General features: G+C 36.0%; 9 protein-coding genes and 1 pseudogene across 15 annotated transcripts; 5 read left to right on the top strand and 5 right to left on the bottom strand.

Moving 5' to 3' along the window:
* Positions 1-10,076: 10,076 nt before the first annotated feature.
* On the top strand, positions 10,077-11,185 carry LOC133793656 (bifunctional dTDP-4-dehydrorhamnose 3,5-epimerase/dTDP-4-dehydrorhamnose reductase-like). Its single transcript, XM_062230958.1, has one exon. It carries the CDS (start codon positions 10,119-10,121, stop codon positions 10,728-10,730), a length of 612 nt encoding a protein of 203 aa, XP_062086942.1. The 5' UTR covers positions 10,077-10,118; the 3' UTR covers positions 10,731-11,185.
* A 24,417-nt stretch (positions 11,186-35,602) lies between these two features.
* LOC133793655 (F-box protein At5g49610-like) lies at positions 35,603-37,123 on the bottom strand. Its single transcript, XM_062230957.1, has one exon. It carries the CDS (start codon positions 37,118-37,120, stop codon positions 36,221-36,223), a length of 900 nt encoding a protein of 299 aa, XP_062086941.1. The 5' UTR covers positions 37,121-37,123; the 3' UTR covers positions 35,603-36,220.
* Positions 37,124-41,593: 4,470 nt separating this feature from the next.
* LOC133796688 (uncharacterized) lies at positions 41,594-47,130 on the top strand. 3 transcript variants are annotated; one of them, XM_062234311.1, is made up of 14 exons: positions 41,595-41,735; positions 41,967-42,186; positions 42,278-42,479; positions 42,912-42,986; positions 43,086-43,187; positions 43,380-43,420; positions 43,677-43,790; positions 44,107-44,221; positions 44,370-44,560; positions 44,649-44,765; positions 45,468-45,548; positions 45,674-45,912; positions 46,287-46,326; positions 46,448-47,130. In XM_062234311.1, the coding sequence occupies exons 2-14, from the start codon at positions 42,103-42,105 to the stop codon at positions 46,994-46,996; spliced, it is 1,950 nt and encodes a 649-aa protein (XP_062090295.1). In that variant the 5' UTR covers positions 41,595-41,735; positions 41,967-42,102; the 3' UTR covers positions 46,997-47,130. The 3 variants fall into 3 exon arrangements, with proteins under 3 accessions (XP_062090297.1, XP_062090295.1, XP_062090296.1); XM_062234312.1 differs by having other exon boundaries at positions 41,611-41,735; positions 42,122-42,186; XM_062234313.1 differs by lacking the exon at positions 45,468-45,548 and having other exon boundaries at positions 41,594-41,735.
* Positions 47,131-54,186: 7,056 nt separating this feature from the next.
* LOC133796686 (LIM domain-containing protein PLIM2b) lies at positions 54,187-56,133 on the top strand. Its single transcript, XM_062234310.1, has 5 exons — positions 54,187-54,524; positions 54,793-54,892; positions 55,017-55,045; positions 55,227-55,316; positions 55,488-56,133. Exons 1-5 carry the CDS (start codon positions 54,390-54,392, stop codon positions 55,731-55,733), a joined length of 600 nt encoding a protein of 199 aa, XP_062090294.1. The 5' UTR covers positions 54,187-54,389; the 3' UTR covers positions 55,734-56,133.
* A 546-nt stretch (positions 56,134-56,679) lies between these two features.
* Positions 56,680-69,075, top strand: LOC133796682 (K(+) efflux antiporter 2, chloroplastic). The gene is made up of 21 exons (XM_062234303.1): positions 56,680-56,850; positions 57,235-58,961; positions 59,512-59,683; positions 59,779-59,869; positions 60,370-60,506; positions 60,637-60,696; positions 60,800-60,919; positions 61,530-61,598; positions 62,066-62,131; positions 62,689-62,778; positions 63,486-63,590; positions 63,662-63,790; positions 65,144-65,353; positions 65,796-65,945; positions 66,628-66,681; positions 66,800-66,858; positions 67,207-67,273; positions 67,353-67,529; positions 67,742-67,798; positions 68,440-68,514; positions 68,631-69,075. The coding sequence occupies exons 2-21, from the start codon at positions 57,340-57,342 to the stop codon at positions 68,757-68,759; spliced, it is 3,639 nt and encodes a 1,212-aa protein (XP_062090287.1). The 5' UTR covers positions 56,680-56,850; positions 57,235-57,339; the 3' UTR covers positions 68,760-69,075.
* A 278-nt stretch (positions 69,076-69,353) lies between these two features.
* On the top strand, positions 69,354-72,062 carry LOC133796684 (bifunctional protein FolD 4, chloroplastic). Its single transcript, XM_062234306.1, has 5 exons — positions 69,354-69,689; positions 70,124-70,455; positions 70,757-70,993; positions 71,076-71,243; positions 71,474-72,062. Exons 1-5 carry the CDS (start codon positions 69,488-69,490, stop codon positions 71,642-71,644), a joined length of 1,110 nt encoding a protein of 369 aa, XP_062090290.1. The 5' UTR covers positions 69,354-69,487; the 3' UTR covers positions 71,645-72,062.
* A 337-nt stretch (positions 72,063-72,399) lies between these two features.
* On the bottom strand, positions 72,400-76,507 carry LOC133796683 (putative threonine aspartase). Of its 3 annotated transcripts, none has more exons than XR_009875524.1 (11): positions 75,944-76,507; positions 75,683-75,733; positions 75,337-75,457; positions 75,071-75,155; positions 74,648-74,729; positions 74,318-74,432; positions 74,046-74,185; positions 73,778-73,941; positions 73,307-73,417; positions 73,126-73,230; positions 72,400-72,798 (listed from the first exon to the last, which is right to left on the bottom strand). XR_009875524.1 is itself a non-coding variant. In XM_062234305.1 (11 exons), the coding sequence occupies exons 1-11, from the start codon at positions 76,082-76,084 to the stop codon at positions 72,706-72,708; spliced, it is 1,170 nt and encodes a 389-aa protein (XP_062090289.1). In that variant the 5' UTR covers positions 76,085-76,448; the 3' UTR covers positions 72,400-72,705. The 3 variants fall into 3 exon arrangements, 2 of the variants coding, with proteins under 2 accessions (XP_062090289.1, XP_062090288.1); XM_062234305.1 differs by having other exon boundaries at positions 73,307-73,424; positions 75,121-75,160; positions 75,944-76,448; XM_062234304.1 differs by having other exon boundaries at positions 73,307-73,424; positions 75,944-76,446.
* Positions 76,508-76,649: 142 nt separating this feature from the next.
* On the bottom strand, positions 76,650-83,515 carry LOC133796685 (phosphomannomutase). Of its 3 annotated transcripts, none has more exons than XM_062234309.1 (13): positions 83,358-83,515; positions 82,937-83,154; positions 80,039-80,136; positions 79,866-79,910; positions 79,705-79,771; positions 79,312-79,388; positions 78,690-78,725; positions 78,277-78,332; positions 78,093-78,192; positions 77,848-77,943; positions 77,631-77,720; positions 77,336-77,387; positions 76,650-76,939 (listed from the first exon to the last, which is right to left on the bottom strand). In XM_062234309.1, the coding sequence occupies exons 3-13, from the start codon at positions 80,105-80,107 to the stop codon at positions 76,887-76,889; spliced, it is 741 nt and encodes a 246-aa protein (XP_062090293.1). In that variant the 5' UTR covers positions 80,108-80,136; positions 82,937-83,154; positions 83,358-83,515; the 3' UTR covers positions 76,650-76,886. The 3 variants fall into 3 exon arrangements, with proteins under 3 accessions (XP_062090293.1, XP_062090291.1, XP_062090292.1); XM_062234307.1 differs by having other exon boundaries at positions 82,924-83,154; positions 83,358-83,514; XM_062234308.1 differs by lacking the exons at positions 82,937-83,154; positions 83,358-83,515 and adding an exon at positions 80,385-80,736.
* Positions 83,516-97,379: 13,864 nt separating this feature from the next.
* LOC133795240 ((+)-neomenthol dehydrogenase-like) lies at positions 97,380-116,878 on the bottom strand (annotated as a pseudogene).
* A 7,672-nt stretch (positions 116,879-124,550) lies between these two features.
* On the bottom strand, positions 124,551-127,048 carry LOC133796680 ((+)-neomenthol dehydrogenase-like). Its single transcript, XM_062234300.1, has 5 exons — positions 126,894-127,048; positions 126,476-126,728; positions 125,972-126,040; positions 125,365-125,538; positions 124,551-125,137 (listed from the first exon to the last, which is right to left on the bottom strand). Exons 1-5 carry the CDS (start codon positions 126,911-126,913, stop codon positions 124,760-124,762), a joined length of 894 nt encoding a protein of 297 aa, XP_062090284.1. The 5' UTR covers positions 126,914-127,048; the 3' UTR covers positions 124,551-124,759.
* Between the last annotated feature and the right edge of the window lie 17,131 nt (positions 127,049-144,179).

Below are 144,179 nucleotides of genomic sequence, written 5' to 3'. Positions count from 1 at the left end.
GCAGCCTTTATGGCTGGTCTGGGCTGGGCGCCGCGGCGCAGCAGGGGAGCGCCGCTGCCCTTGGCGTCTGGCAGGGGGAGTCCCTCTCTGTTTGAGGGCGCGCCACGGCGCAGCAGGGGAGGGCCGCGACCCTTAAGGTCATTTTTGCCAAAATGGGGTTTTTAGCTTGGGGATTCAAACCTTAGGCCTCGGGGTTGAACCTAGTACCCGGTTGGGTAGTGTTTGGTGTTCCGGAGGCTAGATTTTGGTTTGGGAACCCTCAGTTATCATTTTTATTGATGAATCCTATATTTTGGTTATGACCAGGTGACCGTCAAGGAATTTAAAGATTGATCGTTCTCAGGGGTCGTTCATATAATAATTCTCACTCGAACTAGAGGTAAGAAAACAGTGTAAGAATACCGTTGCACCTTGTATGAATATATAACATGCATGGTTTGATATTGAGGCATGTTGGTTGATATATGTGGACATGGATTGCATATCAAATGCTAGTGAACGCTGATTACTTGTTTATGGCACTGACTAGTCAGGGGCCGACCCTAAGGTCGAGAAACACGCATTGAATGGCTCTATGGCATTAACGCTGGACCGACTCTAAGGTCGAAGAACTTATAAGTGCTTGCCTGGTCTAAGACCAGATGTTCTAAGCCAAGGTATATGACCCCGTTGACTGTTGTCACATGGCTAGGGGACGTTGTCCACAGTTACGACTCTAGAGTCGGGAGGAAGATTATGTTGGTGATCAATCACCATGCACCTGTCCTGATCAAACTTATGAAAGAACTACTTATCAGTTAAGCCCTGGTGACCCTATCGTCACATGGCTAGAGGGAGCTGTACCCATATTTGTGACTTTTGCTATTGTCACCCATCTGTATTGGACTGTTGGTCTTGAACGGTTATTATGATCATTGTTGATATTATGTCATGCTTTATTGTGTTTTCTTGCTGGGCCTTGGCTCATGGGTGTTGTGTGGTGTAGGTAAAGGAAAGGAGAAGCTTAACCAACCCTGAGTGGAGAGCTTGGGTGATGTGGTGTACATATTGGGCCGCTTGACTGCCACGGTCAAGGAGTTCTCAGAGGAACTAGGGGTTTACCCTATTTTTGTCGCTTAGGCCGGCGGGGATTGTATATTTGAAACAGTAGCGACCCTTTTGTATTACAAATTACTTGTAAACATTTTGAAAGGCTCATGAGCAGTTTATTTACTTAATGAAATGTATCCTTTCCTTTTTACTGGTTTTCCACCTTAACCTAATAATAACACTTAGATCACGTTTTTAACCAAAGGACTCGGGTAGCGGGTCAAATTTCCGGTTCACTGTTCACCGTAACTGTTCTGGGGTAACCAGGGCGTTACAATCAATATATTTTAAGATTGAATTGAAAACATGAATGTGATTTACATACCGAATCCCAAAGCCAAGTCTGGACTGTGTGCAACTGCAAGAACCATGCCACACCGTGTGTTCCAGTATAGACGTTATGGTCTCTCTTGTTGTCAATCTTCCCGATGATCCACTTATGGAAGCTCTTCTCCTATTGCGGGTCACACTTCCTCAATGGTTCAGCAACTAGCCCCTGTTTATCTTGTCTGATCTTCTTCGTTGGGTCGGTGAAGTCATCAAAACGCTTGGGCCTGCGTTTCTTCCTGACAACTTCAAGTCCAGCTGCCTCCTCAGGCTGCATTACTCGTACACTGGGATTGTCAGCATCACTGGCAACTACAGATGTCTGGGCCTGTGGAGTGGAGGGTTGATCACCGCGCTCGTAGTCTGCAGGCAAGATATCAGACTCTGTATCTGATTTTACGTCGGTGGATCGACTTGAGACCACTGAAAGCAGCTGCGCCAACTGAGCCATGATCGTAGTCTGATTCTGTAGTAAGGTTGCCTGGCCTTCCTCAACCCTCTTGAGCCTCTACATCAATTGCTCATAATCAGGCTGGGCAACCTGACTAGATGAAGCTGCACAGGCCTATGAAGTGCCCTCCTCAACCCTCGGGACATCCTCGTAAAAAATGGAGGCTTCCTTTGCAACTTTTGCCAGCTTCTCTACCTCCTTCTAAGGTACTACTACTTCCTCTGCTGCAGTCCCAGTCTCCCCCACAATTGATTCCAACTCAGGGAATAACCTGGAATCAACTTCTGGGAGGCTATTGTAGTAGACTACCTCACCGGGACGTGGCTTCAACATGGAAAATACCACTAACTGCATGGTTGAATAACATGTTTAAGGAAAACTTTAATAAAATAAATCGTTAATCAATTAATTTGTGACATTTAACAAGATAAAATGGAACTTACTCGATGGTTGGCGAATATAGGAACCAACTGAGCTATCGAAATAGTGATATCAGTCTTCGTAGCCCAACTAAGCATCCTCAGTATCTGGTTCCCACTGTTCTCACCGAACTTACTCCCGAGAGATGGCATGGCCTCAAAGGCCTAGTAAAGAAGTGCGGGTGCATAGCCATAGAAACTATACTTCGTCTCCTTCTGTTTTTTGCTTGACCCCTCTTTCTTCTTCTCCTCGTAGTGTTTCAATTGCTTCTTCACGTCCTTATGAACTCCTCTGCTAACCTTCTTAAATGACAACTTCTCCCATGGATACTTGAAAAAGTAATCAAGATCCTCAACCATCTTCAGGGAATCTCCCCATATCATCGTTGTCTTCTCTGGGGCATTCAGTACCCCCTCTATCAAATAGCACAAACCCATCTTAAATGCATCTTCTGGGTTTGTGGAGGCCTTCAAAGCATCTTCCAACTGACCAAAACTAACCTTCGAATCACCATTAAAATATTCCTGGATGATCCGATCACTTGAAAGATGCTCTTTCAACTCATATGGGGACGGTGATTTCCCAAAATTTAGCTCGGTAACTCGGACAAACTCTGCAATACCAAATCTACACAGAGTGTTGCCCATGTAGAACTGACCCTCTTCAGGCTTCTTGCTTTCTACCTTACGCAACATTAGCTGATGCAGCAGAACCCCAAAAAAACTAAACGGCTTCGCCTTAAAGAACTGTCCCAACGGGCATGCCTGTGCCCTTTCAATAAGACCATGCCTCTGAAACTGCTCTATAAGGGTATCCAAGTAAGCACTACCCCTATAAGTGACACGGCCAGGAAAGTACTTCTCCAACGGCACAATAAGGTCAGGCATCTGAAAAAAAAACAAAAAAAAATGTTAAAAATGTAAAATAATCTGGTCACTATCGAGGCAGTTACTATCGAGGCCTATCGAGGCAGTTACTATCGAGGCCTATCGAGTCCCATCGAGGCAGCTACTATCGAGGCCTATCGAAACCTATCGAGGCCTATCGAGGTAGGTGCTAAAATCCCAAAACATGATATCATCGGGTTACTACTGAGTCCTATCGAGGCCTATCGGGGTGGGTTCTAAAAATCCCAAAGAATCATATCATCGAGTTACTATCGAGTCTTATCGAGGCCTACCGAGGTAGGTCCTAAAAATCCCAAAGCAAGATATCATTTGGTTACTATCGAGTCTTATCGAGGCCTATCGAGGTAGGTGCTAAAAATCCCAAAGCCCCGTATCATCAAGTCCTATCAAGGCCTATTGATTCCTATCGAGGTAGGTCCTAAAAATCCCAAAGCCCCGTATCATCGAGTCCTATCAAGGCTTATCAATTCCTATCGAGGCAAAGGCTGCATAAGCCATATGGCCAATAGCATCGAGTCCTATCGAGGCCTATCGAGGTATATGCTAAAATTTCATCGAGTCCTATCGAGTCCCATCGAGGCCTATCGAGGCACAGTCAAATCTAGACCCTAGCATATACTATCGAGGTGCATAAAAAATCTCGAAAAAAACCCAGATTTCTTCATTCCCCAGCCCCGATCTATCCTGTGAACAAAAATCAACAAAAAAAACCAGGCACATACACATATTGCAGATTAAAAATGAAATCCATCACCTTCGCTTTCTTTGGGGTTGTTTCCTAAAAGTTTGGTCGGCTTGCTCGACGTTTTCTCCTTCCCCTTCTCCGATCGTCAACTCCGACCCTTTGGGAGCCCTTGTTCGTGGTCGTGGAAGACAATGGTTGGGTTCTACGGATTCAATCAGGTTTAAGTGTTACAAAGTTTGCGTGCTTCGGGACTTTGGGAGAGAATACGGAGAGTATGTGAGAAAAAATGCCAAGGGTATTTTGGGTAGTAAGGTCATTAGTAGCACCAAAATGAGAGTCATATAGTGATAGGGTATTTTTTAAATGTAGTGTCACTTAATGCATTAAAAGTCAAATTTCCCTTATAATAATATTTTATAACATTTGAATTTATATTAATATAATTATTAAATATCTAGTTCTCTAATTCTAATGTATATTATTTTAATAATAATATTTTATAACATTTAAATTAAAATTAATATAATTATTAAATATCTACTATTATATTAAATATAATAATGATGATATTTTATAATATTTAAATATATATATATACATAATGTGTATTTAAAAAAAAATTATAATACAAGACTAAATATTTAATAATTTTATTAATATAAATTCAAATATTATAAAATATTATTATATAATAATATTTAATACAAAATTAAATATTTAATAATTATATTAATATAAATTCAAATGTCATAAAATATCATTATTATAATAATATATAATCTAAAATTTTATTATTTTTTATTACTTAATCTAACTTATACAAATATGTTCATATTAAATGACAACAAATATTATAAATATTTATTAGTTATATTAATATGAATTCAAATATTATAAAATATTATTATTATAATAATATTTAATACAATACTGGATATTTAATAATTATATTAATATAGATTTAAATGTTATAAAATAGCATTATAATATATAATATATAATATATAATACAAGACTAGATATTTAGTAATTATATTAATATAAATTCAAATGTTATAAAATATTTTTATTATAATAATAATAATAATAATAATAATAATAATAATAATAATAATATATAATTGATAATACTAATTTTTATAAAATTTTGGTAGAATAAATATTTAGTAATTATATTAATATAAGTTTAAATATTATATAATAGTATTTAATACAATACTAGATATTTAATAATTATATTAATATAAATTCAAATATTACAAAATATCATTATCATAATAATTTATAGTATATAATTATGATTTTTATTAAAAAATTGTATAATTTATATTAAATAAGAAAACATGTTGTTTTTTTATTACTTATTTAACTGATATAAATATATTTATTTTAAATAAAAATAAACATTATATGTATTATGTAAGTGTCATGTGTGTACAAATAGTATGATTAAGTAGCTACATAAGAAATTAGAATAACATTTATTTTTTATCTTTTATCAAGAATAATCAAGTTTCTTCTCCAATTATTGATGTATGATTTGAATAATATCATTAATATTTTGTACATTGGTAGTTTGTGATCTAAAAGGTGATCATATATTTTTTTTTAAATCACAAATAATATTTTAGTTAATTTTGTTTTTAATATGTTTATGTCATTCTTTTATATATATTTGTTTATTTATTTAAAATTTAAATGATAAAAACTTAATAAAACTAAACAAATGTGCATTGCAGGTTGTCTGCACCTAGTATATATATGTATGTTTTCCAATTATGGCACTCCTAAATACAGAGGAGGACGGTTTGAAAAAAAAAATACATTCAGCAAGTAAAAAGCCATTTTATTTTCAAAAATGCCAGTACAATTTATTTACAAATATCCTGAAATTTTACTATACTTATTTAAAAAAAAATATAAAAAATTATCATTCTCTCTCCACGCTAGTGCCCTATCACAATCACAGCTTTTCTCTCTCTCTCTCTCTCTTAACGCTTCTTGTTTTTGTTATTTTCTCTCTCTTTTCTATAACTTAACACCGCTGGTCGGTTTGGCTCAAGAGTGGTATCTTCGCGACCTACTTTTTAAAGTGTTCATTTTCATATGTGGAAATGATATTTTTTTTTGCCATCACCGAAGAAGATAACCAAAATCAAAAGCTACATTTTAGTTTCTTTTATAGTTTATTAACAAAAAAATAACCAAATTTAAACTTAAACAAAATTCAATATACCAACCAAATGAACATAAGATTAGTGTTTGATTTTTGAATTTATAAGATTAGATTTTTATTTTTTCTTAATTTAGATTTTGGTTTTAGTCTATTAGGTTTTAAATTAATTTATTTAACTGTTTTTAATTTTAAAATACATTTCTAATAATTTTTTATTTTATAATGAATTAATAAGATTTTTAAAATAAATTTTCTATTTTTAATTTAATTAAATTTATTTCAAAAATATATATATGAAGTTGACCAATCGTGTGATGCCACGTGTATGCTCAATCAACATTTAACAGATGGGTACCAACGGATAGACACAGAAATTGACATTGGGTACTTTTTCCGTGAAAAAAAAATATTGGGTACTAAATCGCAAGTTTTGTTAAACATTGGGTACATTTGCGGCTAACTCCGCTAAAAATAATAAAATATATTGAGTTTCCTTATTAAAATATGAAACTAATATTGTATAATAAAATTGATATAAAAATAATCAAATAAACGTCCAGGGAAGGTAGTAGGCGCCTCGCCTTAGTAAGGAAATTGCCGGGTTTCAGTCTCGGAGATAGAATTTCTCCCGCTCGGGGAGTTAAGGTTATGGGTGTTATGTCTCGGTTGTCTCCCAGGCCCGAGGCTCTGGGCCTCAGAATGAGGAGGTGGAGCAACGTGTCAATGACTACGGGTCCTTAGAGTCAGAAGATTGTCTAACTACTTCTGTGGGCGATCCGTCAACTGGGTTGCTAAGGTACGACTCGACAAATCGTATGCCCACTACGCCGCCTAACATGGAAGTGTGCGCAGCACGTCCTGACAGTCCCATGGGCATGTTCCCCGTAAAGTGATTACCTTTCTGCTGTGGGCCCCGCAAGTCCCGCTTGGGCCGTATCTTCTGATCATTGCAACCCAATGCATTGAAGTGTATTAATCCCTCAATTATGAGAGGAATGAGCATTAGTTGTGTATATGATTAACAGTAATGACCCCCGCCACTATAAATAGGGCTGGAAGTTTCATTGTAAAGGGTTGGACTTTTGATAAGGAAAGACTTGAGACTCAGAGCAATCTAAATGCTGCCTGAGAAGATATTGTAAAAGCTCGTAAATACAAGCTAGCAATCTCCATAATACAAAAGACTCGTGAACTAGGGTTCTTTTATAACCTGAACCACGTAAAAATCTGTGTTCATATTGCTATTTTTTTAATCTCTTTCGTAAACGTTGATAGCGAAAAAGACAGTCAACAAAGATATAGTACATTCTAGTTATAAAATTAAATTAAAAATATGAATTTAAAAAATTTATTTGATCAAATTTTAATTATTTAATATAAAAAAAATTAAAGCCAACAAAAAGTTATATACAAATATATATTATTTAATTAATGGCTAGACCAATTAAAATAAGTAATTTCTCATAAAAAAAACTAAACAAAAAATAAGAAAATATGTATATTAATATCTTATTTCACTATTACATATATGTTTGGATAAACAAAATAGGTTACGTGACAAAATAAATAATTAAAAAAAGAAAAAAATTAATAAATTTAAGCACATAAATATTTTTTTGTTATAGTTTTGCAAGTATAATTGATAAAGTAATTTAAATACTTTAATATGAAATTTTATAATATGTGATGAGAAATTATCATGGGGTTCATTTATTAATATTTTTTCTTCAATTTATTTAACTTATTTGGATAACTTTATTACTTTTTATTTTATTTTTTAGTTTATTTACCTTATTTAGATGATTTCAAAATTAATGGTGTTAGAAAACAATAAACACATAAACTCACATTTATATAATTCATAAATATATCTATTAATTAGATCTTACATCGTTCTTTTATTATCTATTTTATTGTTAGTATCTATTTAAGGTTAATAATGTTGGTTTATTTTCTTAATGTTTTTATTTTGTAAGTTGTTTCTTAGTGATCCAAGGAGAATGTGAGGTGTTGATGGTAGCGTTGGATTATCTTCTCACTTTATTAGGACATTCAGTGCATGTTGTAGAGACATTGTTTCGCATTTGTGTCTTCTTACACTAAGTGACATACATTTTACAATGACCTTGAGTAGTCCTTGTTACAAGTTATAACAAGTATGTTATCTGAACTTCCAAAAGTGTCCCTAATTTATGTTCGTCGTTCGATCAATGTGACTGCTCATGGATTAGATGCGCATGCTCTTAGAATGGACATATACAACTTATTTGGTTAGATGTTATCCTGACTTTCTTCGACAATTTATAGTCATTTTAAATTGTATGACACTACATTTACTTTTTCAATGAAATTTTCATTGCCACAAAGAAAAAAAAAGAAATAAGTAATAAGAAATTATTTATTAAATATTTGGATAATTAATTTATATTTTGGATAAGTGTAATCAATTTAAAGATGAAAAAAATACAGTTTTCTTTTAAAAAAAAAAATTTAACATGATTTTTTTTATGTGAAATATGTATGTAATTGAAATAATAATACATTTAAAATAATTTATTAAGAAACAAATAATAAAAAATTAATATAGCATACAAAATTATCATCATAAAATGGTTGAGATATTCAGATTAATTTTGTAGAAGAAAACGAATGATAATTATTTAATTTAAGTTAACTTGAAACAGGCGTATTAAGATAGAAAATAAAATGCACTTACTCGGCCACTTCTCTCTCATCTTAAAAAAAACCTCTTCTCCCTCTACTACGGCAGCCACTCACACATACACTATTCTCTCTCTACTGCGGCAGCCACCACACTCACCGAATAAAATAATCCAAACAAAAAAAATATAATAAAAAATTAAATTAATTTTTTGATTGGATAGCGAGGTAAAGAGACAGGAAATAGACAGATCCTCATCCAGACCGACTGACGAAAGAGCCTCAGTTCTCATAATTAACTGTTAATACAGATTTCAAATCTTGAAACCAATCAGAGCTAAACGCGCGAGCTAAACGCGCGTCAGTTTCCCATTGGTCAAGCAGATGAACACACAGCCTATTTAAAACTCATCTCGTCTCCATTAATTTCCCATTGTTTTTTTTTACTGAATAATCTTACTGGAGAGTTAGAGAGTTAGACTGAGAAGTATAGGTGGACGATGGTAGCTATGAAAGGGGAGGAGGTGGTTGGCGTTAATGGCGGCTACCGCACCGGCACCGGTATCGGCGTGGAGATATGTAATTGCGAGTACGGAAGAGAGGTTTTCAAGAACGACATTCTGATTAAAGTCTCCAAAACCAAAAAACCTCTCTTCTTCTATCTCAATCTCGCTAAGGTATATATATATATGCGTACATATAAAAATTTTATGTTTTTTCATGCATGATCGTTCTTGAAGTTTCAGTTATATTATATGTTATGAGTGTATATGTAGTACATGAATGCAAAGCTAAGATCATTTTGTTTTTACAAACCCTAACCCTAACTCTAAACCCTAAAACAATTGTTTTTATAAATCTTTTTCGTGGATTGTAAGGATGTGAATAGTTTTATAACGAGTCTTTTCGATCGTTGCTCTATTGTTGAACTCGGTGATTCTAATGAGTACGGAGAAGATGCTTTCAAGAACAAGTTTCGGATTGAAGTTTTCAAAACCAAGAAGCCTCTCTTCTTTTACCTCATGAATCTTGCTAAGGTAAATATATATATATCTTACCTATTATATTAGTGGCTATCTAACAGAGTTTAGTATTTAACGGATTTTGGTATGTTTTAACAGATTTTAACACTACTTAACAGATTTGAGCACTTAACAGTTGGTTATTAAACCTCATCAAACCATAAGACACAACCATTACCATAAAACACAACCAATGCCATTTACAACCATAATTAAAATTTATCTCATCAAACCTCCTATTTTAATGATATACAGACATAATTGGTTCTCAAGGTCACTGATAAATAAATTAAGATCCAAATCTCAAATCTCGCCCACATTTTCAGTTCTCTTGCTCATACTGTCTGAACCTCCCTCAGCCTCGGCTCGGCGACGATCAATGGGTTTTCTAGCTATGGACGGTCAAGATAAGCCGATCAAGTTCTTGATCTACGGCCGTACTGGCTGGATTGGCGGCCTTCTTAGTAAGATCTGTAAAGAGCAAGGAATCAACTTCGAGTACGACTCCGGCCGCCTCGAGGACCGCGCCTCGATCGAAGCCGATATTGGCGCCGTTAAGCCGACTCATGTGTTAAACGCCGTCGGCGTTACAGGCCGTCCCAACGTCGATTGGTGTGAATCGCATAAGGTCGAGACCATCCGTACTAACGTCGTCGGGACCTTGAACCTCGCCGACATTACTCGGGAGCGAGGACTTCTTCTTCTCAACTACGCCACTGGATGTATATTCGAGTACGATTCTGCTCACCCGCTCGGGTCCGGTATCAGATTCAAGGAGGAGGATAAGCCTAACTTCATCGGATCCTTCTACTCCAATACTAAGGCCATGGTGAGCATTGTCACCTATCAAATTTTTATTATTTTTTGCTTTAATTTACTATTGAATTATAGTCATGTATTAGATCTGGGATTGTTCTTTTGGATCTATGCCATTATCTCAAATTTTGGATTAAATCTGTGCTTTTTAATTGTTATGTGCTTGATTTCATGATTCAAGTTCATTTAGTTGACTAAGATTGAATCTGTTAAAGTTGGTGTGAAGAGAGTAAGAGTGTAGTTGACTTTAAAAGGTCAAAGATCAAAGGTCAAAGGGTGTGTTTGGTAAATTTTGGGATGTTCTCTGTTTTGAGTGAGTGGTTAGGCACATGGTTTGCCTATATATTTGGTGAGTTTGAAGCATTATACTTGCTGCAGCACTGTGTTCTTCAGAGAGTACAAGAACACCGGACCAGGTGCGAGCAACGGTAGACGAGCTAAATTCACCAAGTTACTAATGTATGACCAAGTGAAGCCTTATATTAGTCTTGGTTTTATTAAGGGTTCAACCTGGTTGCTAGAAAAACAGGAAGAATATAATGATGAGGATAAAAATGAAATAAACTTTAGGGAACTTTGAAATAATATGAGTATTAAGAAATGTTACCTACCAAAATAATTTCATTTCTATTTTTTTTGTAAAGTTTTAATTTTCCAAAAAAATATAATATCTGTAATAATTCAGATAAATATATATAAAGACACAACCATTAATATTCAATGAAGCAATGCAATATTTGAGAAAAGATACATCCATTGCCATAAGACACAACTATTAGTATTCACAATGCAACATTTGAGAAAAGATGCATCCATTGCCATAAATCTTATATTAAGACAATCGTAATTGTTCTTAATTTGATCTTTACATAGTGTGGATACTTTTCTTTCATTATACTTTCAGTCTATAATATAGTATATGTACTTATCATGCAGCTTTTTGATAAAGTCTTTGGAATCTTACTGCTGAATATTATTTTGGTCTGTCTTAACTGTTGGAAATTGTATACATGCATATTTCCTTTATCTTTTCTGAGTGAGACTATCATTATTACTTTTCGACATTTAAGATTAAACTATGTTGTCTACTCTGTTTTATTACATGACATTTTTATCATAACTTTAGTTAAGTATCAAGTTCTTGATGTCACCTTGTCAACCGAAACATTTTAGGAAAAGATCATTTTCCTACAAATTTATCATTCATGTTCAACAATTAAGCAAACTAAATACACATCTATTGAAGTTTTTTTCTCTTTTTAGGGATATTGAAGTAATACATTGTAGTTTTTTCTTTAAAGTTTTGATGGAACCTTTTAAAGTTTTGATGGAACCTTTAAAAGGTCAGTAAAATTCCTTTTCATATAGTTAAAGCATAATAATAATAGTAGTTCAGTAGACAAATCTCAACCAATAAGTATTTATGCCAAAACTAATTTAAATTTTGCAAATACTTTTCTTAAACCAATTATGTTTATCTGATTTTTTTTTATTTCTCCTTCATTATATATTATATACTCCATCTTTAATTTTATTCATTATTTTATATTGTTGTTAAATAATTTTTATATTTTGATATTTATGTGTATTTCATAAAAGTTGAAGAAATAAACAGCATGATGCACACATCAATAAATGATATTGATCCAACTACAAAAAATTGGACAATTAAGATGATAGTTTCTGAAAAGTCAGTTGTACGAACAAGCCCACAAAAACTATTAAAATATCAAAATCTGACGCTTATTGATAAAGAGGTAAACTAATTATTTTCTTCACTAATTTTAAATAATATATTTATCATTTTAATTATTCATTTACAAATAAAAAAAACAGATTATACCTTAATAATCTCAATGTATTCTTATTTTTGACACAGGGAAATAAAGTACAAGCTACAATTTTTGAGTCTGATATCCACACTTGGGAGGATTCTTTAAATGTTTACCAATCATATTACATCACCAATGCACGTGTTATACAAGCAAATCCACGTTACAAAATTGGAGACCATCCATATCAATGGACGATTAACTCAAAGACCAAAATAGAAGAATTATCAGAAAATGACGACCATGTACAACAACTAAAATATGACATAGTCAATTTCAAAGATTTGGAGCCTTACAAAATGACACCTAAAAACATAGGTAATTTAATTTAAGTTTTGTTATAACAATTAAACTAATTTTTATTGCAGATTCGTTATCGAATCCCTAATATTTGAAATCCAAAAATACAGATCTATTAGCAGTTGTAATAAAAATGAGCCCAGCTAAAGATGTAACGACAATGCATGGAATAAAAACAATCCAAGAAATTTATCTCATTGATAAGAGGTAAGAAGACAACCTAAAATAATTCAATTTTGTAAATACATAAGAAATATATATTTTTATTTAAATATTAACTATTTCAAATTTTCTTAAACTTTAGTTTCAATCCAATTTGTTTAACCATGTGGGGTCAATTTGTCAAATATGATGCCCAAAAGATATCTGAAATTGTCGATAAAAAACCAATCATATTAGCAACAAACATATCTGTCAAATCATACAGAGGTAAGTATTATAAGTCACAATCTTATAAATTATATAAAAAAATATATATTTATATATATATACTTTTTCATTAACATTATTTCATTGTGAAAAAGGTTTAACTTTGTCAACAACTTCATCAAGTAACTTTACTATAAATCCTGCACTTCCACAAGCAACAACAATGCGAAAATGGTAATTCTTAAATACATATCAATTAGCTTTTAATTAATTAAACCTAATTACATAATAAGATTTTCTAACATTTATCTTTATTTTATTATTATTATTCAGGGCAGATAAAAATAAATTAAAAATAAGAAGTATCATTGCAAGATCGTGTACATAACCATCTGTCTCCCTATCGTCTGTTGGGATTCGTGAAATTGTTAAGGTTGGAAATATTGCAGATTTGATGAAAAGTTTACAACCAGTGGAGGTAAAGTGATTTTTATTATTTTCCAGTAAATTATATATATACCAACATTTTTACTGACTATTCCAAATAAATTGATGTAGATAGCAAAATTCTGGATTCAAGGAAAAATAATTCTAACAAACTTAGCACAAATATTCTACTACATGTCATGTCCTGCATGTAACTCAGGAACTACAAAAACATAAAATGAAAACTTTGTGTGTAAATGTGGAAGTAGATCAATTGCAACACCACGGTATGTATTAAATAATTTAAACGTTCTAAAAAATGTATCTTCTTAAAATAAACTAATGCTCAAATGAAAATCATATCAATTTCAGTGCCAGGGCATATGCGGAAATCAATGAGAACACTGGAAGTATATCTGTAATTATGTTCGGCCATGTAGCAGAAGAGATGTTGGGTTGCTCTGCAGTACAATTAATGGAACATTCTAAAGAGGTTTGTTGTGTTTAAAAAAAAAAAATTGTATATACTAAACAAATTTTAGTAATATCATTTTTCAACACTAACTTAAACCTATAAAAATAATTTCTCAGGAGAAGAAAGAATATATTGAAAGACTAAGCAAAAAATTGTCAACAAAGAGCTGGACAATACAAATTTATGCTGATCCAGAAAAGTTAAAGCAATAGCAATATAAGAATTTTAATGTCTACTCTATTCAAGAATTGCAACTAGAGGAAGTAGTTGAATCTTCGTCTTAGTTTATAAATTACCTAACTAAATCTTTTAAATATTAACACAACATTTTTATTTTAATACTATGTAATATATTTTCATTATTTCACATATTTAATATTTATTATGGAAATTATATAATTTTTAAATATTTATGTTTTAAACTCAAACATATATAGTGCAAAACATAACGTGCATTGCACGTACATTCTAACTAGTATATATATATACGTTTACATATAAAAAACTTATGCTTTTTCATGCATGATATCGTTCTTGATGTATATAATATGGCTGAAAATTTTCTGTTTTTAATTGTAATTCGATTGTTGCTAAAGGTGTAAAATTTTTTTTTTCAGTATTACATCAAGCATTGTTGCTCGGGCAAAGACGATAATTTTCTAGGCATAGGTAGATGAAAGTATAGACTGAAAGTCAACAATTCTTTCTGGGATAAAGTTTATGATAACAATTTGTACAAAAGTACATATGTAATATGATGTTTATATATTGATAGTTTTGGTTGGTGTGGTGTCAGGTGTTGAGCAGAGTCATTCTCAGCATACTATCGAAGTTGCAGAAGGAGAAGTAGGCATTTTCTTTCAGTAAATTTAGTGTTAGAATTTTATATGGACTAATATAATTACAAACATAATTCCATTATCACAATCATTTTCTAGAGTGCCTACAAATAGTTAAAGACCATAATGAGATGGTTAATATTAATCTAATTGCATTTAAGGCACATGGTAGCACCCTAAAGACTATAGGTTGGCCCATTAGACCATAGTGCACCATATCTAATAATATAAGCCCAATAGGCCCAATATACCCCTTAGGGTAAGAAGGCATACGAGACATATATATAGAACATATATGTTGTTGGGTGCAGATAAGCATGTGGTTTTGGTAAGGGTTGCTCTCCATAAGTTCTCTATTGTATTGCTATTTTCTAATCATCTTTGTGTAGATCGTGAGAGATTCAAAGATGAACATTGGAGACTCAATGTCAGGTATGTTTTATCTCTATATGTTCAATTCAATACCCTAAATAAAGTTTGATCTTGTTATTGATTTCAGAATTGATAATGTTATAATGCTCATATGTTAGAAATATTAACAATTGGCATCAGAGCCAGATTCACTTGATTTTAGGGTTTGAAATTTTGATATATACCTAATCTTTTCAAAATCTGATTTTTTTCACGAGAAATTTCGAAATCATGCTATGTTAATGGGAAATCGGGTTTGATAATGAGTATTGGGTTTTAGGTATTTTTTTTGGGCAAAAATTTAATGCTTTTTTGTTGTGAAAATCGAGCTTTTCATAGAGCTCAACAATGGTGGAAACCCATTTTTGGTTTTCATGTTGTTTTGACCTTTATTGTTGGGAAATGAGGAGAATGGATGGATATGCTAAGGTGGTTGACGACATTGAGAGGAAGAAAACCCATGTTACACTGGCCAAAATGGTGGCTGGAGAAGGTAGTTGCAGTCGGGTCGGACCTGCGGGCCGAACCGGGTCGAACGCGACCCGGATGCCCAATTTTTAGAGGTCAGGGATGACGAAAAACGACACGTCGTTTTCCCTCTGTCAGGCAAAAACAACATGTCGTTTAAGGGGGAAAATATGCGTCATTTTTGCTATAAAACGACATGTCATTTTTCCAAAAACCTACATGTCGTTTTTCCAAAAACTACATGTCGTTTTTCCCAAAACTACATGTCATTTTTTCCAAAAGACTACGTGTCCTTTTCCCAAAAACTACGTGTCCTTTTCCCAAAAACTACATGTCGTTTTCCCAAAAACTACATGTCGTTTTTCCAAAAACTACATGTCGTATGGGCTTATTTAAAAAAAAGGAGCTTTTTTGGGCGCGTGGGGGCGCGTGAGGGGTCATTTTTTGGCCAAATTTTTACCATTTCACTCCTATTCTCATATCCTACTATTTGTATATGTTTATGCACAAGATTAATTCATGAATTTGGTTTCATAAATGTATTTATATTTAATCTTTTATGGCATAAATCTTATTATATATTGTCAACAATTATTATTTATTTTCTTGCCTGTCGTAAGAATAAGCATGTATATTGTTTAGTAAAGAGGAACATTTAAATAATTATTTATTTAAATTTTATGTTTTTCCTCCAAAATTACATTAAGATCTATATATGTAATTAATTATCCTATCGATAATAATTGCTTGGTAAGGATGCTTAATATGGTGAAGAAAATTTATTAAACATTATGAATCACAATTTATCTATCCTTTCGATAGTAAATTAATGTATTTGATTATAATGTTTAATAGATTGTTCTTACCTGTGTATGAGTTCTATTTTGTGTGTTTGTCTAAGAACTCTAGCATACATAATGGTCATTTGTTATTTTGCGATCATATATTGATAAGAAAAGAGCACAAATGACATGGTTTATCATAACATGTATTTAATAGTTATTGCTCTTGTTTCTCATTCAGCTGTAAGCATTCTGAGAACCTCTGCCATGTTGACATTGAATGGAACCAACCACAAGTAGTGGGTTGAATCTCTCATGATGAACTTAACTCTTATGAGAGTGGACTTGGCCTTGAGAATGGATGAACCACCTAAACCCGCTGACGATGCCACTGAAAAGGACAAGAAATCCTATGAGGATTGGGAACACTCCAATCGTTGTTGCTTGATGCTCATGAGATATCACATGGATGAATCCATTCGTGATAGTATTCCTAAGTCCGAAAATGCGAAGGATTTTCTTGCTTCCATTAAGGAAAAGTACCAAAAAATTCTCAAAGAATGAGAAGAATGAACACTTGAACATGCTCCATCACACCATTTATGATGGTTCAAGTGACATCAGGGCTCATATTGACAAGCTCATGAGCTATTATCACAAACTTAAGGCCATGGGTATGGACCTTTGTGAGGATTACATGGTGTGTTTGGTGATGGAGACCATTCCATCTCAGTTTGATGCGATCAGATCAAGCTATAATGCTCAGAAAGAGCAATGGACTGTTGGGGAAATGTCTGCTATTCTTGCCAAGGAAGAGGAGGACATGAGAAAAGGTAGGGCAAGAAGCATCTCTATGGTGACAAATCCTAACAATCCGAACAATCCCCACAATAGAAAGTTCACTTCCAATAACTCTGGTAACCAAAAATCTCTCAAGAAAAGGACTCTTAGTCCTAAGGTGAATGGACATTCAGGCTCATTCTCTAATGGTCATAAGAATGAGTTTTTCAAAGGGAAGTGCAACTTTTGCCAGAATTTTGGGCACAAGAAAGCTGATTGTCGAAAGATCAAAGCTCACCTAGAGAAGAAAGGCAGTGACAAGTCGAAGAAGACCGAGTAGTCTGGAGCAGAATGTATACATGGGAGACGATACAAAAGTCCAAGTTGAATTTTTGGGGACAGTTAGATTACAGTTGAATACATGACATTTTTTGGAGTTACAGCATGTTGCTTACATACCCTCTTTTAGGAGGAATTTGATTTCTGTATCTATTTTGGATAGGCTAGGTTATAGTCTTCTTTTTGGGACTGGAAAACTCACTTTGTATCGTGACTCTCTTTTGGTTGGAAATGGAACTTTATGTGGAAATTTATATAAACTTGATTTGCATGATGTTGCTTCTGTTTCTTCTACTTCTTGTCTTAATACTGTTGTGGCTCTAAACGTGCATGATTAGATTTGAAATCTTCTATATTGTGGCACAAACGTTTAGGTCATATCTCTAGAGACAGAATATAAATGTTGATCAAAGATGGGATACTTCAAGGTCTGGATTTTGTAGATTTCACTACTTGCGTTGATTGCATTAAAGGAAAATTAACTGCCAAGGTTAGAAAGAGTAAAATAGATAGGTGGACAGGACTGTTGGAGTTGATTCACACTGATATATGTGGACCTTTTGTTCCACCTGCCATAGGTGGTTATAAATACTTCATCACCTTTATTGATGGTTTTTCCCGTTATGGCCATGTAGAGCTCATTCGTGAAAATTTTGAATCTTTAGATGCGTTTAAGATTTTAAGACGAAAGTTGAGCTTCAAAAGGGGAAGAAGATCAAGGTGGTTAATTCTGATAGAGGTGGAGAGTATTATGGACGTTATGATGAAAATGGAAGGAACCCCGGGCTTTTCGCTAGGTGCTTACAGGAATGTGGCATTGATGCAAGATATACAATGCCAGGAACACCCCAACAGAATGGAATTGCTATTAAATACATGTTATGAAAGGAGAAATCGCACTCTTCTTGACATGGTGCGATGTATGTTGATTCATTCTAGTTTGTCAGAGTTTTTATGGGGTGAGACATTAAAGACTGCAGCTTATATCTTGAATCAAGTGCCCAACAAGTCTGTCCCAAAGACGCCTTATGAGCTATGGTCAAGTAAGAAACTAAGCTTGCGTCATTTTCATGTTTGGGGTTGCAAAGCAGAAGTGAGGCCCTATAATCCACAGTCTAAGAAACTTGATCCGAAGACCATTAGTGGCTATTTTGTAGGCTACACCATTGGATCAAGGGGTTCTAGATTTTATTGCCCATCTCACACCACCAGAGTTATAGAATCAGATAGGGCTGTCTATTTTGAGGATGAATTTGGTTCAAGTCAAGGGTCAAGAGAAATTGTTTTTAGGGAAGAACGCATTTTTGTCCCTGTACCTGTCGCTTCCGCTCCTATTGATGACTCTGTGATTGAACAGATTCCGGTAGAAACTCATGATGAACCTCAAAATCAAGAACAAGGTGAAAATATTGATATTGGGGATGATGAAGCTATGGTGAGAAGATCATAGAGAACCCGCAGGTCTGCTATTCCTAATGACTACCTTGTCTATTTACATGAACATGAGTTTGATGTGGGAGACACTTTTGAGCAGTTACCTATCAAGAAGCTATGAATAGTCCTCAATCTGTATTGTGGATGTATGCAATGAAAGATGAGTTGAATTCTATCTCACAAAATGAAGTTTGGGAGTTGGTTGAATTACCCAAAGGTTGCAGACCCATTGGATGCAAATGGGTGTATAAGATCAAACGTGACTCGAATGGGTAAGTGGAAAGGTATAAGGCTAGGCTTGTGGCTAAAGGCTATAGCCAGAGAGAAGGCGTAATGCCCCGAATTATTCGATGTGTTTAACGGCGTGAACAGTAGGCCGGGAGGGCCATACTTTCTTAATTATGTTATTAATTGATAAATGCATGTACATGTTGGTTATATTATGATATGATGTGAAATGCATGCATGTGAGTCCATATTTCTTATTACAGGGGTGTGATGGTAATTTGGCCCGTTGAGGGTAAATTGATTATTTGTACGCATGTTGGTGACATATCTTGAGACCACATTATGATGTGGGTTTGTTCGAGCCATTTGGCAGGAGACGATCAAGGAATGTTAATTATCGGTTTGGTCATAACAGGCTTAAGCTCGGGGTGAGTCTCGGGGTGTTTTAATGATTAGAGTGTTACCGGGCATTAAAGGGTAACGGGATGTGACATATTGGTGTTTGAGAATATTGAGATTAGCGGGAATTGGGAAGCGTTAATTATCATTAACGGTGTAGGTGGAAAGTGCCAAAATTACCCTTAAAGTAGTTTTAGAAGCTTTAAATGACCTAGGGGTATATTGGTCATTTGGGATTTGGATATACATGGTTTTAGATGGCTGTAAAAACAGAACCAAAAACAGAGTTTACTTCATCCTTCCCGTACGCTCATCTCTCTCTTCTTCCTCTTTGGAGTTTTGAGCTCAAGGTGTGGAATTAAGCTAGGGAACTTGAAGGTTGAGGTTGTAGACATAGCTCAGCCATTGAAGAGGGTTTGGTTTCGAATTTGAGGTGAGTTTTATCCATTGTTTTTTCTGGTTTTTCCCTGTCTTAATGTTAGATTTCAGCTCTTGATTTTGGTGTGGAAAGTTGGAATCAAGGGGAGTTCTTGTGGTGTTTTACTTGGGTTATGATGGGGGAGAGTTATGGGTGATGTTTGGAGGTTTAAATGGGTATTTGAAAGAGGTTTGGGTGGTGTTTAATTGGGTTTGAAGGGTTGGTTCCAAGTGAAAACGCAAGGGAAGAAAAACAGGGGTTTTGGCTGAACTGGAGCTTGCGTCGCGGCATGGCTAGGGTGAGCCGCGGCCCTTGGGGGCTGCTGGGTTTGGGCGCCTCTGTTTGAGGGGCGGGTCGCGGCATGGCCAAGGAGGGCCGCGGCCCTTAAGGCATTTTTGGCCAAAATGGAGTTTTTAGCATGGGGATTCAAGCCTAAGGCCTCGGGGTTGAACCTTCTACCCGGTTGAGTAGTGTTTGATGTCCCGGAGGTTAGGTTTTGGTTTGGGAACCTTTTATTGTTCATTTTATTGATGGAATCCCATAATTGGTTATGACCAGGTAACCGCTAAAGGACCAAAAGGTTGATCGTTCTCAGGGTTGTTCTTGTGTTCGTTCTTGCTCGAACCAGAGGTAAGAAAACTGCACCTCAAGTGTGACATGCATGGAAATTTGTGAGGCATGTTGGTTATGTAATATGGACATGGATTGAATATAGAATGCTTAGCATAAGTTGCTCACTTGTGCGTGGTACTGACTTATTAGTCAGGTTTGGCAAATGTGCTAGTATCAACTGTGAAGCTGTGACTCATTAGTCAGGTTCAGCAGTGGTACTGGGCACTGGTCACGTTGCACTGACTCATCAGTCAGAATTGGCAAAGGTGTTAGTATCAGCTGTGAAGCTGTGACTTATTAGTCAGGTTCGGCAGTGATACTGGACACTGGTCACATAGCGCTGACTCATTAGTCAGGACGGCCATAGCGTGGATCACGCAAGCCAACAGAGATTAGATCCAATCGACTATTAGCATTGAATGGCTCAAAGAGCATTAATGCCAGACCGACCCCGAGGGTCGATGAATGAAATAAGCGCTTGGAGGCTAGTGACTTACCTAGCAGCCACTCTCCCCCGCTAGAACATGTGATGTTCGCTCGTTTGTTCGAAAGCTTTATGTTCAGTGTGATTATAATGATAATCATTTGATAATGTTATGAAAAGTATTATGTTTTCTTGCTGGGCTTTGGCTCATGGGTGCTATGTGGTGCAGGTAAAGGGAAAGAAAAGCTCACCTAGCCTTGAGTGGAGAGCTAATGTGGTGATGTGTACATATGCGGCCGCTTGACCACCACGGCCAAGGAGTTCTCAGAGGAACTAGGGGGTTTATCCTACTTTTGCTGCTTAGGTCGGTGGGATTGTAAATTTAAAACAGTAATGACCATTTTATACTGAGAACCACTTGTAAACGTTTTGTTTAGCTCTGCAGAGCAGTTTGTAATGAAAATATCCATTTCCTTTTTGTTGGTTTTATACCTTAACCTGTTAATTACACTTAGAGCACGTTTTTGACCAAAGGACTCAGGTAGTGAGTCAAATTTCCGGTCCACCGTTCACCGTAACTGTTCTGGGGTAACCAGGGCGTTACAGAAGGTATTGATTTCAAAGAAACCTTTTCACCTGTTTCCACCAAAGATTCTTTGCGAATCATTATGGTTATAGTTGCTCATTTTGATCTAGAACTCAATCAAATAGATGTGAGGACTGCCTTCTTGAATGGATATTTATTTGAAGATGTTTACATGACTCAACCTATTGGTTTTGAGAAGTCTGGCAAAGAACACATGGTTTGCAAGCTCAAAAAGTCTATCTATGGGCTTAAACAAGCATCAAGGCAGTGGTATCTCAAGTTCGATATGATTGTCACTGCAAATGGCTTCAAGGAGATTGTAGTAGATCAATGTATATACATGAAGGTCAGTGGGAGCAGCTTTATTTTTCTAGTATTGTATGTTGACGACATCCTGCTTGCATCTAATAATTCAGATCTGTTGTCTGAGACAAAACAACTTTTGTTTAGCCATTTTGATATGAAGGATCTTGGTGAGGCTTCCTATGTGCTTGGGATTCAGATTCTTCGAGATAGGGCTAATGGTATTCTTCGTTTGTCTCAGAAGACTTACATTGATCGGATCTTGAAAAGATCCAATATGCATGCATGTTCTCCTGGGAAGGCACCAATAGTGAAGGGTGACAAGTTCTCAAAGGCTCAATGTCCACAAAATGATAAAGAAAGAGATGAAATGAAAGTCGTTCCTTACGCGTCACTGGTTGGTAGCTTGATGTATGCTCAAGTATGCACACACCCTGATATTGCTTTTGTTGTCAGCGTGTTGGGTAGATACTTGAGTGATCCTGGTCTTAGCCATTGGAAAGCGGCTAAGAAAGTCATGAGGTATCTTTAGGGTACAAAGGATCATATGTTGACTTATCGGCGAGCTGACACTCTTGATATAGTTGGGTTCAGTGACGCCGATTATGCAGGATGCGTGGATGATAAAAGGTCCACTTCAAGCTACATTTATATGATGGCTGGAGGAGCTATTTCATGGAAAAGTGTCAAGCAGACACTCACAACTTCTTCTACGATGGAGGCAGAGTATATGGCGTGTTATGAGGCTACTTGTCAAGCAACATGGCTGCGGAATTTCATTTCAGCATTGAGTGTTGTAGACTCTATTTCGAGGCCGCTGAAATTGTATTGTGACAACTCCGCAGCAGTAGCTTTCTCTAAGAACACTAGGAGTACTTCTCGCTCAAAGCATATTGATATAAAGTACTATTTTGTTAAAGAGAAAGTCGCTGAGTCCCTCATTTCTATTGAGTACACGCCTACCACTAGCATGTTAGCAGACCCACTAACGAAAGGCTTACCTGTATGTGTGTTTTTAGAACACGTTGCTCGAATGGGATTGTCAGGAGCCTAGCTTGTTGAGCTTAGTGGGAGTTTTGTTATTTATGTATTGAACATGCTAGTATTTTGTATGGATTGCTTATAGCTTGTGTTTTGTTTTGAACATGCATAATGATAATTGAAGCCACTTCTTCTTGTTGCTATTATGTATATATGTTTATATATGTATATACTATTGTTCATCGAAGTGACAGGTACAAAAGGAGATGAATGCGCATAGTCTCAATCTATCGTACCTCATGCATGTTTGGTTTGATAGTTAATGGTTGTTATGATATTTAAATGTCTACAGGGCCAAGTCATATGTAATATTTGTATCCTATCGGTATAATATTATGTATGATTTATCTGATTGCCATATATGTGTTAGACAATATTATGGTGGTTTGATTATATTGTCCAAGTGGGAGAATCTTAGAATTTTATATGGACTAATATAATTACAAACATAATTCCATTATCACAATCATTTTCTAGAGTGCCTACAAATAGTTAAAGACCATAATGAGATGGTTAATATTAATCTAATTGCATTTGAGGCACATGGTAGCACCCTAAAGACTATAGGTTGGCCCATTAAACCATAGTGCACCATATCTAATAATATAAGCCCAATAGACCCAATATACCCCTTCGGGTAAGAAGGCATACGAGACATATATATAGAACATATATGTTGTTGGGTGCAGATAAGCATGTGGTTTTGGTAAGGGTTGCTCTCCATAAGTTCTCTATTGTATTGCTATTTTCTAATCATCTTTGTGTAGATCGTGAGAGATTCAAAGATGAACATTGGAGACTCAATGTCAGGTATGTTTTATCTCTATATGTTCAATTCAATACCCTAAATAAAGTTTGATCTTGTTATTGATTTCAGAATTGATAATATTATAATGCTCATATGTTAGAAATATTAACATTTAGAGCATGAAATAGACAATATATAATAATGAATTGCATTAAACTTCTCTTATCGTATTTGGTCATGCATGTATGTAGGACATCATAGGAAGGCTAAGATCATTTTGGTCACATGTGCTGGTGGAGGTAAGTAGTGTATTCGCATGTGCTCTTTCTAATACTACTTTTAAGGTGCGGACAGGCGAGGAAATTTTTAAATATTCTTATTGTAAATTTCTTGAAATGAGCATGATATATATATATATATTTTCAGTTTCTGTAATTTGATTGTTGCTAATTAAAGGTGTAATTTTTTTTTTCCAGAATTACATACAGTGTTATGAAGTTGAGCTCTCCGCTCTAGGTACTGGTATGTATAAGTTCTTGACTCTCTCTCTCATTAAGAATGTCAACGACAACGTACGTATATATTAAGGTTTGGGCGAGCCCCTGCCCAAAAATTTTGATGAAATTTATTGAGTAAAAAATAATAATAGATTAAATTCTAGTTCGAATCTTTTAATTTTTAAAATTTCATTGGATGTGAATTAGAGAGGTGTCGAACCTTGAACCTCTTAGTATTCTAAAATAATATTTGCAACTACGACAAACCACAAAATTTTATAATGGCAGTCTAAAAATATATTTGTATAGGGTCGCCAAATGGTTTTAGGACGACAAATAAGAGATTTATTCATATATTGGTTTGTCCTTGGTGATGATTCTTGGAAGAGTACGTATATAGTAGTGGGTGAGATTTTATATTTTTTTATTGATAACATCAAATTAACAAAACTTTTAAAATTAGACAGCTAATTTTGTGTTTGTAAATTTGAACATTTATATTATATATAGATATATATATATGTTTTATTCCCTTATTTATATATGCATAATGCATTTATGACCCATAAACTGATGGGCATTACTTTTATATTTTTTATGCATGATTTAATTTCGTGATTCATATTACGTACGATACTAATGAACTACGAACAAGACATTGATATATACATATATGCGTGAAATCATATTAGATGAATGGATGTCAGCTGGGATTGTGAGAGATTTTACACCGTATGTTAAGGCCATTGCAACTGGCAAATTAGACTTTTACATCCATTCATATAATAGAAGACCAGGACCAATGGAACAAATACAAATAGACGAAGAAGACCAAGAAGACGAAGACGAAGAAGATGACGAGTACGACGAAGAAGGAGGAGGAGGAGGAGATTTTCAAGGAAGTAGGGACGGGGTATAATTTCTTCGTTTTTCTATACAAAATTTATTTTATGTGATTATATTATAAATTAAATGTGTTTTTATGCAGTCAACTTCACCTGAAACCACAGCAGAGACAAGGTGTGTGCAGGTAATGGACGGAAATGGTGATGTAGTGTCCATTATTAGTAGAGAGCATATGGAGAAATATTATGGATATGAAAGATTTGCTCAAGAATTATATTACATATATGCCAGGATTAGATGTCTTCCACGACCGAGAGAAGAGGATATGGACACCATGTTGGGAATTTATTTAGGGCCACAATTGTATATATAAATGTGTGTTGGGTCATCATATAAATGAGTCAAATTTATGTGGTCTATTTTGGAATAAAGTTTATGACTTAAGGGCATGATTGTCATGATTTTAATATGTGGATACCATAAAGGCAATTTCTGATTTGATGATGGGCCAAATTAGAAATAGTAAATAAAGATTAGTTACTGATTTGTCAGTTATTAATAAAGAGGTAATGGTCCCCAATTTGCATCGTATCTTTTCACTCTTGAATCCCCATCATCAAGAGACAAAAAGTTTCAGAGAAAGTTTTGATGCAAAATTGGAAGATCATACCACTCCAAAATCGATTCTATGGACTCCGGTACGCTTCCGCTAATCTTTGGTTATTTATTGTTTGATTCTCTTGAATTAATTAGGGCTAAATTCATATTACAGTATTCTAACATTTGGTACCAGAGCATCCCTGAATTAATTCTTGAGAATATATGATAGTATTGATCTTCCATGAAATTCTTTTTGCCGTTGTGCATATGTATATTTTTATTTGAGATTAAATTTGTTAATGATTTATTCAGTTTGTGCCAATTGAAATAATACGATTTGGGTTATAATCGTTTCTGCCGAATATATATTTCTCTGGTTTGTTTGGTTGTAATCATTCGATTACTAATATATCGCATAAGTTAGAATGCATATATTAATCACATATATATATATGATAGATTCATATATATTCATGGGTACCAATACGTTTATTTATTTATTTTTTATTTTTTTAAAGAAACCCAATTACGATTAACTTCATGCAAATACAGTATAATGTTATTAGTATATTCATTTATTGGCTGACGTACTGTATTGTCGGCAAGTTAATCAATGGCATATATATATATATGGTTCTGTCTGTTTTGTACTCAGATTTAATCATATAATTTTGTCTTGCACAGTTTTTTAGTTCTTTTTTCGGTGCTATATATATTTTGCAATACAGTGGCTTTGTTTTATTATCGTTGTTATTATTATTTTATTAAATATATAACAATTTAAGTAATAATAATAATAATACAGTAACAATTTAATTCAAATTTTGGTTTTAGAATTTATTAAGGATATCTAATATTTAGTTAAATTAATTGAAACAAAATATCACCAAAGTGATCTCTTTTGTGTAGATTAATTTAATAAAAATATTAAGATAATTGTGTGTATGTAATTCATGTGTTTATTAACTGACCCAAATGTAAGTTAATATTTGACAGAGTTTCTTACATACATATGGTGATAAATGTGTGACAATTATAAGGTATTTTTGTGTGAATAATATGTTAGTCCAAAGATTGCATATTATTTGACATAATTTATTGTCAATGTTTGATCGCTATAACAAAAGTACCGCTTATAGTTAATATTACTGTCCAAAGACTTAATATTAATGATGTGTTTGGTATCTTGAGATGGGATTAACCATTATTTGATTTTATTGTTTTATATGGATTCTTATGTGAGCTTGTTTTTTGTTATTTTGTTATATATTCAGTTAATTCATCTACTCCTGCCACAATAACTGCCAACATTAACTCTATTCCCATGCTTAATGGGACAAATTTCAAGGCTTGGAAAGGAAAATTACTTGTAAACCTTGGTTGCATGGAATTAGACTATGCATTAAGGCAAGAACAACCTTCACCTCTTACTGCAGAAAGCACTCCTGATGAAAAGATGGAATTTGAGAGATGGGATCGTTCTAATCGCATGAGTCTAATGATCATGCAACAATGCATTCCAGAAGCCTTCGGAGGCACAGAATCTGAAGAGATCACTACGGCCAAGGATTTCCTCGATGCAATTGAAAAATATTTCGCTAGAAATGATAAGGCTGAAATGACTTCACTTCTGGCTTCCTTGATGTCCATGAAGTATAAGGGTCGAGGAAATGTTAGAGAGTACATTATGGAAATGTACCAAATTACTTCAAAACTTAAGGCACTTAAGATCGAGCTTTCTGAGGATTTGTTTGTTCTTATGGTTTTGATATCGCTTCCTGCACATTTTAATCAGTTCAAAGTTAGTTATAACTGTCAAAGGGAGAAATGGACTCTAAATGAGCTCATTTCTCACTGTGTGCAAGAGGAAGAAAGATTGAAGCAAGATAAAACTGAAAGTGCTCATTTGGCCAGTGCCTCTAAAGATAAGGGCAAGAAAAGGAAATCTGAGAATGAAGCTGCTAAGGGTCCAACCCAAAAGAAACAACAGAAGGATTCAGATGGTTGTTTCTTTTGTAACAAGCCTAGACATGTGAAGAAAAATTGTACCAAGTATCACGCATGGCGTGCAAAGAAAGGTATGTTTTTTACTTTGGTCTGTTCTGAGGTTAATTTATCTTTAGTACCTAGAAACACTTGGTGGATAGATTCTGGTGCTACTACTCACATAAGTGTTTCTATGCAGGGTTGCCTGAGCTACCGAAAGCCAAGTGATGGTGAAAGACACATCTTTGTGGGCGATGGACAATCGGTAGAAGTTGAAGCTATTGGGCATTTTAGGTTGTTATTAGGAACTGGTTTTTATTTGGATTTAAAAGACACTTTTGTTGTACCGTCTTTTAGACGGAATTTAGTTTCTGTTTCATTATTGGAAAAATTTGGATATTGTTGTTCTTTTGGAAACAATCAATTTAGTTTGTCTTTAAATTCAAATGTTGTTGGAACTGGTTACTTGAATGCTTATGACAACCTTTATTTGCTAGAAACAATTGCATCCTATAATGAAACTTTGCATGTGGAATCACGTGGTACTAAACGCAAATTAAATAAGGAAAATTCAGCCTCATTATGGCATAAGCGCTTAGGTCATATCTCAAAAGGTAGATTTGAGCGTCTTGTGGCTGATGGCATTTTAGAGTCTGTTGATTTCACAAACTTTGATGTTTGTGTCAATTGTATCAAGGGAAAACAGACCAAAACTAAGAGATTAGGTGCCAACAGATCTACAGATGTCTTAGAATTGGTTCATACAGATATTTATGGGCCATTCCCTACAGCATCATGGAATTGTCAACAATATTTCATATCATTCATAGACGATTACTCACGTTATGGGTACCTATATCTCATTCATGAAAAGTCACAGTCTCTGGATGTATTCAAAGCTTATAAAGCTGGAGTTGAGAATCAACTCAACAAAAGGATTAAAAATGTCAGATCCGATCGTGGTGGTGAGTACTACGGTAGATATGATGGCTCAGGCGAACAACGTCCAGGACCGTTTGCTAAATTCCTAGAGGAATGCGGTATTGTCCCACAGTACACCATGCCAGGATCACCTAGCATGAATGGTGTAGCTGAAAGACGCAATAGGACTCTTAAGGATATGGTAAGGAGCATGATTGTTCATTCTACCTTACCTGAGTCCCTCTGGGGAGAAGCTTTAAAGACAGCAGCTTACATTCTAAATCGAGTACCAACTAAAGCAGTTGCAAAAACACCTTGTGAGCTTTGGACAGGTCGAAAGCCTAGTCTAAAACACTTTCACATTTGGGGATGTCCAGCTGAAGCAAGGCCTTATAAGCCACATGAAAAGAAATTGGACTCCAAAACAGTGAGCATCTACTTTATTGGTTATTCTGAGCGATCTAGGGGCTATAAGTTTTATGATCCCACATTTAGAAATATTTTTGAGACAGGAACTGCAACATTTTTTGAGGATGTTGAGTTTGGGGGGAGAAATAAGGTTAGAGACATTGCTTTTGAGGAGGAATTGAATTCAAACCCAATTTCTACTGTAATGCCCCAAATTTCCTAATAAGGTTTAGGACCTTGATTAGGAGGCCGGGAGGGCCATAATTGATTTATTATGATATTTAATAATTATATGCATGTTCATGTTAATTATATTATAATATGATAGTGAATGCATGCATATGGGTGTATTTATACTTATAAGGGCATTTTGGTAATTTGGCCTGTTGAGGGCATATTTGTAAATTGGGTGCATACTGTAATTTTGTGAATGAGATTTCATTATTATCGAGATATACTCGAGCTATTCGGCATGGGACGGTCATATATAATGGATTAGCGGTTTCGTCATAACTGGGTCAATTTTGGGGTAATAGAAATGTTTATTTGGTGATAGATTGGGAATATTTGAGATTAGGGTGAAATTCTGGAAGTTTTGACTATAGTGTCCCCGGGGGTGTTTTCAGGACCCCGAGCACTAGGTTTTATTTGAGGTTACTTAAGCTTGAAGTAGCTTGACAGATAAGAACGTACGTTAGAAACTTCTCGTTCTCTCTCAAAACAGTCCGTTTTACCGTTTGAGCCTTTTTGAGGAAATCTTAAGTTCTAGGAGTCGGAATCAAGCGAGGGTCGAGGAATAGCGATCCTAGGAAAGATTAGAAGCTTCTTAACCGAAGGATTTGACGGAAAGCAACCCAATCAAAGGTAATCTAAGTTTGAAGTTTTAAGTTTTTAAAGTTTTAAAGCTTAGAATAGGACTTTGTTGATTGTTGAGTTTTTGGTAGGTTTGAGCTTTGGGTTTTGAGGGTTTTGGAGTATTGGGAAGCTTGGGAACTTTGATTTGATGATTGGGGAATGTTTGGGTATGTTTTTGGAGGATTTTGAGTGCTTAAAACGCGTTTGGGAATGGCCCAGGGTTGGGGGCCGCGGCCCTGTTCTTGTGCGCCGCAGCCCTAGTTCGATAAAGCAGGTGTCAGGAAGTGAGCCTTGCTGGGTGCCGTGGCCCTTGATGGAGGGCACCACGGCCCTTGCCTCAGAGAACCCTGGGGGCCGCGGCCCAAGGTGCTAGGGCTGCAGCCCTTGCCCTGTTTTCACCCCGTTTGCTCGTTTTGACCCCGGGAACTTAGCTATGGGCCTCAGGAGTGTCCCTACTACTTGGATTAGTTTGGATTGATCTCTTGGGGGCTAGATATTGGTGTGGAACCTTTGATTATCATGTTATTAATGGTGTTCCATATTTGGTTATGATTAGGTGACCGCTAAGGGTTTAAAGGTTGATCGTTCTCAAGGACCGTTCTTATATCGGTACTAGCTCGAATCTGAGGTAAGAAAACTGCACCCTGTGTATATGAGACATGCATGGTTATTATTGATGCATGTCGGTTGATTATTATGTATGAGACATGCATGGTTAATATTGATGCATGCCGGTTGGTTATTATGTATGAGACATGCATGGTTATTATTGATGCATGTCGGTTGATTGTTACGTATGACATGCGTGGTTATTATGATGCATGTTGGTTGATTAATGAGTATGACATGCATGGTTATTATTGAAGCATGTCAGTTGATTATTATGTATGACATGCATGGCTATTCTTGATGCATGCTGGTTGACTATTAAACGTGACATGCATGGCTGTTATTGGTGCATGTTACATTGCTAGATTTATTGCATATGATGCATGAGAAACATGTGATTAGGACATGCCTTATATACTGAGTATGATATCGTTCAGAGCTTGAGTCTCTGTGTTGATGCATGGCCCTAATAGTACTAATACCTGTTTAGTAAGCATGCTAAATACCTCGTTTATGGATATGGAATATGTGATATGTGATTGGTGGCATGTCTTACTAGTGAAAGACACTGACTAGTCAGGGACCGACTCTAAAGTCGAGAATCACGCATTGAATGGCTCTATGGCATTAATGCTAGACCGACCCTAAAGTCGAAGAACTTATAAGCGCTTGCCTGGTCTACGACCAGATGACTATAGCCAAGGTATATGACCTCGGTGACCGTTTGTCACATGGCTAAGGGACATTGTCCATAGTTTCGACTCTAGAGTCGTGAGGAAGGTTATGTTGGTGACTAATCACCTTGCACCTGTCCTAATCAAACTTAAGAAAGAATCACTTATCGGTTAAGCCCTGGTGACCCTATCGTCACATGGCTAGAAGGAGCGATGCTCATTATTGTGACTTTTGGCTATTGTCACCTATTTGCCTGGACTGATAGTCCTGAATGGTTATTATGATCGTTGTTGATATTATATCATGTTTTATTGTGTTTTCTTGCTGGGCTTTGGCTCACGGGTGCTACGTGGTGCAGGTAAAGGCAAGAGGAAGCTGGACCATCCTTGAGTTGGAGAGCTTAGGTGATGACGTGTACATATGCAGCTGCTCGTCCGCCACGGCCGAGGTTTAAAGTGGAACTAGGGTTGAACCCTGTTTTGCCGCTTAGAACGACCTGTTGTAAATGTTTTCTGTAATAGACTCTGAAACTTTATTTTCGGGATCCCAATGTATATATTAAACGTTTTAGTGAAACGTTACATCCTAACCAAATTTTTAATCCCTAAACCGCTAATCATACTTAGTTTCACGATTTTGGCCAAATGACTCGATTAGCGAGTTTATCACTGTTTACAAGGCACACCGTAACGGTCCCTGGAGTTTGGGGCGTTACATCTACTATCACTTTTGACAATATTCAGGTTCCTACACCTATCATTCATCAAGAAGTGAATCCAGAACCTCAACAAGACAATGTTGAACAAACCCCTATTCCAAATGAGGTAATTGTTCCAGAAGAACAAACTCAACAACCTCAAGAACCAGTGTCATTAAGGAGATCCACAAGAGAAAGGAGAAGTGCTATTTCGGATGATTATATAATATTTCTCCAAGAACATGAGGATGACAATGGAATGATGGAAGATGACCCAATCAACTTTCATCAGGCCGTGAAAAGTTCTAACTCTCAAAATTGGATTGAAGCAATGAATGAAGAGTATAAGTCTATGCAAGACAATAAAGTTTGGGAGCTTGTCCCATTACTAGAAGGAAAGAAACCGATTGGTTGCAAATGGATTTTTAAGACAAAACGGGATTCAAAAGGTAATGTGGAAAGGTATAAAGCTCGTCTTGTAGCAAAAGGATATACTCAAAAGGAAGGGATTGACTTTAAGGAGACCTTTTCTCCAGTTTCATCAAAGGACTCTTTTAGGACAATCATGGCACTTGTTGCACATTATGATTTAGAGCTTCATCAAATGGATGTGAAAACAGCATTTCTCAATGGAAACATTGATGAAACAATATATATGATGCAGCCTGAAAACTGTGTCAGGAGACCCAAAGAAGATGGTTTACAAATTGACCAAATCCATTTATGGGCTCAAACAAGCTTCCCGTCAATGGTACCACAAATTTCATCAAGTGATTCTCTCGTTTGGTTTTGAGATGAATGTTGTTGATGATTGTGTGTATCACAAGTTCAGTGGGAGTAAACATGTTTTCCTGGTTTTGTATGTTGATGACATACTGCTTGCCATAAATGATATAGGCATGTTGCACGAAACCAAGAGATTTCTGTCAAGAAATTTTGAGATGAAAGATCTTGGTGACGCCTCTTTTGTTCTAGGAATTCAAATACATCGAGACCGTTCTCGGGGTATTCTTGAATTATCACAAAAGAGCTATATCGATAAAGTACTCAAAAGGTTTGGCATGCAAGATTGTAGACCAGGTGATACCCCTGTCGTTAAAGGAGACAAATTTAGTCTTAAGCAATGCCCTAAAGCAAGCCTTGAAATTCAAGAAATGCAAAATATTCCCTACGCTTCAGCTGTTGGGAGTCTAATGTATGCTCAAGTTTGTATGCGTCTGGATATAGCGTACATTGTTGGAGTGTTAGGCAGATACTTAAGCAATCCAGGAATTGATCACTGGAAAGCAGCCAAAAAGGTTATGAGATATTTGAAGAAAACAAGAGATTACATGCTCACATATAGGAGGTCAGATCACTTTGAGATCATTGGATATTCTGACTCCGACTTTGCGGGATGCCCAGATAGTAGGAGATCCACTTCGGGCTACATATATCTGTTAGGTGGTGGAGCTATATCATGGAGGAATGCAAAACAAACACTCATAGCTTCATCCACCATGGCAGCAGAGTTTGTTGCATGTTATGAGGCATCCAACCATGGCATATAGCTGAGAAACTTTGTCACCGGGCTGCGCATTGTGGATGGAATTGAAAGACCACTTAAGTTGTATTGTGACAATAAATCAGCTGTATTGTATTCCAACAACAACAGGAGCTCGACAAAGTCAAAACATATTGACATCAAGTTCCTTGTTGTAAAAGAAAGGGTACAGAGTGGACAGATTTGTATAGAACACTTAGGTACAAACTCCATGATTGCAGACCCCCTTACTAAGGGTTTGCCGCCCAAGGTCTTTCATGAGCACACTGTTCGTATGGGTGTTTTAGAGTATGAGGATATCTAGATTCAGTGGGAGTTTGTCTTTATTATCCTTTGTGTTTTTTATGTGTTTCATGAAACTTGTATAATTGGATATTTTTCTGATCAGAAATTATGTTATTCAGTTTATTTACCTTTGTACATTAAGCTAAAGTTTTGATCTCTATAAAGTAAAGTAGGACCAATTGAAAATTGACATGAATAGATCACCATGCATGTAATTTTCATACCACATTATCATGATTGATCTATGTCATTTAACTGTATCAATAAATGTGACCATTGATGGGTTTAGTTGTGATTGATACAACGAAAATCGCTTTGATCCTATGTTGATATAGTTAATGGACGAGATTGCACATGCCTATGGTTATGATGATAAAGTTATGAGCTCAATAAGGTTAACACATTTATATGTATACATATGTGGCCCAGTGGGAGATTGTTGGGAATTTATTTAGGGCCACAATTGTATATATAAATGTGTGTTGGGTCATCATATAAATGAGTCAAATTTATGTGGTCTATTTTGGAATAAAGTTTATGACTTAAGGGCATGATTGTCATGATTTTAATATGTGGATACCATAAAGGCAATTTCTGATTTGATGAGGGGCCAAATTAGAAATAGTAAATAAAGATTAGTTACTGATTTGTCAGTTATTAATAAAGAGGTAATGGTCCCCAATTTGCATCGTATCTTTTCACTCTTGAATCCCCATCATCAAGAGACAAAAAGTTTCAGAGAAAGTTTTGATGCAAAATTGGAAGATCATACCACTCCAAAATCGATTCTATGGACTCCGGTACGCTTCCGCTAATCTTTGGCTATTTATTATTTGATTCTCTTGAATTAATTAAGGCTAAATTCATATTACAGTATTCTAACATACCAACCTATTATATCCTTGGCCAAATCACAGGGTCCAATATCGAGATGATTTTAGAGGTTTTACTATTAGCCCACTTCTATATAGATGGGATTCGTTTTGGCGAGCATTAACTCATGTACAGTTCAGTGAAGGAGAAATGGAGTTTATTCGAAGAATTCCTCTTCATTATATGGACAAACCAACAGAAGAACTTTATTTTTACGTGACTGATATTCAGAATTATGGGACGTTTTTTAGGGAGTTATATCTACGGTTATCTGCTCTTACAGGGTTGGAGGCCAACAATTGTTTCACCAACAAATGCACTCAGACAGATTTCAGAAATTTCGTATGGTTTACACTTCGAGCGTCTTCACCAATAGACGGCTCACCTGTTCAGGTAAACCTTCCTCTAAAAGCCTGGAAGCTTTCCCATTTAAGTACGAACGGCATAGGATCTACAGAAGACGAAGAAAACGTTGTTGACATCAAAGAGGATCATGCTGATGAGGGAGAAATTCGAGAATTTGTCGAGTCTTTATACGACATTGACGTGACATCATGGGGGCCGATAATGGATGATGAGTGATTGGAGGTTTTTTTTTTTTAAAAAAAAAAATTCTTTTGAACTCCTTTTTGTAATTGTGACAATTTTTTTTTCTTCATGAGAATACTGTGATAATCTTTTCATGGTATATTGAGAAAATTCTAGGCAAATGGCAGCTTTTGCATATTTTGTCATGTTTCATTTTTAAAGTTTTATCAATCTTCTCTAACAGGCTAGGTAATTCAAATGCCCCCACGACTAATTCAGAAGCTTTTCCTTTTTCTAATCTTATAACCTCTTGTATCTTTATTTTGGCCTTAATTATGGAACTATTACTAAGAAAATCACAAACAGATTAAGCTATGATGGTTGGCTCGAGTTCTTCCACCGCAATCTCCAAACAATTAACGATTGAGTACTCTTCTCACCCAAAAAAACTTATTACCAGCTCAAAATCAATGTTTAAATCCTGCATTTTTTCCAAAGTAAAGACTCAACTGATAAACGTTATGTATCTTTTAAAAAAGATCAATATACTTTCAGTTTTTACTCCATGCATTTCCAGTTTTCCACTAACAAGAAGAAAATTAAAACTTTAAATGTATATATAAAACTAGAAAATAAAAAACAAAACACCACCCAAAAAAAAAGCTCAGGAAATACTAGTAATCAATAATCATGTCGTAGAAGGAGGTGTAGGAAGTGGAGTTGGCGGGTTGAGACGAGTAAGATGGAAAGGAAAGGGAGGCCGCGTGTTGTCAGCTAAGGTGATGTCTATTGAGGTGATCTGATGATCAAGACGCTGTCGAAAATTAACAATATCATCTTTTTTGACTACTTCCAATATTTCTTCTCGCGTTCCTTTCCGAACGTTGTGACGAAAAATGCGTCTAAACATTTGAGAGATGGAGTAGACAACGTCGCCATTCTCCGGATGAAAACAGACCACATCTGTATCCATCACCCATTCTTTGTGTTTCTCTACCGCAGCGCTATACACCGTGTTGTGCACCAAACTCCAAGACGACAACGAGTTCTTTTTTTCCCAAACTTTCCACAATTGTTCCCGCTTCTGATTATTTTGTGCTACCTTAACTAACCGTAGACGGCCCTCACTCACTCCCAGGAAGAATTTGGGTTGAGATGAGGAAGTGATGGTCGCGCAAATGTCATTGGGGAGTTTGATATGCCGACATCGGTTGCGAACGGGATCGAAGGAGTGATAATGAGGGTTAAAGAAAACTTGATAAGCCAATGAAATTTCCCGTTGCAGAAAACGACTTTGTCCAGACTACTTTGGTGTGCCTTTAAAATCCTTTCTCGTGATAAGCCAAAAGTTGATAGTCTCCAACTTTTAGTCTCCGAACGGAAAAGGGCCACATTGTAGAGAAAAGTTTGACCAGGTTCGCGTCTGAACATATCTTGAACAAGCAAAACCCTGTACTTGAGTAATTTATTCTTCTTACTACTACTACAGGACAATCCATACCTGCAGGGTACAATAATTTCTTGATTATGGGGTTTGGGAAGAAGGAACCACTGTCGGGTAAATGGGTTGCAGATGTAGTAGTTTGTAGAGTTTGCCACGAGTAATAAATCGTTGAAAGAGGCTTTTACAGTCATTAGATCTTGCTGAGGAATAAAACTAAAATAACTATTAAATGACGACAGTGGTTTTTGGTAAACAACATTAGTAGGACGGGGCCCAATCCAATCACTTAACATTTTTCGTATCAACATGGAATCGCCCATCTGAATCAAAAGCGTTGTGGGACTCACTTGTTTTCCTTTGAAGCTGCGAACAAATTCAGGACTCAATATCAGACCACGCCAACGTTTGCAGACGAGGCTGCATTGGATTGCGAACCGGTGATCATAGATTCGTATCAGTATTTCTAAGAGTAAATCATCATTAATGCCGCCCATAATTGCAAAATTAGTAGATGCTCCTCCACCTGCATCATCGTCTTCCTCAATCTTCTTGCGTTTGCAATTTTGGTCGCCGTTGTAGCCCATGATGATTTTAGGGTAATATGAGTACTAATGAATAATGATGACCTAAACCCTTTATTTATATGATATTTAAAAAAAAAAAAAAGATACTAAAAAAATAATGCTAGATATTTATCTAATTCATATAATTATAATTATTAAATCAATAAGAGTTGAAGGTTTAATTAAATGACAAAGAAATTAAACGAATGATACTTTTGGTTTTCACGATATTAACTAGCTAAAAACTAGGAGTCTAATAATGAATAAATTAAAAAATGGTAACTTCTTACTGCAAAAAAATAAAAATAACTTCTAAAAAATGTACTTACCGGATAATTATTATAATCGAAGGGATATCATAAGTTAGTATAAATATGCTAGATATATAAATATCTAATAATTATAATTATTAAATCAATAACTATTGAAGGTTTAATTAAATAACATAAAAATTAAGATGTTGTTTGGTAACAATTAAAAAAATAATTTTTTATTTAGTTAATTAAAAATTTGATAATTGAACATTAAATAAAATAATGTTTGGTAAATTTATTTTTAATTATTATTTTTTTTAAATCTAAACAAAATTTATTAAATTTTGAAAATAGAAAATTTTTACTTTAATTTTTTTTTAAAATTGTTTTTGACTTTTAGTTTTTCTTTTCTTCTATTCTTCAAATCACCATATTTTTTATACGGTTAAACAAAACATAAAAATAAAAGTTATTAAACACATTTATTATTTTTTGTTTTTAAAAACAAAAAACAAAAATAGTTATAAAACATATTTTTATTTTTTTAAAATAAAGAAAAAAATAAAAATAATATTTCTATTTTTGTGTTTAAAAAATTCAAAAACAAAAATTTTACAAAACATAATCTAAGGGAACGAGACTTTTGGTTTTCATAATAGTGGTTAGCTAAAAAAATAGGAGTCTAAGAATGAATAAATTCAAATATGGTAACTTCTTTAAATATACCATATTATCTTATAAGGGTAAATAACCATCTTGTATTCTCTATTTAAATTGAGTCTTTTTAATCTCTAAAAATTATGTAACAACACAATACTAAAATATTGTCACTAGAAAAATCATATAATATATTTGAAAGTAAGTTTATTATACTTTTTTGAAATATTTTATAAGAGATATATATTTTTTAATTTTAAATTATTCAAGTAACAATGACAAGTAAGCAATCCGTTAGCATATGATAAAACTTAAGACCATCTCCAATGCAAGATGTAAATTTTGTGCCAAATTTAGTATAAAAAATGAGTTAATGTTATATTTGACACAATATTTGTAATTGTGCTCCAATGCACAAGATGCAAATTAACACAAAAAATAAACAATTCATTTAATATTTATTGAGAAAAAACAAAAGTTAATTTTTTATTATCCAAATTATGTACTCCAAGAAATTTGCCATTAAAAAAAATAAATAAAAAATGATATATGGTTGATCATTAATTGTCAACTACTCAATTATAATAATTAGTGACAATATAGTAAATAAAAAAATAGCATTTATTGATGTGCTAAATTTGACTCGTGCTATATTTTGTGCCAAATTTGACACAACTTTTAACATGTGTCAAATTTGGCACACTTTTTTGAATTTTTTTTGTAAGATGTGTTAAATATAATATTGCACCATATTTTTTGATAAAAAACCTGCTGTCCCCATTATACTATCTCATTCATGTCCCACCAACTAATTTATGACACATCATCTAATTTAATTAACTATTAATACAATTATTTAACAATGTTAAAATGAATTATCGAAGCGTTCAATTTTCTCTCCTCAATTAATGCTAAAATTTCTCTCCAAGAATAATAATAATATCAATTTTTTTTAAAAAAATAATCTCAATTTAAATTTAACAATAATATCCATCGGTTTAATATAAAACTAGTTGAAAATCTTTATTAAAATTTAATCTCAATTAATTAAAAGTCTAATTTTTTTAGTAATCAGTCACGTTAAACGACAAAATTTAAAAAAAAAAAAATTTTGGAAATAAAAATAAAATAGAAAACCACATTAACATTATTGCTCTCAACGTTAAAAGAAATAAAATACTTAGCATTTCTTTATAAAAGTTAAAATATGATCATAAGTCATTACCAACATAACATAACTATATGTGATTTTTTTTATTTTTTAAAATGACACTTATATGTATTCTTCTGCAATAAAATAGGAGCGAAGAAAGAGGGTTTTCTTATGCAAAATAATAGGAGAATGAAAAAAAATGAAAGTTTGATTGTATAATCTTAATTTGAATAAAAATCAATATTCTCCTAATTTAAATGGAACTAATAATAGATTCTTAATTTGAATAGTGATTCTTATTCAAAATAGGGTTTATACATTTTTAAATCTGTGTTTTACCTCATTACTTTTTTGGACCCTGTGTTTTGACAAATTATTTTTTGGACCCCGTGTTTTGTAAAATGGTTCAAATAGGCTCTTAAACCTAATTTTGATTAACAAAAAATTGAATAAAATAACACAGTTCTTAGGCAGAATGACTGTATTTTTGTTCTGAGTTGGTAGTTTGATGAATTATTTGTGATTTTAGTTCAAAAAATTTTGATCAAAATTGAGTTTAGGAGTCTATTTGAACTTTTTAGAAAATATAAAGTCCAAAAAGTAATTTATTAAAACACAGGGTCCAAAGAGGTAATGAGGCAAAACACATGGTCTAAAAATGTATAAACCCTTCAAATTAAGATTATACAATCAAATTTTCATTTTTTTCATTCTCCTATTATTTTGCATAAGAAAAAGCTATTTCTTCGCTCCTATTTTATTGTAGAAAAATACATGTAAGATCCCTTATTTTTTTTGAAAAAAAAAACACATATAGTTATGTTATATTGGTAATGACTTAAGATTACATTTTAACTTTTATAAAGAAATGCTATGTATTTATTTCTTTTAACGTTGAGAGCAATAATGTTATTGTGGTTTTTATTTTATTTTTATTTCCAAAAATATTTAAAGTTTTTTTTTGTCATTCAAAGTGACTGATTACCAAAAAAAAATTAGACTTTTAATTAATTGAGATTAAATTTTAATAAGGATTTTTAACAAATGTCACCAAAAATAGGAATTTTAATTAATTGAGATTAAATTTTAATAAAGATTTTCAACTAGTTTTATATTAAACCGATGGATATTATTGAATATTTCTTCTTCAAAGATTCCATCTACTCTTTGTTTCTCTTTCTTCTTCCCTGGCTTTCCTCCAAGTGATCTTCACTCTTCATAATGTCTCAAGTTCCTCCAGTCCACCCGACTGTGCCAACCGATGCCTCAACCACGGTTTCTGTTCAATCCGCCACCACTTCTCAGACTCATGGCGCTCAGACCTCCATTATTGATGACCCCTCTCATCCCAACCACCACTCTGAGAACCCAGCCACCATTCTTGTTTCTCAACCTCTCACGGACACCAATTATTCCTCATGGAGTCAAGCAATGACCATAGCCTTGTCTGTCAAGAACAAGCTTGGTTTTCTTGATGGTTTAATTCTGAGAAGGGAATGTGGACGGAAGTCTTTGTCACATTGCCAGCAGTAGTAGTCAGTATCAGCCACTGGCCTAGCGATTTAATTGGTTGTGATGTCATACATAATAAGGGAAGATTGTTCTGGTTAAGCGTTAATGTCAGAAGGTGTGGGAATTGATGGATACCGAAACTGGGTTTCATGAGTAGTTGAGAGTGCACGAAACTAGGACAGAGAGCCAAATAGATCGTATGTTTGTGTTAGCTTCCATCCCTATAATGGTGATGTCCTTTTTGTTCTTCCATGGCCAACACCACTCCCTCCTGTAGTATGAACATGCAATTTTTTTGTAAATAGTTTAGTGTGGTGTTGTTGACTTGAGGATATACAAGTAGAGCATACAGTTGGCAACGAAAACGTTCTTTCTACTTGTTCTGTTTTTTATTCTTGTAATTAGTTAGTGCAACAGTAGTTTCTGTTATGGGCTATTTCTTGTTTAGTGTTTGGTTAATTCAACCGTTCCTCGAGATGTGTATAAATAGCCTTGTCCTGTATGTTCTTCTCACGAGTTCAAGCAATTCATTCTCAGTAAAAGCTTTCCGAAGTGGTGTTCAACTGTTCATGTTTATAGTTTTTATATTTTAATATTTTTTAAGGGTATATACATAATACAGCTTAAAAAAATGTTTTCACGCCTTTAAAAGTATGAATAGTTTAAAAATATCAACATGACTGATAGAAACTTGAGTTTTTTTTAAAAAAAAAAAAAGCAATAACCAAGTTTTCACGCAAGTCTTCTGTTTTTTTTTTTTTTAAATTTAAATATATAAATTTGATTTGAAAATAGTGTAATAATGTGAGTAAAAAGTTTTTTTTTTCGAAAAGTTGTGAGTAAAACGTAAAAATGCAATTTTTTTTTTTGGCATTTTCTGAAATTCCAATGATATTTATTATTTATTTTTCTTTCATACACGTAGACGTAGTTATCCACCAATTCCTTTTTTGAAATTTAACGAAAGAAAGACAAAACCGTATTCCAACTATAGAAAGGACTACTTTGTGGGTTGGGTATGTGCAGGGGCTGTACCTGTATCCATCCTCAGAATTTCCAGGTAACTACGGTTTTCTTTGGATTTGCATATTTCTCAATTTTAATGTTTATCCAATATGTAGTAGTATAAGGTTCCTTTGTAACTAATCATTAATTCATAAATCTCTAGTACTTTTTCTCATAGGTTGAGCCACACCCAAACCCAATTAACGGGTCTTTGGATTAGTTCTAGAAAAACTTTGAGACTTCCGTTTTATTGACAAAATTTTGAATTTCTTTTCATTTTGTGTAGCAATTCTGGGAATTTGTGGCTTATGTTGGGTTTATTATAATGTGCGGGTATTTGTAAGGAGTCAGGACAGTCGTACTAAAACCTTCATCAGTTATGCATGGTAATTCTGATTAGTAGAAATTTATTGAGTTAGCTAATGGAATCAGCTTCTTCAGGGGGAGTATCACTGAATATGGAAACCCATGTCAAAGATGAGATTCATAACTGTGTGATTGAGCTGGTATTTTGTTTTTTAATCTCAGTTGTTTTGAATAAATTCGATCTCATGTTGAATAAAGTAGAAGTGTTTAATGTTTGGGGTTGAACTGCAGAGAGAAAATCCCTTAAAACGAAGGGACAAGGTGTACATTGGCTGCGGAGCTGGCTTTGGAGGTGACAGGATTTTGGGCGCTCTTAAGTTGCTTGAAAGAGTGAAAGAACTTAATTATCTTGTACTCGAATGCCTAGCAGAACGCACCCTTGCTGATCGGTATCAGGTTATGGTGTCAGGAGGTGATGGTTACGATTCAAGGAGTAAGTCTCTGTTGCTTTTAGCGGTTATGATGTGTTTTTCTAGTACAAGTTTTATCTGTTCTTGAAACTTGATTGTTACATTTCATAGGAAACATCTAAATGAAGACTACAGTCTTTTTGAATGTTTACTCTGGTTTCCTCTATTATACATGGTCATTTGAAGCTTATATCTCTTTGCAATGCTATGAACACCCATTATTTGGTCATTTTTTGGAGTTTTGAGATTTTGGAATAATCAATGAATCTTAATGACTGGCAACAATAAATTGTGAAAGTGAGAGAAATTAGGAACTGCTGCAGGAGAACCTGTTTATTAGTAAACTCCTTTCTTTTGGACCTTTTATGTTTCCACAGTTGTATTTGTATTAACACTTATTGACTTGTCTGATAATCCTAGATGTCTCCTGGTGGTTTCTTGCAATGATTGTGTAGTTTCAGATTGGATGCGTGTGCTTTTACCTATAGCTATGGAAAGGGGAGTTTGCGTAATCACAAACATGGGTGCAAGTAAGAGTACAAAATGAAATTCTATGCGATCAGCAAACTTGGCTTTTTTAATTAGTCTTATAGATAAATTTTCTTACTATTGTTTCCTTTTCTGGGCAGTGGATCCATCTGGTGCACAGGAAAAAGTTGTAGAAATAGCCAGCAGCCTGGGACTGAATGTATCTGTTGGTGTTGCTTATGAGGTTTCTGTTGGCAAAGCAGGTATTTCAAGTCACTTTTAGGAGGTACTTGGTGAATTGCAGATAATACGTTGAAGATTTTATGAACACTAAGTGCTACACAACATTCAATTAAATCAAGGAATGTTTTATGATTTAATTATGTCTTTATTTTAATTGGATAACAATAAGTACTATATATCTTAACAAAATTTACATTTTGTTGTCTATGTAGGTTCGAGATCACCTCTTGAGAAATCACATAGCATGGAAGGTGTAAGGTTCTACTACCTCTAATTGTAACTTTGATTGGTAAATAATATTTGCAGCTCTAAAGTTTGATATAATTGTGCCTGTTTCTTTCACTGTAAAATGTTAGCTGTACCAGTCTGTGGTACCCTTTTGCAAATTGGTCATGAAATACCTATTTGTTGTAAATTAAGATTGTGACCCATTAGCAATTTATAGTATTGTCAACTTTATGTGGTCTTTTGAGATGTTGGACCTTACCTTTTTAGTATGATTGATGAAGGGTATTAGCACATATCTTGGAGCAGCTCCCATTGTTGAATGTTTGGAAAAGCACCAACCTAATGTAGTCATAACTTCTCGTGTTGCAGATGCTGCCTTATTTTTGGCGCCAATGGTATGCATTTTGTTTATTCTCATGTAAAATTAATTACTCTTAAGATATTTCCAAGTTTGCCAAGTAAAAATAAAGGTTTGCTTTATAAAAATATAAAAAGCAGCAATGTTTCTTCCTTTCTTATCCATCTGTGTAAAACTGTTATTGGAAAGGTTGTAATGTTGGGTAGTGAAATCATTGAATGGGTAATTTTACCTAAAAGTTTCATCACATCTCTTGATTGTGAGCAACATAACTAGAATTTTGCTTTACTAATTGTGTCATGGTTTGATTTAGACAGGATAATTTCTAAAGGATTCTTCTGTTGTATGAATAGATATATGAACTGGGTTGGAACTGGGACAATTTAGAACTTCTAGCACAGGGGTCTCTGGCTGGCCATCTTCTGGAGTGTGGTTGTCAACTTACTGGGGGATACTTCATGCATCCAGGTGACTTGTAAATTTAGTTTAATCAACGTTAAAAAAGGGGGCTTTGAAGGCAAAAGTGTAACTTCTTCTTTTTTGTTATTGTTTATACAACAATGCTTCTTATATAAATATATATATGGTCATAGTGCTATGTATTTGTTTCTTTTAGGTGACAAATATCGGGACATGTCTATGTCTCAGCTCCTTGATTTGTCACATCCTTATGCTGAAATAAGTTCTGATGGAAGAGTATGCGTAGCAAAGGCAGAACATAGTGGTGGGGTCTTAAATTTCAGTACTTGTGCTCAACAACTTCTGTACGAAATTGGGGACCCCAGTAGCTATGTCACCCCTGATGTGGTAAGTTTGTGTTCGTATAGTTCTATTCCGAATGAAATGGGAGAACAATAATTGACTGAGATCGTTATCTATTTGTCCTTAAATGCAGATTATTGATCTTCAGAATGTTTCATTCTCTCCCTTGTCAAGTTGCAAGGTTCTTTGTGTTGGAGCAAAATCTTCTGCTGGTTCGGTCCCTGAAAAACTCTTGCAATTGATTCCAAAGGTGATGCTTTTAATGTTTCTGGCTGATTCATTATGTAATAAATAAGCAGCAAATGGAGGTTTATTCTCTCTGTGTACCATGCTTGTGCTTGAAAGTTTTATTTGGAGCTCTGGTGCATATTTAATCACTAAAGAGAGCTCATCTTTCTATTGCTACCATTGAAATAACTTGATTTCAATAGTCTATGCAAATATGGGAGCAACTCTTATCTTTTATCGCTTGCTTTGGTCAAAGACTGCTCATAAGTTCCAAGATCGTTATCCTTTGGTGGTACTAATAGCCTGTGTTCTTATAAAATAAGGAATGTCGGTGTTAGTCAATGCAATCGATTCTTGGTTAATTTAGCACTAATACCATATCCAGTGTAATTGGTTACATTTATTGCATCATTGGCCTACATGTTTGGAATGTCTCTGTGCTTGTTTAAATTTAAGTCATTTGAAGTGCTCAAGCTATTGTTTTTTTTCACCATCTTAGCCAGCGTCATATTCCCTAAGATTATGCTATCAGGAAGGAGTTAACCTTTTATCACAGTGTTTGCCTTCACTATTTAAGCATATATTTCTCCTGTGACTTGTGATCTTCCCCTCTCCTTTCTTTCCGTCAACAGTTAACATTAACCATATTTTCGCTCTGTATTGAAAACCATTTTTTGTTCCTTGGTCTGTGGTTATACTAATGTGCTGTTGTCAAAATTTTCAGGACTGTGGTTGGAAAGGATGGGGTGAGATATCTTATGGAGGATATGAATGTGTTAAACGTGCAAAGGCTGCCGAATTCCTGGTGGATAAGTTTTAAGATTTTGCCACGGCTATTTATTTATTATATAATAAGACTATTCAAATGAGGGGAAAAATGAATTTTTGAGTGTTTGTCATTGTATTAATCTATTTTTGATGTTTTATTAGGTCAGATCATGGTTGGAAGAAATATTGCCTGGCATCAACAGTTCTGTATTTTCTTATATAATTGGCGTCGATAGTCTGAAAGCAACTAGCATTGGTGATGACGCTTCATCTTCAGCTGCTAGTAATGATGTAAGGTTGCGTATGGATGGATTATTTGAGCTGAAAGAACATGCAGTCCAATTTACTAGAGACTTTACAGCATTATATACCAATGGACCAGCTGGTGGTGGTGGTATCAGGTCAAGTTCTTATCAGCTTCTGAACCTATTTTCTAAGTTACTAGCGTTTCAATGAGCTTACACATTCCTTGGTGATTATAGATTCATCTCTAGATGCAATAAATCTTTGGTTCTTTATTTTCATAATAATTGGTTTCCTGTGCTAAAAACCGAATGATAAGTTGTATGTTGTAGATTGAATTGCTGTTAGAGCTCATGAAGTTAGTTATTTACTGATTAGTGGTGCCTTCCTAAATATACAATCGAAGATATATTTAATATATTTAATAGAGATTGACCTTGCTGTATTCACCTTTATATTATGTGTTTTCTATTCCCCGATTGTTGTGATTGATCTATTTCCACTGATTTTTTTTTTTCTATACTGACTGCAGTGTTGGACACAAGAGAGAGGTCATTCTTGAAAAACAACTGGTACTCTCTATACTATATCATCTATCTCACCATCGATTTCCAAAATTAGTGTTTAATCTGTCCTCTTTGCACACCACAATATGAACTTCTGAGTTGTGTTTCTCTGTTTTTGGTCATTCAGGTCAATCGTGAACATGTTGCTTGGAAGACATCCATAAAGCGCACTGTAACAAAATCAAATTCTCCAAGAATTAGCCATGAAAACCTCATTAAAATTCCAGTTTCTCAAGGATCAGTAGAAGATGTTTCATTTTCTGAAAGTGACATCTCTCCTGCTCCTGCGGGCCGAAAAATTCCACTCTATGACATAGCACATAGCAGGGCTGGAGACAAAGGGAATGACTTAAACTTTTCCATTATCCCACATTTCCCTTCTGACATCGAGAGATTGAAGTTGATCATAACAGCTGGGTGGGTTAAGGGTGTAGTCTCGGCTCTCCAAAACAACTCTTCATTTCTCAACTTGGAGTTGGATGCCATCAACAAGAGGGATAAATGGGTGAATGAACATGTTAAGGTAGAAGTTTATGAAGTTAAAGGAATTCATTCTTTGAATGTTGTGGTTAGGAACATACTAGATGGTGGCGTCAACTGTTCTAGAAGAATCGATCGCCATGGAAAGACCATCTCGGATCTAATATTGTGCCAACAAGTAGTGCTGCCTCCTTGACCTTGATTAGGTAGGTTGTTCCAAGTTTTTTTTGGTCTGAAGACGTAAATTATGTAACAACCTTTGTACTTAAGGCTAATAAGGTGTATGGACAATCAATTAATAATAGTCAAATGTGAAAGAATTTAATACAATTTTTTACTGTTTAAATCCTGATTTCAATTTTGGATATAAAAATATTATCTCTATGATTAAATATTATCTGTATAGTTTTTTTTTGGACTTGTTGAAGAAAAATAGTGATACATAAATTGAAAAGAAAGAAATTCTGTACAACCATACCCTTGCACCAATAATTAACGTAACATATAATTTGATTACAAAATATATACAAAACAAAAAATATATTTTAAAACTAGAACTGCAACTAAGTTAATGTTTATAAAAATAAATAATAAATGATTTAAAATACATGTCATTGAATAAATTTAAATATTTAAAATTCTAAATGTTTAAAGTTACCAAATATAAAATTAATACAAGAGTAAGAATAGTCACACACTCAAAATGCATACAATACAATGATTTAAACTACACAAACCTTAATATATTTGAATGATATAAAGGCATGATACGTCATTGTGTGCTCTATAAAATAAGTGTGTCAAACTGAATAAATCGTGAATGGCTTAATTTTATTGATATATTTTAGTCGTATATATATACAAAAGAATAGAAAACAGGAAACTAGAAAAAAAGGAAACTAGAGCTGTAATTCTAATCTAATTCATAAACTCGCGGTTATCCATATATACAAAACATTAAGAGAATATCTCAATAATATCTCAATACCCCCCTCAAGTTGGAGCATGAGGATCATAAATGCCCAACTTGGAAAGCAAAAACTGAAATTGATGGGTCCCCAAAGGCTTGGTAAAGATGTCCGCAAGTTGAACAGTTGTAGGAACATAAGAAGGAAGAATAGTGCCGTCTTGGATAGCATCACGAACAAAGTGACAGTCTGCTTCAATGTGCTTTGTTCGTTCATGGAAGACTGGATTCCGAGCAATTTGTAAAGCCGACTGGCTATCACAATATAGCCCAATAGCATCAATATGTTGAATCCCCAAGCTAAGGAGAAGACCCTTCAACCATTTCAATTCACAAGTAAGAGAAGCCATAGAGCGATATTTAGCCTCTGCCGAAGAACGTGCCACAGTAGGTTGTTTCTTGGTTTTCCAGGAAATCGGGGAATGACCAAGAAACACAAGCCAACTCGTGAGAGAGCGACGAGTAAGAGGACAAGCTGCCCAATCAGAATCACACCAACCAGTCAAGGAAAGAGAGCTGTCAGCACGAAGCAAGATTCCTTGTCCAGGAGAGCCTTTCAAATAGCGAACAACACGCAAGGCGGCTTCCCAATGTTCCTGTCTTGGTTCTTGTAGGAACTGAGATAAAACGTGAACAGAGTATGCCAAATCAGGACGACTGACCGTTAAGTAAATCAAACGACCAACCAAATGACGATAAGGTTCCGGATTGGACAAAGAATCTCCTGAAGCATGAGCAAGCCGATGGTTTTGCTCAATGGGAAAAGATGCGGGCTTAGCACCCAGAACACCAGTCTCAGAAATGATGTCAAGAGAATACTTTCGTTGACAAAGAAATATACCATCAGGACTTCGAGCTACCTCAATCCCAAGGAAATATTTAAGAACCCCGAGATCCTTCATATGAAAACACGTGCTTAAATAGTTCTTAAAGATCTTCAAAGCAGCGGAATTATTCCCAGATATAATTAAATCATCAACATACACCAAAACATTGATTTGAGTATCACCCTTAGTATAAGTAAAGAGAGAATAATCAGCATAGGATTGTAGAAAGCCATACTCTCTTAAAGCAGTGACAATTTTGGAAAACCAACACCTCGATGCCTGCTTCAAGCCATATAAGGACTTTCGAAGACGACACACCATATCAGGTTGAGAAGACCCAAAACCTGGAGGAAGCTTCATATAGACTTCTTCATTGAGATCCCCGTGCAAAAAAGCATTATGCACATCCATCTGATGCAGCTCCCAATTTTTAGATGCTGCAATGGCTAAGAAAGCACGAACGGTGACCATTTTTGCAACAGGTGCAAAAGTCTCGTTATAATCAATCCCGACAATTTGATGATTACCAAAAACAACCAAACGAGCTTTAAGTCGTTCAACACTGCCATCAGAGTTGTACTTTATTTTATAGACCTATTGACTACCAAGAGCACGTTTACCAGGAGGTCATTTTTCCATAGTCCAAGTACCATTATCCTCTAAAGCACGAATTTCTGTGTGCATAGCATGACGCCATCCTTCATCTGTCATAGCTTCTTTAAATGATTTTGGTTCACAACCTGCAGTAACAGCAGCAAGAAATTGCAGATGGCTAGCAGAAAATTTTGCACAGTTAATATAATGTGTTATAGGAAATGGCGTACCAGAGGGAGCTGACGGCGCGGGTGAACTTAGAGAGATAGCAGATGGACTTTGTGTGATAACAGTATTAGTAACATAGTCACGAAGCCGAGTGGATGGAACCTTTTCACGGAGTCCACGTCCCATGTGAGTGTCATTGATAGAATTCGGAGCAGCCCCTGCTACCCCCCTTGTAGATGGATGTTGGAGTGGAGATGTGGACTGAACAGGACTCTGTGTAGCAGTTGGGCTAGACTGTGCTACAGGAAAAGGGAGAGTAGGCTCTAAAGTGGTAGTTGTTGGAATTTGGGTGGTGACATGTAGTGGGGAGGATTCATTTGTGGGTTCAGGTTCATTAGACAATGGTTCAGAATCACCAAAAAGATTAAAATCAAAGTCATCATCACCTAAACTGACGCTGCCAGAATTATATGTAGAGCTAATAGTAGAAGAATCATTTTCAGCAAAAGGAAATTGATTTTCAAATAACTTAACATCCCTAGAAACAAAAAAACTTTTATTTTCTAGATCAAAATGTCTCCACCCTTTCTTACCAAAAGGATACCCAACAAAGATACATTTTCGACTGCGACTTGCAAATTTATCATTCTTAGCATGTTGATTATGGACATAACACAAGGAACCAAACACTCGCAATTCATCAAAAATTGGCAAAGTATGAAATAAAATTTCATAAGGTGTTTTATTCTGAAGAACACTTGAGGGTGTTCGATTGATCAAATGAAAAGCTGCTAAGACACATTCACCCCAAAAATAAAGAGGAAGATGACTTTGAAAACGTAAGGCCCTTGCCACTGCTAAAATATGACGATGCTTACGATCAACTCTACCATTTTGTTGTGGAGTCCCCACACAAGAGGTTTGAAAGAAAATCCCATTTGAAAGAAAATAATCTTGCAAACAATTAAATTCTGTCCCATTATCACTCCGAACAATCTTAACATTTTGACCAAATTGTCGATCAACCATAGCAAAAAACGACGTAAACATTTTAAACACCTCCAATTTATCAATCAACAAATAAACCCATATAGCTCGGGAAAAATCATCCACAATAGTAAAAAAATAACTAGCCCCACATGAAGAAACAGTATTGTAAGGACCCCATAAGTCACAATGTACTAATTCAAAAATTTGGGAGGCCTTATGGTCACTAAGAGAAAAAGAATCACGAGTTTGTTTGGCACGAGGACACACATCACATGCCTTATTTAATTTATCACTAGAATTACGTAGGAAAGGTATGACTTTACTACTTTCTCTGAAGGATGTCCAAGACGTTGATGCCGAAGTTCCAACGAAGATGAAGAACCATCCACTGAGATAGCTTGCATTGTAGACGGTGGCCGGAAGTAGTAAAGTCCATCTCTCCGTTCACCCGTTCCAATCAGCTTCCTCGAATGACGGTCCTGTATAACACACATTTTAGAATCAAATTGTACAAAACAGTGCATGTCATCAATGAGTTGTGTAACCGAAATTAAGTTGCAGTGCAATTTAGGGACATAAAGAACATTTTTAAGAAATAATCCTTCCAAGAGTCTCACACTTCCCTCTTTAGTAGCAATTAATTTTTGGCCATCAGGGAGTCCGACGGGACATGCGGCAATATCATGAACATTAAACAAACAAGATTCATCCCCCGTCACATGATTAGAAGCACCAGTATCAATAATCCAAGAAATCCTGGAAAACTCACCATGTAAACGGTCGGTAGAGGAATGAGTATTACCAAACATAGTAGCGATAGTTTGCCATTGTGTTGCACTTAGGTGAGGAAGAGAGGTAGCAGTGTTTGACGTGGTGGCTGCATCATTGGAAGAGTTTCTTTGCCCATTGACCGAAGATCCAACCATAGTGGTATCGTTACCGTCAGCCATTGCCGATTGTGTATCTTAGCCGTGTGGCTCTGGTACCATGAAGAAATCATGAATGGCTTAATCTTATTGATATATTTTAGTCGTATATATATACAAAAGAATAGAAAACAGGAAACTAGAAAAAAAGGAAACTAGAGCTGTAATTCTAATCTAATTCCTAAACTCACGGTTATCCATATATACAAAACATTAAGAGAATATCTCAATACAAACATTACTCTTAATATAATTATTTATTTTGAGTGTGTAACCAAAATTGAAACACTCTACAAAACAGCTATAAATTATAGCTGGAAATTATCAACGAACAAATAATGACATAAAAATTGATCTTAGTAGAAACTCTAGCTATTAAATATTTGTATACAGTAGATATATATGTTGAAAAAAATATTCTTGGGATTGGGACATACAAACAATTATGAGGAACAAGAAGAGTTGAGAGATCGTTTGTTGGTGTCATAGCAACAACTGTATTATTCTTCCATAACTTTCACAACTGGAAATAGAAAAATTCTACCTTCATCTGCTATATAAATATATATATGATAACTTGTATACGCATCATAAATTAATCTGGTATCTATATATATATTTATACTTGTATGGTTTTTATAGAGATTCCATTCAATTCGAATTGATTTGAGATGGAACCTCTATTTCTATCCACGTTCTCCTTCCAAGGTTTGCTCGAACTAATAATGGTGACATTAGGTGAAACTGAAGCAGCCTGAAGCCATTCACATGGGGGCTGCAATTTTGCATTTTTGAAGGGGATGCTTTGGATGTTATAAACCAGATCAATCAAGCTCACTCAACCATCCGAAGACTCTCTTTTCATCGTGAAATTCCGTTTTTAGTAATTACCAAATTAATTAAACCAAGTGAATTAATTAAAGTGCGGAATGGTAATTAACTGTTTACACAGAATACAGTTCTGTCGGGACAGAAACTAAACTTGTTACGACAGAAACTAAACACAATAAAAAGACAGTGTAAAAGAATAAAGAACACAACGAATTTTTACAAGGTTCAGAAACCCTTTCGGATAACCTACTCCTTGGGGCCACGCCCAGAGAATAAAACCAATTAATAAAGAATCACAAGTATAAAAACATTGACTTAAACAAAACAAGACTCCCTCTTGAGATTTGCCGCAATTTGTTGTACTTCTCTTCACTAATCTGATCTTGATTGAAACGCTCAACCACTTGAACTCTCTTCAATGGCCAGCGAGTGCTTACATCCTCCCGACGTAAGGCTTGTAAAAATCTTCTCCCGAAGACTATAAACGTTGTGTTCAAATTACAATGTGTATTCACTCATGAACATGGTATAAACTCACCACTAAAAACTAAACACACATAATTCTACAAGATCACATGAATACTTATGATCTTGAATACAAAGAGGAACTCTCACAAATATTACAATAAAGCTCACGAATAATGCACCAAAGAGTTCACTTTTCTCACTGCCTTTAGAGCCCTATTTATAGAGTCTTTTTCGTGCTCACAAAGGCAGAGAAATAATTATTCTAATAAAGGCAAGAATCACAGAAGATATTCTTGATTGTCGAAGAGTTGCCTTATTTAGAAGATGCTGATCCGACAAATGCGATATCGGTGGGGACAGCTTAGACCTGTGTCGGATCAAAACAAGCTAAAAAAGGAAACAATAATTAATGACATTAAAAACCAGTTTCCTGATTGCAATCCTTGAGCTGCACGAAAATATATCAGCAAATAATTCAAAAACAACTTTGGGTAAGTACCGAATATTTGCAATAAATTTTGTTTCCTTTATAAACAAAAAGAGACAATATAGGCTAAATAAGGAAGCACATTATTGTCCAAAATTCACACAAAAGGAAAGTGGTTTTCCGAAAATATCAATAAAGGAAACCAAACAATTCCGAAAATTATAATACAGGGAAACAAACATTTCCGAATATTATAATAAAGGGAAACAACTAATTCAACCAATTTTATCTTTTAAGAAAAATATATTTCTATAAAAAATGCCAATTATAGGATTTACACATCATATAATATCTCTTGAATTAATCAGCTTGATCTTATTGATAGAGATCTTCTGAATTAATTCTGTCTGTACTTCCATTTGGATTAATGATATCGCAATTTTCGAACCAAAAAAAAACAACTCAGATAAGGATTGACATATATCCCCTACCTAGATATGTTGGACTGAAGATGGTCAGATTGTCTTTTTTCTAGTTTTATTGTCTAAATTTTCTTAGACAACTTGTCTCATATCAGTCCTTTTGTTTTTAGAAAATCATTAAGGATGGATGTAATCACTCTACTTTTCTGTTCTTTATCCAATCTTATTATAGTGGTTCAATCATTTTGTAAAAACAGAAACATATATATCCCCTGCCTCAAAAACGAGAGAAACACCTGTCGCAAGTGGATGTTGTTATTACTAAGAGAGAGATTTGTAAAAAATAATAAACTTTCAAAAATTTCGAAAAAGAAATATATATATATATATCCATATTTGCCATTTGCAATTTACTTTGCGATTCAAATGGGGGCCCTTATTTTTATTTATTTATTTATACTAGGCTAAATTGGTTTACATCTTGGGGTAACACACTAAACATAACTAATTTTAACCGAAATAACTACTATACCACATCAAATAGCAAAAAACAGTTGGGGTTTCATTTGAAACTATTTTCTTCCCTTGAAAGGGTCAGAGCTCCACACCTTCTTTTACTCCAATTCAATCGGATAACATCCACAAATTTCGAGTACTCATTTTCCATATTTACTTCACATATTGGCATCTTCCTTCACTTGTCCTTTATTTACTGCTTTTTCTGACATTGCTTATAATCCAACGTATAAAATTGGCTCTGTTTTAGACAGAGCAAAGATTTGTTTCAATCCTTTTGTCCAAGTACTTGCTCTCATAAGAAAACTGTGTTTTTTTTAGTATATATAAATTTTTCTTCTAATTTTTCTTAGACACCTGAAATATAATCAATAGAACATATATACATTTATATATTGCCTTATCACCCTTTTGATTTTTCTGAAGAAGGGGAAAAACAGAAAAGAAAAAAGAATGGCATTTACAGGAACTTTGGATAAATGCAAGGCTTGTGATAGGACTGTTTATGTGGTTGACAGCATGTCTCTCGAAGGAGTGCCTTACCATAAAGCATGCTTCAAGTGCAGCCATTGCAAAGGAACTCTTTCGGTAATTTTGTATTTTCATTGTCTCATTTTTTTTTTATCAATTGCATGATTTATACAAACCATTACTTTAGATCTAGTGATGTAAGATACGTTTATGCATGTGCGTGCGCTTACTAGGTAGTTGGAATGCCAGTTTTTGGGAACGAAAAGTAAAAAAGTGACACATTAAGACATTTTCCATAGTTGTTGTACACGAGATTGAAATATAATCTCTAAGTGTTGAAACCCAATGATTTAATCTCTAGATTTCATCTCATTTGTTTTTACAGATGAGCAGCTACTCCTCCATGGATGGGGTTCTCTATTGCAAGCCTCATTTTGAGCAGCTTTTCAAGGAATCTGGAAATTTTAGCAAGAATTTTCAGACAGGTAGCTTTTTCTTCTATCCACTGAAAATTTCTTCTTATTAATTTATCTTTTTAATTAAAAAAAAACACAGAAGCTTTTGTTTTTTTAGCTCACAACATGTTTTATTGGTGAAAAATTGTTTCAGCGAAGTCTTCTGACAGGCAACATGATCTGGTATTTATCTTCCTACATCTTATCTCTCATTTCATATATTTGTATATATATATATATAAAACATATATATTTATAATACAATTTAATCATGTCATTCAAATGGATGGATATTATATGAATAAAGGTCCACGTGTTAATACATTCCTTCCAACAATTTAAGTTATGATGTAATATTATGCAGTCAAGGGCTCCTAGCAAGCTCTCATCCATGTTCTGTGGAACCCAAGACAAATGTGCCACTTGCTCAAAAACTGTCTATCCACTGGAGAAGGTGTGTGACTCTAAAACTCATTATTGGTTACTCTTCTCACACAAATAAGTACAAACCACCAGTCACCAAAAAATTGAGAATTATTGTGTTTAATTCATGCTTACAATAATATTAATTATTAGAACTAGAACGATATTATTATGTTATTATAATTAAGTAAGATTATAATAGGTATCACTCGAGGGAGAGTGTTACCACAAGACATGCTTTAGGTGTGCTCATGGAGGGTGTCCCCTGACTCATTCTTCCTATGCTGCTCTTGATGGCGTGCTCTACTGCAAGCACCACTTTCAGCAGCTCTTCATGGAGAAAGGCAACTACAGCCACGTCCTCCAAGCGGCTGCTCACCGGAAAAATGCCACTCCGCCGCCCGAATCCACTGACGAGGCGTCGGAGCCCGCCGTTTCCGACGACTAGAGACTCAAAAAGTTATATTTAATACCATACAGAAAATGGAAGTTTTTATTGGGTGGCATGACATGGCATACATGCATCCATGCACGCACGCACTGTCTCTCCCATATATCCTCTCCAAATTCATGTCTAACTTGTTCAGCAAAATGAATTTTTGAGCTTGTTAAGCTAGTTTTGAGAGATTTTTTTTCCTTTCTAATTATGTTGTTTAAGGAAATTATATGAATTAAGATATATTTATTGATATTTTTTTCATTATTTTTGTTTGTTGTTGGTCAAGAAATGTATGATTTTTTATTTTTTAGACACGGATTTCCTCTGATTTTATGAGATTTTGTACTTTTCTTTCCAGTTTCCCATGAGATAGTCATATCACAGACTCCTCGTTGAAGGAATCTCAACTACCAAGTGTCTCTTTTTTTTATAAATATATTGAGATTCTTGTATTTGTATTTGTTTGTCCCTCTAATATTGTCAAGAGGCAAGCTGAATGAAATAAAAAATGCAAAAGAAAAGGCAAATTATACAAATGGCTAAAAAAAGGAGTGTGCTAAAAACAAACGACGGTTTTTTTTCTAAAGATTACACATGCCGTTTTGAATTTATTATATTTAGCCATAGATAGAAATTATTTTAGCATGGCATACATTATGTCCAAAATTATGATATTGTAGTAATTTACCTACAAAAATAAAATAATATTATAAAAATGACAAAAATGACGTGTTCCAAACTGTTCGAATGGGACCCATCTGACAATGACAAGGATACAAAAGCTATGATTGGATACTTGTTCTACACGCGCTTTGAGCGCGAGTGTAAGTACTACTTATTGAAAGAATATCCCGTAGCATATAATATATAGGGTAACCATTTTAGCAACTCTCCATTTTTTTTAAATAGTCATTTTAGCAACTCTCAAAATTCACAAAACTAAAACAAAAATATATTTTGTTAATTTATAAAAAGGAAAAAAGAAAATTGGGTTTTGTATTTCCGCCTTCTCAGTTCCAGGTCCCAGAGGGAGAGAGCCCTGCGCTGAAATTCATTTCGCAAACTTTCTCGGGAACCAAACAAACGAAGCTGGACGAACGAACCTCCTCACCGCAAAGTCAATTAGGTATTAGTTCCGTCACCTTTGACCTACCTTTCTCGAGCTCCGCCTTTGATTTCTCAGCTCATCTTCCATTTTAGCTCCTTCTCTGTTCGATTTCTCCGTCTCCTTTACAAACGGACAAATGCATGCAGTGACAGTTACCGCCATTCGTTACACTTACTTACATATGAATATGCATTTATACATAAATATTTAAAAGAAATTGCTATTTACATGAAGTGCGTCGTCTGTATGCGCTATTGTATGTGCCAATTTTTTGAGTGCAAAAAGAAAAAAAATGCATATACATCAATCGTTTTAGGGCTATTGCAATCGCCGTTTATCAATATTATTATGATTGGATTCAGTGTATACTTATGTAGGTAATAATGGTTTTGTGTGTTTCAGGTGTTTGACAAATGGTGAATGAGAAATGAGGGTTTATGAGATGGTTTCCAGATAGCGATACCGTATTTTATTTATCAGAGGTTGTGTTAATTGGGGTGGAGAGTTATGGATCTGTCGTATAGTCTTGGGCAGTCAAATGTCTTATGCTATGGTGAAGGAAGTTATAAAACGTTTGGCGGTTCTGATTCACGCATCTTGTTAAGAAATAGATATCTCAGTAGTAACTTTCTGGGTAATTCCAGGACAGCTTTGAGAACGAGCAGTGCTAAGAAGATTAAGAAAACTATCTGTTTCAGTGGTTGTCAGAAATCTGATTCTCAAGGATGGAGTTTAAATCCTAGAATATCATTGTTTGGTGGTTTTTGTAATGTGCAAAAAGGGTCGAGAAGAGTTTGGTTTCGGTGTCAGAATAATGATTCTTTAGCATACTTGAACGGTAATGGGCCAAATCCCGAATTCTTGGAAAGTAGTGGTGAGAGCTCAGGGATGGGGTCTGATGATGGTGCCGAGTTAAGTGCTTCTAGTGAAGAAGGGAAAGATCAAGAAGTATCAGAGACACCTAGTTTGGATGAATTGAGGGAACTGTTGCATAAAGCTATGAAAGATTTGGAAGTTGCACGGCTCAACAGTACAATGTTTGAGGAAAAAGCTCAGAAAATAGCAGAAGCTGCGATAGCCCTGCAGGATGAGGCTGCAAATGCTTGGAATGATGTTAATTCTACTCTTGATAACATTAAGCTGATTGTGAATGAAGAGGCTGTAGCAAAAGAAGCTGTCCAGAAAGCAACAATGGCTCTTTCACTAGCAGAGGCTAGGCTTCAGGTTGTGGTAGAATCTTTAGAGGCTGCAGAAGATGGGACTGAATCTCCAGAAAGTTCAGAAGCCAGTGGTCTTGAAGGTGATGTTATAGAAGATGAAAAAAAGGTTGCTCAGGAAGACATTAAGGAATGCCAGTTGAATTTGGAAAATTGTGAGGCAGAGCTGAGGCGATTGCAAAGTAAAAGGGAGGAGTTGCAAAAAGAAGTGGATAGGTTAAATGAGGTTGCAGAGAAAACACAGCTGAATGCCTTAAAAGCAGAAGAAGATGTAGCGAACATAATGCTTTTGGCTGAGCAAGCTGTTGCATTTGAGCTCGAGGCTACACAACGGGTGAATGATGCTGAAATTGCATTGCAAAAGGCACAGAAGTCTTTCTCCACCGACTTTCATGTTGATCATACAGAAACTGAGCTGTTGTTTAGTGATGATGATACTGCTTTTGAACAGCAGGAAAAAGCGGTTCAAGGAAATTCTGAAGATATTACAGTTGAATGGGACAAAGATGTTCCATTCGATGGTGCTTTGGTTGCCAAGCCTTTATCAGATACCCTATCTGAGAAAACAAGCCAGAGTTTTGTAGACACGGATCAAGCTGAATATTTGAGTGATCATGATAATGGAAAAATCAGTTTAGATTCTCTAAAAGAAGCTGAAGCAGAGGTGGAAAAGTCTAAAACTGTCCAGTCTAAAAAGCAGGAAACTCAAAAGGATCTGACAAGGGAGACCTCACCCTTGAATGCTCCCAAAGCATCATTGAATAAATCTTCTCGCTTCTTTTCTGCATCATTCTTCTCTTTTACTGTTGATGGAGCTGAGCTCACACCAACATCAGTATTTTATGGTGTTATGGAGTCTGTGAAGAAGCAATGGCCCAAGCTCATTTTTGGGCTCGTTCTATTTGGAGCAGGGTATGTGATACTATTCAACTTTAAAAAATAAATAACAGTATGAGGTGATTCAAGAATATGCTGAATTGGATTCTTTGTGTGCTTTGTGTTTCAAGAAACAAATCATAGCTGCAAGAGAAATGATTTCTTCTGCTCAGAAGTGCATGCCTTCACTTTGTTTATTTAAGTGCAGAACAATTTTTAGATTGAATTAGCAGTAAAACTGGCTAAATTACTTTACAAAGTTTTCTATTTTCTCTTTAAGGAAATTTTCTTGAGTGGTTAATCAAACGTTAGTACTGTGGAAATTTAATAATGTTATAATAGGGTGTGGCCTTGTTTAACATCCTCTGGAAGTGCTTCTATTGCAAAACCAATTAAGTGGCTACTAATTTTTACTGTCACTATGTACACTTTGAGTTGAGAATTTGTTTTTTCATCTTAGTTCTTTAGCGGGCTTCTTTTAGACTTTTTTGGGGTTTTATTTTTACAAAATACTTTTAAGTGTAAGACTGTTATGAAGGTCGACCTAGTATTTTTCAATATCCCAAATCTTTTTGTACTATCACAGGGTCACTTTTTATTCCAATCGAGCAGAAAGGGGTACACAGCTACTACAACAGCCAGATGTCATCACCTCCAGCATTGAAGAAGTGTCATTAAGTGCAAAGCCCATAGTTCGACAACTACAGAGGCTTCCTAAAAGAATTAAAAAATTAATTGAGATGCTCCCTCATCAAGAGGCATGCCGTCATATATAATAACCTTTTCTATATTATTTTTCAGTCTGATGTGTTCTGTGCCTTTTTGTCTAATTTTCTATTTTAACTTTTTTCAGGTCAATGAGGAGGAGGCTTCCCTTTTTGACATGTTATGGCTATTGCTAGCAAGTGTAGTTTTTGTGCCTATATTTCAGAAAATTCCTGGAGGTAGCTGAATTTATATTTGTTGTTTCTTTAACTTCATATTCCAGTTTGATGCTAACGTATCATTATTTCAATGTCCAAACAAACTACAAACCTCTGTTGTGTCATGAACTTGTAATGTAGTACTTAAATTAGCAGTTGGCTTGCTTAGTTTTTTCTTATCAATTTATGTCATCTACGCATTCTAATTTTTAGCTATACCTGCCTTTCACTCCTCATCAACCATTGACTAGGATGTGCTCAATTTTGTTGGCTAGATGACAAAAATTGATGATGTTCTTGCCACTTAAGGCTGGCTCAAGTGGTTGGGTGTGTAAGTGCAGGGAGGGGTTCTAGTCCCTGTTATGTCTTAAAAAAAAATGATGATGTTCTTTTTATCAAGTGCAATCTGCATTTGATCATCCTTCACAATTGTCTATTTGATTTAAAATTTTCCTTTATATATCTCAAGTACAATTTTTCCTTTCATTGATGGGTCGTATTTTATCTGCTGCAAATTTTAGGCAGTCCTGTTCTTGGGTATTTAGCTGCTGGCATCTTGATTGGGCCTTATGGCCTTTCCATAATACGTCATGTGCATGGGACAAAAGCAATCGCAGAATTTGGAGTTGTTTTTCTTCTGTTCAATATTGGGCTTGAGGTGGGGTCTCTTGTTAAGATATGCTTCTGTATTTTTTCATTCGAAATTTGCTTTCACTATGGAAAATTATGCAAACTATACTAATAAGAGTGAAAAGAAATTCATTCTAATACTTCGTTTTATTTTTCAGCTCTCTGTTGAAAGATTGAGTTCCATGAAGAAATATGTTTTTGGATTAGGCTCTGCCCAGGTGATTATTAAACTTCTATTTTGTCATTATGCTGTCCTCTTCCGTGATCAAACTTTATTCCTTGCAACTGATTTGCAAGTTTGGGATCTAAATGTGTTTGCAGGTTTTGGTGACGGCAGTGGCGGTTGGCTTGTTTATTCATTATGTTTGTGGACAAGCTGGTCCTGCTGCAATTGTCATTGGAAATGGCTTGGCTTTATCATCCACTGCAGTTGTCTTGCAGGTATTGCTATAAAGCAATTTTATCACAAATTTCTTTATGGTTCTAAAATATAGTTTCAACTTCTAATGTTTGATAGAAGAAAGAATCCAATGTAGTAATGATGATTTTTTCAAATCTTAAATCTCATAATGGGATATGGCCAAATCTATTATCTAAGGCTGTTTGGCTAGTGTGGTATAAGAAGATGTTCACACATCTCTTCAAGTGAACTTTTTTTTAAAATAAAACTAAGGATTTTAACGTTTTCCCTTTTTTCTGTTCGTTTTAGAGATTGGCACCTTTGGTAGTAGTTTAAGATAATTCAATATCATCTTATGTACTTGAAGTTGAAGATAATACCTATCTTTTGTAAACTTTACCTTTCTCTAATAAAAATTTCGTGTTTTTTTTTTCAATTTTTTTTACACTGCAATAGGTAAAAGCCTTGTTATTTGTCACAATCTATACTGACAATAATTGGTGTCATTTTTAATTACTTCATTATACTTATTGTTGCATAAACACTTGTAAGTATATGTGATTTTTTGTTTGAGGGTTGACTTGTCAAGATTCAGTGATGAATGTCCTGTGTAGGGGCAAAATGGATTAATTTCATGGGCATATGTTGTAGGTACTGCAAGAACGTGGGGAGAGCACATCACGCCATGGCCGGGCTACTTTCTCTGTCTTACTCTTTCAGGTTGGTATAATGTTCTAAAAATAAGATTTTGAATAGTAAGTTCAATAGGAAATTTAGGATGGTGCTTATTTACTCATAATTTCTCAACTGGAAAGAAACATTATTGGCACAAGCTGACGTATAATTCCATATATTTGTCAGTCTTCACATGTTTATTTCGTTACAGAAGTACTAGAAAATAATCATATGGCATGTCTCTACCATATGCCATTGAAGTATAACATCCTGCAACGTGCCACTCCTAGCATTCTTTGAGTTGAATTTAGTGTGTTATTTGAAAGTATTTATATTTATATGTGTACTCTGTTAACTTGGTGATCATCTTTATTATTGATAGAATGTATTTCCATCCTGGTGACACTTATATCCTGTTTTTACCTTTGGTTATTGTTTGTTTATATATGCATACATATTGCTGCAACACCAGAACTTGAATTGATTATTTCCTTATACCTGGCTCTTTTCAGGATTTAGCTGTCGTGGTTCTTCTTATACTTATACCACTTATTTCACCAAATTCATCCAAAGGAGGGGTAATATTGTTCTAATGTTTGTGTTTTTGATTTTACATGTTGATGCTTTTTTTTGGTTGGTTTATTATCTCCTTATATTGTACTTTTAAGATTTTATAATTACTTTTCCATACGTTTGGGTCACACTAAGCCACATTATAGGCAACTGGTCTTTGAAATGTAAGCCTACAAAACATGAATCTAATCATGTAATTCTTAATCAAAGCAGGTTTAAGGTGATATCACATATTGTCTGATAAGTGTTAATGTGAACAACATATAAAAAAATTGACCGAGATGTAGGTGTATGAAGTTATATAACAAAGGTTAAGCTACGTATTACAGACTACTATAATAAAACGGAAACTAATGTACCCAAGAGGGGGTGCTCAAATGGACTTGTAGTTTTTCTCATATGGTCTAAGGTTCGAGTTCTTAGGTACTTGCATAGCAATTGTTATAGTTTCTTGTTTCTCAAATATTGTAGGGTTAGGTAAGGAGCCCAGTTAAAAAAAAATTGAAAATCATGCAAGATGTCATCTTAGTCAAGGCTGAATTTTTGTTTCTTTGCTTTTTAGGTTGGTTTTCAAGCCATTGCTGAAGCTCTTGGACTTGCTGCTGTAAAAGCTGTTGTTGCCATCAGTGCCATTATAGCTGGTGGACGCTTAGTAAGTCTTTGTATACTCAACACATTTATTATTACGATGGCAAAATTGATAAAAACTAAGTGTATGAAAATACTGCTGCAGTTTAATTATTCATTGTTCCAGTTATTGCACAATGTGGCATAGAGTCTCTGCATATGTGTCTTTGATCAGAATTGTTACAGGATTATGTTGATGATTTTAGTTAGTAAGTTTGACTTACTAATATTATGCCCTTCTGAATTCTGGCACTAATGGTTCATAAACAACTTAAGAATGCTAGGAAATAAAAATTGAGTGATATTCATGTTGTGTTTTTATTTAATACTAAAAAAGTTTCTTTTGACTGCAAAAAACTTATTTGTATGCATATATAATATTGGTATTTGAAATGTTTATTGTTAGTGCCCGCTGATACCTTGGTATACTTTCAAGAATAATAATCTTAGTATATTTGCAAAAGCTTTAATTGCAATTCTATTGGGTCTGGATGTCATATATGAATTAACTTTATAGGCTGAAACTAGCGTTACTTTTGAGCTAACCTTATAAGCAAGTGCTATGAAATGAGGTAGTGGGAAAGGTGGATAATATTTAACTCATTTTGATCATTATTTTTTTACTTTTCAATACTAGGCTTGCTTAGCCTTGGCTGTCAATCTGACATCTTTTTCACATGTAATGAAATATGTCTTATGCCTTACATAACTTCCTATTGTGTGGTTTTGCAGTTGCTTCGACCAATTTATAGGCAAATTGCTGAAAATCAAAATGCAGAGATCTTCTCTGCCAACACATTGCTTGTTATTCTGGGAACTAGTCTCCTTACTGCCAGGGTAGCATTCTCTGAAATTTTATGTTATTTGTCTCTACTTGAAGTTGCATAATATATTTATCTCTTGAACAGGCTGGACTTTCGATGGCGCTGGGAGCATTTTTGGCTGGTTTGCTCCTTGCCGAGACCGAGTTTTCCTTGCAGGTTGAATCAGATATTGCTCCATATCGTGGCCTTTTGTTGGGTCTCTTTTTCATGACGGTATGTTCTTCGTATTGGTAATTCTTGTATAAAAATTGCTTAGATGAATTCTTTTACTACATATTGTAAAAGAGAAATCCCAGAAAATTGTCTCCTCCTCCTCTAATGCATAATAATAAGGGGCCTAATTTTTACTCATTAAATTTTATTCCATTCCTATTTCTATTTTCATTCTTATTACTCTGTTTTCATTACTCCCAACCAAAACATATCTAAGGGGCCTAATTTTTTTATAGGAGATTGACAGTGTATATAGAGTAATTTTCATATAAAGCTATGATATATGAAAATATCAAAACTAACCCTAAAATATATATTTTTTAATATTATAACTAACCTTGGCTTTAACCTACTTATCAAATCATCTCCACTGTCATTTAATTTGGGAAAAAAACATAAAAGGACAAAAGCATCCTAATAATAAATAATAATTCCTTATGAACATCAAAGTGATGACATTTTGAATAGAGAAAATATTTTTTAAAAATTAAATTACAAAAATGTTGAATTGAAACAAACCAAAAATAAAATAAACAACATTTTCATTTTTTCTTTTTACAAACTAGTGCACAATCTTCTTTATCGACACTCTCAAGTGGATTGGCCAAATCTAACCTTGGCCGTTGATTTGCTAGATTTAAAATCATTTAATTTTAATTTAATAATAAACATTGTTAGAGATTAGTTGCTATTTATTGAGGACTTTTTTTTTGTATATTTTTTTTCCTATATTATATCACATTGACAAATATATTAAACCTATGGGTTTTATATTGAAGAATGTAATTCCAGGGTTTTAATTACAAAAACTATAATGGCAGTCTTTTTATATTTCAGGATATACTATTTTATGTATAAATTGAACAAAACACAAGATTTTCTGTAAAAACTCCCAACTAAATATAGCACTATAACCTAGCCCATCCTACATCAATTGTGGGTTTGGACTGGTACTGAAGTTTATTTTCCTACTAAATTTCCAATTCCTTAATTTCCTTGTGTTTGGCGTCTTGAATAGAATATTCATATAAATGTCGCGTGTCCTGTGATCATCCATATTGTTTGTTAGTATCTGGGACCACATATTAAGGTGAATGGAACTCGAGACTGGCCCACCATACCATTTGATGATCATATTTAGCTTTTAGTATTGCTTTCTGTTCCTGTCTAATCAGATACAGAAACTTTCTATCAATTGAAGATAGGATATCATTTATTACACTCCTAAGATGAGGAGGTCAATACTAGACTTTTAAGTAGGAGGCATTTTGGAGAATTGATGCCATCACTGTATTCCATGAATATTGTGAAAAATGGTTAATATTTGGTAATGATTATATTATCTTTTTGCAGGTTGGAATGTCCATTGATCCAAAACTTCTTGTTTCAAACTTCCCTGTCATTGTTGGATCATTGGCTCTTTTAATTGGTGGCAAGACCTTATTGGTTGCTTTAGTTGGTAAACTATTTGGCGTTTCGATCATATCAGCAATAAGAGTTGGTCTTCTTCTTGCACCTGGTGGAGAGTTTGCATTTGTTGCTTTTGGTGAAGCTGTTAATCAGGTTTGTACTGTTTTACACAATTGTGTCTGGCAGATGGAAGTTGCCAGTGAACATTGAACACAATCCCTCTCTCTTTCTCTACATACATGCATGCATACATACATACATACATATGTATATATGTGTGTGTATTTACAAAATGATGAAGACAGTCCTATGATCGCTTAGGTACTTGTGCTGGAATGCCATATCATTTTGATGGCTGCCTCTTTTTTAGGTGTTTGAATGCCTATGTTTACTGCCCTCCCCACTGCCCCACCTCCTCAATACTACTAAATATGAAATCTATCACACCTGAGCTTTTTATTAACAGAAACAAAATAATATTTTTACAATAGTACTTTTAGCATTACCTAGCTAAATTGTTTAATATTAGCAGAACTTTTTTTATCATCTCGCTATTGCTTGCTTGCAATACTTAACTATATTGTTTCTTGTCCAGGGTATAATGTCTTCACAATTTTCTTCATTACTTTTCCTTGTGGTGGGTATTTCAATGGCCCTCACACCATGGCTTGCTGCTGGAGGCCAGTTAATTGCATCTCGTTTTGAGCAGCATGATGTTCGAAGTTTATTGCCTGTTGAGAGTGAGGTAACTGATCATGAGAAATCACTATTGGCTTATATTTTATTAATCACTATTACGTCGTGTTGGATCATGAATTACACTTTAATCTTTCTATGTAGAAGCTAAAAAAAAAATCAGATTGGTATGATGATTAATCTTTTCAATAAACTTGGTTATACTCTTATTCTGTTGTTTGTTTTACATTGATGAAATTAATTTTGGTATATATATATATATATACACACACACACAAAATAACTCGGTTGTACTATGCATAGTTTTACTACTTTTTAGACAGAAGCTACAGAAATTTCAATTCAACATGATGGTTAGTAATTTTAATCCCTTTGGCTAGTGATGTACAAAATTTTACAATAGAGTTTTTTTGAATAATGAGTTGCCTTTGGTGTGATTACATCGTTGGAACTAAGTACCTTCATACATAATATGTGTTTGTGTGAAACATTGGCTAATTAACTAGCGAGACATTGTTTTGCAAAGACATTTTTTCTCTCTCCTTTAGACTACTAACTATCAAAGGAAGTTCTCAAGACACACAAGTAGCAATATAATGTGTCAAATTGGTATCATCTGGTGATGCATGATTGAGACAGAAATCCTGATGTGTATTGATTAATGTTATTTTCTGTATTGATAAAATTTTATTTACTAATTTTTTATTCTGATTGGTTTATTCAATTTGCAGACGGATGATTTGCAAGATCATATAATTATTTGTGGATTTGGACGAGTTGGCCAGGTATTATTATTTCAGAGTTCTGCTTTACAAATTAATTGAAAAATTGTTCATACTCAGATTTGTGAAGATACAGATATTTGCCATATTAATGGCTGTAAATTTTTGCCTTTTGTTCCAGATAATTGCTCAGCTTCTTTCAGAGCGATTAATTCCATTTGTAGCTCTTGATGTGAGGAGGTAACACTCATGATTAACTGCTAGAAGAATAAATAGCTAGCCAGTTATTTAAGCTATGTGTATTATATTTCTTGACTTTATTGGTATAAATTAGTTGTTTGGATGGTCAGACTGTCAATTTTCACCTATGTTTTGGCATATTATGCTTTTGCATAACATCCTATTTTCATATAGTATAAAAGAAGCGTGATTTATGATTTTTTTGCTTTTCCCTAGTCAGCTAGTTTAGATAATAAATTTTTAAATAACCTGGTCTGACAACTAATAGTAGCTTGTTTTCCTTCCCCCCTCTCATATAGTGCTCAGAGAAATTACTAAGTGTCACATTATTTTATTTCCTCCGTTCAGTGATCGGGTGGCAGTTGGCCGTGCCTTAGACCTTCCTGTTTACTTTGGAGATGCAGGCAGCAGAGAGGTAATGAAACAAATCAGAAAGTTTAGTAGTGTATAATCTGACATATTTTCTGACAAATTTCCTACTGGATGATAACTAGGTGCTCCATAAAGTTGGTGCTGAAAGAGCATGTGCTGCAGCTATAACATTGGATACACCTGGTGCAAACTATAGAACTGTTTGGGCTCTGAGCAAGTATTTTCCCAATGTGAAAACTTTTGTCCGTGCTCATGATGTTGATCACGGCCTTAATTTGGAAAAGGCTGGTGCCACAGCGGTAACACTCTTGATATTCAGATACTGATTATGCATTTCCTTTTTAATTTTTCCCATCAAGGTGGACTTTGGAAATTTGTGGCTATGTTGTCCTCTTTTGATTTCTTGGCTATTGCATTTGTGCAGTACTTAGTATCTTAAATCATAGCAGTGGTTAGCTATATGCCCTCTGTATAATGCTTATCTGAGTCCACTCATCCTATATCCTACCAGGTTGTCCCAGAGACCTTGGAACCTAGTCTACAGTTGGCAGCTGCTGTTCTGGCCCAGGTAAATAGTTTATTTGTTAGTAATATTATATGTGACTAATTACTTGGAGCAAGTAACATGAAGCAATGGATATGTTGATTTGAGTTTGATTCTTGTGGTATAGTCTGTACATTATAATTGCTTTTACATTGGTGTAAATCTTTTTGTTTTGCTAAATGTTTGCATATTTTTGGGGCAAAAACATGCATTCACAGTGAGACACCATTTCCCCTCCTTTTCTAGTTAATGTATTTTAAAAACATTGTTTGGTAAAATTATTTAGGTTTTCAATTAAGACTTTAGTGCCCATCAAGCGAATTACATTGGCCGTCTTATTCTGATCTGCCTCTTATGCTGTTATTATTTGCGTAAAGAAAACATAACATACTCTGTAAATTTATCCATGTATTCATTTGTTATTGTTCTCTTGAGATCCCATCGCCTTCTTAGAAAGCGAACATAAGATTTTCTTTTGGCATTGTCTTCTTTATTTGGTTTGTTAAGGACAGAAGCATCTGTCCAATTAAGGCTGTTCATTGGTGTAGGTATCAACTATGAACTGAGATCTGACAGATTGTTTGTTAGCACCTCTGTTATTTTTAATTTATCTGCTCCAGCATATTTCTTTTTTGCTAATAGATTTAACATCTTTTCGTGTTTAGGCTAAACTACCAATGTCTGAGATTGCAGCAACCATAAATGAATTTCGTTCTCGCCACTTGGCCGAGCTAGCTGAGGTACTCAACAATGCGAGCTTTGGCTCTTTATTCAAATTTGTTACATTGAAAAAATCAATCTTCTTATTGTTTTTTCATCTGAACTAATAATCTTTAACATTTGTTTCTGGCTCCAGCTGTGTCAAACCAGTGGAAGTTCGCTTGGCTATGGATTCTCCCGGGTCATAAGTAAAACCCCCAAAGCTCCACCACCTTCAGAATCCCCAGATGAAAACCACGTTGCTGATGGAACACTGGCAATATAAACACGCCCAACAAAAACAATAGCAATAAAAATTGGCCAAGGCAAAGCAAAATCAAGAACTGTATAGCAGCAGATTGACATATTCCATTGGTACAAAATGTACAGGAACATAGTGAAGATGAAAAAAAAAAAAAAAGAGTTCAGCAAACATTTGACTGAAAACATTTTTGCTTATTTTATTTAATAGATTTTGACCTTCATAAACATGTAATTTTTTTGTGTAAACAGAAGTCCCTATCTGTTTTGTTTGGGGCTCTGATTTCAGAATGTTAGAAAAAGACCTAAAGGTCTCAGTTTATTTCTTAATTTCTATGGCAGCGAAATGGAGTCATTTTTTTTATTTGTATAAATTTACCAAGAAGGAATAATTGCATGCATTTTGGTTACTTGCCAAGCATGTCAAATGATCAATAGATGAAAAACTTCAAAATTGTTAATAATCAAAATTTAGAATTCCAAACATCATATTTTGTTTCGTAAAAGGAGAGGTAACGCTGTTTAAGGGGCGTTTTTTGTGTTGGAAACGGCACCGTATAGAGGGCTATCACACATGTAAGAAGAAAATTCCTAGCAGAAAAGGAAAATAAATCAGAAGGTGGAAAGTGGTCGTGTGAGTAACGCTAATTAAAAATAGATACTCCTACAAAACCAGCTTTTAGTCCAAAACCCTTGTGTTGTGAAGCTTGAAATTGAGTCTAAAACCCTTTGAACTTTGCAACTGGTGCATCAATGGCGTCTATGATATTCACCGACTGTTCATCGTCCACCACGGCTCGTCTTCTCCCGCTAACCCGAAACCCACTATTCCGCTCAAGAGACGGCGTCGTGCTCCTCCGGCGCCTTGTGACACTGGCACCCTCAAACTTCAGCAGTTCCCGCAGGGCACTCACCTTTGGTTCGTCTTTACCTTCACCGTCGACCCGTGTCACCGGTAGCACTCTCCTCCCTTACCTCTGCTTTCTTCCTTCATAGAAACTCCGGTGTGCTTTTTTTTTTTACTCATTGAGACATTTCGTAGGATACTCTGTGTTGCTGAATATTTTTACTGAAATATGACTTTCGTTCTCTTAGAACCTTATGTTCCTACAGAGAAGTCTCTAATCGCTTTTAACTCTCTAATCATTGAGACACTAAGTTGAGCGATTTTTGGACTGAGCATTTTTTACTTAATTTCTTTGTGGGTAGTGAGAATACCGTCTGTCCTTCACTTCATATAATAATTCTTAGTCAGTCAAGCATTCCATCGAACGATTTGTGGGCTGAGTTGTTCTACTTAATTACTTAGTTGGTACTTGGTAGTAATCAGGTTAGCCTGTATAACATGAAATAATTTTTCATATGGCATTTATTTGATTTTGTTTACAGCTTCATTTGCTACTGAAGCATCGGCTACGGCTAAAGTGATTGATGGAAAATCAATTGCGAAGCAAATAAGGGATGAAATAAGTGTTGAGGTGGCGAGGATGAAGGATGCAATAGGTGTGGTTCCAGGGTTAGCAGTTATAATTGTTGGGGACAGGAAGGATTCGGCTACTTATGTTCGGAACAAGAGGAAAGCTTGTGAGTCTGTTGGGATCACCTCTTTTGAAGTTCGTTTGCCCGAGGATGCCACAGAGCAAGAAGTAATCAAGCACATCTCGGAGTTCAATAATGATTCTTTAGTTCATGGCATTCTTGTTCAGTTACCTCTGCCTTCTGTAAGCCTTTAATATTGAATTTCAATCTTTAATATTATTGTGGTTTTTTAGTATCCTTGATGGCCTTTTGTTTTTATATGTAAAGCCAGTTCTTGAAATTTGCTTGATTTTGATTTTTTTTTTGTTACGTGGAGTTGCTTCATTGACCCCCAAAAAGAAACAAAAATGAAGATCCACCTAATTCATGATTGAGTATTAAATTCCATAGTTATCTGTATAAATTTCAGTAGGGTTTTTTCTTCTTCTTGGAAGGTTATGGCTTCAGTTGTATCAATTATTTTCTCCTTTTTATTGTTACCAGCATATGAATGAAACAAACATCTTAGATGTTGTTAGCATTGAGAAAGATGTTGATGGATTCCACCCGCTTAACATGGGTTGTTTAGCCATGCGTGATAGGGAACCAATGTTCGTTCCTTGTACACCAAAAGGATGCATAGAATTGTTGCATAGATCTGGCATCACTATCAAAGGAAAGAAGGCAGTTGTAGTTGGTCGGAGCAATATTGTTGGCATGCCAGCTGCTTTGTTGCTGCAGGTGATATTTCATTTACTTAAGAGTGGTCTTTTTAATTGCCTTTTGTAGCTGATTTGATCTACTTGATATTTTAATATTGTAGAATGAAAATGCTACTGTCAGTATAGTCCATTCTCGTACCCCAAATGCCGAGGAGCTCACCAGACAGGCAGATATAATAATTGCAGCTGTAGGTGTGCCAAATATGGTGAGGGCTAATTGGATAAAACCTGGTGCTGTCGTTATTGACGTCGGAATTAATCCAGTTGAGGTGAGCTAGTTTGTTCTCCCTTATGGTTATGTCTAGAATTGTTGCTCTTTTCCTCCATTGAAGCATGTGGACATAAATGTTGCAGTGTCTAGATCTAGTTTGTTATATACACAGGAATTCTTCCTTTGAATTAAAAAATTAAATTATGTCATGTTATATGTCAAGTTGACCTTAATTTCAAGTTGAAGATTCTATGTTTTTGAGCAAAGTATTGTGATTGCTTTTGATAGGATGCTAAGAGCCCTCGAGGATACAGGCTGGTTGGGGATGTGTGTTATGAAGAAGCATGCAAGGTAGCTTCAGCCATCACTCCAGTTCCTGGTGGAGTTGGTCCAATGACAATAGCCATGCTTCTCGATAATACGCTCATCTCAGCTAAGAGGGCATATAACTTCAAGTAAGACTTTCAAAATCTGTGTTCCTTGAGCAAAATTTTCAATTCAAATGCAGTTTTAGCAGCTATCTGACCTTTAATGATGAGCTCCTTAGTATTACTTTTGTATGGGAAAGGATATTAAACAGATAATTGGGTTTCACAAGTTGCCAGATTGTAAATAACAAGGCTGATAGTTGCCTACTTTTTGATGCGATATTTATTATTTTCTTACAAATGAGTTCAGATTAGAAAGTGTTGTAGAGCTCTTTGTAAACAGAGCATCTGCTTTTTCGTTTCCTTATCGCGACATTTGATGGTCCTTGTACACAGAATACAGGTTGGTATTCTTGTGACATTGCTCCACCATCAATCTCTGAAATGTATTCATTTATGGTTCGATCATTCGCTACATTTTCTATTAAAGATTTTTCCAAATTGTCTTCGTAGTAATTGACTGTAATATCTTTCAAGAGTTGGGCGTAAGTACTGTTGGGGCAACTTGCACAAGATTTAAATTGCCAAGCTAACATACCTGAGCTCGTGGCGACCAGATTAATAATATATTGATTTGCATTACAAATTCCTTACTCCATGCGTACGGTAAACAATTACCCCTTCCATGCTATTTGAAATAAGTCTTTTTAGTTTTTTCTTTTTCTTTTCAGACATGGAATGAACCTTGAGTTCGCAATTTTCACCTAAAGGGCCTTTTTCCGACATAGGATCCGAGGGCCATATCCAATGTATTATTCGGTGGCAAATAAGAGGAAGCCGAAAACCTAAGGGAATTTCTTCTTAGTTTAATTCATTCGTAAACCAACATTCAATTTACTCAATCGTCAGTATAACATTTACATGGTTTTTACTTAAAAGTTACAGATGAAACGGGTGAAGTTCATGTCATGACGTACAACTAATTTGATCCAATCATTTGATAGGCATCAGTTCTGGTGTGGTGCTTCAGCATGAAAATCATTGGTAACTTGTATTGAGTCTTGAGAAAAACAACCATAGCCAAATTCAGTGATAGGTTAGCTTCCACATTTACCAAACCTCGCCCACTCTTAATATTGGTCAAGGTTGCACTCAAAGTAGCTTTTCAGTAGAAAGATCAACTCTCGCTTCAAAACGTTCGATTCCTGTTTTGTTTTGCTGATTTTTACTCCTTAGGATTGAAACCTGGGAAAAGGAAAAAATATCTTAAACTGTAAAATCTACTACTGTTCTCACAATCTTGTCAGAAGTTGACAATTGTGAAAACACAATTATCATCACAATTCCCTTTTAAAAAACAGTCATGACATTGCTATCAATAATTTTAAATACTAATTATCAATGGATTTCAAATTTAAACAATTATATTATTGATTCCCACTTTGCATCTCATTATTTTAGATTCATATTAAACCCCGTGTACAAAAAAAATAAAACCCTCAAATGAAACTAAACCGGAAACAAAGAAAAACAGAAAGGGGTTGTGACTTAAAATGATCAAACTAGCAGTACCTTGGGGCGTTCCATAGAGCTTCCAAAATAGCCTACCCCAAAGGATAAAGAAGAATAAGCAGCCGCAATCTCAATAGCTTTCAGTTTCTGAGAGCTTCCTGAAACCTAAAGTAACATCCGCTACATTATTTTTCGGATAAGCTTAACTAAAAAATGTTCCAATCAAGAGCCAGGAACTCACCACTGTGTCCGCTTGTACAAGTAAAATTCCAGCACTTTTGTCAGTGCCATTGTGGTTACTCTCTTGCATAAAAGACCGTAAAACTTTGTTGCAAGCTGAGGCAGGACCAACCTGTGAACTAAGCAATGTATACAACTGTGTAAGACATAGAAACAGAGCCTGCAAGTGGATCAGCAGGGGAAAAATCTAAGTACTACTAAGTTTCTAGAAAGCATCATATGTCTATTCAAGTTTGCCATCTCGACATAATCCAAAGCAGGAACAAAATTATTCAGTAATAAAATTGTCGAGTACTTTTACCCACAAATTCTTACCTATTTACTAATTTAATGAGAGAGTAACTAGAGAGACAGAGAGACAATAGTTTTTGAATCTTAACATACTTTCCGAGAGAAAAGTGAATTAATACTCAATAGCATCAAATCTTATGTGATGGAAAAAAATAATTGTGAAATTAAAAGGCAAACATACATTGATGAAGAAACACAGCACTCTCGAGCTGCAAATCCTTTCATTAGATATTCACCAGCACCACTTACACAACAACCAACCACACATGGAGCACCAAAAGGACCTTTCGAAGATGCCCAACAACCTGAACCATATAGTCCTGCTAATCCAACACGTCCTCTGACCTGTAATATATGTGTATGTATTATTATTAGTATACAGCAGAAATGTTGGGTTTCTTAAAATAGATGGTGGCTAGAATAGCATAGTTTATACTATAGTCCATTACCTTCATGGCAATACCCCCACTTGAGGCCCCAGATGCTACATGTCCTTCAGTGTCCACACAGATAACACCAACAGTGTCCATAACACAATCTGCTTCCGGCACATCCCTTTCTGAAGGACAGCATGGTTTAGCTTCTTTTTCTGAAGCAATATGCAGGTATAATCAGTAGAATAAATACTCATTCAATAAGCTCTGTAAGTAAGCAAAGACAACCTGAAGAAGCATGCCACTGGCAACCACAGAACAATAGGAGGAAAGATGAGACGAGGTACCTAAATTTTGTGGACTGCATGGATCAAAGGGAGATTTATCTGTCCTAGATTTTGCATCAATCATCATTGCTTTGTATTTTTTCCATTGTGCTTTTGCCCTTTCTGTCACCAGCCACTATCAAAATACATAATGTCAGTTGACAATACTAAGATGTAAGAAGAAATCTCTAGTTTGAAAAGAATAGCATATTAACCAAAATCAATGCTCTATTTTTCTGTGGGATTAGTTTTAAACAAAAAATTGTTAAATAGTTATATTTAAATACAGCGGGGGGAAGTTGAATAATTGGCTCACAAAGTAATGGAAAAAAAAATTATATAAGCAGTGACCTCGTCAGCCTGTTTTAAGGTAACTGGCAAAGCAATACCCTTGGATTTTGCCCATTCACGGGCACCTTCGCCAACCAAGAACCTGGGTTATAGGAAAAGTTGTTTTTGAGTTAGCTAAGTAATATAAAATGAATGAATAGGTACACCTAATCTATTCTAATTTGTAAAGAGAAACATATAAGAAGTCTACAGCGGACAGTCCAAAGCTGAACTGATGTTATGCAAATTGTAGGCAGAAACACTTCAATCAAGTACAAATTTGCTTAAAAAGGATAAAAGAAAAGACAACAGAGAAAATTGGAAGAAGCACGTCTTTTAAAGAGAGTTCAAAAGCATACCTATTTATTACATGAGACATAATTGAAAACGCAAATTCATAACTGTCCAATAAAATTAGAGGAGAGACAAGGGAGTATTCATTACATGGGAGGTATTAGACCTAGCAAAGTGGATTTCGTCATTTGCTCCTTTACCAGTAAAGCCGCAATCTGGATTGCGTTTTTAACACCTGGTCTAAAACATTTGCAGTGGATGTTCAGTAACATAATAAAAACTCAATACTAAAAGTGTACTACTAAGAGATTCAATAAATTGACAAAATGCAACAGGCAACCCAATAACTATAACACAATGATATTAGCATTCACAATCACAATAAAGTTTCCCATGATCAACCATAATGAGATTACCTGGAACTGCTCCAACGGCTCCAAATGTTCCTGTATCACCATTCATGATACTGGCATCACATTCTACCGAACCTTCTTCATTCAAATTGGAGCCTCGGCCAGCATTGGTGCTTGGATCATCCTACATTGAAATCAATAACAAAATTCTCTATTCTAAGTGAATCTATCAGTTCCATGTCACTAGCAATAATATCACAAATGTAACATTTGAAATCATGAGTGCTACATGGAATTCAAATTTTCAAGAAAAAACTTCTATAAGGAGTATTTAGTCCCTATTAATTATAAAGAGACGCATAAAATTACATAATTATAAATACATATAGATGTATCTTCTAAGATATACCTCCAAAACTTGAATGGCGGCCGAAACAGCATCCACACATCCACCAGAGCCCTAAGCAAGATAAGAAAAACAAACAGACGCTAAATTTTTTTGGGTTCAATATGAACAAGCTCAATATAAAACTACATTACCAATATATTCTTCCTTCCAAAAATGGTAAGATATTACGGTAACAATTTCCCCCCGTTTTCTTTCTTACCAAACATGGAGAAGCAATATAAATAAAAAGATAAAAAAAAACAAAACAAAAAGAGAATAAACCTTGAGAACTGAAGCACCAGCGAGACAAGCTCGTTTCATGGCAGACCTAAGGGCTTTCTCATTGGACGGCGAGTGGAATCCCGCACCTACGTGAACCGCGACGAAAAACCTAGGGTCTCCTTCGACTTGATTCGACGCCATCGATCACTTCTGAACTGTCAAATTCGAATAAGCAGTAGAGCCTGACGGTGCCTCTTTCTGCCGGAAGCTTCTTTATATCCCGCCCAGGTCCGCGGCTTCTCAAAACCTCAATTTAAAAGCGCGGGTAGATTCTCGGCTATGATTTTTTTCTTCAAAATATGGTTTTTTTTTTACAATTCTTCAATATATGGTAAATTATTATATTAAGTACGAAATTTTCTTAGGGCGTTTATAAAAAAAAAATCATCCATACTTGGAATGAAATGAGTAAATCCAGGGTGATAATAATATCATACTACAGAAATAGTGAAAAAGTTCACCTTAATAATTGAAAATCACCTTTGATATTACATTTGTGAAAATAATAATATCACTATACTCTGTTTAGCATAGCATTCAAAAATAGTTCTCAATCACATCAAAGTAAAAATAAATGAGATTCAAATTTACATTATTTCTTTAAATTTGTTTACAAGAGATACTTTCAGTCTTCACATAATTATCAATCATTATCGAAATTGAATTCACCGAGATAAGCGCATCTGAATTGGGAAGAACTTTAACAAGCAATGCAAATGAAAATGGCTTTATTCAATAAGATGAAAACAGATACATAAGAATAATTATAAAGATACTAAAAGAATTACAATGACAAGTTCTCAATCAACATATTTTTGTCCTTTTTCAAGAAAATGATATAAAATTACACATTTCCATGAAGACTTCTGCCTGGTATTTATTCTCACGGAAATCACAAATGGCACATATTTGAAGAACCAACAGCTTTAGCTCAATCTCAGGGTTAAGCTAGGAATAGAGCTTTACACTGCTCAGCTGTATCTTCAGGGCTAGTAACTGCAAAAAAGGTAAGGCAAATAGTTTAAATAATAGTGAATTTACAAGAAACAACAATAATATTTTGCAATACTCTCTTTCATTAATGTGTATGTACTCATTAGTAGTGGCAACCAAGTCAAGTATGGAATGTGGATAGAAGATATAGTTTCACTTAGAAAGGATATTTAATCTTTTATACACATCTAGCATGTGATAGTCCAAATTCCATCTCCATCAACTTTCTACTACTGTTCTTCCATCCAATACTCTCCCCATTAAAATGAGTCCCAAGACTTGAGACATATAACAATTGAATCCTTTATCTAAGTATTTTTCAAGAATTCTGCGCATTTAAACTTGGATATAAAAAAAATATAATTATGTGTAAATTAGAGATAAATAGTAAAGCTTTACCTGTGTGACCTACAGTTCGTTCCGACTCATAAATTTCATGGTCGTTTCCACCCTGCGCAAAATAATAAATCCGTAATTTATGCATGAATCAACGTATTTGATCTATTGACAAACAAGAACAAGAAAATTGTCCCATAGTTAAAATTGAAATACATTAAATCTTTTCTATTTGCCAGGCCAAACAAGGGATGTGAAAACATTACACCCAAATCATTTAATCTTGTAACAGTGAAAAAATACATATTCAAACTTATGGTAACATGCAAACAGCTGAGGACTGAAATTGCAGACTAACCTTGTAAGTTTTGTCACCAAAGAAATGGATTTCTTGGAAGTCATCAAGGTATCTCAAGCAATATGTTTTATCCCAGCCTTGGGGAAAGACCTATGACATGTAATATGAACCAAATAAATTATCTACAAGAATTTCCGACCACCTTTTATTTAGCTAGTGCTTGTGCTTGAAAATTAACTGCATTATCAGTCATAAACAAACATTAGCCATCACTTACATCAAAGCTAATTTGTCCTCCTATGGAGAATGTCAGGTTGAGATGAGCAAACTTCTCCCTTAGCACTGAAACCATTTTTGGGCGTATATTTTGAACCTGAAACCAATAAACTCAAATCAAACAAAATCTATATATTGTCGCCAAATTGTTGCTTTGGTCAGGGAGTTTTTTTAGCAATATATATATATATATATATATATATATATCTATAATATATTGGGATTACTAAAAGATGCAGCTTTTACCTTGTCATATCTTTCAAATTCATCCCTTTCTTCCTGGCTGCAGTTTCTCCCAATTGGTGAGACGTTGATCATCCCACTTCGAAACTCTATAAATGTTCCTCTAAATTACAATAAGAAGGAAAACAAATAAGTCTCAAAACCATTTCAGTACGTGAAAAGGAATCATGGTTAACAATTTACAGACCTTTTTATTGGAATATCCAAGTCAGCAATATAGTGAAGTGTAAAATTGATAAATTCCTGCAGTCATTTGAAATTTCATTAAAAAAACAAATTTATAATAAAGAAAGACCAATAAAACATATATAATATCTGCTACTATTGGCCATCCAACTCTAACCCTATAGAAGTATCAGAACAACATCACCACTTCCCAAGAGCAAGTTGAAAATAAATGGATTCTTCAAATTTATCTGCAGTTGGTGCTTTTGAATTTATGATGTTACCATATTTGGTAAAGTTTGATTACTATATTCTTGAACTTGAACAAAATATGAACTAAATGGGATCCATCTGTTTCCAGAGTTCATCATACCCGCAGGTATCTTCTATAATTTAAAAGGTGTTGCAGAAGACAGAGAGGGTTATAACTTATACCTTGAGCTGGTCTTCTCCAAGATGTGTCTTCAAGCTCTAAGCAAAGATAAACGCACAAATTATAAGTGAAAATATCTTTCAACTTTTTTATTTATATTGAATAAATATAAACCAATTATTAGGAGGAAAAAAAGAAAAGATATCAAAACTTTGTTAATATACGTATGAAACATCACAGGTCTATTTTGCTTGGTTAAAACAAAGTACTCTAATACATCGTGCTCTGCAGTCTGCATACAGGTTCATACTGACACTAAAGATTCACAAAACGACAAGAACATTTAAAATCACATCATTCGTTACTTTGGCTTAAATTTTTTTAGAACAAAAGATTCCACTTTTACACTAACTTTTTTTGCTCACATGCTGGGCAACAAAAAGTATATTAAATCTTTACTTCTAGTTTTCATAAAATAATCCAGATCAGAAAAGGACAATGACCTTATGACTTGTTCCTTAGGACCACCTGACGATGAAGAACCAAATGTTAACAATTCTCACCTATTGCCACTGCCTCTACTAACTGCTAGGTTTATTTCTAAATCTACGAATGTTAATTACCTACAACACTGTGCAACATAAGTGTGAACAACTTGTTTATATGGACTACTCCAACTTATACCTGGGTGCCGATGAGCTTCCCATCTTTGTGAGCCACAAGGCCATTCTCAGAAAATACATAATCATAATCACCAATAACTGCAACAAAACAATAAACATAAATTACTGAGATGCCAAATGTAAATTTACGACTGAATCTAGATCAACATTTGTTCCTCTCAAAGAGAGAATAGATCTAGTTGCGCCACTAATGGTAGGGTATACATCATTATTGAAATTCGTTGTAAATAAAGTGGTCCTCGTCTTAATAAAGAGTATCAAAAGATGAGCTTCGGCCACTATAGCTCAAATTCAACAGCATATTAATGGTATCAAACTTGGAAGAACAAGATTTCTGCATTCACGAACTTAATAGACGAGAAAATAGCGTATGGCTAATGGCTAGCAGAAATACCTGTCTTCCCGAGTTGCTCTGTTATCTTACTAAGGTCAGATCCCCCCACAACACCGACTGTGATGACCTGCGGAATGGCAATGTTGTCATTCTCCACAAATTCACAACAAAAAAAGAGACCCAAATGAAACTTCACACTGTTACACAAATGGATCATGTACCTTTCTGAGTTCACGCATAAATCCAAGCATTTGGGGAGTAACCTCCTACAATTTAAGGGGAACATTTAGTTGAATTTTTTTCCTAAAAATGTACTCCATAAAATAAATATATAAAAAAGAGCACTTGAATTAAACTAAACCAATCTGAGTGGAAAATTGAAATATCAAATTACCTTTCTTGGAGCTGTGAGAGTGCCATCAACATCAAACAAAGCAATCACACCAGGCTTCCTCAATGCCATTTTCTCTAGTTGAAAATATTATAAATGGGCTGCCAAATGAAAAAATGCGATAATGTTATAACAGCAAATAACAATCCAAGATCAAGTCAATAACTTTCAAAAGCCATAATATGCAACTGCAACTGCAAATGCAAAAGCTTTAAACTCTGAATGACATGGGATATATATATATATGTATATTGGTATAAAAATGACTAAATTGATCGGAATGGAAAAAACTAAAAGAAAATGTAAAGAGGAAACGAGCCAAGTCGAATTCACTAAAGAGAAAGCTAACATTGAGAGTTGTGGAACTGGTGCAGATCTAATTTAGTGGCGGAGCCTTGGGGATTATATAGATTGGTGATTGGTGAGTAGTACAGTAGCTTCAGAGTGAGAGGAGAGCATAGAGATGGAGATCCGTGCAAATACGTGGACAACCATCGAAGTGAAGTGAATAAGGAATATCCGTATTAGATCGGGTCGGAAACCGGCCCCGCCCCACTTAACAATGGGTCAATGGGACAAGTACCCAGACCAAATCTATATCTAAATTGGGTCTAAAAGTCTAAACTGGTCTCGCATCTCCTCCGTAGTCCAGAATGAAAGAAAACCTTTGACATGATTCCTTAGGATCATGGAGAAGAGTATAAATGTAAAGGATAAATTTGCCTTATACCCTATCGTACTGCATGATCTGGACCGTTCAGTTTTGTCCTGATCGTGCGCTACAAACAATAGCCCTCCATACACTGTATCCCCCACTTTGATTATTTTTAAATATTTATTTTAGAATAATGCTAAATACACATAATATTGCACACTAATCATTTTTAGTCAGTAATATTTTTAAGTTAGGCCACATCATTATCTTGAATGTAATGGTTAAAATTAAGGGTAGATAACTTATTTGTGTTTTTGTAAAGTCTCATTTTGGTATTTTGTATTTATAATAATATTCATTTGGTACCCAGTATTTTGAAATCGTATATATTTGATATTCTGTATTTTAAAATTATACATATTTGATATCTTAAACTCAAATTTAATTAATAAAATTTTATCAATTTAATTAATTATATAAGGTCTATATTTAAATTTAATTATTTAATTACATATAACTAATGACAGTTTGATAATATTGACAAATCTATCAAATCTGAGTCTAGAATATCAAATATATATAATTTTAAAATATAGGATATCATATGAACATTATTGAAAATAGAGAGTACCAAAATGATACTTTGCAAAAATATAGAGTACCAAATAAGTAAATTCCCTAAAATTAATTATACATTATTACCACATCAATCCTTCCATATATAGATGGATCTTGGAACAAAAAAAAAAAAATTCTTAATCAACTAAAATGTCTAATTTTTTATATTGTTATTATTTGAAGGGAATTTCCTCATTTTGTACATGTGTTTTCTCAAAAGTATCGTTTCGGTACTATTTTTTTTAATAAATCTCATATAATACTCTCTATTTTAAAATTATATATATTTGGTACCCAAGATACAAATTTGATAAATAAATTTTTATTAATATGAGCAAACTGTCATCAGTTATACATAATTAAGTAATTAAATTTAAATTTGGAACTCAATTGAAAGCATTTTGATTAAATTAGTAAGATTTTATTAATTAAATTTGAGTTTAAGGTATTAAATATGTACAATTTCAAAATATAAGATATCAAATATGAAAAATTTCAAAATTTAGGGTACCAAATAGACATTATTGTAAATACAGATACTAAAATAATACTTTACAAAAATACAAAGTATCAAATAGTTACCTACTTTTATTTTAAACTATAAAAAAAATCACTCATTTCTTTCATTCTTATTATATCAAACAATTTTAAGGATTGTCAGACTCCTCTATCTCTCTGCTTCTCCATCATTCTTAATTAATTCATCTCTCGATCTTCCAATCCTTCCTACCAAGCATAGTGGTAGAGACTATTTGTCTATGTTATACTAGATAAAATAAGGCTATCTTCTAAATTTTTATTTTTTATGTATTATAACTATAACCACCAAAGATAATAAATATAGTTGGTCATTCCTCTTTATAAATGCTATAAATTATAGGGTTTATGTGTTTTTGGAACATGTTTTCATTACTTGTTTGGATTATATGTTTTGACAAATTAATTTTTGGACTCTGTGTTTTGTAAAATGGTTCAAATAGATCTTGAACTCAATTTTGAGCAAAAATTTTTGAACTAAAATCATAAATAATTCATCAAACTAACAAGTCAAAACAAAATAAACGTCTATTCTGTCTAAAAACTGCGTTGTTATATTCAATTTTTTGTTCATCAAAACCAAAGGACTATGTGAACCATTTTACAATACACATCGTCTAAAAAACTAATTTGTCAAAACAACTAGTCCAATCAATATCGTCTAAAAAAAAATAATTTGTCACCAAACAGACCATGATATAAAAGGTAGAAAAAATATATATAAACCCTGAATTATAATATAATTGATGCATATAAATTATTAAAAGAAAAACACAATACAATCAATATATAACCCAACAAACAGCAATGAATAAAAAAAATAAACAAAATAAAATCTGAAATTCTATCACTCAACACAATAAACATACAAAACAGCAAACAATATAATCCAAAATGAACAAATAGGCAGATTAGATCTATATACAGTTTTTAAAACCTGAAATTTTATCACTCAAACATACAACACAGCAAACAGCATACAAATAATCAGACACACCCAAATCATTTTATGGAAAAGTATCTAATAATCACACACAAATCTTCAAAAGAAAAATTGAGTAAAAATAAAAAAATATACTTGGTGAACGCACGGACAAGGAGCCGACGGGAAGGCCGAGTAGTTTGCAGCCGCTGAAGTCCACGGGCAAAGAGTCGACTGCGAAGCCGCGAGAGGTAAGGCTCGGCAGCGTGGAGATAGCTGCGAGTATGCGACGGGAAGGCTCTCTGACGGGAAAGGTGCGACGATCTGGCGTGGTGGATTGGAGATGGGGGTAGCTGGGGATGGAGGAGAGGGAGAAGCTGAGACTGCCTGAGGTTGAGTGGGAAAGAAAAGTTTAGTTTAGGATTTCACTTTCAATTCAATTTTTACTTTATTTTTTTCTTTCTGACAAACTCAATTTTTACTTTTTTACGCTAATATTAAATTGTAAATAATCAAAAAACCCAATACATATCATATACTTAGGATAACAACAAGAAGAAAACTTAATACTCAAAATAAAGATTACTTACCCAAGTATGGATGCTTCAACAAAAGAATGACCGCAACCCACACAAAAACAAGAGTTTTAGAGAAAAACTCCTGGAAAAAGTAAAAAGTTTGAACAGAGAAAGAAATACAGAACTTATCATACCAATAATTTATATTTAAAAGTTTATAAAATGGAACATGTGTATTATTGCAGTAGTCCAAAATCCACTTAATTTTGTGATAATATACCGTAACTTGCATCGTAGAATATATCAACAAATTAAAATAATTAAATAAATCATTGAGTGTACTCATTTGGATGTTGTTGGGAAGCAGCTATTAGTGGTTGTATCCACCACAGAATTGGACTATATTGAATTTTCAAGGAAGATGGTCTCTCAGTCCATTTCAGTACTTTTTTTGGCTTTATTCTGCAAGTTCACTGAAAGGAAACTTCTCTTGCCTGGTTTTTTTTTTCGCAATGAATTCTCTTGCCTATCACATAGAAACTAACTAATTTTTTTAGAAAAAAAATTGTTAAATTATAGGTTGAGTTTGGTAAAATTTTTGTTTTTAAATTTTGTAAACTCAAAAATAAAAATATATTTTTGTTTTATGTTTTTTTATTTTTATTTTTATAAAATAAAAATGCTTTTGGTAACTATTTTTGTTTTCTGTTTTTTAAAAATAAAAATAAAAATATTTTTGGTAACTTTTATTTTTATTTTTTGTTTAAAAAATAACATATAAAAAACATGTTTGATAAACATTTTTTTGAAATGTTTTTTTTTTTCTAAACTAAAAAATAAAAATATTTTTTGTGACCACTATTTATTATTTAAAAATAAAAAAAATTATAGTAAAAAAAAGATCATATTAATAATATCCAGGTAATCTCAAATTTCAAAAGTTAATATCTATTCATAAGATAACACAAAATCAATAAAGTCTACATAATAAAATAAAAACATATGAACTTATAATTATCCAAACTTAAAGTAAAGTATTAAACGAGTCATAACAATCAACTAATGTATTTACTTTATCTCACTATCGTCGACTAGATCTTCATATATGTTCAGCAATTTCATCACGAACATGAGTCATTTCACGTATATAAGTTCTAGAAATACTGAACTCTAGACTATCAGTCAAAGTTCCATCCGTGCTTTGTAAAGTAGTGGGCTGTACTGTAATGCCCCGAAATTCCTAATGCGGTTTAGTGGCTGAATTAGTAGGTCGGGAGGGCCATAACTGTTTAATTATCCCATTAATTGATAATATGCATGTTTATGTGAATTATATTATAATATGATGTTATATGCATGCATGTGAGTCCACATTTGATTATTAGGGTGTTTTGGTAATTTGACCCGTTGAGGGCATATTTGTGTATTTTGGTGCATATTGTGAGTTATGGATGAGATCTCATTATTATGAAGATATATTCGAGCTATTCGGCATGAGACGGTCTTATATTGTGAATTAGCGGTTTTGTCATAACAGAGTCTTTTATTGGGATATTGTGTAATGGGAATGTTATTTGATGATAAATTGGGAGTTATTGAGATCATGAGGAAATTCTTGAAGTTTTGACTATAATGTCCCCGGGGTTGTTTATTTGGGACCTCGAGCACTAGGTTTTATTTGTAGTTACTTAAGCTTGAAGTAGCTTGTCAGATAGAACCGTACGTTAGAAAACCTCTTTCTCTCTTCCCGTTAGTTCATTTTACCGTTCGAGGCATTTTCGAAGAAATCTCGAATTCTAGGAGTCGGAATCAAGCGAGGATCGAGGCATAGCGATCCTAGGAAAGATTAGAAGCTTCTTGACCGAAGGATTTGACGAGAAACAACCCAATCAAAGGTAATCAAAGTTTTGAGTTTTTAGAGTTTCTAAGCTTCGAATTGGATTTTGTGAATCGTTGAGTTTTTGGTTCATTTGAGCCTCGGGATTTGATGGTTTTGGATCATTGGAAAGTATGATTTTTGGATTTGGAAGTGTTTAGGTATGTTTTTGGGAGGTTTGGGATGAAGGAAATCGGGTTTATGGCTGGTTCTGGGTGGGGGGCCGCGGCCCTGTTCTTGGGCGCCGCGGCCCTAGCTCGAAGAAGCAAGTGGAGGCATTTTGGCCTTACTGGGCGCCGCGGCCCTGGGTATGGGGAGTCGCGGCCCTTGCTCATGTTGTGGCTGGGGGTCGCGGCTCAAGGTGCTAGGGCCGCGACTCTTGGGTAGTTTTGAGCCTGTTTGAGTGTTTTGACCTCGGGAACTTGGTTTTAGGCCTCAGGATTGTTCCTACTACCTGGATTAGTGGGGATTGATGTCCCGGAGGCTAGATCTTGGTTTGGGAACCTTTGTTATTCATTTTATTGATGGTATCCCATATTTGGTTATGACTAGGTGACCGCTAAAGGACTAAAAGTCAGATCGTTCTCAGGGGTCGTTCTTTTATTCATTCTCGCTCGAATCAGAGGTAAAAAAACTGCACCTTGTGTATATGACATGCATGATTGTTGTTGAGGCATGTTGGTTGATAAATGTGGACATTGATTGCATATTAAATGCTTAGCAGAGCTTTCTTACTTGTGTATGGCACTGATTAGTCAGGGACGACACTGGTCGCATATTACTTACCTAAGAGTCAGAAACGGCATAAGCGTCCTGAACGCAGGGCCGATTAAAGATTAGATCTAATTGATATCAGCGTTGAATGACTCTAGGAGCATTAATGCTGGACCGACCCTAAGGTCGATGAAACTTATAAGCACTTGACTAGTCTAAGACTAGTTACTCAGAGCCAGGGACTAAGGCCTAGGTGACTGCTTGTCACATGGCTAGGGAGCGGAATCCCATGGTTATGACTCTATGGTCATGAGGTAGGTTATGTTGGTGACTAGTCGTCGTGCACCTATCCTGTTTAAGCTAGTGAAATGTTCACTTATTTGTAAAACCCCGGTGACCCTAACGTCACATGGCTAGAGGGAACGGAACCCACCTTAGTGACCTTTGCGACTGTCACTCATATGTTTTGGACTGAGAGTCCTAAATAATGATTATGATCATTGTTGATACTGTATTCATGATATATTGTGTTTTCTTGCTGGGCCTTGGCTCATGGGTGCTATGTGGTGCTGGTAAAGGGAAAGAAAAGCTCACCTAGCCTTGAGTGGAGAGCTTAGGTGATGTTGTGTACATATGCGGCCGCTTGACCACCACGGCCAAAGAGTTCTTAGAGGAACTAGGGGGTTTACCCTATTTTTACCGCTTAGGTCGGCGGGGTTTGTAAATTTGAAACAGTAATGACCATTTTGAGTTGTAAATAACTTGTAAATGTTTTTATGGGCCCATGAACAATTTTATGTTATAAATAAAATATATCATTTCCTTTTGATTGGTTTTCCACCTTAGCATGTTAATAATACCTAGAAGCACGTTTTTAACCAAAGAACTCGGGTAGCGAGTTAAATTTCTGGTTCACCGTTCACCGTAACTGTTCTGGGGTAACCAGGGCGTTACATGTACTTCAGAATTTTCTTCACCTCCATCAAAATATACATCTGCTTCTGCATTTGTCCTTATAAAATTGTGAATCTCACAGCAAGCAGTGACAATGTACTTTTGTATTCTTAGATCATATGAAGACATTCGCTTTAGGATTGGAAAGCGAGCCTTCAACACGCCGAAACACCGCTCAATGACATTTCTCAAGAAAGAGTGTCGATAATTGAAAACTCTTTTTTTCCTTCGGGATTAAGATCTGTGTACTGGCCCAAATTATACATTTCCCCTCGATATGGCGAAAGAAAACCAGGCATGTTTGTATAGCCAGAATCAACAAGATAATATTTTCCTGATCCAATGATAATTCATGTTAGATTTTACTTATAGATATTTAATATAAAATAATATCAATCAACATAATAAGTTTCATAAATACTAACTTCTCCAGTTACTGCATTGTATCCCATACCAGTCTCTTTCAGTAAAAACTTAAAATCCTTATGCTTTTGCTTTAATTGATTGTATTTGTTCCTTAGTTGCATATCACTATAATTTCTTTTTGCTCGTGCACAAAGCTCTTCCTTTATATATTTCCATGATTTCTTTGTAAATGTTGTGGTATTCTTATTTCCCTTTAAAACTTCTTCTTCCATAAGTTCGATAAAAATTTCTTCATGCCTTTGAGTCCAAACAGAAGCCTCATCGTTGTTCTCAATAATAAGAACTTCATTATCAATACCTGCCATCTAGGTAAGACCTAAGGATTTAATAAGAATTCTAAATGAAAATACAAGACTATTCCTAAATAAACAAATAAGATTCACTTAAGGCTGATAACTAGTTTTGAAACATTTAAACCGAGATTTCACAAGCTTAATGATATATTTGACAACATTTTGATCTATAGGTTTACCTTTTTGGGGGGTATGAAACAAAAGTTATGTAATGAAAAAAAAAGAGTACAAGAAAGATAAGGTATCCTATATAAGACAGAGGAGCAAACATACAAACTAAGGACAAAAAATAAAACTAGACACTGCTAAACAAAGTAATTGATAGGAACTTCAGTGTTTTTCCAGCAAACAGTAATTAAAGAAAGCAGAAAGCCCTTATATTCCTTTGTCACTTAAGCTCAAGGAGAAGCTAGAAATTAAATTTTTATCATATTCCTTTGTCACTTAAGCTCAAGGAGAAGCTAGAAATTAACTTTTTACCAAAAAGTTTGCTAGCAATTTTTTCTTAAACGATTGGTCTTATTGATTAGCATTCTTTCATCCTAGTTATGTATTGCATAACATCATTATTCGCATAGTGCCTGTGTAGTTCTTACTAAATTAAACATGTTTGAGAAATTACATTGGTTGCAAACACCAATCAAAAACCTAAAACACAGAATATCCTTGGGGCTTTCAATACAATCAACTAAGAGTAAAATTCAAGAAAAAGAGCCTGTTGTTTGAAAAATACTAGGATATAATAAGCTGGGCCATCTCTATTATTCTTGTGGTGTTTGTGACCACTGACCAACAACATTGCTCTGTTTGAGCATTGAGTTCACCTTTTTTGTTTCGTTCCTTGGTTCTTTTATGCTAGAGTTAAAAATATTGTTTTGTTTTAGCATTGTTGCACTTAATAATAAAGTGGTTTAGGCCCAGAGATTTGGGTATAGTTGATGCTTTGGCCACCTTTTGATATGCTGAAAGTTTGATTGAAATAACTATAGCTAAAGGTGGGGAGGAAAGTCCCAACTTAACAGATTCCAAAATGCTCTGATGTGGAACATATCTATTTCCCCAAAATTGCTTCCTAAGAGATTTGTTTCTTGGTCCTGATTTGTATATATATAATGATGTGAGAATTACTTGTCATTGTTGAATATATAGGTGTTCATTCACTTATATTTGTACTGACATATTCTCTAGACGATACTAAAGATGATATGCGCCATCTCTTTGCCATGATATCTACTTTGTTAACTCCTTTTTCATTTCCCCATATACTTATTATGCAGTTGGACATGTTTTCTTGTAGTGCATACACTTAAGCACCCAAATATAACTCCTTTGACTAAAGAATAGGACAACAAAGAATATAAATCGATTGGTACGTATTGAATAATACAGTTAATATGCATAGAGTAATCTGGTTGATTTATAGAGAATAACTCAATCGATGAATCAAAGTAATCTGATTAGTATAAAAAGTAACTTCGATTAATATAAATAAATTAATCAATGAATAAACCAGAAAACAAGAAGTGATTAATACTGAGTATATTAATCTCATATCTAGCCTTCTCTCTATATGCAAACCACTCAAACTGAATATAAATCCTCATCTTGCATTGATCTACACCATTAAACAAGTTGAACCAAACACTAGCTCAGTCATAAATAAATAGAAATGAAAGCCCCAATTTAAAAATTAGCATTGTAGTGAAAAAGAAAGATACTAGCAAAGACCATGAATCAACCACAAAGAAATATTTTGAAAACATATTATACAGATTTTCATAATCATATACAGACATGGGAATCGAATAGTAAGACTAAAGGGTACAACCATTAGGGGTTTGAGAGAGACTGATTTTATGAGAAAAGTATTGAATATAGTACCTCGGATCGGAGTTCCTTGACGACAACAGCCAAAACCTCAGAGTTGAGACCCAAATCACAGAGAGCAATGAGCAAAGAGAAGGTATGACAATCAAGCCCTGTGTCAAGTATATTGGACAAGAGATAAAATGGAGGAAAATCACAAACCCTAATACCAAACAAAATCAGAAAAAGCGATTGAGAAGAAGAAGAATAAGAAATCATATGAGGTAGAGACATGAAAGAGATGGTGTACCTGAAGAAAACTTGGAGAGAGCTATGAGAAGCCATTGAAGCCTGAGAAAGCTCTCTATGCACGAGCTTGAGGAGGCAGAAATAAAAATTGGTTTAAATTTTTTTAAAAAGTATGAAAATGGTGTTTTCAAAATTTGGTAAATTTTAATTAAAATTTTAAAAAATTAAAAATAAGTTTAAATTTTTTTTAACTCACCGAACATGTTTTTCGGTTTTGTTATCAAAATTTTTATTATTTAATAAGAAAACTATTTAAAAAAAATTCTTGTAGTCGAAGCAAGCACACGACATAAAGTATTTAGCCGTGAGAGAACGTGTTAAAGAAAATAAAGTGGTCATTCAATACATTAGCACTAAATTAATGATTGTTGATCCTTTGACGAAAGGCTTGCCATCTCATAAATTAAAGGATCATGTAGTGAACATGAGACTTGGTTCCCTTATGTAAATTTATTGGACAAACTAAAGTTATTATCGATGAAACTCTTATTTTAATGTTTTCTCATATTTATGCGCATCTTAATTTTATTTGAGAAAATTTTGTCTTCATAGGACTTGAATAAACATAAGGTTTATTCGTTTAAGTACATAACCACATAAAGTGCATTGTTATGTAATTAATATATTGTAATACATGGAAGATAATACTCGCCATAAAAAGAGGACTTATTGCTATGATTCATGTGTTTGTTATTTAACAAGGATAATCGTTGGGATTAAGTGATACATTAAATGCTGACCAAGTGGGAGAATGTTAGAATATTTTCTTACACTGTATATATAAAACAAATCAGTTAGAATTAATTGATTAAAAAAATATCAAAGTCACAAAATATTCAATATTAAATGGTAAACATTTATTTGTTACCCAATTTTAATGTCCAAATTAAATTGAGGGAATATCTCAATTAAGTTCAGAGAATATCTCAACATTTGTAACTGTGGCAGAGACTCTAATGGAATGTCTCACCCTATAAATATTTATAGGGTACCGGTCCCCAAGCTCACGACTCCTTTCTGACTTTCAGTAACTTCATCTAAAAGAGTTGGTAAGAGCTTGGAAGTTCGTATACTCGTTCTAATTTCTGTTCTTTTTCTTTTGTAGATCTAGAGTTGTAGAATGAGATTATCAAGATCAATGGCTAGAGGTACACATATTTCGATCCTCTAAATTCTACGTAACAATCTGTTTATTCTGCATTAAGATTGTTATGCTTCTAAAAATTAATCTAGATGCAAAACAATCTTAATGCAGAATAAAGAGATTGTTATATAGAATTTAGATGATCAAAATATGTGTACCTCCAACCATTGATATCGATAATCTCGATCTACAACTCTAGATCTACAAAAGAAAAAGAAGAGAAACTAGAACGAGTACACGAGCTTCCAAACTCTCACTGACTCTTTTAGATGAAGTTAGTGAAAGTCAGAATGAGCAGGAAGCTCAAGGACCGGTACAAAAATATAGGGTGAGACATTCTATTAGAGTCTCTGTGTAATGCCTCGAAATCCCTAATGCAGTTTAATGGCTGGATTAGTAGGCCGGGAGGGCCATAACTGTTTAATTATGCCATTAAGTGAATATATGCATGTTTATGTGAATTATATTATAATATGATGTTAAATGCATGCATGTGGGTCCACATTTCATGACAGGGGTATTTTGGTAATTTGGCCTGTTGAGGGCACAATTGTATACTTGTATGCATGTCGGTGATATATTGTTGAGGCCACATTATAATGTGGACTTGTTCGAGCTATTCGGCATGAGACGATCTTTGAATATTAAGTAAGTTTGAGTCTCGGGATGTTTTAATGATTAGAGCGTTGCCGGGAATAAAAGGGTAACGGGATATGAATTATTGGTATTTAGGAATATTGAGAGTAGTGGGAATTGGAGAGTGTTAATTATGATTAACGAAATAGGTGAAAGATGACGATTTTACCCTTGGGGAGACTTTAGAAGCTTTAAATGACCTAGGGGCATTAGAGTCATTTGGCTTAAGATATATATGATTTTGGTTGGCTGTAGAAACATACAAAACAAAAGCAGAGCAAGGTTTCCTCTTCACGTACATCACCTTCCCTCTATCTTCCTTTGAATTTTTTGGTCCCAAATTGAAGTATCAAGCTAGGAAATCAAAGCTTAGAGGTTATAGACTTAGTTCATCTATTAAGGAGGATTCAAAACCAACTTGAGGTAAGAAATTATCCATGAATTCTAAGTATTACTCTATTTTTCTTTTAGTTTTCAACCTATAGATTTTGATGTGGATAGTTGGAATCAATGGGAGTTTTTGTGTAAGATTGATTGGGTTTTGGTGAGGGGGTGATGTAGATGAGGTTTAGGGGTTGAATTGGATGTTTTGGTAAGGTTTGGGATTGGTTTGGAAGGTTGGTTTCAAGGGGAATTGCAAGGAGCGAAAATCAGAGGAGTTGCTGGTCTGAAGCTGGCGCCCCAGCGCCAGTCCTAGCGCCCCAGCGCTATGCAGGGCAGAGAATGGCCCTCTCTGTTTCTGGGGCAGCGCCCCAGCGCTAGTTGGCAGCGCCTAGGCACTAGGTCAGTTTCAGGGAATGTTATTTTTAGGGCTTGGGATGGTTTTTAAGGCTCGGGGGTTGGTTCCTTTACCCATTTTGAGTAGATTGAGAGTCCCGAGAGTGAAGGATTGATCCCGGGAGTGAGGTTTAGATTGTGAACCATTCACTGATTTACTTTATTGATGGTTTTTAATTGGTTATGATTAGGTAACCGCTAAAGAATCTAAAGGTTGATCGTTCTCAAGGGTCATTCCTATATTATTTCTCACTCGAATCTGAGGTAAGAAAACTGCACCTTGTGTATATGACATGCATGATTGTTGTTGAAGTATGTTGGTTGATAAATGTGGACATTGATTGCATATTAAATGCTAATGAATATTGTTTACTTGTATATGGTACTGACTAGTCAAGGATACTGACCTAAGAGTCAGAAACGGCATAAGCGTTCTGAACGCAGGGCCGAATGAAGATTAGATCTAATCGATATCAGCGTTGAATGACTCTAAGGCATTAACGCTGGACCGACCCTAAGGTCGATGAATCTTATAAGCGCTTTGCTAGTCTAGGACTAGTTACTCAGAGCCAGGGCCAAAGGCCTAGGTGACTGTTTGTCACATGGCTAGGGAACTGTGTTCCATGGTTATGACTCTATGGTCATGAGGTAGGTTATGTTGATGACTAGTCATCTTGCACCTAACCTGTTTAAGCTAGTGAAATGATCACTTATCTTTAAAGCCCCGGTGACCCATCGTCACATGGCTATTGGGAACTGAACCCACTTTAGTGACTTTTCCAACTGTCACTCCTCTATTTGGACTAAAAGTCCTGAATGATTATTATGATCATTGTTGATATTATATCATGCTATATTGTGTTTTCTTGCTGGGTCTTGGCTCATGGGTGCTATGTGGTGCAGGTAAAGGGAAAGAAAAGCTCACACAGCCTTGAGTGGAGAGCTTAGGTGGTGATGTGTACATATGCGGCCGCTTGACCACCCAGGGCAAGGAGTTCTCAGAGGAACTAGGGGGTTTACCCTATTTTTGCTGCTTAGGTCGGCGGGTTTGTAAATTTGAAACAGTAATGACCATTTTGAGTTGTAAATAACTTGTAAAAGATTTTATGGGCCAATGAACAGTTTTATGTATTTAATAAATATATCATTTTCTTTTTATTGGTATTCCACCTTAGCCTGTTAATAACACTTAGAAGCACGTTTCTAACCAAAGGACTCGGGTAGCGAGTCAAATTTCTGGTTCACCGTTCACTGTAACGGTTTTGGGGTAACCAGGGCGTTACACTCTGCTACAGTTACAGATGGTGAGATATTCTCTTAACTTAATTGAGATATTCCCTCAATTTATTTAGGAAATTAAAATTGGGTGACAAATAAATGTTGACCATTTAATATTGAATATTTTGTGACTTTGATATATATTAAATCAATTAATTCTAACTGATTTGTTTTATATATGTCATGTAAAAAATATTATAACAAGAAAATGCTAAAAGATACATACATGTGTGTTGGATACCACACTATACACGTATATAGTCCTTACTTAACAATTTAATACCATGGAATCTACATGTATTAGGTGCCCCATCACAATGCTATAATTAAAAAGGTATCACTTCATGGCGATTGAAGAACAAGCCAGTTGGACCGGCATTAGGCAGCAAAGCTAAGCTCACTACACTTTGAGCGCTTTCTTCAACAGTCAACACCCCAGAATTACAATTTATGTCTGTCTTGACTGTAATGCCCCGAAATCCCTAATGCGGTTTAATGACTGGATTAGTAGGCTGGGAGGGCCATAACTGCTTAATTATGCCATTAAATGATAATATACATGTTTATGTGAATTATATTATAATATGATGTTATATGCATGCATGTGGGTCCACATTTGATTATTATGGTGTTTTGGTAATTTGGCCCGTTGATGGCATATTTGTATATTTGGGTGCATATTGTGATTTGTTAATGAGATATCATTATTATGGAGATATATTCGAGCTATTCGGCATGAGACGATATTATATTATGAATTAGTGGTTTTGTCATAACGGTCTTTTATTGGGATATTGAGTAATGAGAATGTTGTTTGATGATAAAGTGGGAGTTATTGAGATCAGGAGGAAATTCTGGAAGTTTTGACTATAATGTTCCCGGGGAGGTTTTTGGGGTCCCGAGCACTAGGTTTTATTTTAGGTTACTTAAGCTTTAAGTAGCTTGTTAGATAGAACAGTACGTTAGAAAACCTCTCGTTCTCTTCCCGTTAGTTCGTTTTATCGTTCGAGGCATTTTCGAAGAAATCTCAAGTTCTAGAAGTCGGAATCAAGCAAGGATCGAGGCATAGCGATCCTAGGAAAGATTAGAAGCTTCTTGACCGAAGAATTTTACGAGAAACAACCCAATCAAAGGTAATCTAAGTTTTAAGTTATGAGTTTTTAGAGTTTCTATGCTTAGAATTGGATTTTGTGAATCGTTGAGTTTTTGGTTCGTTTGAGCCTCGGGATTTGATGGTTTTGGATCATTCTGAAGCTTGGGAACTTTGATTTGTGGATTTGGAAGTGTTTAGGTATGTTTTTGGGGTGTTTGGGATGATGGAAAACGGGTTTATGGATGGTTCTGGGTTGGGGGTCGCGGCCCTGTTTTTGGGCGTCGCGGCCTTAGCTCGAAGAAGCTGGTGGAGTGATTTGGCCTTGCTGGGCGCCGCAGCCCTGGGTGTAGGGCGTCGCGACCCTTGCTCCTGGAGTGGCTGGGGGCCGCAGCCCAAGGTTCTGGGCCACAGCCCTTGGGCAGGTTTGAGCCCGTTTGAGTGTTTTGGCCTCGGGAACTTGGTTTTAGGCCTCGGGATTGTTCCTACTACCCGAATTAGTGGGGATTGATGTCCTGGAGGCTAGATATTTTGTTGGGAACCTTTGTTAATCATTTTATTGATGGTGTCCCATATTTGGTTATGACTAGGTGACCGCTAAAGGACTAAAAGTCAGATCGTTCTCAGGGGTCGTTCTTTTATTCATTCTCGCTCGAATCAGAGGTAAGAAAACTATACCCTGTGTATATGACATGCATGATTGTTGTTAAGGCATGTTGGTTGATAAATGTGGACATTGATTGCATATTAAATGCTAGCGAATTTTGTTTACTTGTGTATGGCACTGATTAGTCAGGGACGGCACTGGTCGCGTATCACTGACCTAAGAGCAGAAACGACATAAGTGTCCTGAACGTAGGGCCGAATGAAGATTAGATCTAATCAATATCAGCATTGAATGACTCTAAGGCATTAATGCTGGACCGACCCTAAGGTCGATGAAACTTATAAGCGCTTGGCTAGTCTAAGCTAGTTACTCAGAGCCAGGGCCTAAGGCCTAGGTGACTGCTTGTCACATGGCTAGGGAACAGTGTTCCATAATTATGAATCTAGAGTCATGAGGAAGGTTATGTTGGTGACTAGTCATCATGCACCTATCCTGTTTAAGCTAGTGAAAGGTTCACTTATCTGTTAAGCCCTGGTGACCCTATCGTCACATGGCTAAAGGGAGTTGTACCCACCTTAGTGACTTTTGCAACTGTCACTTACCTGTTTTGGACTGAAAGTCCTGAATGATTATTATGATCATTGTTGATATTATATCATGCTATATTGTGTTTTCTTGCTGGGCCTTGGTTCATGGGTGCTATGTGGTGCAGGTAAAGGGAAAGAAAAGCTCACACAGCCTTGAGTGGAGAGCTTAGGTGGTGATGTGTACATATGCGGCCGCTTGACCACCCAGGGCAAGGAGTTCTCAGAGGAATTAGGGGGTTTACCCTATTTTTGCTGCTTAGGTCGGCGGGTTTGTAAATTTGAAACAGTAATGACCATTTTGAGTTGTAAATAACTTGTAAAAGATTTTATGGGCCCATGAACAGTTTTATGTATTTAATAAATATATCATTTTCTTTTTATTGGTATTCCACCTTAGCCTGTTAATAACACTTAGAAGCACGTTTCTAACCAAAGGACTCGGGTAGCGAGTCAAATTTATGGTTCACCGTTCACTGTAACGGTTTTGGGGTAACCAGGGCGTTACATTGACATAACCAGGACTCACACAATTGACGCAAAATTTGGTATAGTTTTTGGCCACTATTCTTGTGTAAGCATTCAAACAAGCTTTTGAGACTATATATGAAGAATAAGAAGTTGGCAAACCTTTGCTTTCTAGAGAATCTTCTTTGTAATCTGATAACTCTTGAATAAAGAATTATTTGTCATACTTTTAAGCTTATGATAAACAAAAAGAATAAGTTGAGTGATACTTTTGTAATGGTTTCATTTCATTTTATTATCCACTTTTGATAGTCTTATCTTATCCTTTAGTCTTTTTGAAATATCTGAACATTTAATAGCACTTAGAGAGTTTTTTGCATGGTGATCTCTGAAGAAAGCAAGAAAAGCAAACATATTTTTATTAGGTGTTGCTTGTGATAAAATATAGGGATTGTTGAAGACAGGAGCGTTTTGCTGCAGCATTTTCATAGGAAAAGAAGGAGGAATCAGCAGCTCAAAGAGGAGGACATGTGGCATCATTTATCCAGCTGTAAAGGAGACTGACGTGGCAAAGTGGGAAAGGATATTAAATCAGCAGTTTTTTTTAGTAAGTGGGCCACGTGTGAGAGAAAGAAAAAAAGGGCAAAATGGAGAAATTAAAAGAAGGAAAAGAAGAGGGTTGTACCCTAGCTAATTAAGGAAGCAGCAGCCTCCATTTTGAGAGAGACTTGAGCCACAAGCTTACTGCAGAAAACCAGAGAGAAAAACGCCAGGAAGAAATAGAAAGAGATTCAAGGAAGAAGGAGGACAAGCAAAGAAGCTTAAGGATCATTTTGGATTTGTTTTTCTCTTCTTTCTAAAATCTATTGTATTAATTTATGAGTTGGATTCTAAACTGAATATTATGGGCTGTTTTGATTGTGAATTAATGTTTATGAAATCAGCCGTGAACTAATTTCTTTTTTTTTTAGATCAAGAAGAAAGTGTGAACTTCATTAATCAAACAACCAAGATTACAAAACAAACCAGCAAAACATCTCAAAACCAGCTAACAGAGAAAGCCTCAACAGTCAAAAAAACCAGTAGCTACAGCCAAAACAACCTAGGGAAAACAGAACAAAATACAACCAAATTACATAGTAAATTGAGCAATTAAACACTTTCCCTGAACAGATAACTTCTTCTTACTAATACTACTAATTATGTTCTGCAGTAAGAGTCTAACTTCAGCAGCTATACTTGATGCAATCCGAGAGTAGAGATAAAAAATGCAGCAATTTCGGTTCCTCCAAATGCAATAAACAACATCAGCAAAAAACATGTTATAAATGTGAGATAGTAACCCATTGTTCCTACTAGAAAGCCAATCTCTCCATCTGTCAAATTCAACCGGCCATAAACTGATCTTCAACCAATCAGCTAATAACTCCAGAATTTTACCAGATAAAGAACAAGTGAAGAATAAGTGAGAATGGCTCTCTTCACTAACACCACAAACTGGGCACATGACAGACTCAAGAGGAACTTTGAACCTCAGAAGGTTGTCAAAAGTCAGTAACTGAGAGTTAATGGCCTGCCAAAGCAAGAATCTATGCTTAGGAAAAGATAATCTACACCATACAACTTTGTAGTATCCTACCTAAGCATGATTCAAAGACTGCATATAAAGATTGGCAGAGTTAAACTTCCCATTTAAACCAGCAGAAATGATATCCTCCCTACTAAATTTACCTCTAATATTGCATAACTTCCTCCAATACCAGCTGGTATCCATAGGTAAACTATAGGACCAGATATCAGTACCTTTCAGATAAACTGAGTTGACCCACTTTACCCACAACACATCATGCTTTTCAGAGACAGCCCAAACATACTTGACTAAAATAGCATGATTCCAACGCTGGCCATTTCTAAACCCGAGCCCCCCAAAAGCCTTAGGCAAACAAACTTTGTCCCAAGAAGCCATATGAATCTTACATCTATTCCCATTGAGACCCCAAAGAAAGCCTCGACATAGCTGTGAATTAATTTCTTGGTGGCTTGAATTGTTGGTGAACCCTATGTTATAATCTATCCATTTCTTGCACTTTATTTTAGTAAAATCTCCCTTGATCATTCAAGTGTGCTTAAATTAATTTCTTGTTGTTGTTTGGCCAGCAATGGAAAGTTATTTTAATTATATTTAATGCTGGAAAGGTTGAATGTAATAGGAAAAACTTGGATGACACAAGTCATAATCTAGGCTAGGTTATGTTAGTAATTAATATAGGGATATGTTAATTACCTTGTGTGACATATGAGAATTGAACTGTGATTGCGTTTTTAAATCTGATTTTGCATAGGAATATGTTTAATTAGGTAGAAGAATTAAGGTCATAAGATTTGGGAAAGTTTTATGCGTGTTAATTGAACTTTTTGTTATCCTGAGAGTTTTGCTAGAAAATTGCTGCAGCAATACGTTCGTCATGTGTTCAGGAAAAATAATATAGGGGGATTCAATGATTCAAGTCCATTTTAAAATTCATATATTTCTCTCAAGGTTTTTGTTCAGTTTACTTTAAGTAATTTTAATTTCTTTTTATTGGGTTAATTTGGAAAATCAAATAAATTCAATTTGTTTACTAGTGTAATTGTTTAGTAATTAATTTTTGCATTTAGTTTTAATTTGCAATCCCTGTGGAGACGATCTTGAATACTTACTACTTGTTTTGTGACTGTGTACACTTGCACATTTTAATCAAATCAATTTTCACAACATAATCTTTTCTAAACTCGCTCAATACTTGGTCAATTTTATCCTCAGTGAGGTTTTCAACATCAATAAGCACCCCTTTGACCCATTCACTTGGTATAAACTGAAACAAATCCAGTAATCATGTTACATTTAAGATTTATCACATATTTGTCACTTTAATGTTGCAATTATTTTAAGTAATAAAAAAGAAGGATTCCAGCAGACAAGCTCTTATATTATGCTAAAATGTTGGTTAAGCTTGAAACTTATGCTTCAAGAAATGTTGCTGTTCTTACCGTTAACTTTCCGACATAGGAAGAAACATTTACAATCCTGGGTGAATCGGATGGCTGGAGAAGAGGGAGAAGTGCTTCTGTCACTGCTTTTGGCTCCGTAGAAATTGGTTTTGACACATTCCGTAGATAATTCATAAGTTTACCCCAACTTTTGATATCTGCCCCTTTCTGCATTAAACATTGAAAACTGTAACTCTTTGGATCAAAGAAAAAAGATACTGCATTGTTTTAAGGGGTCCTTGGCAAAATGGTTTTTTTTTTTATAATGCAATTTGCACTTTGGCCTAGTTTCAATAATTTTTAGCTAAATGACCTCTTTTATTAATGAATTTTTTGTATTACCCATTTTACCCATAAAATAAAATAATAATAAATTAAAATAAAAACCCTAATAAGTATCATTTTCTTCCTCTTACCCATCCACCCACACCCATCCACAACCACCCACTATCATCCCCCGCCGCCGCCACCACCACCACCACTGGCGACCACTGCCCCCTACCACCGGCAAACCTTGCTCATCACCGGATGCTGCCATTTCTCCACAAATCTAGCCACCACTCATTCAAAAGGTTGGTTTATAAAGGGTTTTTTTTATATATATATAAAATATGAGATTTTTTATATTGTTTTTGTAGATTTAAAATGCAAAATGATTGTTTTAGTGTATTGAAAGTATAAGTAAGGATTTAGGTTTATTTCTGGGTTTTATGGAGGTTAAAGCTTGAAAATCTAAAAAAAAAATTAATGGTGGTTTCGACTATTTTCGAGATAGAGAAATCAATAATTTTTTGACAGCTTGTCTAATTTTTCGACAAGGAGTCTAATATTTTAGACCAGTTGTCTAAATTTCAGACCAATAGTCGTATTTTTTTGACCACCTGTCTAAAATTTAGAACATCTGTAAAATTTAGACAAGTAGTCTAATTTTTAGACAGATCGTCATATATTTTCAACCACCTGTCGAATTTTTAGACGAGTTGTCGAATTATCAGACAGGTTGTCTAATTTTTAGACAGGTTGTCGAATTTCTAGATTTTCAACTTAATTTTCATTTTTTTATATAACTTTTTAATCAAAGTAATACCAATAATTTATATTTGTTTATTGTATTATTTTTTTTCAGATGTCATTGAAAAATATTGTAATATTATGTGATGGAATGTGGAAAAAGAATGAGGACTCGTGGAAATGGATTTCAAATGGCTCACGATCAAGATCAAGTTTGGTACAAACTAACCTAACTTATCAGGAGTTAGTTGAACATATTTATGAAGTTACAAAAATCGATCACAACCTCTTCGATATAGAATTAACTTATAAGATAACGACAATGGTGGAGATTGAACCAATTGCAATAAAAAATGGGTTTATACCTTTTTGGACACTGTGTTTTGTCTCATTACCTGTTTGGACCCTGTGTTTTGACAAATTACTTTTTGGACCCTATGTTTTGTAAAATGATTAAAATAGAACCCTAAATTCAATTTTGATGAAGAAAAAATTGAATATAACAACACAGTTTTTAAGCAGAATAATTTTATTTTTGTCGAGAATGGTTAGTTTGGTAAATTATTTATGATTTTAGTTGAGAAAACATTGACTAAAATCGGGTTTAGGGTTCTATTTTAACCATTTTACAAAACATAGGGTTCAAAAAGTAATTTATCAAAACACAGGGTCCAAACAGGTAATGGGACAAAATACATGGTCCAAAAAGGTATAAACCCATAAAAAATAGTAGAGACATTGTTAGTTTCTTTACATAGCAAGAGCGTGATTTGGTTCCATTATGTGTGGGTTTGATCAAGAAGATGGAAAATATGCTCATTAAGGATAAACTTGTTACTAATATTGATTCTACTACAAATGTTAATTAAGATCCAATAACCTACTTTCAAAATTGCTCTACCCGATAATCATCTTCTCATTGTAGTATGACAATGTTCATGTATCAAACTCTTATAGTATGACTTGTATTAGATATTTATTAGCAAAGGCAATGGAATGGTATTTTGTTTATGTATCAAATTGTTATAGTATGACTTGTATTGGATATTCATTGTAACGCCCTGGCTACCCCAGAACAGTTACGGTGAACGGTAGACCGGAAATTTGACTCACTTCTTGAGTCCTTTGGTCAAAAACGTGCTCTAAGTGTAATTAATAGGTTAAGGTATAAAAACCAATAAAAAGGAAATGGAGATTTTATTACAACTGCTCTGCAGAGCTAAACAAAACATTTACAAGCTGTTCTCAGTACAAAAGGTCACTACTGTTGTAAAGTTACAAACCCGCCGACCTAAGCGGCAAAAATAGGGTAAACCCCCTAGTTCCTCTGAGAACATCTTGACCGTGGTGGTCAAGCGGCTGCATATGTACACACCACCACATCAGCTCTCCACTCAAGGCTAGGTGAGCTTCTCTTTCCCTTTACCTGCACCACATAGCACCCATGAGCCAAGGCCCAGCAAGAAAACATAACACTTTATATAAACATTACCAAATGATTATCATTATAATCACACTGAGCATAAAGCTTTCAAGCAAGTGAGTGAACACCACATGAGGTCCTGATACACCACACTGAGTGACTGACAAGCGAGTCACTAATTCAGATGGAAGAGTGGCTGATGGGTAAGCCACTAGCCTTCAACGGGTTCTGGTAAACCGCACTGAGTGACTGCCATGCATGTCACTAATTCAAGTGGGAGAGTGGCTGCTGAGTAAGCCACTAGCCTCCAAGCGCTTATTTCATTCATCGACCCTCGGGATCGGTCTGGCATTAATGCTCTTTGAGTCATTCAATGCTAATAATCGATTAGATCCAATCTTACGGGCTTGCGTGACACACGCCAAGGCCGTCCTGACTAATAAGTCAGTTCATCGTGATCAATGCCCAATACCACTGCCGAACCTGACTAATAAGTCACAGCTTCACAGTGATACTAGCACCCTTGCCAAACCTGACTAATAAGTCAGTGCCATGCACAAATGAGCAACATATGCTAAGCATTCTATGTTCAATCCATGTCCATATTCTCACATTCAACATGCCTCAGGAATATCCATGCATGTTACACTTGGGGTGCAGTTTTCTTACCTCTGGTTCGAGCAAGAACGAACAAAAGAACAACCCTGAGAACGATCGACTTTTTGGTCCTTTAGCGGTTACCTGGTCATAACCAAAATGTAGGATTCATCAATAAAAAGTGATAACTGAGGATTCCCAAACCAAATCCCAGCCCCCGAGACCTCAAATACCACCCAACCGGGTACTGGGTCCAACCCCGAGGCCTATGGTTTGAATCCCTAAGCTTAAAACCATTTTTAACAAAATTTGGCCTATGGGTCGCGGCCCCAAAAAGCCGTGCCGCGGCACGCCTCTAAGCTCCATCTGCCAGACGCGCGTGGGCCGCGGCACACAAAAGCTGTGCCGCGGCACCCAGCCCAGTTCAGCCCAAAACCAGCACGCGAACTCATAATTGCCCCTGCGTTTTACCCTTAAAACCAGCCTCTCAAACCAACTTTAAACCTCTTCCAAACACCCAATTCAACCCCCTATCAACACCCTTCACTCACTCTCATCAAACCCCAATCAAGCTAACACAAAAACCTCCTTTGATTCATGCTTCCCACATCAAAAACATGAATTGAAAACTATAAACAAAAACAGAGTATAACCTGAAATTCAAAGACAATTCCTTACCTCCAACTGGTTTTGAACCCTCTTAAGATGATGAACTAAGACCACAACCTCCAAGCTTTGATTCCCCAACTTGCCACCTCAACTTGGGACCAAAAACCTCAAAGAATGATAGAGAGGAAATGATGTACGGGAAGGAAGAAGAAGACTCTTTGTTTTTGCTCTGTTTTGAACGGTTCCACAGCCTTCTAAAACCACATATATCCTAGCCAAATGACCTAAATGCCCCTGGGTCATTTAAGGCTCTAAAACCAACTTAAGGGCAATTTTGACATTTTCCACCTACACCGTTAATCATAATTAACGCTTCCCTTTTCCCGCTAATCTCAATATTCTCAAACTCCAATATTTCACATCCCGTTACCCTTTAATACCCGGTAACACTCTAACCATTAAAACACCCCGAGACTCACCCCGAGCTTAAGCCTGTTATGACCAAACCGACGTTTAACATTTCCTTGATCGTCTCATACCAAATGGCTCGAACAAACCCACATCATAATGTGGTCTCAAATTATATCACCGACATGCGAACAAATAATCAATTTACCCTCAACGGGCCAAATTACCTTCACACCCCTGTATAAAGAAGTATGGACTCACATGCATGCATTTCACGTCATATCATAATATAATCAACATATACATGCATTTAATCAATTAATAATACAATTAAGCAAGTATGGCCCTCCCGGCCTACTGTTCACACCGTTAAATGCATCGGAGAATTTGGGGCTTTACATTCATTAGCAAAGGCAATGAAATGGTATTTTGTTTATGTATAAAACGGTTATGGTATACCACAAACTGTTATTTACTACTTGTGTTGGATGTTTCAGTTTCAGGCCTCTTTGTGTTATATTTTGACAGCATGTCTAAAACTTTCGACAGCCTGTCTAAAACTTTCGACAGCTAGTCTCAAATTTTGACAGTTTGTCTAAAACTTTCGACAACTAATCTAAAATTTCGACTGCCTGTCTAAAATTTTCGACAGCTAGTCTGAAATTTCGGCTGCTTGTCTAAACATTTCGACAGCTAGTCTCAAATTTGACGGCCTGTCTAAAACTTTCGACAGCTAGTCTAAAATTTCGTCTGTCTGTCTAAAAATTTCGACAACTAATCTGAAATTTTGACTGATTGTCTAAAAATTTCGACAGCTTGTCTAAAATTTTGACTGCCTGTCTAAAACATTCGACAGCTAGTCTCAAATTTTGACAGGTTGTGTAAAATGTTTGAAATGTCTAAAAAGGCTCCAATAACACAATAAAAGAACATATATCTCAATTAACATTTTATAAAGTTAAACAAAACTTAATCTTTACGAGTTTATGATGATTACAGATTGAGTGGTACATATTTCAATCAAACTACTATGATGGTCAAGGATTGAGTGGTAGATAATCTATTGAGGTACTATTATGATGATTATGTTTATATTATAAGAACAACACTTTATCATGTAGAATTGGATCTTAATTAATTATACATTTTTGACAATTAGTCGTGAGTTTCGACAAATTGTCTAAAAATTTATAAAGTTAAACAAAACTTAATCTTTATGAAATTATGATGATTACAGATTGAGTGGTACATATTTCAATCAAACTACTATGATGATCAAGGATTGAGTGATAGATAATCTATTGAGGTACTATTATGATGATTATGTTTATAGTATAAGAACAACACTTTATCATGTAGAATTGGATCTTAATTAACATTTGTAGTAGAATCAATATTAGTAACAAGTTTATCCTTAATGAGCATATTTTCCATCTTCTTGATCAAACCTACACATAATGGAACCAAAACACGCTCTTGCCATGTAAAGACACTAACAATGTCTCTACTATTTTTTATTGCAATTGGTTCAATCTCCACCATTGTCGTTATCTTGTAAGTTAATTATATATCGAAGAGGTTGCGATCGATTTCTGTAACTTCATAAATATGTTCAACTAACTCCTCATAAGTTAGGTTAGTTTGTACCAAACTTGATCTTGATCGTGAGCCATTTGAAATCCATTTCCACGAGTCCTCTTTCTTTTTCCACATTCCATCACATAATATTACAATATTTTTTAATGACATCTGACAAAAAAAATACAATAAACAAATATAAATTATTGGTATTACTTTGATTAAAAAGTTATATAAAAAAATGAAAATCAAGTTGACAATCTAGACATTCGACAAAATGTCTGATAATTCGACAACCCGTCTAAAAATTCGACAAGTAGTTGAAAATATATGATGATCTGTCTAAAAATTAGACTACCTGTCTAAATTTGACGACAGATGGTCTAAAATTTAGACAGGTGGTCAAAAAAATACGACTACTAGTCTGAAATTTAGACAATTGGTCTAAAATATTAGACTCCTTGTCGAAAAATTAGACAAGCTTTCAAAAAATTCACTACAAGAAAAAGAGTTTTTAGAGGCGGAAATATTACCGGCGGACTATGTCCGCTGGTAATGTACAGTATATTAGCGGCGGAGTACTGGGTCTGCCGCTAATAATGGGGAAATCAAAATAAAAAATTAATTTTTTTTATTAGCGGCGGACTTTCCCATTATTAGAGGCGGATTGTCCGCCGCTAATACAATGCCCGGGAACGGTTTCAAATTTATTACCGGCGGGGTTATGGTGATAGCGACGGGACCCGCCGGTAATAGTATATTACCGGCGCGTTAATAGCGGCGGACCCGCCGGTGATAGTGCATTACCAGCGGATTAAATGCGGCGGGACCCGCCGGTGATGTTGTATTACCGGCGGAGACCCGCCGGTAATAATATTATATAGAGCCTTCTTCTTGACAGATCTCTGTTTGTTCTTCGTCTTCTAACATTTTTTGAGAGCCTTCTTCTTCTTCTTCAACGCTCCTCCGTCGCATCAACACGCCGCCCCCGACCAGCGGCTACACTACACCCACAGTCATCGTCGACCAGCGTCAATAGAAACATCAACTTTAGAAAGTAAAGGTGTTTCAGAGGTTATTATCCCTCTTCATCATGCCTATATTTATTAGTATCATTGCCTTTTGTACTGCATAATTTACTCATGAAAAGTATTTTTCAGGTATAGAATAATTGCTGCCAGCCATGGACTGAAGGAAGCTTGGATATCAAACCAGGTGATGCCTTTGCAGTGATTAAAGCCGTCTCCTTTGTTGGTTGCCGTCCAATTCCAATCCAGGTTCTGCTCTTTTTACTTCATTTGCTTCACTTGTTGGCATTTCCTTTGTTTTATTTGAAATATTACTAATTTACTGTGACGGCAGATCCTTTTCTTTTTTTATTTTTTATTATTACAAGTATTTAAAAATTTCTATGTCTTCATATTTGGTTTATTTGTTTTTTCAAGTATTTGGAATTATCCATAATCAATTATAAAATGAACAAAGATTCGAAGAATAATCTGGCGTATTTAAACAACTGCATATCTCTCTTGCCAGATGAATCTGAATAAATGTACACTAAAAGTTAATCTCTTGCATCCTAGTGATATACATAAAAGTATATAACTTGTAAACTAGACCAATAATTATGGGAAAAGAAAAACATATTTGCTATAGCCAAAGTACAAAAAGAAACAATATTTTGTTCTGTTATTATGTCTTTCTTTTTTTTTTTTTTATGTTTTTGTGATTGTGGTGCATTGGTTTCAATGAATCTGCAGGTGTGTCTTGATCTTTCTTGAAGGTATTTATCAAATTCCTCTCCAAGTATCTTTCAAGGTATTTCTTGAAGGTTTATTTCAATATCAAATGTTCACATTATTGAATTGATTGAAAGCTGAATAAATTTGTATCATTAAATTAATTGAATGCTGAAATGGGTTATAGACTATAGTTCTCTTTGTATTGAACTTTATTTTTCATTTTACAATGGGTTAATTTATGCTTTATATTTTGGAAATAATTGTTTGTTATTTAAAAATTTGTCTCATAATATAGTTCTCTTTGTTTGTTATTATGCTTTATAATAATTTATTATTTAATTTTTTAATTAATTAAATAATAAAAGTTTAATTCAACATTATTTAATTTAATAAGTCTTAAAAATTAATAATGATTAATTAAATAAATAGTAAATTATTTTAAGAAATTATTTTAATTTTTTTATTAAATATTATTATCTAATATTAACAAATATTAAATTATTTGAATATAGAAATTGAAAATTTTATTTAATAAAATTTTTTACAATTAATAATGATTAATTAAAAATTACTACATATCTTATAATAATTAATTTTTTAATTTTTTAATTAATTAAATAATAAAAGTTTGGTTCAACATTATTTAATTTAATTTTTTATTAAATAAAATTATCTAATTGAATAATTTAATACAAATCTTAAAAATTAATAATGATTAATTAAATAGTTAATATTATTAATTATATAATTTAATAGTTAATGTTATCTAATTAATAATATTAACTATTATTAAATTATTTTAATATAGAAATTAAAAAATTTATTTAATAAAATTTTTTACAATTAATAATGATTAATTAAAATTACTACATATCTTATAATAATTTATTTTTTTAATTAATTAAATAATAAAATTTTGATTCAACATTATTTAATTAAATAATTTAATTTAATAAGTCTTTAAAATTAATAATGATTAATTAAATAAATAATAAATTATTATAAGAAATTATTTTAATTTATTTATTAAATATTATTATCTAATATTAACTAATATTAAATTATTTGAATATAGAAATTGAAAATTTTATTTAATAAAAGTTTTTACAATTAATAATGATTAATTAAAAATGACTACATATCTTATAATAATTAATTTTTTAATTAATTAAATAATAAAAGTTTGGTTCAACATTATTTAATTAAAAATTTTAATTTAATTTTTTATTAAATAAAATTATCTAATTGAATAATTTAATTTAATTTAATACAAATCTTAAAAATTAATAATGATTAATTAAATAGTTAATATTATTAATTATATAATTTAATAGTTAATGTTATCTAATTAATAATATTAACTATTATTAAATTATTTTAATATAGAAATTAAAAAAATTATTTAATAAAAGTTTTTACAATTAATAATGATTAATTAAAAATGACTACATATCTTATAATAATTTATTTTTTCTGTCCCGGTATGCTTGTGATTGATGGTTGTTGACTACAACCATCGATTACAGGGATATCGGCACAGAAATGATAAGTTTAAAGTATTAACAATAAAATAATGAAATGATTTTTTTTTTAATTTGAATAACATTATCTAATAAAACATCATAAAATAACATAAGATATTATAATATTGCATAAGATTTAAAAAATGATAACAAATTTTTTTGTTATCCATTCCTATTCACATTACTAAAACTCACAGACTCTTGTAACACTCTAGATGGCGATTGACAAGACTTGGACAACATTGAGAAATCGTGCTTGTCAAGAATATTGGAATGGTCTACAATCTTTTTTGAGGATGGCCTCAGAATATAAGGATTCTGATGAAAGAATTAGGTGTCCGTGTGTCAAATGCATAAATAATAGGCTTGAAATTTTACCTGTTGTCGAAGCATATGTATTCGATAGGGGATTTTATCAAGGTTATGAGAGGTGGATTTATCATGGGGAAGCGGAACTAGATGTTGTTGATGAGGTAGTTGATGATGACGAAGTTGACGAGATGATTCCCATAGTGGAGGACTTCCTCTTACCGACAACTGAGCAAGTAGACAATAGTGGCGCAAGTCAATATTACGACGAGTTATTTGAGGAGATTGAAGCTGAGTTTGTATCCTGGATGTGATTGGATTTCTTCCCTTAACTTCTTAGCTAAGCTATTACATTTGAAAGTTAGAGGGAAGATTCTAACAACATATTCGATGAATTATTGAAGTTGTTAAAGCTTTCTTTTCCGAAGGAAAATAAAATTCCATCAACGTACTACGAGGCTAAAAAGAGATTGAAGAAATTAGGGTTGGGATACGAGTCGATTCATGTGTGCCAATATGATTGCTGTTTATTTTACAAAGAGCATGCAAACAAAGAGGAATGTCCAGTTTGCGGAACTAGTCGATGGGTTACTTTTGAAAAAACTAAAGGAAAAAAGGTGCCGCATAAGGTGATGCGTTACTTTCCATTGACACCCTGGTTGAAAAGACTATGCAGCTCAAGGCTTACATCGAAGGACATGCTATGGCACCACACTGGGAAATCGAAAGATGATGGAGTGATGCGACACCCGGTGGATGGGACGGCGTGGAAGAACTTTGACGTCAATCATCCTGGTTTTGCAAGTGATCCTAGGAATGTTCGTTTAGGCTTAGCTACTGATGGATTTAATCCATTTGGCAACATGAACCTAGCATACAGCATGTGGCCTGTGGTGTTGGCGAACTATAATCTTCCACCTTGGTTATGTATGAAAGACAACAATTTGATGCTGACCATCCTTATTCCTGGTCCAAAATCATTGGGTAAGGACATAGATGTATTTCTAAGACCATTGGTGGATGAGTTGAAGGAGTTGTGAGCTAACGGAGTTGTTACGAGAGATAGTACGACCAACACTATGTTCAAGCTGCGCGCAGCCCTTTTATGGACAGTCAATGATTTTCCAGCTCGAAGTAGTTTGTCTGGATGGAGTGGTCAGGGATACAAAGCTTGTCCTACATGTAATGAAGACACATCTTCCATTCGAGTGATCGGTAAGACATCTTATGTTGGTCACAGAAGATTCTTTCCCAGTACACATCGAATGAGAAGGAACACTGAGTTCGATGGACAAATTGAGAGAAGACGTCCTCCGAAACGATTTACTTGTGAGGAAATATTAGAACAAGTGAACAACCTTCCACCCCAAGTTCCTGGAAAACACTTGCAGTTTGGAGGTGTGAAACGTAGAAGAGTTGCGGAAGATAGAAATTGGAGGAAAAAAAGTATCTTCTACGAGCTTGATTATTGGTGTACAAACATTTTAAAACATAACATTGATATCATGCATGTCGAAAAAAATGTGTGTGATAGTCTCCTCGGCACAATCTTGGACAATGATAAGTCTAAGGACACCACTAATGCAAGATATGATTTGAAGAAGATGGGAATAAGGGAATCATTGTGGATTTATGAAGATGAGAGTGGAAAGTTGATGAAGCCGCATGCTTCTTACGTGTTAACTCCTGCTCAGAGACAACAATTTTGTCAATTTATTAAAGAAGTGAAATTTCCAGATGACTTTTGTTCAAATTTGAAGAAAAAAGTAATCGAGAATGAAACAAATATCATTGGGTTGAAATCCCACGATTGTCATGTTATAATGCAACGATTATTGTCAGTGGGTGTTCGCAAGTTTCTCCCAAAAGATATATCGACCACCATTTCTGAACTATGTAGTTTTTTCAGGCAACTATGTTCGAGGACTATAAATGTTACAGATATGGAGGAAGCACAAAAAGACCTTGTTCTGATATTGTGCAAGATGGAGTTGATTTTTCCTCCAGCTTTTTTTGATATAATGACTCACTTGGTCTTACATTTGCCTGAAGAAGCAATTTTGGGTGGACCGGTATTTATGAGATGGATGTATCCTTTTGAAAGGTACATGAAAAAATTGAAGAACTACGTGGGAAATAAAGCTCGTCCTGAAGGGTCAATAGCTGAAGGCTATGTCGCTGATGAGGCTATGACATTTTGTTCGATGTAATTCAAAGGGGTTGAAACTAAATTTAATCGTCTTGATCGCAATAAAGATGAGGTGTATGTCCCACGACACCTTACTGTGTTTCAATCTCAATGTCGTCCCCTAACAAAGAGAACTCTCAAGCCTCTCGATCTTGCGACTCGTGAAATGGCTGAATGGTTCATTATTAACAATTCACCCGAAATTCAGGATTACTTAGAGTAAGTTTATTCCCTTTAAAGTGAAATTTATGTTCATTCCAAATTATTTTATCTAATGTAGTCAAAGCATTCAAATTTACAGCGAACACCTAGTAGAGATCAAACTGAAATACCCAGATGGTGATCATAATCTTTTACAGAAGAAAAATTTTCGCCAGTGGTTTCATAAGAAGGTAAAATTGAGATTATTTTAAAACCTTTATTATTGTAATGATATTTTTATCATTCTAATATAGGTTTATTAATTTATTTAGATATATGACTTGCACAAACATGGATCTTTAGAGAATGGTGATGAGTTGCTAGCTTTAGCATCTGGGTCAGATCACTTGGCAACATACTATGAAGGTTGTATAGTTAACGGTGTTCGATTTATCGCTTATGACCGAGATCAAAAGCGTACCACACAAAATAGTGGAGTGTCTGTTGCGGGAACTGAAGGTTTTAACTATTATGGCACGCTTCAAGAAGTACTGGTCTTATCTTTCACTGGTGCATATTCAGTTGCATTGTTTAGGTGTAAATGGTTTAACACTGATCCAAGCAAGAAGAAAGCAATCACTGAAAATAATATCACCAGTATAAACGTCAGTAGCGAATGGTACAAAGATGAGTCTTATATACTTGCTAGCCAAGCTAAGTAAGTATTCTATCTCGATGATCTACTTAGAGGCCGACACTGGAAAATTGTTGAGGATGTCAATCATCGTCAAATTTGGGACATCAAGGACGATGAAGCTGATGCAGATGTTGATGTTGTACATGACAGAAACTCATCAAATTTTGTGTTGACCGTGGATCTCGGTTAGTTGGTTATGGAATCTCATGAACCTGCAACATATATTGGCACTATACAAAATTCACCTGCTGATCAATTGGATGAAAATTTCATAAATGACGACTTAGGCGAAGAAGAAGTCGATGAAGAAGATGAATTGCTAGTTGATATTTGTGAAGATGATGTTAATCATGTGTCTCCGATTGATGTTAATTTAATTAATGATGAAAGTGATAGTGATTATTCTACTTAGTTTTTATATTTTTGTAATAAAGACAATTGTTTAAAATATAATATATGAGACTTGTAATCATTTTGTTCATTTCCATTGGTGATATTTGATACTAACTAATAATTTAATACTAACTGTTATCCCCATTTCCCGCATGGGCTCGGGGCCTTCGTCCAGGCCCACTGTCAGGGGCCAGGTCAGCACGCGGGCCCGGCCCAAGGCCTCTTAGTATGGAGAGTGCCCGAAGGAAGAGGCATGGACCGGGGGTTCATGTCCGGGTCCATTGGAGGGGTCCGGAATGTCCCTCCGGGTCCGTCCTTCGCGGCGATAGTTCGGGCTGTGTACAGAGCGTTCGAACCATCGCGGCCTACGCATCCCGATCCCGGACCCCTGACATGGTCCGGGCCTAAGGTAAACGAAGCGGGACGGAGGTAAATGGACCCGGATCACCTCGCCCCCGGTTGAAGGGGCCAGGCGTCCAGGACCCTGACGCCGCCTCGCTCCACGTGGGCGCTGTCCCCCACTTTTCACCTGCAGAAAAGGCCACCTCGGGATTGCACGCCGATGTGTCAGGACTGCGCAGCCAAGTACTCTGACTGGTCTTGTCTCCTGAATCGGCCTCGTGACTCGAAGTGATCAGACCAAAAGCGTCGTTTTGTCGGGCGAGACGTAGTTCTAAGGTCAACCTGTCGGGCCTTAGCTGGCTTGGACTTTATGTATTTTGTACCTTTTGTATTGGGCCTCCACTAGAAAGGCCACCTATATCCATTCCTCCGATGGGCCTGGGTCGGACCCGGTACAGACCCGGTGTTTCCATACGCCTATAAATATAAGCTACAGAACACTGTAGAAAGGGTCTCCTTTCAGCAAAAAAAAAAAAGACAGGAACTCTGTCAAAATATAGAGAAAAGACTCCATTGTAAAAGGTTCTTCAAGCTCTAATGATATAGACTCATGGACTAAGGCTAGTTAACGCCCCAACCACGTAAAAACCCCGTGTTAATCTTCTGCTTTCAGTATAATTATCAGTAAATATTAGTTATTAATAGAGTTGCCGAAAATCTCGATTAACACTAACTAATCATTTTTGTTCCTAAGTACAATGTCAGCGGATATAGCCACCTCTCACGGCGGAGATGGTGGAGGTCTACTCCCGCCAGATCCTAGTAGAGTACCCTCTTCCTGCGAGTCAGGTTAATAATAATTTTCAAATTTTGCTCATAGCTTGAAAGTCAAGCTCAACGAATGTTTAATATATATATATATATTAATATTTCAAATTTTGGTTATTCTTGAAAATGTGGATAGATGAAGTGCCGAGAAGAAAGGGTCGTGGCCTGGCTAATAACATACCACTTGAAATTCGAAGGCGAAATGCCGGGAAACCACTAGATCTTCAGCTTGATCCTAGGACGGACAAAGTGGTTGGCTTGGAGGACCAAGCTTTTGTCCGCGAGATAGGCCTCCAAGTCACCTTGTTGTGGCCAGGACATTACTTGGATTTCGTTGATGTACCTCAACAATTTAAGGAACAAGTCGTACAAAGGATGAAGGTACAAATTTAGAACAAGTCTTGTGGTATAATTTTTTTATTAAAATCATTTACAAACTAAACTAACGTGTTATTTTTAATGTAGTATTTTTATAATGTTGATGGTCATCCAGAACCCGAGAGAGTTATGAAAACTATCTACACAGAGATGCGCAAAAGATATTCTGAGAGAAAGAACATCAGACATACTCACTTCAAAAAATATTACTCTAATTCGGAAGATTTGCAGAGTGTTTTAGTTGCCCCACCTGACCATTGCTCCAAGGAGAGTTGGAAAGATATTGTTCAGTTGTTTTTGAGCCCAAAATTTATCGCGCGATCCAACCAAAACAAGAAAAACAGAAAAGAAATGAAGTATACATCGACGCAAGGCACAAAATCGATGGCAGCTAAGCGTCACCAATTTGTAAGTAAAAATATTAATTTAATTTAACAAAATTTTATATTCTAACTTCCTATCTCTAAATTTGTATAGGCGAACCCTGATGAACATGTTATTGATACTTGGAAAGATAGCCATTTGAGAAAATCGACAAAAGTTTTTGTCAACGACACAGCTCGAGAAACTTTTGTAAGTTTAAACTTTTTTGTTATTATTTTCATTAAACTATGTTACTGATGTGTTTCTAACACTTTTTATGAACAGGAAAAAATGACAGAAGAGCTTGAGAGGGCACGACTTCAAAGCCAGTCTCAAGGACCGACGGAGGGATCTGAAACTGGATCTGCTGCTGAATCCTCGTCGATCGATCAGTACGAGATTATGAGTAAAGTACTTGGGGAGAGGTCTGACTTTCAAAGAGGAGTAGGTTACAGCAAAGGCAAAGGGAAAAAATCAGCTTCCAGCTCCACAAGTCAAAGTCAGTCATAGGCCCAACCTGCTCATACACCTCAGGAAGACATGGCTACTATGGCGGAAATGATGAAGTCAATGCGTGAAGAGATCCGGATGTTGAAATCTCAACAAGGTCCATCTGGTGATCTTCAGCATACCAGTACAGAAACTGAGTCGCGGTTTGAAAGCCTTCTCCAACGATATTTACCATCACAACTTGAAGGTGGTATATCTTCTCAAAGTCCACCTCCTTGGTCGATGCCACAACAACAACAACATTTGTATCCACCTCAACAGAATTATCCAAACATGTATGGACGCTCCTCCCAGTCCCCTCCTTTTTATTACCCCGACGTCCCTGCAGGATCTCAGACGTCACATCCTAGGCGTCATGACTTCGGGGATTCATCGCAGCAGCAGCATCCACAGCAGATGTATGGTCAATTTGTGAGTTTGTCGCAACAGCAGAGGTATGGTCAGTTTGAGAGTTTTTTGCATCAGTCTCCCTCGCCGCGACCACATACTCGACAATTTAGATCATCTTCGCAGCAGCACTCTCCACAAGCACCACAGTTTGCTTCACCACCGTTGCCGCGCCCTAATACTAGTGATCAAGATATTGATCTCAATGAATATTTTACACCTAGTTGGCCCGATCAAAACAATAATAATTAGATTATGTTTTTTAATTATATTAAGACAATTGAAATTTGTTATGTTTATTTTATAATTAGTTCATATGTAATTAAAATGAGACAATTGGTATTTTATTAAGTTAATTTTATGATTAATTACAATGTTATTTTTGTTTGATGAATATTGATTGTATTATTAATTATAATTTATGTTAAATATTATTATTTATAAATAAATATTATATGTATATTTATTAAGAAATAAAATAAAATTAATTATTATATTTTAATATTAGTATTTTATTACCGGCGGATTAATAGAGGCGGAACCCACTGGTAATAAACGAGTCAAACGAGGTTGACAGCGTTACACATTACCGGCGGAGTCCTGCCTCTATTAATCCGCCGGTATTAATACAATACCGACGGATGTGTCAGTCGGTCGGTAATTGTGGTAATACCGACCGATTATTACTGGCGGGTCTTTACCGGCGGACGCACCATTTATTACCGGCGGGATCCTCCGCCGGTAATAGTAATGTTTGTTGTAGTGATTCTGGATTTCTCTATCTTGAAAATAGTCGAAACCACCATTATTTTTTTTTTCAGATTTTCAAGCTTTAACCTCCATAAAACCCCATAAATAAACCTAAATCCTTACTTATACTTTCAATATACTAAAACAATCATTTTTCATTTTAAATGTACAAAAACAATATAAAAAATCTCATATTTTATATATAAAAAAACCCTTTATAAACTAACCTTTTCAATGAGTGGTGGCTGGATTTGTGGAGAAATGACAGCATCCGGTGATGAGCAGTATTCGCCGGCGGTAGGGGCAGTGGTTGCCGATGGTGGTGGCGGCTGGGGATGATAGTGGGTGGTTGTGGATGGGTGTGGGTGGATGGGTGAGAGCAAAAAGATGATAGTTATTAGAGTTTTTATTTTAATTTATTATTATTTTATTTTAAGGGTAAAATGAGTAATACAAAAAATTCATTAATAAAAGAGGTTATTTAGCTAAAATATTTTTAAAGTAGGTTATTGTACAAAATGCACTATAAAAAATGTCTATTTCCACCAATTTCTCTTGTTTTAATTGTTCTCGAATGTTGGTTTTAGGAAGTAAAGAAATAACCCAAAATCACATGTTAGTGTGAGTGTGACTATGTAATTTAAAGTTCAAATCATAATTTGTGTGTTACTTTTATTGTAAATCATTCCTTCCAAAAATATTAAAACTCTCAGAAAGTTTTTTAAGCACATTAATTTTAAACCTCTAGAATAAGTAGAGAAAGTGAATATGAAAAACAGGCCCTATAAGATTAGCAACTGATCACATACTGAAATTGAACCTTTTTGCCAATAAATGAATCATATATTTGAACACCGACCATATACCTTTTCTATAAGGGCAGCATATTAAAAGCTTCAGGGTTTAGTTTGCCTCCTGGTAACCCTGCATTGTTTACCTGTAAAAGTTTCATTTTTCATTTAAATGTGAAGAAAGTTGGAAGTTTCATAATTATAAAGTGGGAAACCTGGCCTTTTGCAGGTCAAACCATATTAGAATAGTATCGAAATCATACCAGTTAAACATTATAGTTTTGACGAATACAAGTACTTTAACATAATTATATTCTTTTTGTTTAGTCTTAGTATTTTTCTAATGTTGACTTACATAAACCAGAATAAGCAGAATATCAAACAAGTTTTGAATCAAAGATATCATACCAGGATATCAAGTTTCCCAAATTTTGTTTTGACAAAATCTGCAAGAGAAAAAATGGAGGAAGGGTCAGTCACGTCAAGCTGATGAAAAACGACAAGTTGAGAGAGGCCAGCCTCGGCTAATTTCCCAACAGCTTCAAGACTCCTTTTCTCATCTCTAGCAGTCAACACCACCACTATCCCATTTGAAGCCAACTCCTGCACCGTCCCAAATCCAATGCCCTTCATATCTGACCACAGAAAAAACAACAACTCTTGTCAGGGGATTTCATGGGAAATGCAAACTTATTGAAGAAAAAACGAAAAGAGAAGTCTAGCCATTACCAACCTCTTTTGTGCTGCTTCTGCCATGTCCCCGTGCTCTTCTCGGAAGATTGTTTTGTTAGAAATTCATAAAACACGAAGATGTGTATATAATTTAGAATACAATGAGCAATTGAAAAAAATAATTAAGAATACATAACAAATTCTACCAACTAAGTCTTCCTCCTATCGTATATATCTAATTCAGAAGCATATCAAACGACTATATGTATTTATATAGAATTAAGGAAGGTACTTAGCTACGTAATTCTAATTAGACTGCTGTCAAGTCCCGACCAGTGACCCTCGACCAGTGGGCGTGCATCTTGCGCACGGACTCGTACGGACGAGTGGGCCGAGTAATGTCACGACCAGTGACGCGGCCCACGAAGGGCCCATGGGGCTTGGGCGGTTTGGGATTACTTAGCCTTGATGTATTCCTCCTACTTAAGTAACTTAGCATTGTGGGTTTACTCCCTTAATGGGTCGGCCATTTAGCTTATGGGCTTGTCCTTTGCTTTATGTAGATATTTTATAGGAAAATGGATGGTGGGGAGCTTGCCACTTGTCGGCCTAGGGTGTTCTCTAGTTGCCTATATATATGGCAATGCCCACACTTGTTTAGGGGCTGCCATTACATTTCTCTATACTTGTACACCATATTTTTATCAATACAAAGCACGGATTCTTTGTACCTTGTTGCCTTGTTCCTTTCATTAAGTTGCTTACACTCTTTCGGAGTGGTTTTCCATACCCACTCTTTTAGGCTGACTTTGCCGACGGACTGGTGAAGTGCCGCACTCCCTAACCTCGGAGGGTTCGGAGCGTGTCAGGTGGTATCAGAGCTGATTGTAAGGAGAAAGAGTAGAACTAATGACGGAACAACCAATGGCGGAAGCCACGAAGCAAGTGTCTAAAAAGAAAGCCGATCTAAGAGAAACGGTAACTGAACTAGAAAAACGTCTCGAAACTAACGTTTACCTTGTCCATGCCATGGATTCACGAATTGGAGGCCTCGAAGAAAAATGCAAGGATCTAGAAGCAGAAGATGCTGCTATACACGGCTCCATTTCGGATGCACTTCAAATGCAGGCCGAAGGTCTGCGAGATGAAGTTGGATCCATGAGGGATTTGCTGCTCACAGAAATTAATTCCATACGAGCCCGGCTCGACATCATGGAGGTAAATGAGAGAGAGACGTAGAGCATCGAGAGATGCTCAACCGGCAGGAGGAGGCGAATACAGCCACCATGGTCAAGCTTGAAGAAATCCAAGATGATTGGGCCATGTGTAGAAGAGCCGCGTCCGGAGGTGGAGTTTCCACCCCCTCGGTTCACAAGATCGAAATACCAAAGCCAAAGTCTTTTGGCGGAGCCCGAAATGCCAAAGAAGTTGACAACTTCATATGGGGCCTATCTCAGTATTTCGAAGCTACTAACATCACCGATGAGGCAGTAAAAATCCGAACCTCGGCTATGTACTTATCCGATACTGCCATGTTATGGTGGCGTCGGAGGCATGGTGAGATTGGAAGACAACTCTGCGTGATGGATTCTTTTGAAGACTTCAAAAGAGAGCTAAAGAAACAGTTCTACCCCGAGAACGCACTAGATGATGCTAAGGGCCAGTTGAGACGGCTTAAACAAACTGGCGGGATCCGAGAGTACGTAAAAGATTTTACAACTTTGATCCTAGAAGTCCCAAGCACTACCGAAGAAGACTCACTGTTTAACTTCATTGATGGACTACAACAGTGGGCTAAAATTGAGTTAAGACGGAGGAATGTTCAAGATCTTTCGTCAGCCATTGCAGTGGCTGAGGGCTTAACCGACTATACTTCTAGAGAATCCTCTAGACCGAAGGAAGCAAAGACGTTTGCTAGCCCGAAGGGTGGAGGAGGAGAACGGTGGAAAGCTCGCGGAACGACCGATGCCAGTGCGGGTCAAAAGGGGAAGGCTAAGGAGATGGCCACACGAGACACTGTTCGATGCTTTGTCTGTGCTGGGCCACATTGGGCGCGTGAATGCCCACAAAAACAGCTGTTGAATGCTCAGGCAGTCGTTAAGCAAAGGGAGCTCGAGGAGAAACGAAGACTCGAGGAGCAAGGAGCCAGGTGCGGCTCGATGAAATTGTTGAGAGCCCTGAAAGCAAGGCCACGAACAAGAGCAGATGGCCAGATGTTCGTGGATATCATCCTCAACGGAACTAAGATGACGACGCTGGTCGATACAGGTGCGTCTCACAATTTCTTGTCACCCTTTGGAGCAAGGAGCGTTGGGGGTAAAGCCTGCTCATGAAGGTGGGGCACTGAAGACGGTAAATTCAGTGCCTATCCCAATAACCAGCGTTGCCAATGGCGTTGAGACCAGTCTTGGTCAATGGACTGGTCGGACTAATTAGTCGATAGTGAACATGGACGACTACAACGTTGTCCTAGGGATGGAATTCTTTGATCAGACAGAGGCCATCCTCATTCCCTACGCCAATCAGGTTTGCATCTCTGATGATGCCGGTCCGTGTGTTGTTTCTACCCGAACAGCCATGGAGATTGAAGAGCGAGCGTTGTCCGCCCTTCAATTCAAGCGAGGAATGCACCAGGAGGGTGTGAGTTACCTTGCCATACTGAAGGAGTTTGATGATGAGGTATTATCAGCCCCGACAGTGGAACTCGATGAAGTACAAAGTGTACTGAATGAGTTTGAGGATGTAATGTCGGATGCCTTGCCCACGCAGCTACCCCCTCGACGTGGCGTGGACCACGAGATCGAGCTAGAAGCTGGTGCCAAGCCTCCCGCAATGTGTCCTTATCGGATGGCTCCGCCGGAGTTAGCTAAGCTGCGTAGTCAGTTGAGAGAGTTGCTCGTCGCTGGCTTAAGCAGACCCTCTAAGGCACCCTTTGGGGCGCCTGTGTTGTTCCAGAAGAAGAAGGACGGGAGCCTTCGGATGTGCATCGACTACCGGGCACTTAACAAGATTACTATCAAGAATAAGTACCCGATACCGCTGATCGCGGATTTTTTCGACCAGTTAGGGACTGCTCGATAATTTACCAAACTTGATCTTCGCTCCGGCTACTATCAAGTGAGGATTAAAGAGGGCGACGAGCCGAAGACCACGTGTGTGACTCGATACGGCTCGTATGAATACCTGGTGATGCCCTTCGGCCTTACCAATGCCCCCGCGACGTTCTGCACATTGATGAATAAGGTATTCCAAGATTACCTTGATAAATTCATTGTTGTCTATTTGGATGATATTGTCATATATAGCAACACTCTGGAAGAACACCTCGACCACTTGAAATTAGCTTTTGCATTGCTAAGGGAAAATCAGCTCTTTGTCAAAAGAGAGAAGTGCACCTTCGCGAGCAACGAAGTAATGTTCTTGGGTCACAAGATCAGAGACGGACTTCTGATGATGGATGGGGCCAAGGTGGTGGCCATCCAAGATTGGGAACCCCCGAAGAAAGTCCCCGAACTAAGGTCCTTCCTTGGTTTGGTGAACTACTACCGACGGTTCATCAAAAGCTACTCTGCCCGAGCAGCTAAACTGACCGACATGCTCAAGAAAAACAAACCTTGGGTATGGGACGATGCTTGCCAAAGCGCGTTTGATGACTTAAAGGAAGCGGTTGCTGTTGAACCTTTGCTGGTCCTGCCTGACTGCGCAAAGCCCTTTGAGGTGCACACTGATGCATCAGACTTTGCCATTGGAGGAGTCCTAATGCAAGACAACAGACCGGTTGCCTTCGAGAGCCGCAAGCTCAATGAGACCGAGCGGCGGTATACGGTCCAAGAAAAGGAGATGACGGCTGTGGTTCATTGTCTGAGAGTATGGCGCCATTATCTCCTCGGATCCTTCTTTGTTGTCATGACTGACAACATAGCCACAAGTTACTTTCAAACTCAGAAGAAGCTGAGCCCAAAGCAGGCTCGATGGCAAGATTTCCTTGCTGAGTTTCACTACTCGCTAGAGTATCGACCAGGGAAAGTAAACGTGGTCGCGGATGCACTGAGTAGGAAGGCATCTCTTGCTGCACTCAGTCGACCACTGGGCACTCTTGTGGCTCGAATTAAAGAAGGATTGGCACACGATCCTTTGGCCAAAAATTTGATCACTATGGTCGAGGAAAAGAAGACGCGGAAATTCTGGCTGGTCGATGGTTTACTCTATGCCAAGAGTCATCGAATATATGTGCCTAAATTTGCCAGTCTTCGAAGGGAGCTCATTAAGGAATGCCACGACTCCTTATGGGCTGGGCATCCGGGAATGAATCGCACTTTGGCGCTCATAAAGGCGATTTATTATTGGCCTCAACTTCGTGATGATGTTGAAGCCTATGTCCGCACTTGTCTTGTCTGCCAACAAGATAAACCAGAACAGCGCTCACCAGGCGGGTTGCTGGTCCCTTTGCCCATTCCTGATAAACCATGGGAAAGTTTATCTATGGATTTTATTACTGGCTTTCCAAAGTCAGATGGTTGCGTGAGCATCATGGTGGTCGTTGATCGATTCAGCAAGTATGCAACCTTTATCCCGGCCCCAACCGAGTGTACGACGGAAGTAACAGCGAGACTCTTTCTGAAACACGTTGTGAAGTTTTGGGGGATACCCTCAAGTATCATAAGTGATCGAGATCCTCATTTTACTGGTCGCTTTTGGACCGAGTTGTTTAAACTCCTTGGTATGGAATTAAACTTCTCTACTTCGTTTCACCCTCAAACCGACGGACAGACTGAGAGGGTGAATGCGCTGGTCGAGTTATACCTGAGGCACTATGTTAGTGCGAATCAGAAAAATTGGGCAAGTCTGCTTGACGTTGCCCAGTTTTCATACAACCTTCAGCGAAGCGAGTCCACGAGCAAGAGCCCGTTCGAGCTGGTCGTGGGAATGCAACCTCAAACGCCTCACGCGCTGGTCGCGAATTACGATGGGCAGAGTCCCGCGGCGTTTAGGTTCGCGAAAAATTGGAGTGAACAAGCCGAGTTGGCCAGGGCTCATTTGATGCGAGCCCAGAAACGGATGAAGAAATGGGCGGATAAGAAGAGAAGGCAAGTCGAATTCCAAGAAGGTGATCTTGTCTTGGTAAAGATGTTGCCCCAACAGTTCAAAGCCTTGCGGAAATTCCACAAAGCTTTGGTTCGAAAATATGAAGGCCCGTTCCCGATGCTCCGGAGAGTAGGCCAGGTCGCCTACAAACTTCAGCTGCCTCCACAGTTGAAGATTCATCCGATTTTTCACGTGAGTATGTTAAAACCTTATCATGGTGACGAAGAAGACCCCAAGCGAGGAGTGTCCAAAAGAGCCCCTACGGCAATGACTACTTCTTATGATAAGGAGGTCGAGTGTATTCTGGCAGATAGAGAAGTTCGGAAAAAGAGGATTCCCAGATATACGGAATACTTAGTTAAGTGGAAAGGTTTGCTAGACGAAGAGGCTAGTTGGGAACCAGAATCCCTTCTTTGGCAATTCAGAGATCACATCCTACGTTACAAGGATGGTGATGCGACGGGGACGTCGCGAACTTAAGTGGGGGAGGGTGTCAAGTCCCGACCAGTGACCCTCGACCAGTGGTCGCGCATCCTGCGCACGGACTCGTACGGACGAGTGGGCCGAGTAATGTCATGACCAGTGACGCGGCCCACGAAGAGCCCATGGGGCTTGGGCGGTTTGGGATTACTTAGCCTTGATGTATTCCTCCTACTTAAGTAACTTAGCATTGTGGGTTTACTCCCTTAATGGGTCGGCCATTTAGCTTATGGGCTTGTCCTTTGCTTTATGTAGATATTTTATAGGAAAATGGATGGTGGGGAGCTTGCCACTTGTCGGCCTAGGGTGTTCTCTAGTTGCCTATATATATGGCAATGCCCACACTTGTTTAGGGGCTGCCATTACATTTCTCTATACTTGTACACCATATTTTTATCAATACAAAGCACGGATTCTTTGTACCTTGTTGCCTTGTTCCTTTCATTAAGTTGCTTACACTCTTTCGGAGTGGTTTTCCATACCCACTCTTTTAGGCTGATTTTGCCGACGGACTGGTGAAGTGCCGCACTCCCTAACCTCGGAGAGTTCGGAGCGTGTCACTGGGCCTCCTCATCAAAGAGTTCAGTCAACTGGAAAGTTCATACTTCTAGTTCAATTAGACTTCATGCTAAGCCCATTAATTATAAATCACTAATTATGTAAGCTAATACAACAAATAACTATTTAACAAACCATATTTTAATAAAACAAATAAAATATTACCGTAAGGCCAAATAAAATTGGATTACATATCATTATTGACTCAGATCCTAGTTCCTACTTAGTCCTTATAATTATTATTATTGTTAATTAATCTATTTTTTATTCCTTTGACACGATTTTCAAGAATTTGTCGTTTTCGCTAGCCTGTAAGTTATAAGGATAACTCCAGCTTGTCTAGCAGCAAAGTGTCTTTGTTATATACGTCTATTATATATTGTACTTGTCCTATAGCAAACTGTCTTCACATGCCTATATGATATAATCACTCTCTTTTTTTATCTAATTTTTTTAAGCATTTACATGCTTAGTAGCAATGACAATCACTTTCCCTTTCTATTTCCTTGTAGTATAACACATATTTACTGAAAATGAAATCGGCACAATATTGTTCTTGTAATTGGAACAACCAACTCTTAAAGAAATAATGCATATATGTAGAGGGTCTTGGTAATATTCACACAGTGATCAAAACGGTGACAGTGTTAGATAAGTCATTAGGTCATTTACATTCTGTTAGGATTCTGTTATAGATCCATTATTGTACAGCTGTAGTTAGTTCAATCTATTAGCTTAGTTGTGTATTTATATATAGCTTGGTGTTATCTAATCAATACAGTGTATTCATTCTTTCCATTCATTCATTTCCTTAATATGGTATCAGAACCACTACTCTAATTTTTCTTGATTTTTCTTTAGTTATCTCGAAGCTTTTCTTGATTTCTTCCCCAGTTTATTTCTTTGGTCTCCATCAATGGCTTCCACCACTGCTCCCTCAGCCACCACAATGTCTGCGCCTGATTCCACACATAACGTAGACACTGTGGTATACATATATAAATATATAAATTCGTTCATTTCCTTAATAGACACTTGTAAGCATAATATATATAAATATAAGAATTTTTCTAAGTTCCGTAGGATTTTTTTTTATTTTCGGCACTTGGAAAAATTATAACTCAATTTTTTTTACACGATGACGTACATTATAATCATAATAAACTATTTGAACTCTGATTTCGACATGATAAATTATTCAAAATTTCTTAAAAATTTACAGGATGCTAATTATATAACTATCATAAAAAAAAATAGTTATAATTTCTCAAAATACCAAAAATAGAAAATAGTAATGCCCTTACCTAAGCTCCCTATAAGTATATATATAATGTCGCACCACTATTAGCAGCCAGCAGGCAGCGAAGCTATTCCAACTACACTTTGAGCAACTTCTTCAATAGTCGCAGCGTTGTAATTTGTATATGTTTTGACTTACCCTGGACTTACACAGTTTATACAAAAAATTGGAAAACTTTCTTGCCAGCCTTATTTGCTTTCTATAGTGCAATGAGGTCTTAACCCATATTATCCTTTCTAGCTCCAAAACATACAGAATTTGGTAGCAAAGTAGCCTTAGACATATAACAGTTAAAATTCAATATCAATTTGTTGCAAGCTTATTACGTCAAATGAAACATGTAGTACTGCAACTAATCATTGAGAATATCAGGATGCTACCAAGGAACCACTGTTCTTCAATGTTTTCAGTCTCTTCAATCAAAAAGACGAAACCTGTGACCGAACAAAGAAGAGGCCTGAGGGGGCATCATTTGGAAGCAATGCTAACCTTACTGGACTCGCAGCGCCTTCTTCAACGGGTAAGATACCGGTGTTGAAGTTTATATCTGTCTTCACATAGCCAGGGCAAACACAGTTGATGAGAAAGTTGGGGTACTTCTTTGCTAGTACCCTTGTGTAGGCATTGAGGGCTGCTTTTGAGACAGTATATGGTGACATAAACCTAGGCCAGCCTTTGGCTTCCAATGAACCTTCTTTGAAATCTTTCAGAAACTCTCTTAGCACTTCATCAATTTTATCCTCTGTGAGGTTCTCAGCATCACTAAGAACACCTTTAGCCCACTCATTTGATATTTTCTAAAAAAAAAACATAACAAAGGAAAATAAATTTAAGCTATAAGAATTTACTTTAGAGTAGAGAAATTCTCTCAATCTTATATAGAGGTAAAAGGTAAAGCAACAAGAATGTTGGCCCTACTAGTTCCATATCTTTAAAAATACTTGGATATTTTGTTACTTTAGTTGGATCATCTCCCTTCACTTTTTATTTTTTGTCCCTAATGAAAGCTACATAACTTGCATACCTTTAGCTTTCCCATGGAAGAAGAAACATTAACAATTCGTGGTGAATCAGATAACTGGAGAAGGGGAATAAGCGCTTCAGCGGTTCTTTTAGCACCATAGTAGTTTATTTGCATGGATTCTTCGGCTGACTCATAATTTAGAGTAATTTTCCTAATATCACCTTGCTCTCTGGTCTGCATCAGTAGAAAGAGGCAAATATAAAAGATACATATCGAATAAGAAGTTTGCTATGGATATCTCCCAACTTATGACAATTACATGATAATACTAAAACCTTTTGCCCCCTTTGGAAACTATAGAACACTAATACTCTTTCAACCTTTACTGAAAACCTTTTTAGTAATAAATTGTATTATTTTCTTAGAATGTGATAAAATATAGCAATGCATCACTTTTTTTTACTCTATTGGTCCATTGGCGATGCTTTTATATTGTTAATATTAAGAAGTATTTACTAGACCATAATCATATTCTACATTTTATGTTACCGTGTCTGTTTGTATATGTATGTTTATAAAAGATAATAAAATAATAAAGATAGTAGAAAGTTCATCAAAAGGTTCATAGCACGTACTAAATCACCTGTTATCAGAATCAAAATCTTACCCCAGCTTTTACCGAAGCTAGAAATGTATCCATTTCTTCTTTGGTTCCACCGATTCCTGCATTGCTCACCTGTGCATAGTTCATTGTACCAACATAATGTATAAATATGCACAGGGGAAAAGTGGTTAATGGTAGATCAACTTTAGAGTTGGATTCTTGGATATAAGAGAGTTTTATTAAGTAGTAAAAAAACTGATTCTACAACGAAAACGATAGCCAAAGATAAAAAAAAAAGAATAAAACTAGTACAGTTTATTATTATTATCTTTCAATGTAAGGTTAAGAGTAATGAGTTGACATATTCTTATAGAGGATCACTACCCACAACCATTTTCCGTGTGGGACACTAGATATTAAGAGGAATAAATCTTCACATGCACGTTTAAATCAATCAAATTCAATTTTGTTCAATTTATCTTCAAATAAAAGACTAATAAGATATAAGATGAAATAAAAACCAGAAGTTACTGAAAAACTCTTTCAAAAGTGAGATTTAATAGTTACCAAGATATCAAGTTTGCCGAACTGAGTTTTGATGAAATCTGCCAAAGCAGCAATGCTTGCTGGATCAGCCACGTCGAGCTGGTGAAAAAGCACTTTGTGAGAGAGGTTTTTCTCTTTCTCTTTGAGTTTCTCAAAAGCTTCAAGACCCCTTTTCTCATCTCTTGCTGTTAAGATCACAGTAACTCCATTCAAGGCCAATTGTCTCACTGTCTCCAGTCCAATCCCCTTATTTGCCCCTGTTACAACGGCATATCTGCAAATGAAATAAAGTTACAATACATATACATATACATATGCATACAAATATATATTCACCGGAAGAATCCAAAAAAGAAAACTGTAAACAAAAAGCAGACGCTGAAACAGAGTGTTGGTATATTATATGTTTGGCTTAAGCAGGAAACCAAATGTTGTTAACCTTTCTGAAGCTTCAGACATTGTTGATGAAACTTGGGCTTGTAATAGAATCGCGAGCTAGCGTTTGTCTTTTGGTCTGCTTAATGATTCATATATAGCTACTTTGTGCGTTGAGTGGCTTCAAAATTTAGCCACGTGTGAAGCTCTAAAGTTTGCTGGTTGAACAAATCTTTTTTCTCTGGCCAATTTGGAGGCCAAGTCTTCACATTTATTTGGTGCCAAGTACATGTTATAATTTTGTGGAGTTAGTGGGGCTTAGTTAAGGTAAATTTTGCATCATAATGGTGTTAATTAAAAATTGAGATATGTTAAATATATTTTATATTATTCTCTCATTTATATTTTCTTAAATCAACGAATGATAAGTCTATTCTATTAATCATTTAAAAAATATTAAAATATAAAAAATTAAATAATATCTAAAAAAAATTGCAACATTTATTTGTTAGTGAAAATCGGTTTGTCCTACAGCCCAAATACACTAATAAATGTAACTATCGAGTTTATTCTCCTGTATCTTGTAATAAATTGTTTTAGCTTCTTATTTAATTTGCAACCACAAAAAAAAATCTTGACAGGTGTTTCCTAATCATGATAATTGAATATATGTCGTCAAAAAAATTAAATCAAACAAAGGAGTGAAAAATAAGAGAAAGGAGATGATGCAAAAATAAAGCGAGAGAAATTCTCTAAATTATTGAGGTTATTCAAGATAAGTAATCAAGTATCTTTGCAATGAATTCATTCTATATATATTTGTAGATATTCATTTATGGAATGCATTGGTTCCTCCCCTATGCTCTCCAATACACTCATTCCATTCAAAATCTAAGGAATGCACTTATTCCTCTCAAATCTTTAGAATGCACTTATTTTGCTTCTTCAATGCACTCATTTCATTCAAAATCTAAAAAATGCACTTATTCCCCTCAAATCTTTAGAAGGCACTTATTTTGCTTCTACACTTTTTAAAATAAAATTAGACTTTTATGCTGTCAAAATTGTCTTTAAAATGCTAATTTTAATTCAAAACAAAAAATAAAAGTTGCCAAAATAAAATCTCCATACTCTGCTGGAACGGCTTAAACCCAAGAGCACATAATTTATTACTCCAGATGTGGAATCTGAAACTAAAGTAAAATTCCAGTCGTGGTATAGAGAAAGAAATCTGCTCAAAAGTGCCTAACGTATGTATGTTTGGTCAACAAAGTAAAAGTGATTGTATATACATACAGCCTCACTTCAATAATTTTATATTTATTTAAAGACTATGAAAAAATATATTGTGCAACAGTATTGACAAAAGATTGATTAGCTGACTCTAAATATATGTATATATATGATGATGTCTGTACAATCATGGCACTCGAGCCCCCAAAAAAACTTGGAATATTTAAAGATAATCAACATATTTATATAATGTATTAGTTATATACGATGATGTCTGTACAATTATGTTAAGGTTAATGAAAGAAAGAAAGAAAAAAAGCCTTCGACAAAGCCTAATTAATTCGAATGGGAAAAGAAATGTGTATGCATGTGTATGATCAAATTACAATTTGAAGCAGCTTAAAGACTTAAAGGCTAGACAAGTGTTGGCATTAACACTGCTACATTATTGTGTGTAATGTTTGTGTGTATATTTTCAGTACACACATCATTATTCGTATAAATATATTATAAAGATCAAGATTAATGGAATGAAAAATTTCTCTATAAACATCATTTAGAGATGTCAACAATCAAAACGCTTCATAAAGACATGGTATCAACCAAGAGTCTAAAGATCAATTAGAATGTGAAACAACAAGAAAATATCACAATTAAAATATAAATGTGAAAAAATATAAAATGACTAAATAAATACAAATCATATATTTGTCTAAACATATTTATCTCAAATATTATTGGATTAAATTACAAATTACTTTCAAAAAGACACAAAGTCCCTGGTAAATTTGAATTTTGTTTCACAATTCTCATCTAAATAGAATTGTAATTCAAGTAGTTTTCAAACTTATTCAAGTGAGTTAAAAAAAATTCAATTCAAAACAAACTCAAAATCACTAAAGAGTACAAAGATATAAAACTTTTTGAGCTATGTTTGACTTGATTCCTCAAAATGTTACCTAAGCAACCTAATTGCTAAGGTTAGGTACAGTCACAAACTCTCAAAATTTCTCAACGAGGTCATTCACCACAAACTTTCCAAATGAGGTTATTCATCTCAACAAAATCCAAAGTGCGGTCATTCTCCTCAAAATATCAAAGCAAGCTAATTCTTTATAAAGTTATCAAATATATAAAAATCCATGAATTACGTTTGACTTGATTCCTTTAAATGATACGTATACAACTTAGTCGCTAAAGTTAAGTACAGTCATAAATACCACAAATTTCCAAAGTTCTCAAATATCAAACACAATCCACAAAATTCTATAAAATGTCATTCACTTCGGAATTTTTTCTAACTTTCAAAATATCAAATAATTCCATGATGTGGTCATCTACTGAAATTTTGTAAATTTCTAAAAATATTATGGATTCCTAAATAGTTATTCACTGAAATTATTCCCCTCACTTTCTATAATATCATAATAAGAACTACAAGTGACTTGATCCCTCAACTGGTCGTATGTAGGAAGCTCGGCCAACCAAATTTATTAAGTTCAACCACAATTCCAAATTCACCCAAAATTTCTCCAAAGTTTTACAATATGATTAATATCATCATAATTAGAATTAAAAAATGTTCATTTAAACAAAAGAATTATAATTAAGAGATCATTCTTATAATTTTGGATGGGTCGAATTAAAATTAGTAAACCCTTATATACTATAAATTTAGCATAGATAAAATTGTGTTTGAGATTAATTTTAATATTTTGAATTTGAATTTTTTGTTTAACAATCACTATTGTGGTTATAGTAAAGATCCAGCATTACCGATCGGTATTAGGTGGATCTATTTATTGTAATAAATATATTCTTAATAATAATGGAAAACAACAACAAAAGATCTAAACATATGAAAGAGAGAGCTTCTCCCACTGCAATGCAACTGTCTTTCATTTGCAACTACATATACATATTTTAATATAAAATATATATGTTCAAATCCAACAACATATTTGAACTCTATATATACACTATGTTGTTCATTTCTTTTTTGCCCTCGAGGAAAAACCAAAAATCCAAAACGCTCTAAACAAATAACCCCATGCATATACGGATATCTATTAATATATATATATATATATTAATTATTAATGCTCGTCTCTTGTCACGTCTATAACAGATAATGTTTTCCTTTCTACATCTTCAATTGTTTCATTAAAAGAATGGTCGGAGTCGTTCCACGTACGTCACACCATTACAATTTTGTTGATCATACTTTTATTTTTATTTATTCAAGGGAAATGTGTTTTTCAAATTAAATTGTTCCTTCACAATATCTCTTCATATAAAAAAAGTAAATTTTTGGTTTTAATTTTTTTTTTTGTCAACTTTAACGGAAGATTCTAAATATTTAACGGTATATACATTTAAAACTAATTATTTCAAGATAATTTTACATAAAGTACCAAAAATGACACTATTTTAATAATTTTACTACCACGTGAACTTTATAACATTTTTACTCTTCAAAGTTTTTTTTTATTTTTACGGAATCTCTTTGGCTGCCACATATTCAAACTCCATCTTCTCCGATGAGGCAGCGGCAGAGAACCCAAACATCGAACAACGAGAGGAGAGGCGAGGGGTCCTGGGCTTGCGCAGAATGCTGGATCAGCTTGGGTGCTGGTGGAATAATCACGGTTGTGAGTGGTCTATCGGCGACGGAATCGCGCCTAAGAGGTGCAGATTGGGGCTCGCGAATCGCAAAGGGGCACAGAGCTTGGGACGGGGCTCGTGCCTAGGTGCTTGGGGATCTCGCGACATGGAGCCAAGATGGAGAGAGGCGAGGGGTCCTGGGCTTGCATAGAGGCCTAGGTCGGCTTGGGTGCTGGTGGCTTCGCATTTGTGAGTGGTCAGACGATGCTACTATCTCGCGCATGGGTGACGGAGCTCAGAGCTTGGACGAGGCTCGCGAATCGTAAGGGTGCTCGGAGCTTGGGACGGGGTGCAACTGGGCTCGATATTGGGGCTTGGGTGAGGATGAGGCTAGGGGTTCTGGGTTCACAGTTGGTTGGACAGTGAGGGTTGGGTGCAAATTCTAGGTTTTTTTTCAATGTTGTTGTTGTCGTGTTGCATTTAAGTTGCTTTTTTATATTGTATTGCACTGTGTTTGTAACGTCCCAAATTCCTTAATATGACTGAATGCCTAGATTAGGAGGCCATGAGGGCAATAATTGATTTAATGTGTTATTATGTGATGATATGCATGATTATGTGTGTTGTATTATTATATGGTTGTATTTGCATATATCACTACAAGAAAAAGGCTCTACAGCGACGACTTTTGTCGTCACTGTAGATCAAGAAGTCGTCGCAACACTGACGTCGTTGTAGGTCCGTATGTGTAGCAATCTACGGCGACGACATGTCGGTCGCAGTAGGAAATCTTTTTTTTCGGTTGGACTAGGATATTGCGACGACATGTGTTACACCCAGATTTCGAGCCTTGAGAATTGTGATCTCGAAAGCTGGATTCGTCAGGTGTGAGCTCGCAATATCTAGAGTACGTGTTCGCAACCTAGACGCCGAATATTCATAGTTGGTGGCAACCTCGTAGATGGGCAATCTAGAAGTCCTTATAAGCTCGAAAGACAGGCATCGGAAGGCGTCCATTCTCGGGTGACCTCGGATCAAGAGTTCCGAGCCTGACATGAGTATGAGCTCGAAACAGTGTGGTCTTGGAGAAAACTCGAAAGTTACTCAGAGACCTAGACTAGCATGATGCTGATGATGCTGATTGCTGATTTCGAACAGCTTAGTGAGTCACTTGAAGAGACGCGGTCTACATTTATTGTTGTAACTTCCCTACAATAAAGGGATATTTATTAATCAGTTATACGCCCCCTGGTCTTCAGGGGACGTTTCCTTGTATATAGGAGTTACAGGCTTTAAAGCCATTAAATTTATTAATGTAGAGGATAACTTCCCAGAAAAATGTGGGAAGTATTCTGAGACTTCCTCTATAAATAGAGAAGTCGTGTACCTTTGTAAAGGACCGAAATTTTGTGATCTTGAGAGAAACTCTGGAGAATTCATCCCTGAAAAATTTCCAGAAATTTCCTAAGTTCTAATAACAAAGACTCGTGGACTAGGCAGAGTTAACTGCTGAACCACGTAAAAAACTCTCCTTGTTTTATTGTATTTTTCTGGCCATAATTCTTTACTGTTTGCGTGCTCTACATTTTTAGTTGACGAAAAACGGCGTCAACAGTTTGGTGCTTTCATTGAGAGCCTTAAGCAGTGCGATCCCTGAACAAGTTATGGCCGCAAACGATCAAAACATTCCTGAAGAAAACTATCCAAGACGCCCTGGGAAGCAGCCAATGGTAAACCCGGATACTGAAGAGAGAAGCGAGTCCTTTGATTCTCGGGGACCTCCAGCACCTCCAAGGGATGAGGATATGTACTACAATCCTGAACGGTACGTCCCCATTGTGGAACTTGAAAACCGACAGCTGAAAAAACAATTGGCTTAAGCTAATAAGCGGAATGAGGAGTTGGCTAGGTTAGCCGCAGCGGCTCAGCCCCCACCTCCGCGTGAAAACCAAGCCCCTCCTCCGAGGGACGTGCATGTTCCTCCCAGCAGGCCTCGTGGACGTCCTCGAAAAAATGCTGCCACGAGGAGGCCAGAGCAACCTCTGCCACCAGCAGAGCAATCTGCTCCCTCGAGACCTCGAAGAAGTACCCGAGCTAGGGCTCCGGTTAATTCAACTGCGGAGGTACCAGCAGGAACTGGGAATAACCGAGCCCCTACAGAGGCTCAGACTCAAATCCCTGGTAACACGCAGAATGCAACCGACCCGTCTCGGGCAAACTCCGGACCGTCTAGGCCTCGAAATGGGTGGCAGCCACCATCACCCATACGTTTCCCGCCATCGCCTATAAGATACCCTTCACCGCCTCGCAGGAATGCTCAACTAGTTCGAGATGATGAAGAAAGACATGCGGGAAGGAGGCAAAGGAACAGAGAAGCCTTCAGGGAGTGGAGAGGCGCCCAATCTACAAGAAGTCAAATGTCTCGGTCTCGCACTGCAGAGACGAGGCAGCATGAAAGAGACCCATCTCGAAATAATCATGCGACGAGTCTTACCAGTGACAACTCAGGAGATACTAGATCAGTCAGTATGTATGATCGAGGTCGAAAGAATATTGGGAACCATAGGAATCGCTCCGACCTGCGGGGTCACTTGAATCAGAATCGGGGTAATGTTAACCCAGCAAACCCAGACCTGAGGGATCGCCTAAATGGGCGTAAAGATCCCCTGCAGAGGCGCGAGCCTGGAATTGTGATCAATGATAGCCAATTTCAGGCAAGACCCATCGCGGACCCGGTCCAGGAAAGAATTGATCAGTTGGAAAAGGCCTTCAGACTTTTGCAAAATGAGTAAGGTCGGGGTCGGCATGAGGATTCTGACGAGGAGCTCTAACCGTTCGCTCCCCATATTTCCAATACTCCATTTCCTCAAGGATTTCGGATCCCTCATGTCCCAACTTTTGAGGGAAAGTCCGACCCATACAGCCATCTAAGTACATTCAATACCATAATGAGAGCAAGTAATGTGGGTTACGAGCTCAGATGCATGTTATTTACAGCATCACTTATGGAACCAGCCAAAAGTTGGTTCAAGAAATATGAAAGACATTCAATCACTTCTTGGGATCAGCTATCTAAGGACTTCAAGAAGCAGTTCAGAGCCATGATGGGGGTTAGACCTGAGGCATCAACTCTAACTAACGTTCGGCAGCAGCCAGGCGAGACATTGAAAAGTTGCCTTACGAGGTTTAACTTGGAAGTTGCCCGAGCTCGAAATGTGGATGACAACGGTCATCTAATGGCTGTCCAAGCTGGAGTAATGCCAGGAAGTGCTCTCTGGGACGATATGCAGAGAAAACCGGTGAGGTCCCTAACCGAGTTTAATAAACGAGCTCAGAGATTTGTCAATGTAGAGGAGGCGAGGTCGACACTGAATATGACCTCCCAGCTCGTAACTACAACGATAAACGCAAACTCTGCCTCAACCTTGGTGGACCCACCAGCCTCAAAGCCTACTGCGGAAACCCCTTCCAAGAGAAAGAAGAACGAAGGGAGTAACCCCGAGGCCGAAGGGGGAAAGATATTTCTCCGTGTACAAAGTGTACACCGAGCTCAATGAGTCTCGGGAGAACATATACCTGGCTAATGAAAACCAGGTCCCCTTCAAGCGTCCAGACCCCATGAGAAATCAGAAGTCCAAGAGGGACTCCAGCAAATATTGTCGATTTCACAGAGACACCGGGCACACTACTGATGAGTGCCGACAGTTGAAAGACGAGATCGAAGGATTGATCTCGAGAGGCTATTTTAGACAATATGTCAAAAACTAGAATACTAATCAGACGTCTACAAGCCAGAGGGCAGCTGCGCCACAACTTGCACAAAACAACAATTCCCGAGCCAGGGAAGAAGATAGGCCCCCTCCAATTGATGGAGAAGACGTGATAACCATCTCGGGAGGACCTCATCTCGCAAGTATGGGCAGGAATGCCCAAAAATGATATGTGAACGAGCTAAATACTTGGGACGGGTCTCCTTATGAACCCGAACCTAGAGCTCCAAAAAGCCAAAAGATTGAGTCTCAACCAATAACCTTTACTGAGGACGACGCGCCCCATGTTCAGTTTCCTCACCATGACCCACTGGTCATCACTATCCAGCTTGCGAATAAGAGAGTTCACCAAGTTCTCATAGACAATGGGAGCTCAGTGAACATTCTCTATAAGGCCACCTTAGAGAAAATGGGACTCACTCTTCACGACCTGAAAGCATGTGCGACAACACTGTATGGTTTTTCAGGAGAAGGGACCGCTTGCATGGGGTCCATCGAACTCCCCGTAACCTTGGGAGACTACCCAGTCTCAACAACCAAGATGATGGAGTTCGTAGTAGTAGACCTACCTTCGGCCTACAACATGCTGCTCAGAAGACCCGCCCTAGTAGGGATGGGGGCAGTCTCGTCTGTAAGGCATCTGGCCATTAAGTTCCCAACTCCTAGTGGCATCGGGACGTTGAAGGGAGACCAGTTGGCTGGAAGGGAATGCTATAGCATTTCCTTGAGAGGAAAGAAATAGACGAGTGCACAGGCACTCGTCATTATTCAAAATAAAGATGGGACGATCTTGGAGATAGATGAAGAAATCGACCTAAGGGTGGAGGAGAAAGCTGACCTCGAACCATTAGAAGAGCTCGAAGAAATCAAGCTCGAAGAGTCAAATCCTTCCAAAACGGTAAAGGTCGGGAAACATCTCCAGGAGGAAACTAAATAACAATTAATTTGCTTCTTGAAGAAAAACCAGGATGTCTTCGCGTGGTCACATTCGGACATGGTAGGAGTAAGTTCGAAAATAGTGAGCCACGCGCTAAATATTGATAAAAGCTTCCCACTGAAGCAACAAAAGCGAAGACAACTGGACAACGATAGAAAAAAGGCACTGAAAGAGGAAGTCGACAGGTTAAAAGCAAACTGATTCATTAGGGATGCTTTTTACCCCGATTGGGTGGCTAATCCGGTACTAGTTCTGAAGCCCAATGGGACGTGGCGAACCTGCATTGACTATTCGGACCTCAACAAGGCTTGTCCAAAGGACTGCTTTGTAATGCCCCAAATTTCCTAATAAGGTTTAGAACCTTGATTAGGAGGTCGGGAGGGCCATAACTGATTTATTATGGTATTTAATGATTATATGCATGTTTATATGAATTATATTATTATATAATGGTGGATGCACGCATATGAATTCATATTTTAATTATGAAGGCATTTTGGTAACTTGGCCCGTTGAGGGCGTGATTGTGAATTTTGGGTGCATGGTTGTGATTAATTAATATAGCCACATTATAAGGTGGATTGGTTCGAGCTAATCGGCATGAGACGATCATGAGATGTAAGTGTTCGGTCTAGTCATAACGGGTTTAAGTTCGGGGCTCGGGGTGAGTCTCGGGGTCATTTTGATGACTAGAACATTACTAGGAATAAAAGGGTAATGGGATATGATTTATTGGTACTTGAGAATATTGAGAATAGCGGGAATTGGGGAGCGTTAATTATAATTAACGTGATAGGCGGGAAAGGACGGTTTTACCCTCGGAAGTCTTTAGAGGGATTTAATTTGGCCTAGGGGCATTATGGTCTTTTGACCTTAAGGATTTGTATCAGCCTATGAGGTTTAGAAGGCTGTGGAGTTATATCAAAAACAGATCCCATCCTCATATTTTCCTTTCTCTCCCGTACAAGATTTCTCCCTCATCTTTCTTTCAAATTTTGAGAGCCATCTTGAGGAGTTAAGCTAGGAGATCAAAGGGGGAAGCTAGGGAACTTGTCTCAGCCATTAAAAGGGATTCAAAATCGAGTTTGAGGTGAGTTCCAGTCATGTATTTTATGGTGTGCTCTGTTTTGAGCTTTAGTTTTCAGCTTGTGAATCTCTTGTAGAAAGTTTGAATTAATAGAAGTTTGGGTGATGTTTACTTTGGGTTTTGATGAGGGTGAGTTGTAGAGGATGTTTGGTGGTTGAATTGGGTGTTAGGTTGAGGTTTGGGACAGGTTTAAAGGGCTTGGTTCCAAGGGAAAACGCAGGGGAGGCGAGCTGGTGTGAGCTGAGTTTTTGGAAAAACTGGGTATTGAGTCGCGGCATGGCTGTGGTGCGCCGCGGCTCAAGGCGTCTGGCAGAGGGGGTTGCCTCTGTCTGGGGGGCGCGTCGCGGCCCTTAGTGACCTTTTTGACCATAATGGTGTTTTTAGCTTGAGGATTCAAGCCTTAGGCCTTGGGGTTGAACCTAGTACCCGGTTAAGTGGGGATTAATGTCCCGGAGGCTAGAAATTGATTTGGGAACTTATGTTGATCATTTTTATTGATGGTATTCTATATTTGGTTATGACTAGGTGACCGCTAAAGGACTAAAAGTTGATCGTTTTCAAGGGTCGTTCTTTTAATCATTCTAGCTCGACTTTGAGGTAAGAAAACTGCACCCTGTGTATATGTATGACATGCATGGCTATTCTTGATGCATGTCGGTTGATTATTAAGTATGACATGCATGGCTATTATTGATGCATGTTGGTTGATTATTAAACGTGACAAGCATGGCTGTTATTGGTGCATGTTGGATTGTTGAATATTATACATATGATGCATGAGAAACATATGATTAGGTCATGCTTTGTATACTGGGTGTGATATTGTTCAGAGTTTGAGCCTCTGTGGTTGTGCATGGTCTTAATTGTACTAGTACCTATTTAGTAAGCATGCTGAATACCGTGTTTATGAATGTTGAACATGTGACATATGTTTGGTGGCATGACTTACTTGTGTATGGCACTGACTAGTCAGGGACCGACCCTAAAGTCGATGAACATGCATTGAATGGCTCTATGGCATTAATGCTGGACCGACCCTAAAGTCGAAGAACTTATAAGCGCTTGCCTGGTCTAAGACCAGATGTTCATAGCCAAGGTGTATGACCCCGGTGACTGTTTTTCACATGGCTGGGGGACGCTGTCCTTAGTTACGCTCTAGAGTCGGGAGGATGGTTATGTTGGTGACCAATCACCATGCACCTATCCTGATCGAACTTATGAAAGAACCACTTATCAATTAAGACCTGGTGACCCTATCGTCACATGGCTAGAGGGAGTTGTACCCACTTCTGTGACTTTTGGCTATTGTCACCTATCTGTTTTGGACCGTTGGTCCTGAATGGCTATTATGGTTATTGTTGATATTATATCATGCTTTATCGTGTTTTCTTGCTGGGTTTCGGCTCACGGGTGCTAAGTGGTGCAGGTAAAGGTAAGAGAAAGCTGGACATCCTTGAGTTGGAGAGCTTAGGTGATGACGTGTACATATGCAGCTGCTCGTCCGCCACGGTCGAGGCTTAAAGTGGAACTAGGGTTAAACCCTGTTTTGCCGCTTAGAACGGCCTGTTGTAAATGCTTTTCTGTAATAGACTCTAAAACTATGTTTTTGGGATCCCAATGTATATATTAAACGTTCTAGTGAAACGTTACATCTTAACCAAAATGTTTAATCCCTAAACCGCTAATCATACTTAGTTACACGTTTTTGGCCAAATGATTCGATTAGCGAGTTTAGCACTGTTTACAAGGCACACCGTAACGGTCCCTGGAGTTGGGGCGTTACATGTTTTCCCTTACCGAGGATTGACCAGCTCGTGGATGCCACGGCAGGGCATGGACTGATGTCGTTCATGGATGCCTATTCTGGATATAACCAGATTGCCATGCATGCCCCTGACCAGGAACATACGAGCTTTATAACAGACAAAGGACTATATTGTTATAACGTCATGCCATTCGGGCTCAAAAATGCTGGGGCCACATACCAGCGGCTCGTGAACATGATGTTTTCGGAGCAAATAGGGAACAACATGGAGGTTTATGTTGATGACATGTTAGTCAAGTCCCAACTTAACGATAACCATGTTGATGATCTCGAAGAATGCTTTGCCGTGCTCTGGAAGTATAACATGAAGCTTAACCCTCAAAAATGCTCCTTTGGGGTATCATCAGGAAAATTCATGGGTTTCATTGTAAACGCTCGTGGAATAGAAGCCAACCTAGACAAGATCCAGGCCCTGATCGACATGCCCTCACCTCGAAGACACAAAGATGTCCAAAGTTTGACCGGCAGGATGGCGGCACTAAGTAGGTTTTTCTCAAAATCTACAGACCGTTGTATTCCTTTTTTCAACTTATTGAGGGGAGGCAAGAAATTTGAATGGACGGAAGAGTGCAAGCTGGCCTTCCAGGAGCTTAAAAAGCACCTCGCAGAACCCCCCATCTTATCAAAACCTATTACGGGAGAAGTGTTATATTTATATCTTGCCACTACCGAGCATGCAATAAGTGTAGTGCTCGTGCGAGAGGAAGAGAAGGTGCAAAGGCCCATATATTACATCAGTAAAAGATTACTAGGGGCAGAGTTGAGATACCCCTTGATGAAAAAGCTAGCTCTCAGCTTAATTCATTCATCTAGAAAACTACGACCCTACTTTCAGGCGCACCTCATCCATGGATTAACTGATCAACCACTAAGACAAGTCTTGTCTAAGCCAGAAGCTTCAGGTAGACTTCTTAAATGGGCGGTTGAACTTGGGCAATTCGAAATCACCTACCACCCAAGGACGACCATTAGGGCACAAGCCTTGGCAGATTTTATAGTGGAATGTAATGGCATGACCAACGATGAAGTTATAACCCCGGCCCACGAGCTGTGGAAACTTTACGTTGATGGGTCATCGAATGAAAACGGATCGAGGGCAGGGGTCATTTTGATCACTCCTTCAGGAAGCAGATTTCATTCTGCCTTAAGATTCGACTTCAACGCATCGAATAACGAGGCCGAGTACGAGGCTTTACTAGCGGGACTTCGTATAGCCAAAGAACTCAAAGCTAAAGCAATACATTGCTACAGCGACTCCCAGCTAGTGGTTAACCAAATTCTGGGAGAGTACCAGGCTCGTGGCACGAAAATGGCAGCTTACTTAGAAAAGGCAAAGTCAGCATTGGAACATTTCGAGTTTTATGTGATCGAACAGGTTCCCCGAGAGCAAAACTCGAATGCAGATGCCTTAACTCGGCTCGCTACTTCCACCGAGAATGATGAGCTAAATGTTGTGCCAATTGAACATCTCTCGGCATCTAGTATTAACGAGCCAGAGCAGGAAGAAGTATGTATGATTGATTCCGAACCTACTTGGATGACTCCGATAGTCGTATATCTCGAGACCGGCGTCCTTCCAAAAGATCGGAACCAGGCTTGAAAATTGATGTATCAAGTCCCCCGTTATACCATTTTGGATGGAAGGCTACATAGAAGGGGATATTCCATGCCATTACTTCGGTGTGTGACTCCAACCGAAGTCAAGAAAATCATTGAAGAAATTCACGAAGGGTTCTGTGGAGACCATACTGAGGGGCATAGCCTGTCCAAGAAAATCATACGCCAAGGTTATTTATGGCCTACCATCAAGTCGGATTCTTTCGAATACGTGAAGAAGTGTGATAAGTGCCAACAATTCGCCACGATTCCTCGAGCTCCACCATCCGAGCTGACCATGATGACTTCCCCATGGCCATTTGCGGTATGGGGAATCGACCTCATAGGCTCTCTCCCAACTGGCAAGGGCGGAGTGAAATATTCTGTAGTTGCCATAGACTACTTCACGAAGTGGACAAAAGATGAACCGTTAGCAACAATAACTTCTAAAAAAGTCCTTGACTTTGTAGTAAAGAACATTATATGTCGATATGGGATGCCGAGGAAAATTGTGTCCGACAACGGAACCCAGTTCGATAGCGATCTATTCACCAACTTTTGCGAAAAAAATGGAATAATAAAGAGTTTTTCATAAGTAGCTCATCCCCAGGCGAATGGCCAGGTCGAAGCTGTAAACAAAACTCTCAAGAGTTCGCTGAAGAAAAATTTGGAAGAAGCAAAAGGACGATGGCCCGAAGAATTTCCCCAAGTCCTATGGGGATATAGGACTACGGCCTGAACATCAACAGGACATACCTCATTCTCTCTGGCATACGGTTGCGAGGCTATGTTGCCAGTCGAGGTCAAAATTCCTACAATTCGAGCCCACGCTTATGACCAAGACTCGAACCACACTCAGCTCGAAGAAACCCTTGACCTGATCAAAGAAAGAATAAACGAAGCTCAGCTAAGAAATGTTGCATACCAACAGCGAGCTACCAGGTACTTCAACAAGAGGGTTCGGGATCAAAAATTCGGTGTGGGAGATTTGGTGCTAAGGCGTGTATTTTTGGCAACGCGAGATCCAGCAGCTGGCTTGCTCAGGCCAAATTGGGAAGGACCCTACCAGATAGAGTTAGTCATCTGACCCGGTGTCTACAAGTTAGCGAGATTGGATGGGAGCCTAGTACCGCAAGCATGGAATGGCGAACACCTAAGACCTTACTATCAATAGTGTAGGAAGGATGTTGCCTGTAACCATGCCTGTTTATCTGTACTGTTTTGCCTACTTTTGGATTTTATCAAATAAAGATTTATTTCGTCTGATATGGTTTATTTTTGTAATCTCTCTTAATCTAATAACCTATGGTCACATTCATAGGATATTAAGGGGGCATCATCGGTATATATAAATACCACCAGCTTGAAAAAGAAAGTTACATATACGAAATATATGCAAGTGTTTGGATATAACCAAATGCGCGAGCTAAGATAATTTGGATATAACCGAATTATCAAAAACATACAAGTGTTTGGATATAACCAAATGCGCGAGCTTAGATAATTTGGACGTAACCAAATTATCAAAAGATAAAAATGTTTGGATGTAACCAAATATGCGAACTAGATTAAAAATATAAGTGTATGGATTACAAACCAAACACGACCTTAATAGGTTTGGAGCAAACCAGCTAAAACTAATCGACGATAAGTTGGAACATAAACCCACTTCGAGTTAAGTCGAGATCGAGGCTGGAGTATCTTATAAAACAATAGTTTCGAACTCATAACCTCGGAGAGATAACCGAGGACGAGAAAAAGTAACTAAAAAATAAGATATAACTAAATCGTTTGCATTACACACCATACAAGTACTTTCGGGTTCATGGTTAAAGTAATATTAGACCTTGACGAATAACGAGATCGGAAGCGGATAATTCAAGCAAACTATGCATGAATGCATTGAACCTCGAGCCTAAATCCAAACTACGTTTGTGTGAATAAACAAACATACGCGATTCTTTAATATAAAATGTGCAAAATATTTTGAATCAAGAAGTGTAAAGCATATATATTAAAAGAAAAGAAAAATAAATTGTATCAACCCTACTGGCATAAATTAAAACAATTACAAAAATAAAGGGACGCAGCCCCGAGGTGAGATTCAAGAAGGAGCAGTCTCCTTAGCCTTCTCAGCACCAGCAACACTAGACTCTACAGGACGAATAGCATGACTATCCTTCTGAGCAGCCTCCCGAGCAGCCTCCTCAGCCTCAAGCCGAGTATTCCATTTATCTACGAGCTTCGCCTCAAGAGGACCTAGGAAGCTGGTATCGAGGTCGTCATTGTTGGGCCATATTCTGTACATAGCCAGATCAACCGCCTGGTCCTTCTTCTCTTTGTACTCGGCAAGGAGGGGAGCCTTTTCACTCTCAATTATATCAAAAGTGGCAGCCTTGTCGTCTTCAAGCTTGGTATTAACCTCCTTGAGCCGAGCGTTCTCCTTCTTAAGCTCCGCGAGCCTAGCGTTCTGCTTCTCAAGCTCGGATGTCTTGGCCTTAAGCTCCTCGGCTCCTGCCTCAAACTTTGTCTTTGTTGCCTTTAGTTCATCACTCAGTTTGAGCTGAAGATCCTTCGCCTCCTGAGCATAGGATTTGCTCAAATGGACCCAAAACGGGTATGTTTTAAAAATTTATACTCGCAAGCGCACGAATCGTATATGGAATATAGTGTTCGTGTAAGCACGAGATCGAACCCAAAGGAGTTGTCTAAAATAAAAAAGAAAACTATTTTAAATCAAAAGTAATAAATTCTAACCTAGCTCCAAAGATTGATGAGTTTTAATATTATGAACATAAAATAAAAGATTGAAAAATAAAACTACTTAAGAGAATAAAAATAAAGCAATAATGATTTGAAAATAAGTGTTAAAAGAAAAGATTATTAAGATACTAGAATCCACAAAATGTAAGTTTAGTAATATTTATTAGTATATTGATTCCCAAGTTTTAGTGATAGTTAAAATAATTCAAACTATCATTTTCCAAATAGATTTATAATTTTAAGCACAAATAACTTCTAAAAAGATAGGATTTTTCTTCACTTTTCAAAATTATAATTTCAAAGCATTTAGTGTAAATCAATCTAATGAAATAACAAATAAATCAATTAACATTATTTATAAGGCAAAACATAATATTTTTGTTCTAAGCATGGATGTGTACAATTTAATGACACATCTTACACAGAATATTATGTTTTTGCACTAATGAAGAACAAATTGTAAATATTATCTAACAATCCAAAATATGAGATATTAAAGATGAAAGACATATATGAAGAAGAAAAAATCCATAAACTTTGTTGCATTACAAGGGAAATCAACAGACAACATTAATATTACCTAGTTACAAGTTGCTTCATCATGATCTTAATAATCTTATGAAAAATATTAGAAACACATAACTAGAGTAAAAATTACAAAATAAATGACATACATACTTGCAAAATGCTCTTGAAAAACCCAAAATGGAAGAGAGGATGGTAGAGAGAAAATGGGAGAAAAGAAGATAGTAACCAAAAATGAAGCACCCTAAAATGGTCTTGAAACTCCATATATATAGCCAAAGTGAGGTTATTAAAATAATCAATTTAAATTAATTAAATTGATTAGATTAATTAAATAAAATAAATATGGTATGCAAAGGTAAATTATAGGGTGTAATGATGATGTTGTAGTAAAAATGTGTAAGAAAATGGGTAAAAAGTTGGCATTTTTGACATAGGGGACATTGTGGGCTCAAGATGAATGCAGGTGGCTAGACAGGCGGCTGGTCTGGTGGAGTCTAGGGCTGAACACTGCTGGGCCGAATGGATTGGGCCTTGAGATGCTGAAGGCTCGGTTGGCATTTGGGGACAGCTTGGGTGAAGGAAAGCTGCTGAAGAAATGTGGACAGGTGGCGGCAGGAGAAAACTTGCTGGAGGCATCATGTGATGCTGCTTGGGGCTGTGCTCGGCTGGAGAAGCCGTGGGATGCTGGGCTTTGGAAGGCTGCAGAGAAGAGGGCATCATTGGGCCTGGGAAATGGGCTGCTGGCTGGAGGAGACGGGTCAGGGGGCTGGGTGCAAGGCATTGGGCCTGGGCCACGGCTGTTGGGCCGGCTGGGTAGGTAAGTGATGCTTTCAAAAATGCCAAAGTTTCTTTGCTTTTTTCCACAAAACTACCACCTTTCCTTTGATTTCCTTGCTTTTCAAGAACCACCAATGAAATAATTTTCCTACAAAATAAATTATAAAGTAAATTAAAATTAAATATTTTCATTAATAAAATATACCAAATAACTCCCATGAAAACATTAA

This window comes from Humulus lupulus, chromosome 8, assembly GCF_963169125.1.
Source record: "Humulus lupulus chromosome 8, drHumLupu1.1, whole genome shotgun sequence".
Taxonomy (NCBI): Eukaryota; Viridiplantae; Streptophyta; class Magnoliopsida; order Rosales; family Cannabaceae; genus Humulus; species Humulus lupulus.
Note: the sequence above shows the minus strand (reverse complement) of the source record. Positions and strands in the feature narration are given on the sequence as shown.

Bases quoted from the DNA above. Each gene is read 5' to 3' on its own strand.
- LOC133793655 (XM_062230957.1), bottom strand. From the start codon at position 37,120: ATGGGCTACAACGGCGACCAAAATTGCAAACGCAAGAAGATTGAGGAA.
- LOC133796682 (XM_062234303.1), top strand. From the start codon at position 57,340: ATGGATCTGTCGTATAGTCTTGGGCAGTCAAATGTCTTATGCTATGGT. The intron at 60,920-61,529 runs GTATTGCTATAA...CATATGTTGTAG, and splicing joins CCACTGCAGTTGTCTTGCAG to GTACTGCAAGAACGTGGGGA. The intron at 65,946-66,627 runs GTAACTGATCAT...TTCAATTTGCAG, and splicing joins TATTGCCTGTTGAGAGTGAG to ACGGATGATTTGCAAGATCA.
- LOC133796683 (XM_062234304.1), bottom strand. From the start codon at position 76,084: ATGGCGTCGAATCAAGTCGAAGGAGACCCTAGGTTTTTCGTCGCGGTT. The intron at 74,433-74,647 runs GTCACTGCTTAT...GTATTTTGATAG, and splicing joins CCTTAAAACAGGCTGACGAG to TGGCTGGTGACAGAAAGGGC. The intron at 73,942-74,045 runs GTAATGGACTAT...CATATATTACAG, and splicing joins GTGGGGGTATTGCCATGAAG to GTCAGAGGACGTGTTGGATT.
- LOC133796685 (XM_062234309.1), bottom strand. From the start codon at position 80,107: ATGGCATTGAGGAAGCCTGGTGTGATTGCTTTGTTTGATGTTGATGGC. The intron at 78,193-78,276 runs GTCTGTAAATTG...ATTGTAATTTAG, and splicing joins TTGGATATTCCAATAAAAAG to AGGAACATTTATAGAGTTTC. The intron at 77,944-78,092 runs GTAAAAGCTGCA...TATTGGTTTCAG, and splicing joins AATTTGAAAGATATGACAAG to GTTCAAAATATACGCCCAAA.
- LOC133796688 (XM_062234311.1), top strand. From the start codon at position 42,103: ATGGAATCAGCTTCTTCAGGGGGAGTATCACTGAATATGGAAACCCAT. The intron at 43,188-43,379 runs GTATTTCAAGTC...TTGTCTATGTAG, and splicing joins GGTTTCTGTTGGCAAAGCAG to GTTCGAGATCACCTCTTGAG. The intron at 44,766-45,467 runs GTGATGCTTTTA...CAAAATTTTCAG, and splicing joins TCTTGCAATTGATTCCAAAG to GACTGTGGTTGGAAAGGATG.
- LOC133796680 (XM_062234300.1), bottom strand. From the start codon at position 126,913: ATGTCTGAAGCTTCAGAAAG. The intron at 125,539-125,971 runs GTAAGATTTTGA...CTACTGATGCAG, and splicing joins TAGCTTCGGTAAAAGCTGGG to ACCAGAGAGCAAGGTGATAT. The intron at 125,138-125,364 runs GTATGCAAGTTA...TTTTTTTTTTAG, and splicing joins CTTCCATGGGAAAGCTAAAG to AAAATATCAAATGAGTGGGC.
- LOC133796684 (XM_062234306.1), top strand. From the start codon at position 69,488: ATGGCGTCTATGATATTCACCGACTGTTCATCGTCCACCACGGCTCGT. The intron at 69,690-70,123 runs GTAGCACTCTCC...TTTTGTTTACAG, and splicing joins ACCGTCGACCCGTGTCACCG to CTTCATTTGCTACTGAAGCA. The intron at 70,994-71,075 runs GTGATATTTCAT...TTAATATTGTAG, and splicing joins CAGCTGCTTTGTTGCTGCAG to AATGAAAATGCTACTGTCAG.
- LOC133793656 (XM_062230958.1), top strand. From the start codon at position 10,119: ATGGGTTTTCTAGCTATGGACGGTCAAGATAAGCCGATCAAGTTCTTG.
- LOC133796686 (XM_062234310.1), top strand. From the start codon at position 54,390: ATGGCATTTACAGGAACTTTGGATAAATGCAAGGCTTGTGATAGGACT. The intron at 54,893-55,016 runs GTAGCTTTTTCT...AAATTGTTTCAG, and splicing joins TAGCAAGAATTTTCAGACAG to CGAAGTCTTCTGACAGGCAA. The intron at 55,317-55,487 runs GTGTGTGACTCT...AGATTATAATAG, and splicing joins CTGTCTATCCACTGGAGAAG to GTATCACTCGAGGGAGAGTG.